This window comes from Crinia signifera, chromosome 11 (genome assembly GCF_055691185.1).
Source record: "Crinia signifera chromosome 11, ASM5569118v1, whole genome shotgun sequence".
Taxonomy (NCBI): domain Eukaryota; kingdom Metazoa; phylum Chordata; class Amphibia; order Anura; family Myobatrachidae; genus Crinia; species Crinia signifera.
Window position 1 is genome coordinate 3,467,309 of NC_139227.1, and position 140,134 is coordinate 3,607,442.

General features: G+C 46.5%; 2 protein-coding genes across 2 annotated transcripts; both read right to left on the reverse strand.

The window, feature by feature from the left end:
- Positions 1-7,593: 7,593 nt before the first annotated feature.
- On the reverse strand, positions 7,594-65,383 carry VRK3 (VRK serine/threonine kinase 3). Its single transcript, XM_083164868.1, has 15 exons — positions 65,261-65,383; positions 53,865-54,007; positions 46,971-47,081; positions 45,693-45,842; positions 43,815-43,958; positions 41,905-41,954; positions 40,180-40,246; positions 38,196-38,277; positions 36,714-36,822; positions 28,025-28,114; positions 25,161-25,293; positions 24,528-24,645; positions 20,167-20,225; positions 10,489-10,629; positions 7,594-7,990 (listed from the first exon to the last, which is right to left on the reverse strand). Exons 2-14 carry the CDS (start codon positions 54,004-54,006, stop codon positions 10,493-10,495), a joined length of 1,392 nt encoding a protein of 463 aa, XP_083020994.1. The 5' UTR covers position 54,007; positions 65,261-65,383; the 3' UTR covers positions 7,594-7,990; positions 10,489-10,492.
- A 14,893-nt stretch (positions 65,384-80,276) lies between these two features.
- LOC146046305 (C-signal-like) lies at positions 80,277-123,171 on the reverse strand. Its single transcript, XM_083165556.1, has 6 exons — positions 122,958-123,171; positions 99,422-99,473; positions 97,435-97,622; positions 90,459-90,623; positions 87,078-87,188; positions 80,277-80,559 (listed from the first exon to the last, which is right to left on the reverse strand). The coding sequence occupies exons 1-6, from the start codon at positions 123,102-123,104 to the stop codon at positions 80,446-80,448; spliced, it is 777 nt and encodes a 258-aa protein (XP_083021682.1). The 5' UTR covers positions 123,105-123,171; the 3' UTR covers positions 80,277-80,445.
- Positions 123,172-140,134: the final 16,963 nt, after the last annotated feature.

Genomic DNA, 140,134 nt, shown 5'->3' on the forward strand with positions numbered 1-140,134 from the left:
CCTTCCCGTTTTTTCTTCTTTACCCGTACCCTACAGAGACTTTGCCGATGTGTTTTCCAAGAAGGAAGCAGATACGTTGCCCCCTCACCGTCCCTTTGATTGTGCTATAGACTTAGTTCCCAATGCCAGATTGCCCAAGGGACGTCTATATGCCCTCTCAGAACCTGAATCCCAGGCCATGGATTCATACATAAAAGAGAGTCTTGAAAAAGGATTCATTCGTCCTTCTAAATCTCCCGTAGGTGCAGGGTTTTTCTTTGTTGAAAAAAAAGATGGATCTTTGCGTCCCTGCATAGACTATAGGGCCTTGAACAAAATTACTGTAAAAAATTCCTATCCGTTACCACTCATCTCTGTTTTGTTTGATCAAATCCGGGAAGCGGTGGTGTTTTCCAAGATTGATCTTAGAGGAGCATATAACCTCATCAGGATTAGAAAGGGAGATGAGTGGAAGACAGCCTTTAACACACATTCAGGTCACTACGAATATCTTGTGATGCCGTTCGGCTTGGCCAACGCTCCTGCAGTGTTTCAGGATTTCATCAATGAAGTACTCCGGCCGTACCTAGGGGTATTTGCTGTGGTTTACTTAGACGACATTTTGATTTTTTCCAAGTCACTTTCTGAACATCGGCAACACGTCCGCCTGATCCTTCAGAAGTTGCGTGAAAATCAATTATACGCCAAACTCGAAAAGTGTGAATTCGAAATTGCTCAAGTCTCTTTTCTGGGTTATGTCATCTCTCCAAAGGGTTTTTCCATGGACCCCAGCAAGGTTCAGGCCATCATGTCCTGGGCTCGTCCAAACAATCTCAAGGCCATCCAAAGATTCTTAGGATTCTCCAATTATTACCGGAGATTCATCCGGTCCTTTTCTGACATTGTTGCCCCCATTGTGGAACTGACTCGCAAGGGAGCCAATCCTGAAATTTGGTCCCCACAGGCCGTTGAGTCCTTTCATCAGTTAAAAAAGGCCTTCTGCTCAGCTCCTGTCTTACATCACCCAGATCCCAGAATTCCTTTCATTGTGGAGGTTGACACCTCGGATGTAGGGGCTGGAGCTGTCCTTTCTCAGAAGGACATTCGTGATCAGAAAATTCATCCTTGCGCCTTCTTCTCCCGTAAGTTCTCCTCAGCCGAAAGGAACTATGATGTCGGGAATCGTGAATTGTTGGCCATTAAGTGGGCCTTTGAGGAGTGGCGTCATTGGTTAGAGGGGGCCAAACACATCATCACTGTGATTACCGACCATAAAAACTTAGCCTACATCGAGTCTGCTAAACGATTAAACCCACGACAAGCCCGGTGGGCGTTGTTCTTTACCAGGTTTCAATTCATCATTACATTCAGACCCGGCCCCAAAAATGTCAAAGCTGATGCGTTATCTCGTAGTTTCCAGACTTGTCAGAGCGCTGGACTCAAAGATACTCCCATTGTCCCGTCTTCTGTCATTTTTGCGGGTCTGACTCAGGACTTGGCCTCCCGTGTCCTGGCTTCCCAGCCTTCTGCTCCTCAGGGGACTCCACATAATAGACTGTTTATTCCTAAACACCTCAGAAAATTGGTCCTCAAAGACTTTCATTCCAGTAGGGTCACTGGACACCCTGGCGTTACCAAGACCCTTGAGCACTTGTCTAGGGCGGTTTGGTGGCCTACCATAAAACAGGATGTTGCTCTGTTTATCTCTTCTTGTCCGGTATGTGCTCGACATAAATCTCCCAGATCATCACCAGTGGGTACACTCCTGCCGTTGTTCATTCCAGAAAGGCCATGGTCCCATATTTCTATGGACTTCATTGTCGATCTTCCTTCTTCTTCTCGCTTTACCACCATTTGGGTCACGGTCGACCGCTTTAGCAAGATGGCACATATTATTCCCTTGCGCAAACTCCCCACTGCTAAAGATTTGGCACAGCTCTTTATCTCGCATATTTTCAGACTCCATGGCCTTCCCTTGGATATAGTTTCAGACAGGGGATCTCAGTTTGTGGCCAGGTTCTGGAGAAGTTTTTGTTCCGGTTTAGGAATACAGGTCAGTCTTTCCTCCGGGCATCACCCACAGTCCAACGGGCAGACCGAAAGGGTCAATCAGGCCTTGGAGCAATATTTACGCTGCTTCGTCTCCAAATGTCAGAGCAATTGGGCCGAACTGGTACCTTTGGCAGAATTTGCTTATAACAACTCTTATCATGCGGCCTCCAAGAGCTCGCCTTTTTTGTGTAATTTCGGGTTCCATCCCAAGTGCAACTCCTTCTTTGTTCCAAGGGATTCCTCTCGGCCGCCCTTCTCCACAGGGTCCTTCCTTAGGAAGTCGTGGCAAAAGGTTCATTTGGCTCTGAGGCAGTCTTCAGCACGTTCAAAAAAATTTTTTGACAAACATAGGAGACCATGTTTTTTTCCGAGTGGGGCAAAAGGTGTGGTTGTCTACTCGCCACATTAAGCTTCGCCAGAGATGTCCAAAATTAGGGCCCAGGTTCATCGGTCCATTTTTGATCACGGCTCAAGTCAATCCGGTGGCATTTAGGTTGCAGCTCCCCAGAGCACTACGGATCAATAATGTCTTTCATTGTTCTCTTCTTAAACCAGCCTCGATGGCTTCCCAATCAGGGCCTGCTCCTAACCGCAAACCAGTCCTCATTCAAGGGCACAAAGAATTCATAGTAGAACAGATATTGGATTCCAAGGTTGTTCGGGGTCAACTGAAATTTTTGGTCCATTGGAAGGGGTTCGGAGAAGAGGAGAGGTCTTGGGTGCCTGAGCGATTGTTACATGCGCCCAGGCTCAAAGCAGAGTTCTTTTAGACCTTCCCGTTCAAACCTGGTTCTAAGGGTTCGGTGACCACTCCTCAAGGGGGGGGTACTGTTAGGAGCTGCACAGGCAGCGCCTCCGCTCGCCCGGCAGTCTCCTCTGAAGTTCTTCCGGCGGTTGCCGGGTTACCTCGACGCCGTCGCGTCATCAGCCGGGAGCTTCCGGCAGGCAGTGACAGACATCAGGCTGCCGGCGTACAACCCCTTCCTCCCCTGCCGCAGCGGTTGCCAAGGCGACGGGGGACGCCTGGCGGCCGCAGGGAGGAAGGGGTGTGCATGACGCCGCACGCAGCGTCAGGGTAGCGCTTGGCGCGCTATTTAAACTTGGTTGCTGGGACACTCAGACGCCGGCTATAGCTCTTGATTTGGCATCCTGAGTGTTTCCGGTTCCAGGCTCCTGCCCACTCGTGGTTCCTGTTTCCAGTCCCTGTTCCTGGCTGCCTCCAGGATCCTTGCTTGTGTCTGCCTGCCGATCTCTTGGTTTTCAGATAAGTTGGGAGATTCTCACTCCTTGCCTCCCTTATTGTCATTTATATTTTGTATCATCATATTGTGTATTGTTACACCCGTCAGCAGTTCTTATTGTGTCAGCACATTGTGTATTGTTACATCCATCAGCAGTTCTTATTGTGTCAGCATATTGTGTATTGTTACACCCGTCAGCAGTTCTTATTGTGTCAGCATATTGTGTATTGTTACACCCGTCAGCAGGTCTGATTGTGTCAGCATACCGTGTATTGTTACTCTTGCTCAGCATCTGGGTACACCTCGTGTATAGTGATACCGGTCAGTTTGGCCACGGTACATTGTCTTGCCTGTTGCCCACAGCATTAGCACCGCGGGTCCCAGCCCGGTCCGCTATCCACTACACCCCCTCCGTGGGGCAGGGTGGTTCTCGCCTCTTTGGTTGTTAGGTAGATTTCCCCTTGTTTACCTCCGGCCTTGGCGGCTGCGTTGTCACTAGTAAGACCAGGTGGCATCGGGGTGGGAGCCTGACTAACGGGCTCCCACGAACGCGGCTATTATTGGTGAAGGTTAGCTTAGCACGCATCCGCCAACTCCAAGGGGTGACAACGGAGTTAGGGTAGGCGAGATCTCCCTGTTCCTAACACACACTCAGTTATGATGGAGTTAAGTATAAAAGAAACTTCAATCATAGCAAGATATAAAATTTCAATAACATAGTGTAAAAAAATTGATGATGTGATATATATTTAGTACACTGCTGCCACCATGTGGTTAGAAAGTATAGCACGTGTAGTAAAAGTAAATGTGTAAGTAAATATGGCATTGACTCAAATGATACAAAGGTTCATATCAGGGTTGCCTACCCTCCCGAAATGGCCCTTGGCGGGGGGGGGGCCTTAAAAATGGCATTGCACAATTGGGGCGTGGCAAAAACAGCATAATTGTTGTGGTCACGCCCACAAGCAAATAGACACCCGTGTGGCTTCGCCCTCTCCCCACCCCTTTTCACTCACCGCAGCCTCGCCCCCCCTGAGCTGGCTGCCCTCTCCCAGAAAGGGGATGCCAGAATGTAGGCAAGTATGGTTCATATGTGTATGCAGTATTCTTCATAGATTTCCAGGATTTATACCTTAAAAGCAAGCACAGTACGTGGGCCTGCATTCACCTGCATAACCAATCCAAAGAAGTTTTTCAAATACATAAATAGCAAAATACTACTACTAATAATAATAATAGAGAACATAGGCCCATTAAACAATATCAATGGAAATAGCTCAGCGAAATAGAAACAAAAAAATCCCTAGGTCCAGACAGGATTTAACCTAGGCTTCTAATGGAATTATGGGAGGAATTAGCAAACCCTGTGAATTTACATTTTTGAGAATTTATTTTCATCTGGTAAGGAGCCTAAGGACTGGAGAAATGCAGAGGTAGTACCAATATTCAAAAAAGGAAAAAGGGATGACCCATCAAATTATAGATCTGTGAGCTTAACATCATAGTGGTGAAATTATGTGAGGGAATTTTACGGGATTGGTATCCAAAAACATTTAGAGCTCCATAATATAATGAATACATGGATTTGTGATAAATTGCTTGTGCCAAACAATTTTATTAAGCTTTTATGAGGATGTCAGCAACAACCTAAACAATGGAGATGCTGTAGACGTGGTCTTCCTGGATTTTCCGAAGCTTTTGATACTGTGCCACATAAGAGGTTGATAAATAAAATGGAGGATTTGGAATTAAGGTTAAAGATTAGTAGATGGGTAGGAAACTGGCTGCGGAATAAAGAACAGAGTGGTTGTAAACAGTGCAGTGTCAAGTATGATACGAGTACTAAATGGAGGGCCACAGGGGTCGGTGCTAGGGCCCCTTTATTTAACATATTTATTAACGATATTGTGTTGGGTATAGTCAGCAATGTTTCCATTTTTGCTGATGACACAAAACTGAGTAGAGTAATTAGAACAACCATTGATGTCTCCGCACTTCAGAGTGATCTAAATAAACAAGAGTGGGCCAAAAATTGGAAAATGAAGTTCAATGTGGATAAATGCAAGGTTATGCATTGTCATGAACCTGACTGGTACACGCTTGTTTTCTTAGTTTCCAGGCTTGTTGGTGTCCATGCTGCTGCAGCTGCTCTGCATTCCTGGCTGATTAATCATTTGTAAGGATTCCTGACACTGACTCCAGCACAGGTCACATGAACCAGGTTTATCCAGGTAGTTCCATCCTAATTGCTGCTGCAGCAGCCAGTAACCAATCACCAGCGACCTTGGGGGATATAAGAAGTCACAACAGCTCAGGGCTTTGAACAACTTGTCTTCCTCCTGAGTGTTTCCCAGAGGATAATTTCAAGGTTCCAGGTTACCTGCTACAGAGAATGGTGCATGGCCTACATCACAAAACGTACCAGGAAAGACTAAAAAATATAAATATGTATACTCTAGAGCAGAGAAGGGAAAGGGGGGACATGATAGAAACTTTCACATATATCAGGGGTTATAACAAGGTCCAGGTCACGGTGGGAGACATTCTTCACAGGAAAAGGAGCAGCAGAACACGAGGACATGCACTGACACTAGAGGGAGGAAGGTACAGGTGGGAGACATTCTTCACAGGAAGAGGAGCAGCAGAACACGAGGACACGCACTGACACCAGGGGGAGGAAGGTACAGGTGGGAGACATTAGTCACAGGAAGAGGAGCAGCAGAACACGAGGACATGCACTGACACTAGGGGGAGGAAGGTACAGGTGGGAGACATTCTTCACAGGAAGAGAAGCAGCAGAACACGAGGACATGCACTGAAACTAGAGGAAGTAAGGTACAGGTGGGAGACATTCTTCACAGGAAGAGGAGCAACAGAACACGAGGACATGCACTGACACTAGGGGGAAAAAGGTACAGGTGGGAGACATTCTTCACAGGAAGAGGAGCAACAGAACACGAGGACATGCACTGACACTAGAGGGAGGAAGGTACAGGTGGGAGACATTCTTCACAGGAAGAGAAGCAGCAGAACAAGAGGACACGCACTGACACTAGAGGGAGGAAGGTACAGGTGGGAGACATTAGTCACAAGAAGAGGAGCAGCAGAACACGAGGACATGCACTGACACTAGAGGGAGGAAGGTACAGGTGGGAGACATTCTTCACAGGAAGAGGAGCAACAGAACACGAGGACATGCACTGACACTAGGGGGAAAAAGGTACAGGTGGGAGACATTCTTCACAGGAAGAGGAGCAACAGAACACGAGGACATGCACTGACACTAGAGGGAGGTAGGTACAGGTGGGAGACATTCTTCACAGGAAGAGGAGCAACAGAACACGAGGACATGCACTGACACTAGAGGGAGGAAGGTACAGGTGGGAGACATTCTTCACAGGAAGAGGAGCAACAGAACACGAGGACATGCACTGATGCAGTAGGTAGATACCCTCCTTAACAGCAGCTGCTTCTTCTTTTCTTACAGCACCAGTTCTTGGGATCTATTGATTGTATTATTCTGGTTCACTGGTAATGATGAGTGGGACTTGCCCTATTAGTGAAGGTGTTACTATTTACTAGTGTCTTTTATAAACGGATTATACAATATTTGTGCATAGTAAAAGGAAGACCAAGTTCAATAAAACAAAAGCTCTTTATTCTGAAAGGGGAATTTTGTGTTTGATAAATCCAATAAAACTGCTTGACAATTTTAAAAATATAAGTGGCACTGCTTACAAAATTTTTTTTAGAGCACTTAATACATTGTTATATACTTCATATTTCTAAATTTTTTTCATATTACAAAACAAAAAGAAAAGATCATGCAATATAAGAAAGATATAAATCATCTGTCGTACACAAAAAGTTCTAGTAAAACGTTTGTTTTACTTAGAACATTTCTTCATACAATTATTAACAATAAACAAGGGAAAATTAAGGAACGTGAACAATGTTTCATTCAATATAATATATTCAACAATAAATCTTCAATATTAAAAAGTAGTCTTAGGCATTTCACAGGTTACCTTTTGAAATCTTTTTTTTAGCCTATATGATCATATCACACACTTTTACATGTTCATAAAATTGACTTGGATACACGTGATAATCTAAATCAGGAATGTCCAAACTATGGCCCTCCAGCTGTTGTGAAACTACAAGTCCCATCATGCCTTGCCACAGTTTTGCTTTTAGGGAATACTAAAACTGTGGCAAGGCATGCTGGGATGTGTAGTTTCACAACAGCTGGAGGGCCATAGTTTGCACATGCCTGATCTAAATAGTATAACTAACGCTAAAAATTTTCATGCATGAAATCTTCTTTTTTTTTTTTTTTGCTATAATAATACTGTAATGGGTTCAATTGTTTAATAATTAGAACATTGTGTTTGTTTTCTTAGCTGGGGCAAGTGACAAAACATTGTCGTAACACCATACACTAGTTATGGTCAATGAATCAGTAAAGATGGCTCTACGCTGTAGTCAGCCATATACAGTTCTTGAATCCGAATGTAGGCCTGGTAAGCCTGGCAAAGAATGTCCATCTCTCCATGTGGACAGGTATTCACAGCATGGCAATCTAATAAAGCATTATACTGTTAACAAATGTATTCAAATTTCAGTGTAAAAACATTCCAGCAGTAAAGACATATAACTGCATGTGTATTCTTTCTTGTCCAGTAAAATTGATTCACATTAGTAGGAACATTGCTGACCTGTAAAAAAGTAAATGTGGCTATCAGCAAGAAGTAATTCATGATTAAGAAGTCTAGAAATGCAATATAAATATATAAATGTAGTTGTTGAAAAGTAGGCACATTCGTAAAAATGTTTCATTTATTAAAATGCACCTTACTGTACTGTAGCAAAATGTGTCATTTACAGTAGATCATCATTTTTCATATCGAAATGTGTATTTAACATTATTATTAACAATTATTATTTTATTAGCAGCAATTTACAGTGCTATTTGGTGGTTATTTCTTTTACAGCATTTTTTTTGTTGCATAGTAAAATAAGAAAGATAAAAAGAGAAATGCCAACTTAAGGTGCGATCTACTGTACTGTGCGGGTGCGATCTACTGTACTGTGCGGGTGCGATGCGATCTACTGTACTGTGCGGGTGCGATGCGATCTACTGTACTGTGCGGCTGCGATCTACTGTACTGTGCGAGTGCGATGCGATCTACTGTACTGTGCGGGTGCGATCTACTTTACAGTGCTGGTGCAATGCGATCTACTGTACTGTGCGGGTGCGATCTACTGTACTGTGCGGGTGTGATGCGATCTACTGTACTGTGCGGGTGCGATCTACTGTACTGTGCGGGTGCGATGCGATCTACTGTACTGTGCGGGTGCGATGCGATCTACTGTACTGTGCGGGTGCAATCTACTGTACTGTGCGGGTGCGATGCGATCTACTGTACTGTGCGGGTGCAATCTACTGTACTGTGCGGGTGCGATGTGATCTACTGTACTGTGCGGGTGCGATCTACTGTACTGTGCGGGTGGGATGCGATGTACTGTGCTGGTGCGATGCGATCTACTGTACTGTGCGGGTGCGATGCGATCTACTGTACTGTGCGGGTGCGATCTACTGTACTGTGCGGGTGCGATCTACTGTACTGTGCGGGTGTTGCAGTGCCTGCAATCTACATTGTGCCACACAGCAGTGCCTGTAATCTACATTGTGCCACACAGCAGTGCCTGTAATCTACATTGTGCCACACAGCAGTGCCTGTAATCTACATTGTGCCACACAGCAGTGCCTGTAATCTACATTGTGCCACACAGCAGGGCCTGTAACACAGCAGTGCCTGTAATGTACATTGTGCCACACAGCAGTGCCTGTAATGTACATTGTGCCACACAGCAGTGCCTGTAATGTACATTGTGCCACACAGCAGTGCCTGTAATGTACATTGTGCCACACAGCAGTGCCTGTAATGTACATTGTGCCACACAGCAGTGCCTATAATCTACATTATGCCACACAGCAGTACCTTTCAGTTTGTTGGTGGAATACTGCTGGGAGTGCACATAACAAGGGGAGAAAAGGGCATGAGGATAGTTGGTAGGTGGATGCCGGGAGTCCACATCACAGATGGTAGTTGATGGGTTGCTGCCAGGTATAGGAGAGGGCAATAGTATTTGGTATGTGTCTGCTAGGAGCACATCTCGGGGAAGGAGGGTTTGGTTGGTTACTGTATATGCCAGTGTTCACATAATGCAGGGGTGGGGAACCTTTTTTGTGCCAAGGGCCGTTTGTATGGGGGAAAATACTTCGGGGGCTATACGTAAAAATGTATCTTACAAATTGTCCTGCTGCAGCCGTCCCAGTCTCCGGCTGCTGATTATTAAGAGGATTCTCACGAGAACTACAAACCTCTCGCTAGAATTCCTCTGTACTTGACTCCCAGCAAAGTCACCAGGTGGGTGGGCGGGCCACTCAGACCGGCAATGGGGGCCGCATACGGCCCCCGGGCCTGAAGTTCCCCACCCCTGACATAATGGGGCCCCACAGCGCTCTTGTAGGTGAAGCTGAATGGTTACGGTTTAGAAAGTTTACTGCTGGGGTCCGCATTCACAGAGATTTCCTGTTTTTTGTGCGGGCATGCCGGTTTCTGGGTCCTAGTGCCAGGCGGTACACAGGACCAGTGTGGAGGAGAGTGCTGCAAGTCTAACAGATGCTGCTGATGGAGTAACTCCTCCCCAGGCAATGACCCCGAGAGCCCAACTTCTGACCACACAGTCCAATTGATCCAGACCCCCATGCCAACCACTGCCCGGAACCCGGTGACAACTAAAAAAAAGCTGATGTGCTGCTTTGCTCTGGGATCTGTTCCAGCCAATGAAGATGGTAAACCTTGAGTCGCCTCCTATAAAGCCCCCATCACATTATTACACTCACACACGCAGAACCAATCAAATGGCCACCAATACCCAGAGCACACACTCCTATCCACACAGTTCCAGACCCCGCCAGCCACTACACGGAGACAATAAAAGAATAAAAAGTATGAACCGCGCAGGGGGTCGCTTGCTGGGAACCTAACTCTCTGCTAATAAAGAAGTGAGTCCTCCAAAAACAGTAAACTACTGACAAAGTCTTTGCGACAAAGTCCATTGATCATCATTTTTATACTGCTATAAAGAGCCCAGTAGGTGTTAGTGTACTGTATGCGATGTAGATGGTCTATAGAATCTCTTATACCTGTCTATAACTGTAAAGGATCATAAGGCATGACTGCCATCTTCTCCATGGCAGATGAGAGGTTTCTCCGAAGCTCTCCATAATCTGGCGTTTGCTCATACTCCAGGGACGTAATATACTCCAAGTATGTTTTCAGCACACCTACAAAGAACGTCATTAAAAACATCATTATTTGGCTGTCAGATGCATAATAATACAACAGATGATGGTAAAATGTCTAACAGGGTGTGAGGCTTTCTGGCTTTAGGAAAGTAGACAGACAGTCATTTGTGCATAATTAAAGAAATCCTGAAAACATGCTGTTGTGAGATACAATTTTGTTTCCAAAGCACACAGCATTCAAATGGAAAGTGTCTTACAAGCAAATGGTAGGTCCATGCCTGCTAATGCTAGAATATCAATGTACACTGGATACATTCACCCTGTGCAAATGAACAGAAACAAGCAATGAAATTTACACTGTTTCAATTTTCACCTTGGACAACATTTGAGCAGTTTGTTTGGCCAACTTTGTTTTTCAAAAGCATTTTTACACGATTTTTCATAGCATCCACATAATTGGAAAAGTCTTTGGTGACTTTAGGGTCATGGCACCACACTTGAATCAGTGCTTCAATCATCTTCACTATTGTCGTACAATCCTTTCCTCTAAAGCTGGCCATACATCTACAGATCGATTGTCAGATTGGGCTGGTTGTAACAAAAACCTGGTAATATCTGAATGACAGGTTTTGGCAGTTTTTCAGCATTACAAATTAAATGGTCAACTGTCATTTGCTTTCATCCATTACCAGGGTTTTGCTCCAACCAGCACGATCTGACAATAAATCAGTAGATGTATGGCCAGCTTAAGACGACGCTTGCAAATAGACCACAGATTTTCAATGGGATTCCTGTCTGGCGCGTTCCCAGGCCAGTTTAGTACTTTCATATTTTTCCCAGACATGAAATTCTTGACCATTTTGGACGTGTGGCATGGTGAGAGATCCTGTTGGAAGCTCTGGAACCACTTTGCTTTGAAGAATATCAATATACTGAGCGCATCATACCATCAACTGGCTTCAAGCTGCCAACACCATAGAAGCTGAAGCATTTCCAAAACATTTTCTTTTCTGGCTGTTTCACACACTGATCAATGTGACAATCACTGATCTTCTCTCCAGTTGACCTTCGAACATGTTGACTTCAATGTCTCTGTACAAAGAAATGGCTTTCATCACTGAAGATAACCTTCCGCTGGTCTTCCTTGGTCCATTTCTGTAATGCTTTTCTTTCATAGGTTTTTAGAGCAGCTGTTTTTTTCACTGGCCTTCTAGCCTTCCACCCAACTGCAAGAAGGTGCCTGTGCACCGTAGATGAGCTAACCTGTATTCCAATTTATTTAAAATCAATATTCAAGGCATCGCTTGTTTTTCTAGGGTTCCATAAAATAAATTCAGAAGTCAAAATATTATACTTGGGACATGCGGGCATGTACTGAGGTTCGAGGAAAATAGGATTTTAATACCTACCGGTAAATCCTTTTCTCGAAGTTCTTATGGGATACAGGGAGTCGTTCATAACGATGGGGAAAAGAGCTTATCCGAAGGAGACAGGCACATATAAAAATTTATACAGGGTGTACTGGCTCCTCCCCTCTGCTCCCCTCCCTCTAGCTTCAGTTAAGTGAACTGTGCCGAAGGACAAGAACAATATGAGAGGAATATGTGTATATTTACCGTGGTGAGATTCATCCAGCACACCCAACATTCAACATAACAGACCACATTAGCAACCCCATAACCTGGGAAGTCTAAGGGCCTAAGAACATGTCAACATGACAACTATTTTGAACTGTGTTCCAACTGGAACAATGTATAGAATTATCACCTAAGTGACAATTTACACTCGTGGACCTTTAAGGTACACTATGTAAGTTTAAGTTACCTAGGTAACCTACACCCTTATGTCCGCCAGGAACAAGAAGGGTAGCAGAAGGACCCAGTATTGGTCCATATCTCACAAAGTGAGCAAGGCAAACCTCCGCACAGAGGCGGGTGCCCTGTATCCCATAAGAACTTCGAGAAAAGGATTTACCGGTAGGTATTAAAATCCTATTTTCTCTATCATTCTTATGGGATACAGGGAGTCGTTCATAACGATGGGGATATACCAAAGATATCAGAACGGACGGGATTGTGCGGAACCTATTGCCGCAGCACCGCTTGCCCAAACTGAGTATCCTCAGTGGCCAGAGCATCAAACTTATAAAATTTGACAAAAGTGTGTTGGCCAGACCATGTGGCTGCTCTACACAATTGTAAGGCCGAAACTCCTCGGGCAGCCGCCCAGGATGTCCCCACGGAACGAGTAGAGTGAGCTTTCACCCCAACAGGCATAGGCAGCTTTGCTACCACATAAGCCTGTTTAATGGTTGCACATATCCATCGTGCAATAGACTGCTTGGAAGCAGGACGTCCAATCTTTTGGGCGTCATAGAGGACGAAGAGTCCATCAGTTTTGCGAATCCTTGCTGTTCTCCTGATGTAGACACGGAGAATCCTTACTACGTCCAAGGACGTTGGCACCTCAGAATGAGGCCCACCAGCAGGAACCACAATTGGCTGGTTCACATGGAACGCAGACACCACTTTGGGTAGAAAACGCGGGTTAGTGCGTAATTCTGCCCTGTCCTCAAAGAATATCAAATAAGGACTCTTGCAAGTCAATGCCCCTAGCTCCGAGACCCTCCTAGCCGAAGCTAGGGCCAGTAAGACCACTGTCTTCCAGGTTAACTATTTCAGGTCAATTTCCTCCAAGGGCTCAAACCAGGAGGATTTAAGGAACTTCAGCACAACATCCAAGTCCCACGGTGGAGTAGGGGCCACAAAAGGAGGCTGTATATGCAATACTCTTTGCAGAAATGTCTGCACTTCAGGAATATTAGCCAGTTTCCTCTGGAAGAAAACAGATAATGCAGATACCTGCACCTTCAAAGAGCCTAGGCGTAGGCCGAGATCCAGACCAGCTTGAAGAAAGCTAAGAAACCTTTCAAGTTTGAACTCTGATGGAGAAAACTTTCCCTGTTCGCACCAACCCACATATCTTTTCCAGATATGGTGGTAATGTGCAGCCGTTACCGGTTTCCTTGCACTTGTCATAGTTCTGATGACTGAAGTGTGAAACCCCTTCTGAGTCAGGATCTGCCGTTCAACTTCCAGGCCGTCAAACGCAGCTGTTCCAAGGCCTGGAAGACGCACGGTCCTTGCATGAGTAGATCTCTTTGCAAGGGTAGGCGCCACGAGTCCCTTTGCAGACTTAGAAGCTCCGGGTACCACGTTCTTCGTGGCCAGTCTGGGGCCACCAGAATCACCTCGGTTCCGTCTCTTCTTATCTTCCTTAGCACCCGAGCCACTAGGGGGATCGGTGGGAAGACATACACCAGGCTGTTGAACGTCCACGGTATGGAGAGGGCGTCCACTCCTTCTGCCTGAGGGTCTCTTGCCCTCGAGAAGTACCTGGATACTTTCCAGTTGCTTCTTGATGCCATCAAGTCTACCAGTGGGGTCCCCCACCGAGCCACCAGAGAACTGAATACCTGGTGGTGTAGACTCCATTCTCCGGGGTGGAGCTCGTGGCGACTGAGGAAGTCTGCTTCCCAGTTGTCCACCCCGGGTATGAATATGGCCGAGAGCGCTTGGCAGTGACTCTCTGCCCAGGACAGGATCTTCGATGCTTCCCTCATACAGGGCCTGCTCTTGGTCCCGCCCTGTCTGTTCAGGAATGCCACAGTGGTGGCGTTGTCTGATTGGATACGGACCGCCTGACCGCTGAGGAGAGGGGCCGCCTTCAGAAGTGCGTAATACACAGCACGTAACTCCAGGTTGTTGATATGGAGGCGTGTTTCCCATAGGGTCCACTTGCCCTGAAAGGACTGACCCATGGTCACTGCCCCCCATCCCGTGAGGCTTGCATCCGTGGTGACTAAGACCCAATCCTGGATGCCAATCCGACGCCCTGCCAGCAGGTTGGGCGTGTGGAGCCACCACTGTAGTGACAGTCTGGTCCGAGATGACAACGCAATACGCCGGTGCATCTGGTGGTGTGAACCGGACCACTTCCCTAGGAGATAGAGCTGGAAAATCCTGCTGTGAAACCTCCCGAATTGGAGAGCCTCGAAAGAGGCGACCATCTTTCCCAATAGGACAATGCACTGGTGCACCGTCACCTGGGGGGTCCTCAGCAAGTCTGTGACCAGCTGCTGGATGTCCAACACCTTGTCCTGTGGCAGGGACACTCTCATGAGAGCTGTGTCCATCACCATGCCCAGGAACTGGAGTCTCTGTGAAGGGATCAGAGAGGACTTTGCCAGATTCAGGAGCCAACCATGGCCCGACAGGGTCTGTATGGTAACTTGTAAGGCTGTCTGTAGTTCCTGTGGCGACCGCGCCTTTACTAACAGGTCGTCCAAGTATGGTATCACACAGATACCCTTTTTTCTTAAAACCACCATCATCTCCGCCATCACCTTGGTGAATATGCGCGGGGCTGAGGACAAGCCGAATGGCAGTGCGCGAAACTGATAGTGCTCGTTTAGCAGCGCAAACCTCAGGTATTTCTGATGAGGGGGCCATATAGGGATGTGAAGGTAGGCGTCCTTCACATCTAAGGACGCCAAGAACTCCCCCTCCTCCAGTGCCGCTATCACGGCCCGCAAGGACTCCATCTTGAATTGAAGGGATTCAGGGATTTTAAGTTCAGAATTGGGCGTACTGACCCGTCTGGTTTCGGAACAACAAATAGGTTCGAGTAATAACCCTGCCCCCTCTCTAGGGGAGGGACCCTGGTTATTACCTTGGCCAGTACCAGCTTTTGGATTGCTTGCTGCAACACCACTTGGTCCTCTGGGGACGCTGGGAGGCCTGATTTGAAGAACCTCTGAGGTGGCTGAACTGCAAACTCCAGCTTGTAGCCGTGCGTAATAAGAGCCTGCACCCAAGAATTGAAGCACGAGGCTTCCCAAACCTGGCCGAAGAACGCCAGTCTGGCTCCCACCTCTGCCGGAGCTAATGGTGGAGCCCCACCGTCATGCTGCTGGTTTCCCTGCAGCTGCCCCGGATGGCCGCTCTGCGGTGGCCGAAGCGGAAGGCTTCCTGAATTTACCACGGGAGTCTCTAGCCGCGTTTGAACCACCCCTGGCTTTAGGGCGGAATTTACTTGCCCGAAAGGACTGCTGGGAGTGAGCCTGAAAAGGACGCTTCGGCGCCTGTGGAGTGGATGGTAGGAAAGTGGACTTCCCTGCCGTGGCTTTAGAGATTAAATCGTCTAAATCACTCCCAAATAACCTGCCACCTGTGAAGGGGAGGCTTTCTACACTCCTTTTGGAGTCAGCGTCAGCTACCCACTGCCGGAGCCAGAGGGACCTGCGCCCTGACACTGCCATGGCTGAGTTACGGCCGTTAATGGCTCCTAACTCCTTCTGCGCTTCACACAGAACTTTAGCAGTGTCCTGAATATGGTGTAATTTCTCAGACACCTGTGCTACTGTCATGTCGCCCAGAAGACCTTCCTGGATCTGGGAGGCCCACGTGTATATGGACTTGGCCATATAGCAACTAGCTAATACAGGACGCTGACACGCGCCACTAGCAGTAAAAATGGACTTCAAAGTGTTTTCAACCTTTCTGTCCGTGGTGTCTTTTAGTGAAGACGACCCTGGTACTGGGAGTACCATCTTTTTGGCTAAGCGAGACACAGAAGAATCAACCTCTGGTGGCTCCTCCCACACCTTACGTCCCTCAGGATCAAAGGGAAACGTGGACTTAAACTTTTTAGCCACTTTAAACCTCATTTCTGGGTTATTCCACGCTGACTTGAATGTACTTTCCAGGTCAGCCTGTTCAGGGAAAACCACCTGTTGCTTTTTCTGAGTAGCAAAGAAGGCATCCCCTGCTGTGGATTCAGCCAAGGGAAGGTCCAACACCTCCCTGATTGCCATAATCAATGGCTCTGTGCCCCGCAGTAGTGACTGTGAAGCATCAGGCTCGTCATCACCTGCGTCTGCATCATCCACATCATCCCCATCGTCAGCCCCGGAATCAGGGGTTTGAGAGGGGGCCTTTCTCTTACGAGTATCCCCAGGGGTGGGAGTAATTACATCCACTCTGGCAGAGAGGATAGCCAGCTCCCTCTGTACTCTCTGGGTCTGTGCTGCAGTAGCAGTTAACTGTGTAGTCACAGTTTCAAGCATGGTTTTTATACCTGTAGCCCAGGCTGGCTCCTGTGAGCTGTCCTGTGTGCTACTTTGCTGCCCAGTTAGTTGTGGGGGGACCCCAGTACTTTGTGGGGACATGCATGGCTCACAAGTAACCTGTGATGAAGATGCTGGCACAAACTTATCACTGCACACCATACATGTAAGTTTCCTCACCATTGTGACAACAAACAGTCTCCCCTCACACAGCGCGCACACACAGTGGATATGCAGTGTGAAATTAACCAGATAAATACTATGTGTAGCCTTATCTGATCTTGTACAGCTTAACAAGCCAGTGGGGTGGTGTACAGAGGATAATGGAGGAGACCAATACACCTGATAACCTTAGCTCTCCGATTAGAAGAGCTGGTAATACAGTACAGTAATCAATAACAGTACTTTACAGTGTAAGCAGGCAAGTGCACAAGTACACAAGCGCTGAAAACCTGAAGCTGTCTCTGCAAGCAGATTCCCTCTGATCCACACCGCTGAGGAGTGTCTGGAGCAGTATAATGGCGTTTCCAGCAGCCAGGGAAGAAGCAGGAAGCAGGTTTTGGCGCCCTCACAGAGCTGGTCTCACTCTGGGTAAGCTCCGCCCAGCGTAATGGCGCCGGAGCTTACCTGCGTTTTATACTGAGACTGACATTGGGGAATGTCCAAATCCTCTTTGGTAACTGCCCTGGACAAAACAGGAACTGTACCCTGTCTCAGTGTAGGCAGGGGGTTACGCGGTCCCTGTGCAGGGCACCGCCATACCGCCGCCATCTTGCCGCACAATAACCCGGTGACCCCACGGCGGGGGACCCCGGGGTAATACTCACCACTGACGTCTTCAGACTGGACTAGGGGTGTGCGGCGTGCCAGGGGTGTGCGCGCTGCAGCGCAATGCCCGCGGTAACAGCACCCACTCAGGACGGTGGTCCTGTGGCAGGGACAGCTCGGTACCTTGAAGTGGCCAGCAGCTGAACCCTTCCCCTAGTCTCCCACGACGCAGGACTGCTGTTAAGTCCAAACAGCAGCCCCAAAATAATAAAGAAAATAAAACAGAAGAAAAACTCTCTGGAGCTCTTCCTGATCTGTGCTTCTCCTGAGGCACAGTTCTCAAACTGAAGCTAGAGGGAGGGGAGCAGAGGGGAGGAGCCAGTACACCCTGTATAAAGTTTTATATGTGCCTGTCTCCTTCGGATAAGCTCTTTTCCCCATCGTTATGAACGACTCCCTGTATCCCATAAGAATGATAGAGAAAAGAAATTCCGTACTGAATTAAGAAGAGGTGGGGTGGTTACAGCAACTACTGTTACTGAATTTACATCAAAACTGGATGAATTTTTAGCCACTAAGGGAATCCTATAGATGTGACTAAGTAAGTTAGTAGTAAACTGAGAGCCAAGGGGACCATATAATGAGACAAACTAGCTGTTGAAGAGCTCTGGCCCTCCGTCATCAGCAATGTTTATATACTGCCATTAATGAAATCCTCCACTCCCAGAGTTTAGTCTGCCAACTCCTCTCGCTCTACCCCAGGGTCTCTCCAGTCTCCCCCTAAGGGATCACAGTGAAGTGTCCCACTGCGTGGGACTCCTGTAACCAGTTTTTCCTGCTTTAAAAAAAGAGCTAGCCAGTAAGCCCAGAAAACTGGCCACCGCCATAGTGGGGACTGGTGACACCCGCAATCTCCCTCTAACAGGGAGCTGGCGCAGCACTCCCCAGGGCCCAGGAGATCTCTGTTCTAAGAGATCCCACCGCTGAGCAAAGGGAAAATGCTGTTTCCCCTTCAGCTCACAGGACGCTGACAGGCAGCGCTACTATCAGCCCTTGTAGCACTGAAAACAGGCAAGAGTTTTCCTAAGGAAGACTCATACTGTGCCTGGAGCTAGCTAGTTAAAAATAAAATGAAAAATCCTAACACTTCTGGGGTTGCAGCACGCAGCCCCACAGCATACACACCCACTCCTGCTGGCACCTACAAAAAACGGAGGTCTTCTGTGATGCAGCAGGGGAGGAGCCTGCCCCCTAAAGTGACAGCATAGGTGCCCTGGCTCCTCCGGACCCCACTACATCCCATGGTTAGCTGTGCCACCAGGATGGACAAAAGAGAAGGATGTTATCAGTCCCTGAGGAACCCAGCACAATATAAATAATATTGTAGTATATATTACATTGTTGATGTTCATCATGTCATCATTACATATTTGTCCTTACACATCATCGCTGCAGTCATGTTAACAACCCTTGTGTGTTCATTACAGATGTGTCATCCTGCATCAGTGATGGCTAACCTTGACACTACACATCCCAGAATGCCCTGCTACAGTTTTGCTATTTAACCATGCTAAAAACTGATGCAGGGCATGCTGAGATGTGTAGTTCAACAACAGCTGGAGTGTCAAGGTTAGCCGTCACTGTCCTACATCCTGGCTGCAGTCACTTTAAAACAGCATAGTAATGAGCGCAATTAAAAACCGCTGGGTGTCTTTTTGTGTATTTCCCCTGCATTGCAATGTTATGGGAATAAGACACACAGACTCTGCTGATTGAGGCACGCCTATATTCTGTTACAATTACAGTCTGCTGTTGTGTCTTATTGGCATAGGAATGATTAAGGAGCCTGATGTTCCCAGAGCTGCCCAGGAACTGCCAGTCTGCTTACGTCAGGCATATTGAGGTGCAGTGAGTCTATATCTAGGACATATCTGTATGTTATTGTGGTCATAATGGTGACACATGCCCGACATGCTCACATTGACCATGCTGACACTGATACAATTCTGAAGATATTAGAAAGTCGACAAACAAATCCCTGAGGATCTACCGGCTTACATTGTATGGTGAATTCGGCTGCTCCAGCTGGGTCCACTGGTAACAACCTGATGACTTACAGCCGATCCCGATATCATTAACGATAGCGTTCCCTCTGTTCTCTGAGTGTAGCGCCTGTCTCGTAGCCTAGCCAGAACCCTCGGCTTAGTACCTAAACCTCCCCCCTTCCATAAGCCAAACCCTCCACTGCCAATCCGTACATAGTACACATTTCACATGTCGATATTCTGCAGATGTCAACATATTAAATGTTGACACTTTGGTTACAACCCTATGCAGACAGACGCTGGGCTAACGTGACAGAACTTGCAGGGGGTACATAGACTTCTATCATGCAAAGCACAGAGATGGTTCCAAAATCTGCTTCTGAGGGCGATAAACTCTACCCAAAACCCATATCAAAATATTTGATTACAGTTTAATAAACCTTAAATCAGATCAATTACGGTCCTCAAGTAACAGGTCATTTTTGGTGGATATCTTCATTCATATACAGTTTTACCATTCTGCTAGACTAGTAAACATCCCACATGCTTCTCAAAACAAGACCTGTTAGAAAAAAAGTTTGAGGTGGAGAACCAATGACTTAAATCATTTCTACACCGATGTAGGGACTGACAGACCTGGAATTTTCTTCCTGTTGAAGCACTGTTTTAGGAGTCCTGGAATATCCGTTTTAAACCTGCCAAAAATAAGAGTTGTAAGAGTTAAAAATAATTGTATATGTGACTATCCCCTTGTTAAAGAAAATAAATTGTCTATTTTACTGGAATATAGTTGCTTCAAAAAGAATACACGGCAGCACGGACGGTGTAATGGTTATATTACTGCCTCACAGCGCTGAGGTCATGGGTTCTATCCCCACCATGTGTTATATATACAGGGCAGTACGGATGGTGTAATGGTTAGCATTACTGCCTCACAGCACTGAGGTCATGGGTTCTATCCCCACCATGTGTTATATATACGGGGCAGCTCGGACGGTGTAATGGTTATATTACTACCTCACAGCACTGAGGTCATGGGTTCTATCCCCACCATGTGTTATATATATGGGGCAGTACGGATGGTGTAATGGTTAGCATTACTGCCTCACAGCACTGAGGTCATGGGTTCTATCCCCACCATGTGTTATATATACAGGGCAGTACGGATGGTGTAATGGTTACATTACTGCCTCACAGCACTGAGGTCATGGGTTCTATCCCCACCATGTGTTATATATACGGGGCAGCTCGGACGGTGTAATGGTTATATTACTACCTCACAGCACTGAGGTCATGGGTTCTATCCCCACCATGTGTTATATATACGGGGCAGTACGGATGGTGTAATGGTTAGCATTACTGCCTCACAGCACTGAGGTCATGGGTTCTATCCCCACCATGTGTTATATATACGGGGCAGTACGGATGGTGTAATGGTTAGCATTACTGCCTCACAGCGCTGAGGTCATGGGTTCTATCCCCACCATGTGTTATATATACAGGGCAGTACGGATGGTGTAATGGTTAGCATTACTGCCTCACAGCGCTGAGGTCATGGGCTCTATCCCCACCATGTGTTATATATACGGGGCAGTACGGATGGTGTAATGGTTAGCATTACTGCCTCACATGGGTTCTATTCCCACCATGTGTTATATATACAGGGCAGTACGGATGGTATAATGGTTAGCATTACTGCCTCACAGCGCTGAGGTCATGGGTTCTATCCCTACCATGTGTTATATATACGGGGCAGTACGGATGGTGTAATGGTTAGCATTACTGCCTCACATCGCTGAGGTCATGGGTTCTATTCCCACCATGTGTTATATATACGGGGCAGTATGGATGGTGTAATGGTTACATTACTGCATCATAGCGCTGAGGTCATGGGTTCTATTCCCACTATGTGTTATATATACGGGGCAGTACGGACGGTGTAATGGTTACATTACTGCATCATAGCGCTGAGGTCATGGGTTCTATCCCCACCTTGTGTTATATATACGGGGCAGTAGGGATGGTATAATGGTTACATTACTGCCTCACAGCGCTGAGGTCATGGGTTCTATCCCCACCATGTGTTATATATACAGGGCAGTACGGATGGTATAATGGTTACATTACTGCCTCACAGCGCTGAGGTCATGGGTTATATTCCCACCATGTGTTATATATACGGGGCAGTACGGATGGTGTAATGGTTAGCATTACTGCCTCACAGCACTGGTGGTCAAGGGTTCTGTTCCCACCATGTGTTATATATACAGGGCATTACGGATAGTGTAATGGTTAGCATTACTGCCTCACAGCACTGAGGTCATGGGTTCTATCCCCACCATGTGTTATATATACAGGGCAGTACGGATGGTGTAATGGTTGGCATTACTGCCTCACAGCGCTGAGGTCATGGGTTCTATCCCACCATGTGTTATATATACGGGGCAGTACGGATGGTGTAATGGTTAGCGTTACTGCCTCACAGCGCTGAGGTCATGGGTTCTATCCCCACCATGTGTTATATATACGGGGCAGTACGGACAGTGTAATGGTTAGCATTACTGCCTCACAGCGCTGAGGTCATGGGTCCTATCCCCACCATGTGTTATATATACGGGGCAGTACGGATGGTGTAATGGTTAGCGTTACTGCCTCACAGCACTGAGGTCATGGGTTCTATCCCCACCATGTGTTATATATACGGGGCAGTACGGATGGTGTAATGGTTAGCGTTACTGCCTCATAGCGCTGAGGTCATGGGTCCTATCCCCACCATGTGTTATATATACGGGGCAGTACGGATGGTGTAATGGTTATATTACTGCCTCACAGCAATGAGGTCATGGGTTCTATCCCCACCATGTGTTATATATGGGGGGCAGTACGGATGGTGTAATGGTTAGCGTTACTGCCTCATAGCGCTGAGGTCATGGGTTCTATCCCCACCATGTGTTATATATACGGGGCAGTACGGATGGTGTAATGGTTACATTACTGCCTCACAGCACCATGTGTTATATATACGGGGCAGTATGGATGGTGTAATGGTTAGCATTACTGCCTCACAGCACTGAGGTCATGGGTTCTATCCCCACCATGTGTTATATATACGGGGCAGTACGGACGGTGTAATGGTTAGCGTTACTACCTCACAGCACTGAGGTCATGGGTTCTATTCCCACCATGTATTATATATACGGGGCAGTACGGACGGTGTAATGGTTAGCATTACTGCCTCACAGCACTGAGGTAATGGGTTCTATCCCCACCATGTGTTATATATACGGGGCAGTACGGACGGTGTAATGGTTAGCATTACTGCCTCACATAACTGAGGTCATGGGTTCTATCCCCACCATGTGTTATATTTACGGGGCAGTACGGACGGTGTAATGGTTAGCGTTACTACCTCACAGCACTGAGGTCATGGGTTCTATTCCCACCATGTATTATATATATGGGGCAGTACGGACGGTGTAATGGTTAGCATTACTGCCTCACAGCACTGAGGTCATGGGTTCTATCTCCACCATGTGTTATATATACAGGGCAGTACGGACGGTGTAATGGTTAGCGTTACTACCTCACAGCACTGAGGTCATGGGTTCTATCCCCACCATGTGTTATATATACGGGGCAGTACGGACGGTGTAATGGTTACATTACTGCCTCACAGCGCTGAGGTCATGGGTTCTATTCCCACCATGTGTTATATATACTGGGCAGTACGGATGGTGTAATGGTTAGCATTACTGCCTCACAGCACTGAGGTCATGGGTTCTATTCCCACCATGTGTTATATATACGGGGCAGTACGGACGGTGTAATGGTTAGCATTACTGCCTCACAGCACTGAGGTCGTGGGTTCTATCCCCACCATGTGTTATATATACGGGGCAGTACGGATGGTGTAATGGTTAGCATTACTGCCTCACAGCGCTGAGATCATGGGTTCTATCTCCACCATGTGTTATATATACGGGCAGTACGGATGGTGTAATGGTTAGCATTACTGCCTCACAGCACTGAGGTCAGGGGTTCTATCCCCACCATGTGTTATATATACGGGGCAGTACGGATGGTGTAATGGTTAGCATTACTGCCTCACAGCGCTGAGGTCATGGGTTCTATCCCCACCATGTGTTATATATACGGGGCAGTACGGACGGTGTAATGGTTACATTACTGTCTCACAGCACTGAGGTCATGGGTTCTATCCCCACCATGTGTTATATATACGGGGCAGTACGGATGGTGTAATGGTTAGCATTACTGCCTCACAGCGCTGAGATCATGGGTTCTATCTCCACCATGTGTTATATATACGGGCAGTACGGATGGTGTAATGGTTAGCATTACTGCCTCACAGCACTGAGGTCGTGGGTTCTATCCCCACAATGTGTTATATATACAGGGCAGTATGGATGGTGTAATGCTCAGCTGTCCGCCCCCACACGTGCGTCACGGCCGGATCACCATACGTACACCCAGCATTTTCATGGGAACGCCCATGAAAGGTGGGGCATACGCATATGGTAATGAGCCCAAACAGCCCTTCACGCCCCTCTCCACCCCCTGCTCAGATTTTTCCATCCGATCGTTTTCTGTACAGAATTCACGCCGTATTCGGAACGTGCGCGGCGTTCGCACATGTGCAGAAACACCTCTGCACATGCGCACACACCAACCATCGAACACGCAGCCATCCGACTCAATCAGAATAAGGGCCCTTGTCCCTTTACAAACTATGGAAGGCACGCAAAAATCTATATTCGCTGACCAAAAGAATTAAGCTCGAGCCGATCCTGTGATATATATTATTGTATAACCGGAAAACTGCAATAATTGGATTTCATAAGAATTGTAGTTTGAAAACAATCTAAACATCGACAGTCTCCTTATGTGCGGATACATTTTCTAACATGACTCAAGGAATTAGACAAAATGATGGCAGAAAATATTGTTTCAGAGGCGCGTTTATGGCCCTATGCACTTGCCTCTTTTTCTGCTCCATTATAGAACTGACACATGTTTCTTCATTCCATGGAAGAGAACCGCTCAGCCACTTCAGCATGCAGTATCCCAAGGACTCCAAGTCACTGCGGCGGGTTGGTCCTAAAAATAATCCAGTAAATAGAAGAAAATGTCATCATCAGCAACAGTCAGGAGGGGGGCTATTAAATAAACTTAAGCTACGGAATTATTACCATACATAGTGAATAAAACATTCCTGCCACAAAAAAACTAAAAAAATTCACATTGCAAGTTTTTTTTTTTTTTTTTGTATTTCACCCTGTCCAGTATCAATTAGTTCACAAAAGCAGCCACTGGGGTTATTCCTATAAAGCTGTCAGAAGACCATGTGCTGAGCTCCTCCAATCAGAGCTCAGCACATGCTCCTCTTACCCCTATTCTGAGTCACTGCACAGAACTCCCCCGAAGCTTTTTCTCCTTCACCAGATCCGGGGGCATCCCACCATAACACCCAACCTCACCACCAAAGGCTGTTTGTGGCCGCACCCCTTCTTGTAAAGGGCAAAAGACATTTATCTTTCATACGTTTACCAGGTCTTTCTGCTGTATTGCTATTATACATGAGACCAACAAGCAATGTTCAGCAATCATAATACCTGTGCCTTTGTGAATATCCAGGCTAATGAACTCGGCTGTGCCTTCGTGAGGGGTTCTGCTGCATTCTCTGTATGCGACGTGCTTTCCGGCAGGGCAGTAGCGATATGCATTATGGTATCCAGCAAGGTAGACCTAAGACAGGATTAATGGATACAGATTCATATATTATTAATATTATGCTCAAATAAGGATAGCAAGGTATATGTAGGTTAGTGTCATATGTGTGTATTGTACCAATGTCAGGGTTTCTATTATATTAATGAATATGTGCAGTAGGTTAGTGTCATATGTGTGTATTGTATCACTGTTTATATATTAAAGTTGTGTTTTCATTTCTTATTGTTAAAGTTGTTTGTTTGCTCTGTTGTTCTGTTTCGAAAAATCAATAAAAATTACTCAATATAAAAAAAAGTTGTGTTAATTTCTTAATGTTTTTTACACCGTTTTTAATTATATTATGGACAGAAAATGGATTTTAAATTGTTTCAAATGTTCTTTTTTGTTGTGCTAATTTATCATCGTTAGCGGAATTGGCAGTAATTTTTAAAGCTATAGGCATTCAATTTTCTTTTTCATTTAGAACAGCTAATGGAAAGTAAGAATATTTTTTTGTTATTTTTATATTCTACTGTACATTAAATTTGGGAAGTAGGGAATGTTTTTACTTTATGCAAATGATACAAACATTTCACTAATCACTCACTGATCACACATGAAACGTCTCACTATGCATTATTGTATTTTATTTATAGTGTGTATGTTCTAATATATTCCCTATGGCTACTTGTATTAGCGGAGTCCTCTAATGTCCAGTGTGCCCGTGTGAACTCATTTCTTAACTTATTCATCAGGAATGAGTGTGGTCCTGCCTAATGCTGTGTACACACGGTGCCATAGCCTTGCTATTCAATCCTGATCCCATCCCAAAAGTGTGAAGGACTCTGTCCAGATACAGCTGGCCTATGGAGGATACCCCAAAGGAAATCCAACCAGATCCACCCTTTAACTTACGGATCTCAGGGAATTGCATACTGTTCCATAAAAGGGAACATGGGTCAACATTTCTCTCCTCTCAATTTCACAACCTCGGACCACACTCTCCAGTGGTAACAGTGGAGGGAGAGAAGAAAGAAATAGACTAAAAGAAACTATGGGTGAGATTTAATGGGATGAGAGATTCAGAAAGTGAGAGATTTGGTGAGAAATCTCTAGTTTGTTTAAAGCGGCAATCATTTACACCGCAAAATCAAACTGGTTTTGCAGTGTAAATGATTGCCGCTTTAAAAAAACTGGAGATTTCTCACCAAATCTCTCACTTTCTGAATCTCTCATCCTATTAAATCTCACCCTATATCGGAGATAACACAAGACCAGCCTTATGTAAAAGAACTATAGGAAGGATCCCATAGGCCCTAGGAGAAATCCATTCCTCTAAATGAGCTAGTTGAGTTGCCAAGTAATAGAGGCGCATGTCCGGTAAAGCCAAGCCGCCAGCACTCCTGGGCCTACACAGAGTCTTAAAGGCTATGCGTGCCCATTTAAACCCCAAATGAAAAAAGCAATGTAACGGGAGATGGTCTTGAATTGTGCACCTGGTATATACAGCGGGGCATTTGGAGTATATATAGGAACATGGGCTGAATAAGCATCTTAGCAAGATTAACCCGACCTGTGACTGATCGCGGAAGTTTTGCCACACTCGGTCTCCGTACTGTACGCAGCCTTTCCATCTGTGGGGTTACACTGAGAGCTATGAATCAGTAGGGGATGGGATATCTGAATGGTAAGATGCTTAAACTGGACACACCACTTGTGGGGGAAATCAGAGGTGAGTGTCCGTGAAGTGGAGGGAGAAGTGGAAACACCACTGTCACAGTTGATAAGGGATCTGCTTTTAAGTATTATATGCAAACCGCATTAATATTTGCTGAGGGAGAGCTGGGTCCAATGTATATTTTCCTTATGCTAAGAGGACGTTATAATACTACTATATTACTTGATTCGCATTCAGTATGTGGACAATATGTTTAAATCTCCTGTAACTTGGTCCTGTATCCCCCACTGTACACCCGATATCTCCTTATAAGTTACTGTATATGACTAGTCTGACCAATCCGAACGGCGTCTTCGGATAGTCGTGCCAGCACAGCCTGATAGTGGCATATATCCGTTTCATATGGTCCTACATTTATCCATTGTACTACATGCTGGTTGTGTCCAATGTATACACTGTAATTATGGGAGGGGTTTGTTTGTTTGACACTTTTTGAAAATGAAATAAAATAAAAATGACTGAATCTAAAAAAAAACAACACAGGGGTTCTCAAACTCCATCCTCACGACCGCACACAGTTCCCATTTTCCAGGTCACCTGGCCATTACTCACTGACACATTTTAAAAGATCCACTAAGGCAGTGGTTCCCAACGCTGGTCCTCAAGGACCCCCAACAGTGCACGTTTTCCAGGTCACCACACAGAATCACAGGTGACATAATTAGCTCCACCTGTGGATCTTTTAAAATGTGTCTGAATAATGAGTGCACCTGCCGGGTGACCTGGAAAATGTGCACTGTTGGGGGCACTGGAGGACCAGGTTTGGGAACCACTGCACTAAGGAATATGAGCTTTATCTGCTGATACAGAATACATGAAATAGTCAGACTACTGATTGGAATGAGATATGGGTCCTGACTTTATATCTTACACTATGTATATGCTAAATCAGTCTTGCATATCATACAGATTTCATTCCCTGTTATTTTTAATCTTTTCTTTCAACTGAATATGGAGTTAGAAATATTATAAAGTACAACGAGCGACGCATTGTGAAAACGTCACTGTTATAGAATCCACCTGTCTCACCATTGAAGTGTCAGGATTGACAAATATATTGTCTGCTGTGATGTCACCATGGACATACTCGTTTTCATGGATATATTCAAGTACATCAACCTACAAAGAAACAGAACATTATTATTTAATTGTGGTTATGGTACTTTCTAATGAGTCCAAATTAAATGTTCATTTATCCACAGTTAAGCCAGATACAGACATGCAATTGAATTGCTTTCCTGTGAACAAGGCAATATTACAAACACAACAACTAGATCTACTACAAGTTATATTAAAAACAGTTGACTGCCTGTTATGCTGCCCATACACTTGTGAGATATTGCATTCAATCATTCAATTTAGACCACATCTGGCCGATAAGTCGAATGATTAATGCATTTTTAAGGGACGTTTCGACGCGATGCGCGGGCTCAAATGTCGCGTTGATAGTTCATATGTGCTGCAAATAATATCTACCGAATTGCATTCGAGCATCGCATGTGGATAAAAACCGCATGCGATGCTCGAATGCAATCCGCGGGTAGGGGGGCGGAGGGGACGCCTTCAGCGGTGTGGGGTTTGGGGGAGAGGGTGGCAATGTAGTGTAGTGCTAGAAGTAGTGCTAGCGGAAGAAGTGTTTAATACACTGGGCAGCCCTCTGATTGGCTGAATACATTCCTATGCATTAAATAAGGATTTACTTTGTGGGGTTTTTGTTATTTTTTCTCTAAATGATTTCCTGCTAGTCCTATGTACAGATGTCAGGGGCGGATTGGCCTGCCGGGAAACCGGGCCATTTCCCGGTCGGCCGCTCCATATGTCCCCAGCACCGGCCGCTCACCCCCTTTTCCGGGCCGCGGACCGCACAACTGCGATCACAGCGTTTTGCCCATATCAAAGATGGCCGCGGGAGGGCTGTTGCACATGCGCGGCTGCAAGCAGCTCCTCCCGCGGTGCTTTGGTGTGGGAAGTGAACCATGATCCCCAGCAGCCAAGCCGGCCTAGGGGGGTGCTGATCGGTACCTGCTATGGGCTCCGGCAGCAGCAGGGCATCTTCGGAAAGGGGGCGTGGCCACGGGGGTCCCGCGATTAGGCCACGCCCCCAACTTTGCCTGGCCCTGATCTGTTGTAGGTGGCTCCTGTGGTCCTCGTCCAGGAGACAGGTAATGTGTGTGAATGGACTGCAGACCACACTGTGATACTGTATATCTCTGTGTGGGGAGTGGGACATACAGCATGGACATGAGGGAGAGGGGCACATCAGTAATTTCATACTGCCCCCCCCCCCCCCCCCCTCCCACCACCAAAAAACACCACAAAAAACTAAATTATTTATATATGTTGGACAGGGCTGTAACTAGGGGGTGCTGGGGGGGCATGCGCATCAGGCGCTGCATGTGGGGGGCGCTGTCAGCGGGGGTCGGGGGACGGGCAGCGGGGTCCGGCAACGTGGCTTGTACTCCAGGCAGCACGGTCCGGGGACGTGCAGCACCGCGGCGGCTTTATTTCTTGTACTATAGTGAGCTACGCTAGTATTTGCCCGGCGGAAAGCAGATTTTCAAAAGACTTGCCGGATGCTGATTGGCTGAATTCTCTCAGCCAATCAGTGTCCGGCAAGTCAAAATCAGCAGCGCTTCCCGCCGCCAGGCAAGGATCAAAGCCGCCGCGGGGCTGCCCGTCTCCCGGTGCCTGGACTACAACCCCCGCTGCATGTCCCCGGACCCCCGCTGCCTGTCCCCGGACCCTGCTGCACAAAGGTATGTGGGCGCAGGGTCCGCTCAGCCTACGGCTCCAGGGGCAAGGCAGTCAGACTGCTTCCACCTGGATAGGAACATGTAAACCCCCTTGGCAACAAGCACTAACCTCCTTAAAATGAGCATGTTGGTAAGCGGCGTTTATGTGCCATAATATGTAATGGGCATCTCAGTATGTGGCATATCTGTAATGGGTATCGTGGTGTGTGTGTAATGGCATCACGGTGTGTGGCATATGTATAATGGGCATCACGGTGTGCAGCATATGTATAATGAGCATCACAGTGGATAGCATATGTATAATGGGCATCACGGTGTGTGTCATATATATAATGGCATCACATGTATAATGGGCATCACGGTGTGCGACGTATGTATAATGAGCATGACGGTGTGTGGCATATGTATAATGGGCATGACGGTGTGTGGCATATGTATAATGGGCATCACGGTGTGTGGCATATGTATAATGGGCATCACGGTCTGTGGCATATGTATAATGGAGCATCACGGTGTGTGGCATATGTATAATGGCCATCTCTGTGTGTGGCATATGTATAATGGGCATCACGGTGTGCGGCATGTGTATAATGGGAATCACGGTGTGTGCCATGTGTATAATGGCATTACGGTGTGCGGCATGTGTATAATGGCATTACGGTGTGCGGCATATGTATAATGGGCATCACGGTGTGTGGCATATGTATAATGGGCATCACGGTGTTTGGCATATGTATAATGGGCATCATGGTGTGCGGCATATGTATAATGGCATCGGGGTGTGCGGCATATGTATAATGGGCATCACGGTGTGCGGTATATGTATAATGGAGCATCACGGTGTGTGGCATATGTATAATGGGCATCACGGTGTTTGGCATATGTATAATGGAGCATCACGGTGTGTGGCATATGTATAATGGAGCATCACGGTGTGCGGCATATTTATAATGGGCATCACGGTGTGTGGCATATGTATAATGGGCATCACGGTGTTTGGCATATGTATAATGGGCATCTCTGTGTGTGGCATATGTATAATGGGCATCACGGTGTGTGGCATATGTATAATGGGCATCACGGTGTTTGGCATATGTATAATGGAGCATCACGGTGTGTGGCATATGTATAATGGGCATCACGGTGTTTGGCATATGTATAATGGGCATCACGGTGTTTGGCATATGTATAATGGGCATCACGGTGTTTGGCATATGTATAATGGAGCATCACGGTGTGTGGCATATGTATAATGGGCATCACGGTGTGCGGTATATGTATAATGAGCATCACGGTGTGTGACATATGTATAATGGGCATCACGATGTGTGGCATATGTATAATGGGCATCTCGGTGTGTGGCAAATGTATAATGGTGCATCACGGTGTGCGGCATATGTATAATGGAGCATCACGGTGTGCGGCATATGTATAATGGGCAACACGGTGTGTGGCATATGTATAATGGAGCATCACGGTGTATGGCATATGTATAATGGGCATCACGGTGTGTGGCATATGTATAATGGGCATCATGGTGTGTGGCATATGTATAATGGGCATCACGGTGTGTGCCATATGTATAATGGGCATCATGGTGTGTGGCATATGTATAATGGGCATCACGGTGTGGCATATGTATAATGAGCATCACGATGTGGGGCATATGTATAATGGGCATCTCTGTGTGTGGCATATGTATAATGGGCATCACAGTGTGTGGCATATGTATAATGGGCATCACAGTGTGTGCCATATGTATAATGGGCATCATGGTGTGTGCCATATGTATAATGGGCATCACGGTGTGTGGCATATGTATAATAGGCATCACTGTCTCCCCTCCCTGCATCCTCCACCACTTTGTGACTCCCCTCCCTGCATCCCCTACCACTCTGCATTCCCCCTCCTACCCTGCATCCTGTGCCACCATGCCCCCCTCACACTCTGCGTCCTGTGCCACCCTGTGTAAGTCCTCACTCCCTTCGTTCTCAGCCACTCTGCATCTCCCCTCCTAGCATTCTACGCCACCCTCCGTCCCCCCCTCCCTCCCTGCATCCTCTTCCACCCTGCCACTCTACTGTGTTGGGAGACCCCCTGTCGCGCCCCCCCCCCCCCCCCCCCACTGTCTCTATCCCCCCAGCCCCACAGGCTGCAGAATAAACGCTGTACGCATGCACCTATTTTGCAGCCTGGGGGGGCTGGGGACATAGCCAGCAGCTCAGAGAGCCACTAGCCTTGCCCTCACAGTGGCAAAAATTGGGCGTGACCTCGTTGAAATAGGACACACCCCCATATTGATAAGCCACACCCCCTAAAAATTGGGCGCGCCTCCGGCGCGCAAGAACACTGCCCCCCCCCCCGCCCCCCGTTGGGGCTGCTTCAGGATATTTCCCGGGCTGGTTTTAATTCCCAATCCGCCCCTGACAGATGTGTCAGGTATATCTAGCCTCCTTTTGTATTAAACAGTACTAGTAGTAGTGGCATGACTGGGTGTTTATTTTATTTATTACATTATTTATATAACGCACACATATTCCGCAGCGCTGTACAGAGAATATTTGAACACTCACATCAGTCCCTGCCCCAGTGGAGCTTACACTCTATACTCCCTCGCCGGGTGTCTTTTTGCAACTTTTGCCATTAAATTGCGTCTTATTTGCAAAATTTAGAATTCAAAAGCAGCTTCTGCTAATTAACATGACACGCAGCATTTCTACATTCAGTGTATGACTGCGGCTGTATCTGCAGAGGAAATACTACATTTCAGTTCTCCAGGAATATACTAACATTCCATTTCTTATGCAGATCCAGCATCAGTCACACACTGAATTTAGACATGTATTGCATTGAGGATAGATGTACAATATGTGGACACATCTGTATCTTGTGCTACCATTGAGCATGGATTCTGACACATTGAAACTTTCACATTACTGCAGCGAACTGGTAGAATTCTTTTTTTTTAATTGCAACATTTTTATTCCTTTTAAATCCTCTTTCTGTAAACTGCTTTCAAGGTTAATTATACATATATATATATATATATATATATATATATATATAAAATAAAAACCGCTTTAATACCGATTAACTGTGTATCAGGAGTATATGATACCTACCACTTGAACATATGTCTGTCTATTATTGAATATTAATATATTGTTCATGCATGCATTTTCTGTTTTCAAAAAAATGTGCATTTGTATTGCATTGTTTGCAACCCATTGGTGATCATGAGGCTGACGTTAGGTTCTTTTTCGACTCCAGTTTCTTATTCCGTTACAGCTTTCGGGTTATGCGTTAACCCTGTATATGTATAATTATGGGTGTTCTTTTATATGGCGCTGATATTAAAGGAACCACAAAAGCTGAACTTCCCTATTCAAGGCTATTCCTCTTTCTAATAGCCAAATATTAGGATAAAAGTACTTTTTCGATCCTCTGCGTACCGTCTCTATTCTCACTTTTCTTTCACCTTACAGTAGGTCTGGGAACCTATCCCAGATTCTGTGATGAATGAATAGCCTGAGTCTACCAGCCTTTTGAATTCAGGGTTGAATTCAATTGATTCCACAGATGACACTGGAGTATTACAGTGGGCAACGTACAGGGAGCATGGGCACTTTAAATTTAAATGAGTGTGTCCAACTCCTCCCCTTCTACTTCCCCTCCTAGGCAGACTTAAGGCCATACACACTGGGCGACTTTGAGCTGAAAGCCGCTCAAAACAGCAGGTTTAAGCATCTTTCAGTTTAAAGCCGCCCAGTGTGTATGGCCCGGCGATGAGCGCTGTTGCGCGCTCCCACAACATCGCTGGGAAAGCCGTTCATCTGCTGGTTATACCAGCAGATGAGCGGCTTTCAGGACAGCTTTGCATAGCGCTGTGCTATGCAAAGCTGTGTGTGTGTGTGTCGTCCCCCCCCCCCCCTCCGTCGGCGCTGGGCAGGGGGAAAGCCGCTCAGTGTGCAAGCACTGAGCGGCTTTTCCCGCAGCGATGACAGCGGCCATCGCTGTCCATACACGCTGGACATAGTTGTAGAGACGTTGATTCGCTCACATTGGGGGCCATACTCATACGGAGTATCTGCACCTAGCATAGGACCTGTGCAAGTCTCAGTCACGCAACCAATGGTGGCATCTAACAATGCACAAAATCATGATTGCACTCACTGTAGCACTGACCATGAGCTGGTCTAACGTTAGTTAGTTATTAGGTTTTCTGGCAGACTTGATGTTAGTAGATTTGTGGATTTGGTCAGTTTTCAAAACCTAAATTAAATTGACCAAGTACCCCAAACCAACAGTTTGTAAATTTAACACCAAGTGTAAATATTCTTGACAATTGCTTCTTAACCCTTGCAAAACTACAGCTATGTATTCAAAATGACAAAATCTGGTACCTGTGTCAACTTTACAGTCCTATTTTATGCCCAGTCTTAAAGCCGGGTGAAAGTTTATGCTTATGCAATTCTTGTTCCACCTTCCCTTCCCAACCACAGCAGGGCAGAAGCTGCTGCAGCAACCAGAGCAAGTCTCCAACTATCCACCTTCCCTTCCCAACCACAGCAGGGCAGAAGCTTCTGCAGCAACCAGAGCAAGTCTCCAACTATCCACCTTCCCTTCCCAACCACAGCAGGGCAGAAGCTGCTGCAGCAACCAGAGCAAGTCTCCAACTATCCACCTTCCCTTCCCAACCACAGCAGGACAGAAGCTGCTGCAGCAGCCATAGCAGGTCTCCAACTATCCACCTTCCCTTCCCAACCACAGCAGGGCAGAAGCTGCTGCAGCAACCAGAGCAAGTCTCAAACTATCCACCTACCCAACCACAGCAGGGCAGAAGCTTCTGCAGCAACCAGAGCAGGTCTCCAACTATCCACCTTCCCTTCTCAACCACAGCAGGGCAGAAGCTGCTGCAGCAGGTACAGAAGATTCCCAAAACCCTCAATGAATAAGAAAGCAAGCAAGAGAAAATTCACAGACTACTCTGCCGATGAATCGCTTATTACTTTCAGTTTGTCAAAAGTTTTGTAAAGTGAAAATGTTTTTAATTTAATGGAATCTTAAAGGACTTTAAGGGTCCAGGTAAGGAGGCTGTTTTTGTGATCCACACATTTATCAGCTACAAAGCACAACATTTATGCCACAAGTCCTCCTCTGCCTCATATACAAAGGGGGGAAATTCAATTAGTAAGTCATTTATAGCATGTGAAAAAGGGTTTAACAATTTTCTATTGATCTACAGAACCTGGGAATGGTTTCTGAGCCTACTCAGGCTATACTTGGGACTAACTGAATGGCCTTGCTGCTTCAAGTAGCCCATGGTAAGTAACAGCAGCTAACTGAATTCTCCACAAAGTGTCAAAATTGGAAAGATAATTTTTAATTGAAAAATTCTAAAATATACAAAATTATAAAAATATAATAAAAAATCTTGCAATAAAACAAAGATGCTTGCAGTGAATAATAGATTGGGGGCGCAATTACAGCAACCTGCAGGGTCCAGGAGCCTCCAAACCCAAAATACTTATTTTTTTCACCTTCTAAAGTAGGTTCACTTTTGTGGGAAAATACTTTTATAAGCGCACTACAAAAAACATAATAAAATGTTTGAACTATAGAAAACTTAACATAAAATAATAATGATTCAAATTCCCTCAAACTTATGATTATTTAGGCCATTTCTAAAGGTAAACCCAACCTTTTTTTCATATTTGTGTGCTGCTGATGATCTGAATCTGTACACGAAGTGCTACAATGCAGCAGCTGCAGCTCTTTTGCAATACAAGTTCTGTTCTGCTCCGAATGCACTCAGTCACACACAATATATGTGTCATATTAGCACAGCCTCCTTGTGTGTCCTATTCCCTTCACATTGCGGCTAAGACATGTTTTCAGCAAAAAAAGATGCCCAATGTTAGCACAGGACCTGGCAGCTTATTCACATCAGGCATCTTGAGTTGCATGGCGTATTAAGATTAGATGTATGAGACACATCTGTAATTGAGAAGAGGGCATGACAGTTATACAATAAAATATCAAAAGTCATGGGATTGCAGTATTGTAAAGGTATTGGAATGTGGCACCACCGTACTGTGACGTCTTGAAAATGGCCAGAACTACGTCAGTTGTTATCCGACATCTCAGCAATTTTGTCTTAACACCAGCTTGGCTAGTAATAGCTAGGCAATGTGAATGATCAAAGTTCAAATGGTGGATTATAACGGGTGCCCACCAGATTGGATATTCCATTTCTGAAGTTATAGGGACATTCAACATTACTCAGTCTAGGCGTCTCATGTCTACTGGGAATACTGCATGGTAGGCATTACCAAACACCATGGCCAGTGCAGTAGCTAACTCACGGTTCCGGTAGTTTAGGCCTGATGGTAGGATTCAGCTGTGGCTCAGATCCTAGGCCATGGATCCCAGTTGTGAACAAGGTACTGTACTGCTGCTGCTGGAGGTTCCATAACTGTGTTAGGTGTGTTCATGTAGCATAGGTTGGGTCCAATGGTCCATCAGATCACACAACTGCTACTTTGCAGTGATTGGTTACCACTTGCAGCCTTTCGTGGAATTTATTTACTCCCATAACAATGGAATATTCCAGCCAGATAATGCACTTCTGTCATTGTTCCCAAGTTATCCATACATTAGTTGAAGGAGTATTCTGGAGAGTAATGAATGATAGAAGCAGAGGAGGATCCATGATCCTGCACCTACAAGTCCAGACAGCACGGATCAACATCTTTACAGAGCTCTTCCATTCCCTTGTGGAATCGATGCCATGCCAAGTTGCTTCACTTTGCCGTCTCTTGGCTTTTAGTACTTCATTGCATTGTATAGTATATGTCTGTGTGTGTGATGTATAGTCTTTCACTGAATCATAAAACAGAGTATACATTATTTGTTATACTAATCAGTAAAATATCGTCATGAACAAATATTTGCACATCACATACCATCCTGTACACAATCTGACAAACGACTGGTTCGGGCAATGTGTCACCGGAGGTTCTTTCTTTAATGATGGTTTGAAGATTCTCTCCCAATGCAGAAAACACCAAAAACCTGCAGTCAACCAGGTGTAAAATGAGTCAACTTGTGTATCCTTTAATATAACATATACTGTGGCATGATGCCGCATACAACTAAATTACGCGTCCTCCGGCCTTTTCATAACCCCCCTATCCACGTCGGCGTGGAGTTGATTTTATATTGTGTGGCGAGCGCAGCGAGCCCGAAGCGTTGTGAGCGCAGAGAGCCCCGCGAGGGGCCGCGTAATATCTGTGAAGTTATGTGCATGCGCTCGCCACGCTTCGGGCTGGGTGGCTCGTCACACTATTTAATTCAACTCCACGCCGACGTGGATAGTGGGGGTATGAAAAGGTCGGAGGACGCGTAACGCTGCGCTTGCCACGATTCGGGTTGGCGTTCATCGTGGGGTGGCGTTAATAATGGGGGGGCATTTGACCCATCAGGGTTGGGAAACAATGAAAATTGGGGTCTGGGGGGCATTTAACATTGTGGCCAATGTAAAATAGGGTCTCAGGGACCATTTTACATTGATTCCAATGTAAAAATCTCGTACACCGCATGCGATTTGGTTGCATGCGATCGACGCGATTTTTGGGGTCCCGATGGATACAATTTTTATCGCAGGTGCCGTGCTAGGAAACAAGTACCAATTTAAGTTATGAAGACATATTGAACAAATTGGGATTATTTACACTAGAAAAGAGACATTTAAGGGGGGACAAATGTATCAGAGGCCAATATAAGGAGCTGTCGCTTTGAGGAAGGACTCTAAGACACGTGGGCATGAGTTTATACTGGAGGAAAGAAGATTTTGTTCCATTAGAAGGAACATTTTTCACGGTCAGGGCAGCAAAATTGTGGAACTCTCTTCCTGGGGAGGTGGTTTTGGCAGACACAACAAATAGGCTTAAAATAAAGCTGTACAAACATCTATTGGTATATCAAAATATCCAGGGGTACAAACAACAATCATAATTGGTCTTTAAATAAATCAGAATACACAACGCATAATAAGGGATGTAGCACAGGGATCATACACACTAACCAAGGTTGAACGCGATGGACGCACGTCTTTAAGCGGCCTTAACTACTATGTAACAGCCCTTGGGAGACCACCACTGAGGACGTATCATGTGCGCTAATACCGCTTCCCCCATTTATTACACAGGCCTGCATGTTCAGGGGTTGTTGCCTTATACCCACAGCATGGACAGCGCTGTCCCTGGCTGTGGCGGGTATCAGCTCAGGACTGCATGTGAGATCTTACAGTACTCATCTCTGGGGATGGCCGGAGCGGGGAATCTTCACTCCACTGCTTTGACAAACAAGATGTTAATACATTGCGTGACATAACTACCTGCTTTGCCTCATTATTCACAAACAAAAGGGCTTGCGTTCCGCATTACCTGTAGTTCTCATGTACGCCAAAACCAATACATGTTGGAATTCCCAGCACAGGACATGCATGTGACTTTTTCCATTTATCAACTGGGGATAGAGGAAACCACAATATATTGTTAAACAGGCATCGCTGGAGAAAATTGCACAATTTATTTGCTTTGTAGCTTGATAGTATATCAATATAAATAATAATAAAAATGTGGAAAAACCAGGAGAGGCTACAACGGCAGCTGCTCTATCGGTAAGAAACAATCATTTATTTTTACAAAAAAAAAGAGATAATTTTTGTTAATCCAGGAAATGTAAAAAATAACTTTATTTAATTTAGAAATCCACCAACTAGATTCCCATGTTATTAATGAGGAGGCAATATTATATTTTTCCTTTCCTTGTTTGCTTGGGCAACTCTGACAATCTCTGTGTCCATCATACAAAGTAAACCGCAGAACACACGGCCAGATTCTCTAATAGCCCTTTCACACCAGAAATGCAGGGACAAACCCGGGAATTCAGTTCCCGGGACAAGCAGGGACATTCCCGGGTTGGTCCCTTTCACACTAGAAAAGTCCCTGCATTTTCTGGTGTGTGAAGGGGGTGGGAAGGAGGCCGGCAGGAGGTGGGGAGGAGGCGGGCAGTCAGTAGAATGGCATCGGGCAGTCGGCGGGATGGCGGTGGAGGCGGGCAGGAGGTGGTGAGAATACTCACCCCGCTTGCTTGTCCTCTCTGCAGGCTGGGGATCCACACAGGCGGCGGCGCAAATGACGGGACAGGCGGCGAATGAAGATGATGCAGCTCTCCGGCGCCCTTACTGCTGCCGGAGAGCTGCGTCATCATCATCCACCACCTGTCCCGTCATTAGCGCCGTCCGCCTGCGTCAATTCCCGGCCGGACAGGACACAGAGGACCGGCAACCCGGGTGAATATACCCTACCCCATTCACACCAGCCAGGTCCCCCAGGTCCCCGGGATGAACCCGGGAACAACCCTGCTATCTAGCAGGGTTGGATTGCCGGCAAATTAGCCCGGTAATTACCTCCACTAATTTTCCAGGGTTCTCAGCTACCAAATATCATTATGTTAGTCGTCTGTATATTTAATTTATTTATCTATCTATACACACACACACACACTATACCCAGAGGAAACCCACGCAAGTATGGGGAGAATATACAAACTCTGCACAGTTAGGGCCATGGTGGAAATAGAACCTATGTCCTCAGTGCTGTAGTTGCAGTAATGCTAACCATTACACCATCCCTACTGCACCACATATATATATATATATATATATATATATATATATATATATATATATATATATAAAATAGTGGATTTTACTGCTTTATAATGCACCATATTATTTAATAGTAAAGCACTGTAGAAAGCACAGTATTCCTGTTCCGTATAATGTAACCTACAGTATGTAAAATGTTTAATTCAAATGCACAGTCTAGAAGCCTGTTCCTAGTGGAGAGGTATATACTGTACATGTCCAACCAAGCTTGGTAGTTGGACAATTAAACACACTAAACAGAATTTGGGAAACAACCGCACTGCAGGACATAAAGTGGCCAGGACAGAGCTACAGAGGGTACACACGGTGCACTATTTTTGTATTCGATTTTGCTTATAGCAGCCAAATCAAATAGAAAATTGAATGGACATCGAATGGTTTTTCTACATTTGATGCAGATATGATTCCAACGTGCGCTCCCGTGTAGTGTAAATCAAATAGAAAAATCGTCTTGGCAGGGAAGACTATATAGTACAGATCTGTACTATATAGTCAAAATCTAATGTGAACCAACCCAGATCCAGACCCAGACCGAATAGGTGTAGAACAGAAAGTGAAATCCCACCGTGTACACGCACCAATACCGTACTAAATTACATATTTGTAGACATGGAACAGTCTTTTCTAAACATGATGATTAGTATATAGTAATGAAACAGTGCACAGTGTATGTAGAAGAAGCAAGTTGTACAGACCTGTGGTTTTTTTAGCTGCTCTTTGGAAGAAGTTTTGCTCATTATAAATCTTTCCATCTTTGCTATCCTGCAGAATAATGTAAGCAGTAAGCAAATAATACTAAATACAACCTGTAACAAAACGTACAAATAAAAAACCCACACAAAGCCCAATAACATATTCTATAATGTTACATTTGTACATAAACATATTCACGGTTGTATCCAAGTAATTACAATTTGTAAGATGTGAGTAAACTAGATGTGTCATCATACAGTACATCATTGCTGTATATGCACCAAAAAGCCCTCTCAGCATTCCAGGTCCCAGAATATGGATCTTAATGCAGTTGCAATCTTATGTGAATAGGATGTACTGTACCAGCAGACTGTGCTGATTAATTTATTAATGTGCAACACACACACACACACACATATATATATATGGATAGCAGTTGTAAGTTGGCGCCCTTGTTTAGACCTTTAGTTATTGGGTCTCTATGGGCCTTCGACAAGATCCAAAACAAATTAGAATAAAAGTAAAGTCCAAAATTTATAAACATTTATTTAAAAGTCTCTTATTCCACAAGACAGTGGTGGATATTCCTGACCATAAAAAGTTTAGTGGTGCATTTCAGATATTTCAGGTTAGCAAACTGATGTGACAGCGAAACGCGTCAGTGGCTGCTACACTCACTTGCCCCCAACTGCCACTTTACGCACTTGCACTTTACTTTGGGATCCAACCAGCTGCCCTTACCAGTGGACCGTGTACTACATCTTCAGCCCCACAAGTGGACCTTCCTCACGTTCCAGTAACAAGGGATGACACAGCTACCATGCTATCCTAAAAGGATGTAAAGGTCTCCCAGAGGAACCCACCAAAAGGACTGTACCGGTAATTATACCTCATCATCTAACATTCCTTGGATAAGGGAAGATTGCAATCCCCTGTTTTACCAACTGGTCCTTTGTTTCACTAACTGGCGGCATCAATAGGAGCGGATCCCTCTCTTTGTTCCCCCCCAAAACACATCGTTATAAGTGGCCCAGCGGGCAGTGAGCATTGTTTTTAATTCCTATTTTTTAACGAAATTGAATATGTATGTGTACCAATAAATTGGTTATAGTGCTACCTTTCTCTGTTTTTTCTCTGCTATTTTGGGACCCACTCAGTCCCATTGGTAGCTGCTTTACAGAACACCCCTTGTCAGCGCCCATATAGCTACTTAGTAGCTCCAGTCTTTCTTCCATGACAGAAAGGGGACCTCGCTGGCAGCAGGGGAGTCAGTGCTGGCAAGGACAGTGTAATTTCAAATGTGGCAATGGCTGTGGTCCGACTCCTGGTTGTCTGCCGGTCCATGAGCTCCGACTGGCTCATGACCTGTGCTATGTTTCACATGCTGCTGTCTTTGTACATGGCTGCTGCCTACCCGTGGGCTAGGTACAGCACTGGCAGCCCAGCACTGTCCTCATCCCTCCGCACAGCCACCCCGGTGCTGAAGCTGCTGTGGATGTGGAACCCCCAGGGGGAGAGTGGGCCGCTCTGTCCTATCAGTAAGTGTTGTAGAGGTTACTAAAAGCAAATTGTGCACTTAAAAATATGAATACACAATAAATAACATGAAGTTCATTAATTTCAGTGTGAACGTATTATTAAACACTTAGAATATACTTTCCTTACTAATATTTTACACTAATTAAATGACATTTTAAATACCATTTTAAAATGGGGAAATGACTTACCAGTTTTAAAATACACTGTTCTTTCTTACCAGATTTCGATGTTGTATGAGCTATAAAAACACAAGAAGGGACAATTTTACTCGCCATCACTTTAAAAAGCTTCAAAAAAACATTTTCTCAAGTGTAGTCCGAAATTCAGTACTATGAAAATTTCAAAAGCATTCCAAAGCAGTGTTCGTTTTGCCAAGGATTTTTTATTTTGTTTTAGTCTTAAGGGCCCCAAACACTTATGCGATTTGGGCTGATCAGGTAAAAAGTGGCCAAATCGCATGTGTTTAACATCCCATCCGATCCCATTACTTTATACAGCAGGTCATTTATGTTCTGCAAATATCAATTCAAGAATAATATAATATGTTCCTGTCATTAAAAAATCCTGGGAGGCAAAAGGAAAATGACTGTATACAGTTGTTTTGTCTAATGAATATTCGCCAGGACATCATGGACTAATATTTCATCACCATTTCTGTTATTAAGAATTCCCTGTTTTAGTCAAGAAAATAACCATCATCAACAAATCATTTAAGTCTAAATTTTCATTGACATAATCATTCCAAAGATCAGGAGCAATTCCGAATACTATGGATGTTCCTGTACTTACCTCTTTAGAATCCATATGGAATATGCCCATGTTTAGGAAGAGAGGAACAGTATAAAACATTTGAATGACATAAAGTGGAAATAATCCCCATAGCAACTAATTGGCTTGAAACTAAATTTATAGATTGTGTTAGATAAATGATAGCTAGAAGCCAATTGGCTGCTATGTTTTGAACCTAAGCCAATACAAGGAGGGAAATTTAATAAGCACAAATGGCTACGAATATGGTCGTAAACTTGTATTTTTTCGAATTTACTATGACATTCATATTCCAGGCTATGTGTATTCGTATTTTAAATTTACAAATGCGAACGCCATCGAAAGAATACGAACAGGAATCACTAGATAGTCGAGTGGGGATTCCTAATTTACTAACCGGCGGTATGCAACATGCGACTGGTAATTAAGCCGAAAAGACATCTGAAAAATACTCCTCATTTTCCAGGCGTGAAGCCTGCACAGACCACTCAGATCCATGCAGGCTTCAGTATGTAAAAATAGAAAAAAATAACTAAATGCGGTCCCCTGCCTGGCAAGTACCAGCCACGGGCTCGAAAAAGCCTGGTCCTGGTTCTAAAACTCACAGTTTAAACAGGGGATGGAGAACCTTCAGCCCTCCAGCTGTTGTTGAACTGCACATCCCTGCTACAATTTTTCTATTTGGCCATACTAAAACTGTTGCAGGGCATGCTGGGATGTGTAGTTCAACAACAGCTGGAGGGTCGAAGATTCTCCATCCCTGGTTTAAACCATGTAGGGGTTCCTTGTAATTTATAAAACTAGCACCAGGCTCAAGGGCCAGTCCAGGTAAAATAAAAATAAAAAAAAACGCTGTCCCAAAGCCACCAGGAGCTGTTCGTGAAACTTGGCTCCCGATTGGCCGCTAGGCAGCCAATCACGCACCTCGGGGGAGGAGCCGAGAATGTAAATAATACATTCTCCGCTACTCAGTCCAGTGGCTTTGGGACAGCGGTTTTTAATTTTACTTCTCCTGGTGATGTACATATGGAACGAAGCGGACCGCTCTTAGCCGGAGGCCTTGGTGAGTATAATTTCCTTCCACAGGTCTGCCACATGGATTATACTGGACAAGGGGACCGACCTACGGTGGACCCGATAGGTTAGTATAGTATGTGTGATTGAAACACTACAATGTCTTAGTAAATTCCCCCCAAGGTGTTCTGCATTCTAGTCCTGCAAGCAAATAGTTGTGTGTTTTGTTACATATGATAAACTTGATCTGGTTTATCACATTACAGTGAATGTTGTCTGTAGCATGTAGCAGTTGGGAACAAAAATTAGTAGGTACCTTCGTAAAAATGCATAGTTTTGTTATCTGCCAGGACCTTGGTCAGCACCCACTTCACGTTGCTGTTATCAGTCAAAACTTCATTTTCAGGAAGAGGCTCCAGCTTCAGGGGTTTCCCTTTTTTCTTCATGGGGCTAGTTAAACCTTTAAAAAAATCAAGTAAAAAAAAACAAGACTGTATATAAACTTAGATCTATTGAATGGCTCAACTGATGATCGCTTATATGGGGTCCTTGTTAGTGGGCGCTATTTCCATTTTACCTATAGTCACTTTGAAACTGTCAAAATAAAATATAACCCAGTTATTATAAGTTAGTTATTAAGCCTGGCAACACCTGTTATTTTCCTCGCTCTCTCCCCCCCTCATCTTTCTATTGCTTCAGTATTCTTTAATATCATACAAAGGGGTCTGCGTACTTTGCCTTGGAGATAGGTAAAGTGGGCAGAGATAAAGGAATACCCAATCAGCTGCTAATGGCAGGTTTGACATTCAGGGAGTAGCTGGTTGGTACTTTATCTCTCACAGTGTTCACGTTAGGCTGTTTCCGCAGGGTGATGTGGGTGATTTTTTAAAGGGCAAAATGCACCCTGCACCTCTAGTAGCTCCCTGCTAAAACAGCCGGCCTGTCTGTCCCTGTGTAGGAGCCAGGCATGCCCCCGGAAATGATGGTGCTGGCAGTGCCCATCCACATTGGTAACATTGTCAGGGCCACACCTGCAGCTATCATTTGCGATTGCTCCAGTGAATGTCTCTTTCCATTCCTGGCATAACCTAGAAAATCACAATCACATTACATACATTAATCAGGCCCTTAGTACACGGACCCCAAAAATACCAAACTATCACTTTTAGATTTTTTTAAACATGACAGAAGCTTTACTGCATCTCCCTCTCTGTCTCTCGTCCTCATTAGCTCCTATTCTCTAATCTCTCTAGCTCTTCCTCCATCTTTCGATGAGGGCATGTTTCTGTGTACATACCCCCTGAACAGCAGAGGGGGATTTGGGCGCTAATTGACCACACAAAAAAAGGTGAAATATATAATTGCATGATGTATATATTACTTTTATATCTGTAATAAGCTGCAGTTCTCAACAAATACACTAGTGTCAGTGCAAAAAATTGTATACACCCACTCGTCAGATCACTAAATCACTGACTGTGAGAATATACAAGGAAAAATGCTGTATTCCAAAAAGGAATAGGAGACTGCGCTGTTTCAATAAAATAACCTCTCCCGTGCCATGGATGAGTTCAGATGATCAGAAACAATGGAGACTGTTTGTTTGTATTTAAAAGCAAATATATCTAAATAGGCGGCCGCCTAGAGCAATATATGTACTAGTACATTGTATCAATATGTGTACACAAAACACATTAGAAAAAATACATAAAAATATATATAAAAAATATATAGAAAAATATTGTAAACACTTTGAATAATGGATAGTGAAAATGAACCACGTGACTTCCAGCAGATATTTGTATACTCCGTATTGGATGTTTTATCATTTCAAGACAAGGGAGAGGTTATTTTATTGAAACAGCACAGTCTCCTATTCCTTTTTGGAGTACAGCATGTTTCTGTGTACACTGTGCATTAGGCTGGCATTTCCTATGAAACACTAATGTAAGTGTCAGATGACCTCAGTACGGGTGTAGGTGGAGGGTGGATGTGTGCTTAAGAGTAATGGAATGTGTGTATGTGTACATGTATGGATGAATTGGATGTCAGCAAAAGTGTGAGTTATGATTGCAAAATCTTATTTGGTGAAGGGTCCCTTTTTTTGCTTTTAGTAACGGTGAGGTGCAGGTATTCCATTTTACATTAAACGACATCATTTTCATTCTGTATACATTCGGAATACATGACTTACTCTTTGATTCGAGTTTTGTTGGTGAAACCTCCAGTTGTTTTATTTCCTCATTATCTGGGCTACAGCTGGCCTTCCTTTTTATAGCACTCCTTGTCAAAGAGCTACTTGCTTGTTTCCTTAAAGTTTTTTGGGGGGACTTTTCATTTCCACCTTTAAAAGCAACCAATGATAATAATACAATAATTATAGATGACAAAACAATTCCTTTATTACTAAAATAAAAAAAAGTCAATTTACTCTCAGAAAATGCAAACATTGATTACTGCATTTACCTGCCTGAGCATAATTCCGGGAAGCAGCCTCGTTTTCAGAGAAGGTGGGTCTGAGGCTTTGCGAAATCACACAGCTTTTACTGAACGTGTGTATTTCCGGCTGAAGCAGGTATTTTTTTTTTTATCAGGCAGTCCAATAGGATAGCACGAGAAAAGACATTAGCGAACCATCGGGGGAAAAGGCAAAAAATGCCAGATGTTTAAACGGCCATTGTTTTAGCAGGGATAATAGGATACCCTTAGCTTAGACCACAAAGCTGATAACAGGGGCTGGATTCCAGATAGGAATAGGAGAGAAAAATTAGGGAACCGGGGGAGTTGTGGGGGACCCTGCTTACTGTCATCTGCATAAAGCGTTCTTATCACAGGGCTCCCCATGGAAATTTTTCACAATAACCCTTAGCATTTTTTAACTTAAAATATGCGAATTAAAAGGACTTGGAGATGCTTCTCCCAAAAACTGCTCCAAAGGCCAATGGGAATAGTCAGTGAAAATATAACACTACTGTTTTCAAATTATTTTAGTAAATAAAATGATTGCTAAATAGGGCTCTACATGTTTGTATATAGATAAAAGACTCACACAAATGATCTGATTGCTAGAAGAGGACAGTGATATTTCCCACATTAACAAAATGAAAGATTAAGTCAGGGGTTCACAAACTTTTTGCATGACGGCACCCCGAAGCACCAGAAATTTTTTCGAGGCACCCCTAGGCTAAAGGTTTATCATATAAGAAAGTCAGAAACAAATATTAGGTTAAACAAATTGTGTTTTATATCTCATCCTTAGGATCAGTTATGTGGTAGTGGACAGGACTTCCGTTTGTCCACAATTTGACTATTATATTGGACATAAATGACTTGAATTGGTCCTGGACCACCAACCCAGGGCACCCCTGCAAGCCTCCCAAGGCACACCAAGGTGCCACGGCACACATTTTGGGAACTACTGAATTAAGTGATTCCAAACTAATTATAGCCAGACACACTGTAATAAACTTACCAGTTTTAGGAGAGCAACTGGGTTTTTCTGGACTCTTATTTGCAGGAATACAGCTCTGTTCATTCTGTACAGAAACACTTACTTGGTAAGGATGAATTGGAGATCTGTGACCTGTAAGTAAATAAGAAAAATATGAGTAAATACCCGCAGAGTGCGCTCCCGTATGCGGCTCCTTATGGTCGTTGTTTGCAGAAGTATACTCGTGCGAACAGCTATTTCCCCCTGTGGCTCCCCCGAGATTTCACATGCTCTGGCTGACGCCGGGCGGCAAAAAAGGGATTTTTGTAAGAACTTACCGTTCGAATCCCTTTCTCTGATATGGTCCTGGTGACACAGCTCAACACTGGGATGTAGGAGGGTCCGAAGGAGCCAGGCACCTATCCTAAAGCTTTAGAGGGTAGGCTCCTCCCCTACTGCATCCCTGGACTCTTCAGTTCAATCTTTCAAAGCCACTGGAATACATTAACTCAGTACAAACGCCTGCACATATTATATGCACATTTTATAACAGAAACTGTTAACTTTAACCATTTTAACATGAACATCATGAAACTTCTGGCATACTTACTGAGCGTAAGGGAGGGATCGCTGTGTCACCAGGACCATATCAGAGAAAGGGATTCGAACGGTAAGTTCTTACAAAAATCCCTTTTTCTCTTTCAATGGTCCTGGTGACACAGCTCAACACTGGGACGTTCCAGAGCCGGTCCTTTGGGAGGGTACGCTCAGGTCTGCAGCTCTCAGCACTGCTCGCCCGAATGATGCGTCCTCCGACGCGAACTCATGGAATCTATAGAATTTGGCAAATGTGTGAACAGATGACCAAGTGGCAGCTCTGCAAACCTGCTCAGCTGTGGCCCCATGTCGAACCGCCCAAGAGGTGGCAACTGACCTGGTGGTATGCGCATTAATTCTGGCCGGCACAGGCCTACCCACTTTGGTGTATGCAAAAGCTATCACAGATCGCAACCACCTAGCAATAGTCTGCTTAGAAGCAGGCCAACCAATTTTGTGTACGTCATACAGTACCAATAATGTGTCAGTCTTTCTGACACTCTTCACTCTGTCCACATATATGCGTAAAGCACGCACAACATCCAAAGTTTTCAACTTGTCCCTTTTCTTAGAACCCTCTGGGGGTTGAAACACAGGTAGAACTATCGGTACTTATGTAATATCTGGGCTCCCATTTTTCTTATGACACCGCGTACCCTCGCGGGGCTCGCTGCGCTCGCCAGGCTTCGGGCACGGTGGCTCGCTGCGCTCGCCACACTATATAAAATCAACTCCATGCGTAATTGGATAGTAGGGGTATGAAAAAATGGGGTGTATTTAACATGGGAGCCCAGATAATACATAAGTACCGAACTATCTCCTGATTTAAATGGAAGGCAGAGACTACCTTCGGTAAAAACTGAGGTACTGTTCTCAGAACAGCCCTGTCATCATGAAAAATTAAGAAGGGAGATTTGCATGACAAGGCTCCCAACTCTGACACTCTTTTAGCTGATGCTACTGCTAACAAAAACACTAGTTTCCACGTGAGAAACTTAAAGTCAGCCGACCTTAAAGGTTCAAAAGGTGCCTTCTGAAGGCAATCCAAAACCAGTGACAGATCCCAAGGCGCTACTGGTTGCTTGTAAGGGGGTTTTAGTCTGGATACCCCTTGTAAAAAAGTTTGAATCTCCAGCAAAATGGCTACTCTTTTTTGGAAATAGATGGATAAGGCCGAAATCTGCACCTTCAATGATTGAAGGCTTAGGCCCGATGAAAACCCATCTTGTAAGAATTCCAACATTCTTGCTAACTTGAAGTGAGATGTGTGAACCTTTCTCCTCTCACACCATCTAATGTAAGTCTTCCAGACTCTATAATAATTCGCAGAGGAAACAGCTTTCCTGGCTTTTATCATAGTCTGCACTACTGCGTCAGAAAGCCCTTTCCTTTTCAAAATGGCGGCTTCAATAGCCATGCCGTCAAAATCAATCGATCGGAATCCAGGTGACTGAATGGGCCTTGTCTTAGTAGATCTGGTCTCGGAGGTAGACGCCACGAGTCCACAGACAACCTCTGAAGCCTCGAGTACCAGGACCTCCTTGGCCAATCTGGGGCCACAAGAATCACCGGAACCTTCTGGTCCTGTATCCTTTTCAAAAGTCTCGCTAACATTGGAACCGGAGGGAATGCATAAAGAAGATCTCCCTGCCACTGAGTAGTCATGGCATCCACTGCCTCTGCTAGCGGATCTCTCGTTCTGGCATAAAACCTGGGCACCTGATGGTTGAACCTGGATGCCATCAGGTCCACATCCGGAGTTCCCCACATCACAGTGATCTGGTGAAACACCTGAGGGTGTAAGCTCCATTCTCCTTCCTTGAGCTCCTCCCTGCTCAGGAAGTCTGCTTCTATATTCTCCACTCCTGGAATGAATATAGCCGATACCGCAGGAACATTCTGTTCCGCCCATAGGAAGATTCTGGACACCTCCCACATGGCCAATCTGCTGCGTGTACCTCCCTGGTGATTCAGATACGCCACAGCTGTGGCATTGTCGGTCTGAATCCTCAAAGGGAGGTTCCGTAACCTGTCTCCCGCCAGGGAAATCACTTTCCAGACAGCCCTCAGCTCCAAGATGTTGATTGGTAATGCTGATTCCTCTGCCGTCCACAGGCCCTGCAGCCAGAGATCCAGGACTACTGCCCCCCAGCCCCTGAGACTGGCGTCGGTAGTTACTACCAACCAGTCCCAGGTCTGTAATGACCGACCCCACTGAAGGGAATCTACTTCTGTCCACCATTTCAAGGAGTCTCGAGTGTCCGAAGACAGCACTATCCTCTCCACCTTCATGGTCAGAGTATTTCCTGACCAAGCTGACAAAATGTTCCATTGGAACACCCGAGAGTGGAACCTGGCAAATTGAAGTGTCTCGAATGACGCCACCATTTTCCCCAGGAGCTTGAGGCACTTCCATACTGACAAGCTCGGAGCTCTGAGAATCTCCTGCACTAGAGTGACCAGATCCCTGGCCTTTACCTCTGGGAGAAAAACCCGATGGAGATGGGTATCCAGTATGACTCCCAAGAATTGAAGCCTCTGTGATGGTACCAACTGAGATTTTTGTAAATTTAAAATCCAGCCGTGAGCCTGCAAAAAACTTATGGCCTCTGCCAAGTGACTATGAAGCATGGCTGCTGACCCTGCTTTGAACAGGAGATCGTCCAAATAGGGTATTACTGTGATTCCTCTGAGCCTCAGCACCGCCGCCATCACTGACATTATCTTTGTGAATACCCTTGGCGCGGTCGCTAGCCCAAAGGGTAACGCCCGGAATTGTAAATGCAGGTTTCCTATAGCAAACCTCAACAGGGTCTGATGTTCCGGGTGGATGGGAACGTGCAGATATGCGTCCTGGACATCCATGGACGCCAAAAATTCTCCCTGGTCCAGACTCAGGAGTACTGACCTTAAAGACTCCATTTTGAAATGGTCTACCCATAGATGGACATTTAAGGATTTCAAGTTTAGTATTGGTCTGAAAGACCCGTCTGGTTTGGGCACCAGGAACAGCGTGGAGTAAAAGCCTTTCTTCCACTCTGCCCTGGGAACCGGAATAACCACCCCTTTTTCCAAAAGGGAATGAGCCGCTCTCATAAGAGCTGTGCGACGGAGCGCCTGTTTCGGCACGGGTGTGGGTATGAACCTCTTCGGAGGCAACCCTCTGAAAGGGATTTTGTAACCCTGGGTAATAATCTCTAAGACCCAGGAATCCTGGTCTAGAGAAGCCCATGCGTCCCTGAAATGTGTGAGACGCCCCCCCACCTTTATCACTGTCGGGCCTATCCCCTGACAGTCATGCGGAGGGTTTGTCCTCTCCTTTGGAGGCAGGCTTCTTATGGAAGGAGCCAAACTTGGACTTTTGAGTTTTGCCCCTAGAGGCCTGAAACTTTCCCCTGAAGGACTGTCCTCGAAAGGACGCACCACCTCTAGGGGAGGGCCGAAAGGACGGCCTAAAAGCAGAAAATCTGGACGTCTGCTTTGCTGAGGAGGCCGGCAGAAATGTACTTTTGCCGCCCGTGGCCTGTTTTATAATCTCCTCTAATTCAGTACCAAAGAGTACCTTTCCTTTGAAGGCTAATGTTTCCAGAGCCTTCTTGGACTCATTGTCTGCTTCCCAGGCTTTAAGCCAAAGCACTCTCCTGGCATTAATGGAGACTGTGGACACTCTGGTCGCCATTTTAATAGCTTCCTCCTTTGCTTCCACTGCATATTCTGCAGCAGCCTTAATCTTTTCTGCAAGCAGCAACGCACCAGGATCAGCCTGCAGCATGGTGCATAAATCACCAGCCCACTCTATCATGGCCTTAGAGACCCAGGCTGAAGCAATAAGGGGCCATAAGGTAAACCCCACCCCTTCAAAGATAGCCTTGAGGTTACCCTCCAGCTTTTTATCCACAGAATCTTTGAAAGCTGCACCGCCCTGTACTGGTAACACAGTAGCCTTGGACAAACGTGCCACTGAAGCATCCACAACTGGCACCTTTTCCCAGAGCTCCGCATGATACTCTGGCATGGGGTACAGACTAAGGAATCGCTTAGGCATCTGTAGCCTCTTATCAGGAGTTTTCCAAGCCCCTTCTAACAATTCCTGTAACCCCTCATCTGAAGGAAAAGTAACAGCCTCCTTCCGCTGTCGCTTAAAAACACCTTTCACAGGAGTCTTATCCTCCACAGACAGCTTTAAAGCCTGCTTCACAGCTACAATGAGATCCTCTATCTCAGCAGCAGAGGTCTCTTCCAAATCATCACCCTGATCCCAGGGGATGTCAGTATATTCTCCCTCCTCCTCATCTACCACAGTAGGCATAGCATAAGACCTTCTAGGGGTCCCTGCAACATCATCCATTCTGTCCAGCATTTCACTGAACCTGTTAATCCCTTTAGCAGTATCCTGCATCACCTGAATCAGCGCAGGATCTGCCTGGGTAAGAGGTAAGGAGCCAGACGACTGCTGAGATGATGGCATAGGTCTCTGTGATTCTACCAGCCCATCACTCTGCCTGTCCAGAAGCTGCACCAAAGCGTTTACTGACCTGCCTAGGGCCCTGGCCCACGCAGGTTCCATCTGCTCTGCCCTATGGGGTTCACTGCCCATGGGTCTCACATCAGCGCAAGTAATACATAAGCCCCCCTTGGCCATCTGCTCAGGGACAAACTTTTGTGTGCAAACATTGCACGCGCTCAGTGCACTAAGGGCTCCCTCCCCCAAAACCACAGCCTGATGCTCAGACATGATGCAAGTGATAAATGTATATCTATCAGTATACACAGTGCAAACAATGTACAAGCGTTTATACAGAGGCAATGCACCCAGTCACTTAGCTGTCTGTAGGTTTCAACTGCGGGGAAGCGATGCCCAGGAAATCCAAGTCACTCTGCCAGGATCAGTAAGCCAGCTCAGCTCCGCTGCAAGCGTTCTGAAAGGCGCCAAAGTCAGAGTGAAGGAAGAGACCACAAGTCCCTGCTGCTGCGGGGTCCGTGACCTCTTGGCGCCAACCACCCCCAGCCAGCCGCTCCTTAGGTAGGATTTCCTAGTTCCAGTGTCTCCCCCTCGACTGGGGATCACTTGGAACATGCCTGTCACAACGCTGCTGTCCTCTCATATAGGAGCTCAGCGTGTAAGCTCCGCATAAAATGGCCGCCGCCATCACGGAGCGCCTGTCCCCCATGATCCCCACCTAAATGTGGAGCCGGTTTCAGGATACTCCGGAGCCCAGGCAGCCTCTTAGAAGAGGCTGTAAGCGCTGCACAGGGAGACCAGACAGTGTCTCCCCTGTGCACAGTGAGCTGACAGGACGCGCTTCTGTCAGCTCCTGCTGCGCTAGCAGTGTGAGGATTCACTATGAGAATCCTCACACTGTGCCTACCTAGCTAGGGTAAAAGTTAATAAAACAATAAAAATTCCCTAACTACTCTAATTCTTCGGCTGCTCCTGCAGCCCTTTAGAATAGCACCCACTCCAGTGGGCACCTAACACGAACTGAAGAGTCCAGGGATGCAGTAGGGGAGGAGCCTGCCCTCTAAAGCTTTAGGATAGGTGCCTGGCTCCTTCGGACCCTCCTACATCCCAGTGTTGAGCTGTGTCACCAGGACCATTGAAAGAGAAACTCTGCACTGCCAAGAAGCCGTACCGTACACAGAAGTTTACAATGGTCAGGATGGACACAGCCCGGCAACCATCCTTTCCAGTGGCGACATCCGGCTGCAACCGGACGGCCGGGCCGTGACCACCTCGTGTGAATGGACACAATCCTGTCCATTATTAACTACTGTGTGCGGCACGGCTTTTGTCCGTGCAGGGTTTTGCCGCCCGGCGTCAGCCGGAACGTGTGAAACAGCCCAGAGTCTCCTTTGCATCAGCGACCATCTCTGGTCGCTGTTGAAAACAGGACACTGAGCAATATATTGCACTGTGTGTACACAGCTTAAAAACAAGCACCAATCAGCGATTGTCTGGCCCAGTTCAGTGTAGTGTTATCAATGTGGTTTGTTATCTGGGCCAAACAAAACGTAAACCTGCCCAACACTAACATGTGGACCATGTGGGTGCATAAGAATATTTTGGAAAGGTAAACAAGACAGGCCAATTGTTGATGCGCATCAGTATTGTATTAATGACCATCCTACAGTATATATACAAGGCGCATGTTTCTTCCCTCAGAAGATCATACATAGACCAGAACATTTATTGTATCAATGTTTATCACCAATTACAGACCTTTCCCTGAATTTATTATTTTTAAAGCTCCAATACATAATACGTAAATGAATATGTCTTGATAAGCGGTGTAATATACTGGCACACGGGGTGGGGTAGAATAGAACATTACTTTTTACCTGTATGAAGGGCAGAGAACTTGTCAGGAAGTGTTTGAGACTCCGCAGTGTCATCTCTAGGGAATTTGAATCCACAATTTGGGCAAAATTTAAATTCATCTTCCGCTTTCTGCCCACACTCAGGACAAAAATTTATTCTCATTCTGAAAATTAATAAAATGTAGGTATAAAATCCAATACAGTATAACAAATAAGAATGACACCGCTGACTATGCAAATAATATAAATAATAATCATTTTATTTAAACAGTGCTCTTTCTCCATTTGGACTCAACCCACTTTACAGATAAGATGCACATGATACAGTACAGAAACAATTAAGTACAGAAAACATGAAGATACTAAAGCAGCGGTGGGGAACCTCTGGCCCGCGGGGCTGTTCTTTGTGGCCCGCCCACCCGCCAGACGGCTGTACAGCGAGTCAAGTACAGGTGAAATCTCGCGAGAGCTACCGACCTCTCGCGAGATTTCCCCTGTATGAGACTCCCTGCACAGCCGCCAGACCACACAGACCGGCGACTCGTAACCTGCGGCAGCCGCCGGAGCTTGGGACGACTGCCGCAGGATGATTTGAACGTTGTTTTTTTTTAAATGGCCCTCGAGGCATTATGCCTCAATGCAAACGGCCCTCGGACCTCAAAAGGTTCCCTGCCCCTGTACTAAAGGAACAATTAAGTAAATGCTTGAGTAAACAGATAAACCTTGAGCCTGTTTTTAACCCCTTCCTGACAGAGCCAGTTTTTGCGTTCCTGACAGAGCCCTTTTTTTCAAATCTGACATGTCTCACTTAAGTGGGGATAACTTTTTTTTGCTTTTACTTATCCCAGTGATTTTGAGATTGTTTTTTCGTGACACATTGTACTTCAAATTAGTGGTAAATTTGGGTCGATACAGTCTGTGTTTTTTTGTGAAAAATACCAAAATATCGTGAAAAAATGGAAAATTTAGCGATTTGCAAAATGTTAAATTTTCTGCTTGTGAGACAAATAATCTTACCACTCAAAATAGTGAATAACTAACATAGACCATATGTCTACTTTATGTTGACATCATTATTTCAACTTCCTTTTAATTTTTTGGGACACTAGGAGGCTTACAATATGAATAGCAAATTCTCAAATTTTCAAGAAAATTTCAAACACTGATTTTTTTAGGGACCAGTTCAGTTCTGATGTAACTTTGAGGGACTTGTATGTGAGACACCCCCATAAATGATGCCATTTCAAAAACTGCACCCCTCACAGTATTCAAAACAGCATTTTGGAAGTTTGTTAACCCTTTAGGTGTTTCACAGGAATTAAAACAAAGTGTAGGTGAAATTTCAAAATTTCTTTTTTTTTTGCAGATTTGCAATTTTAATACATTTTTATAAGGAACACAGTACATTTTACTAGAGAAATGTGACTAAAAATTGATTCCCCCAATTCTTTTGTTTTCATAAATATCCTATATGTGGCCCTAGTGTGCACGGTGACCAAACCACAGGCTTCATAATAGAAGGAGCACCTACTTGATTTTGGAGCCTCCTTTTTATGAGATTATTTTTTAGGCACCATGTAGGTTTCAAGGCACCATAAGATGCTAAAAGTTAGGAACCCCCCCACAAGTGACCCCATTTTGCAAACTACACCCCTCAGGGAATTCATCTAGGGGTATAGTGTACATTTCAAACCCCCAGGGGTTTCACCAATTGTGGTACAACTGGGCAGTGAAAATGAAAAATTATTTTTTTTACACAAAAATGCAGTTCTGGCTCCAAATTTGTCATTTTCAGAAGGTATGAAGGAGACAAAGCACCCCAAAATCTGTGCCCCAATTTCTCCCGAGTACGGCAATGCCTCACATGTGACCAAAAAATACCAGTTGGGTGCATGGCAGGACTCAGAAGGGAAGGAGTGATTTTTGGATTTTGCAGCTCAGATTCTGGTGGAATTTTGGTGGGTGCTATGTCGCATTAGCAAGACCCCCCAAGCACCAATACAGTGGAACCCCCCCACAAGTCACCCCATTTTGCAAACTACACCCCTCAGGGAATTCATCTAGGGGTATAGTGTACATTTCAAACCCCCAGGGGTTTCACCAATTTTGATACAAGTGGGCAGTGAAAATGAAAAATTACATTTTTTTACACAAAAATGCAGTTCTGGCTCAAAATTTTTCATTTTCAGAAGGTATGAAGGAGAAAAAGCACCCCAAAATCTGTGCCCCAATTTCTCCCGAGTACGGCAATGCCTCACATGTGACCAAAAAATACCAGTTGGGTGCATGGCAGGACTCAGAAGGGAAGGAGTGATTTTTGGATTTTGCAGCACAGATTCTGGTGGAATGAATGGTGGGTGCTATGTTGCACCAATACAGTGGAACCCCCCCACAAGTCACCCCATTTTGCAAAGTACACCCCTCAGGGAATTCATCTAGGGGTATAGTGTACATTTCAAACCCCCAGGGGTTTCACCAATTTTGATACAAGTGGGCAGTGAAAATGAAAAATTACATTTTTTTACACAAAAATGCAGTTCTGGCTCAAAATTTTTCATTTTCAGAAGGTATGAAGGAGAAAAAGCACCCCAAAATATGTGCCCCAATTTCTCCCGAGTACGGAAATGCCTCACATGTGACCAAAAAATACCAGTTGGGTGCATGGCAGGACTCAGAACGGAAGGAGTGATTTTTGGATTTTGCGGCTCAGATTCTGGTGGAATTTTGGTGGGTGCTATGTCGCATTAGCAAGACCCCCCAAGCACCAATACAGTGGAACCCCCCCACAAGTCACCCCATTTTGAAAACTACACCCCTCAGGGAATTCATCTAGGGGTATAGTGTACATTTCAAACCCCCAGGGGTTTCACCAATTTTGATACAAGTGGGCAGTGAAATTGAAAAATTACATTTTTTACACAAAAATGCAGTTCTGGCTCGAAATTTTTCATTTTCAGAAGGTATGAAGGAGAAAAAGCACCCCAAAATCTGTGCCCCAATTTCTCCCGAGTACGGCAATGCCTCACATGTGACCAAAAAATACCAGTTGGGTGCATGGCAGGACTCAGAACGGAAGGAGTGATTTTTGGATTTTGCAGCTCAGATTCTGGTGGAATTTTGGTGGGTGCTATGTCGCATTAGCAAGACCCCCCAAGCACCAATACAGTGGAACCCCCCCACAAGTCACCCCATTTTGAAAACTACACCCCTCAGGGAATTCATCTAGGGGTATAGTGTACATTTCAAACCCCCAGGGGTTTCACCAATTTTGATACAAGTGGGCAGTGAAAATGAAAAATTACATTTTTTTACACAAAAATGCAGTTCTGGCTCAAAATTTTTCATTTTCAGAAGGTATGAAGGAGAAAAAGCACCCCAAAATCTGTGCCCCAATTTCTCCCGAGTACGGCAATGCCTCACATGTGACCAAAAAATACCAGTTGGGTGCATGGCAGGACTCAGAAGGGAAGGAGTGATTTTTGGATTTTGCAGCACAGATTCTGGTGGAATGAATGGTGGGTGCTATGTTGCACCAATACAGTGGAACCCCCCCACAAGTCACCCCATTTTGCAAAGTACACCCCTCAGGGAATTCATCTAGGGGTATAGTGTACATTTCAAACCCCCAGGGGTTTCACCAATTTTGATACAAGTGGGCAGTGAAAATGAAAAATTACATTTTTTTACACAAAAATGCAGTTCTGGCTCAAAATTTTTCATTTTCAGAAGGTATGAAGGAGAAAAAGCACCCCAAAATATGTGCCCCAATTTCTCCCGAGTACGGAAATGCCTCACATGTGACCAAAAAATACCAGTTGGGTGCATGGCAGGACTCAGAAGGGAAGGAGTGATTTTTGGATTTTGCGGCTCAGATTCTGGTGGAATGAATGGTGGGTGCTATATGGCATTAGCAAGACCCCCGAAGCACGGTGAAATTATGAACCTAATATTCCATAGATGTGTGGTATATTTTAAAACACTCCTTTATACATAGGCCGGGTTTGTCGGGGCAAGTGTCACACTGGAAAATAGTTTGCTTTCTTATTCCCTTTTTATAGCAAACTTTGCACCTTTTTTGTGTCCTGCCCTTTTTTCCAGTGGAGGGGATTTCATCAGGAAAATGCTGCCCTGGTACAATACGGGGGCCAGTACTAGAAGTACTGGGGCCCTCTGCCTGCTGGTTCCCAAATATTAGGCCCTTTATGACTTCCTCTTGAAAGTGCATAAATGTCCCCCTCTGGCCGGTAGAACGGAATAGCACGTAAGCGTTATACAGTGCCATCTGGATGATATACACGGCCACCTTCTTGTACCAGATTTTTGTTTTCCGCAGGGCACTGTACGGCTTCAGTACCTGATCTGAAAGATCCACTCCGCCCATGTACCTATTGTAATCCAGGATACAATTAGGTTTTGAGGTGTGGGTACTGGTACCTCGTACAGGGACGGAGGTGGTACTGTCTCCGTGAATTGTTGTCAGTATAAGGACATCCCTCTTGTCCTTATATTTGACCAACAACATATTTTCGGTGCATATTCCCCTGCTTTCACCCCTTCTCATTACTTGGGCAATGTGCGTTTTTGGGAGGCCTCTTTGGTTCTTGCGCACAGTACCGCAAGCTGCTGTACCTCTTGAACCAAGGGCCTTAAACAGGGGGATGCTGGTGTAAAAGTTATCCACATAGAGGTGATAACCTTTATCCAGGAAGGGGTGCACTAAATCCCAGACAATTTTCCCACTAACACCTACGAGGGAGGGGGGGCATTCTGGCGGTTCAATTCTTGAATCCTTCCCTTCATAAACCCTAAACCTGTGGGTGTACCCTGAGGTGCTTTCACACAGTTTGTACATTTTTATGCCATACCTTGCCCTCTTACTGGGAAGGTACTGGCGGAATTTAACCCTTCCTTTAAAATGTATAAGGGACTCGTCGATACAAATAAATTTTTCAGGGATGTACACCTCTTCAAATTTGGCACTGAAATGATCAATGACCGGCCTGACTTTGAATAGCCGGTCAAAGGTGGGATCATCTCTGGGTGGGCACTGTGCATTATCGGTGTAATGTATAAATTTAAGGATCGTCTCAAATCGAGCCCGGGGCATGGCCATACGGTAAAATGGAGTACTGTACAGAACATCTGTACTCCAATATTGCCTAATTTCTGGCTTTTTTACTATGCCCATATGAAACACCAGACCCCAAAACGTCATCATCTCTACTGCATCTACAGGGGTCCACCTAGCAAATGATGACGTGGGGTTTTGAGCAATAAACTGCTGGGCATATAAATTAGTTTGGTCCACCATTAAATTTATAAAATCATCAGAGAAAAATAATTTGAAAAAGTCAATTTCTCTGAGACCTGTGGAATCAAATTGGATTCCTGGCATGGCCAAAAACTCAGGAACCTGGGGCTCAAAATTGTCTGGTGGTGGGGTCCATACGAGATCAATTATTGGGGGGGGGGGTCTCAGCTGCTCTACGGGGGCGTCTTTGAGGGGGTCCCTCATCACCAGAGGAGGAAGAGGAGCTTAAGGCGAGTCCTTCAAATTCCCCGCTTGCATCACTGGCTGTGTCAGAGTCAGAAGCAAGCAGGGCATATGCCTCCTCCGCTGAATACATTCTCCTGGATGACTGGGAGGACATTTGGGAGGACATTTGGGAGGACATTTGGGATGCCATTTTTATTTTTGTGTTACTGGTAGTGAAATGTTTCAACACGTGTATAGTGTAGGGGGGGGGTACAAACTTTATTTCAATCCGGGGGGTATGTAGTGTGTAGTGTGTATGTGGTGCAGAAAAAAAAAAATACTTTATACCAATAAAAAAAAAAAAAATGAAGGGGTTAAAAATAAAAAATTTAAGGGGTTAAAAAAAAAAAAATGGTCCTGCGCCAAAAATTGAGCACAGATGTTGGTCAGTAACGTCTGTCACTGAACAGCGCTCAAAGGCAACAGGAATTTGATCAAAAAAAAAAAAATATAGATCAACCCTGTGCCGAAAAAGATGATCAGTGATGTACGTCACTGATCAGCGCACAGCGGCCACAGGACACCCACAAAATCACAGTGTGTGTAAAAAAAAAATTAAAAAAAGACCCCACAGCACACACACAAAAAAAAAAGGTGATCAGTGATGCGACACTGATTACCAGTGAGGTGCAGCAGGTGCACAACCTTTGGTGCAACTGACAGGTATATATAAAAAAAAAAAAACCTCTGTACCCCCAAAAAAGTTGCTGATCACCTCAGATATAGTGATCAGCACAAAAGGCGGGGGCAGCAGACAAAAAATTTAGCACTCTCTATCACTCTCTGTCACTATCTCTCTCTATCTCTCTATCTCTCACTATCTATCACTCTATGACACTGCAGCAGCAGCAGTGACAGGTATATCTATATATAAAAAAAAACCTGCGCCCCCAAAAAGTTGCTGATCAGTTAATTTATACTGATCAGCACAAAAGGAGGGGGCAGCAGTCAGTTATATCAAAAATATATAGCACAATCTGTCACTATCTCTCTCTATCTCTCTCTCTCTATCTCTCTCTATCTCTCTATAACTATCACACTGCAGCAGCACAAAATATAGCACTCTGTCACTAGGCCTCTCTATCTATCTATCTCTCTCTCTCTATCTCTCTCTATCTATAACTATATCACACTGCAGCAGCACAAAATATAGCACTCTCTGACACTATCTCTCTCTCTATCTCTCTCTATCTCTCTATAACTATCACACTGCAGCAGCACAAAATATAGCACTCTGTCACTAGGCCTCTCTATCTATCTCTCTCTCTCTATCTCTCTCTCTCTATCTATAACTATATCACACTGCAGCAGCACAAAATATAGCACTCTCTGACACTATCTCTCTCTCTATCTCTCTCTATCTCTCTCTATCTCTCTATCTATCTCTCTCTCTATCTCTCTCTCTCTATCTAGCTAGTACACTGCAGCAGCACAATTTCACAGGAAGGCACAAGTAGTAACAGGATCCAGGAAGCAGTGATGAAGCAGCGATCAGGTAAGTATGGAGCAAGCTATGGAGCAAGGTTCTGGTCAGTATGGCGGCAGGGAGGTACGGTGACCGCACTGCACGCTATTCCAGACCGGAATGGCGTCTGCAGTGCAGTCACCGTTAGTTTAAATCCCCCTCCTTGGCTGTGATTGGTCCGTCGGTCCGACGAACCAATCACGGCCTTTGGGGGCGGGCGGGGTGCGGTGGGGTGACACCAGTGTCACCCTTACACCCCGCGGTGATTGGTGCTGTACTTTACAGCACCAATCACCTCTGATCCCGTGTCACCGGCGAACGTTATTCGCCGGTGACACAGGAAAACGCTGTAATTGGCTGTTCACACTGAACAGCCAATCACAGCGATCGCCGACGGGGGGGCGGCATCGCAGCCCCCCCTGGGCATGCACAGACATGTCTGCTGTCAGGGACAGCAGACATGTTGAAACTGTCACCGCGTCTATAGACGCGGTGACAGTTAAATGCCATGACGTACATTTACGCCATGTGTCGGGAAGTACTTCCCGACCATGACGTAAATGTACGTCAATTGTCGGGAAGGGGTTAAAGAATGTTCCACCTGTGTGGGAACTGAGTTCGATATAGTTGGAGCTGAATGGCAAAAAGCACGATCGCCAGATTAATTACGGGAGATACTAGGACCTGCTAAAAGTCCTTCATCTACAGATTGCAATAATCGAGGCACGGCGGTATGGAAACAGGAGCTAATGCAGGTACCTTGGGTCCTGGTCATGTAAACATATCTTTAAAAACAATTTGCCATCTACAGGCAGCCATTGGAGGGAGTAGACAAAACTTTGCAGCACCCTGCTTCACCGAAACCAGTGCATAGGGAGATAACGATGTAAACATATTACTGTTCATAGCATATTCTCGGTATTAGTTTATCTGTACGTTCTTCTAAATTCACAAGGGGGTATAGTCTCAGACCTAAGGGGTAAGAATCCCGTAGTGCTTAATCAAGTAGCTCTGACACCAGCACTCATCCGGGATCTGCTTTTTTCGGACCTCAGATAAAGTGCCCTGTTATTGCGGCCGTAATACCACATAGGTCTGGGAACTAATCCCAGATCCTATGGCCAGGAGGTATTGAGATCTGATATTGGTCTGACTTTTTCACAAAAAAGTTTGAAATTTTCCAATGTCGCTTATCGTCGAGTTCATTACTGAGGTTTTCGGCTCAGAAGAGAGGCCAGCAAAAGTGGGTACATGCCCTGTTTTCCACAGCGGTTTGGCATCAGCATACGGCTCCACTGAAGAGAAGGCAATGATAAGAGACAGCCGCCCGGGAGGCTCAAGCGGGATCGCGGGCGATCCTTACACGACTGATAAAAATGATCTTCTTATGCCAGATTCCCTCTCTTTTAACAGAAGGAACCTTCCCAGTTTTGGAGGAGTGTCCCACCATTCAGTGAACTGAACACCCATTACATCACTACACAGTGATCAGTATTCTGCACCACACTATGGGGGGGGGGGGGGGTTTGTGGGTTCTATTCCAGCTAGGGTACTTAATATTCTGGTGTGTATGCTATCCCCATGTTTGCCTTGGTTTAATACGATACGGTACTTGTGTATTATCTGGGCACCCAATGCATCGCATTGTATGCCCTATACAATGGTATGCGATGCGATGGGACCCGATTTTACCTTGAAATGAACGTGGAGTGGTTGTACAACCAAAATTGTAAACCATTGTATAGCATTGTATGGCATACAATGCGATGCGATTTAACCCTTTCCGAGCCCGCGAGAGGCGGCGGTACGCATCCTCCGACCTTTTCATACTCCCACTATCCTCATCGGCGTGGAGTTGATCTTAGACAGTGTGGCGAGCGCAGTGAGCCACCGAACCCGAAGCGTGGCGAGCGCAGTGAGCCCCGTGAGGGGGCGCGGAATACGAGCCCGAAGCGTGACGAGCGCAGCGAGCCCCGCAAGGGGACACAGAATACATGTAAAGTAATCCACGTGCTCTCGCCACGCTTTGGGCTAAAGTAATCGCGTACGCTCGCCACACTATATAAAATCAACTCCACGCCGACGTGGATAGTGGGGGTATGAAAAGGTCGGAGGACGCGTACCGCTGCCGCTCGCACGCTTTGGGTTCGCGGTGATAGTGGGGGTGGCGTTAACAATGGGGGGGGGGGGCATTTCACATAGTAATCACCCATCAGGGTGGCTGTACAATTAAAAATCGGGTCTGGGGGTGTATTTAAGCATCAGGGTGCCTGTACAATCTTAAATCGGGTCGCATCGCATGCACTATTAGCGCATACAATGCGATGGGACCCGATTTTTGATTGTACAATGCCCTACGATGAAAATATTGGGCGCCCAGATAATACACAAGTACCTACGATGCAATTGTTTCCTAACACTCCAAAATATTACTGATCGTTTACTTGGCTTTAAAGAAAAGATTAACCCATGGAAAAAAGATAATAATCCACTGAGTCTGGCACTTATGTGAATGAATGAAATAATCTCTGTAAATTGTGCTGTAATAACTGACATAGATAAAACAGGCCACAAAGGAGCATTGTTAGGGCTATTGGACAAAACTGATCGTAATGCGGGAAGTACACCAAAACTAAACACCTCCCCAAAAGTTACTGGATCTTAAATCTAAATTCTCCTGAAATAAAATGACCCAGTGACAACTCCATCAGTTAACTGGGCGGCGCATACATTTGACACTAGAAGATATGCAAAACATATGAAATGCCAAGCTCAAAATTCAATTATAATAAAAGGGATTATAATAACTGGGATTGAAAACAGCGTTATTGAAGATTTGAACAATCTCACTAGAAATTTATTTTTTATCTTTTGCTTTAAAGCTATTTGAATATTTGTACGACTTAAACTGGGTACATGCCACATGCATACCTCCCAACATGACCCTCTCCAGGAGGGACACAATGCTCTGCTCCTGCACTTCACTTTTAACTTATGATTACCATTACCTGTGTGGAAGCACCTTTCTTATCCATTAACCTGTTGAAAACAGGTGATGACAATCATATATTCAGAGGGAAGCCCAGAAACAGAGCATTGTGTCCCCCCAGGAGAGGGTCAAGTTGGGAGGTATGCAGATGACGTGTTGTGGGTGATGGAACATGGCATTGGACAACCACATACACAATTACTGCACAACTGCGGCAGCGGCGGCGCTCTGGTGGCGGCCATGTGGGGGGGGGGGGGGGAGGATGTTGCTTTGCAGGAGCATGCATGGTCAATGACACAGGTCGGAATTCGACCCCTCTTCCAATGTCTGTCCTTCTGCGCCTGCCCATAGTCTGTAATATGCAGGCCATGGCTGCCAGCGCCTTCAGCAAATTTTTTCTTTGCCGTGGCGCTCCCAGCCTGGTTGGCAGCGTTCCACCGGCGTTTTATGGGTGGCCATAGAAAAGCTGGGAGGGCCCCAGCGAATGCAGATGTTCCACTGCCTCGTCGGGGTGGGCACATGTCTTCGGCGCCCACCCCGAAATCGTGTCCATACAGCCATCGTGTGACTCCTAGGTCATCGGGCAGAGGAGGAGAAATCATTTGATCGTAACTAAGCATTGAATGATTTCTCCTCAGTGTGAGCACTAGGGAACGGACCTGTCCATGGAAGCCTTTACAGTTATATACTACAGTGGTTCCCAAAGTGTGTGCGGGGGGGGGGGGGGGGGGGGGGGGGCAACCTGATACTTCAGGGTGCCGTGATTCAATAAAAGTGTGGGAACTACTGCTCTACACAATTATTTTATTTTTGATTTTTTTATTTAAGCAGGGATCCAATTTTGGCCGATACCGGTAGCCATTGCTGACCGTGGGCAATAGTCTCGCCCCGGGGGTATCCTAGTAGCCCCAGGCGATAAGCCGGTGTAACCAAAAACAGCGCCGAAGTGTTACAAAAACAGCCAGGATTTACTGAACCTATGCGACCAGCCGAAGCGGGGCTTCTTGTTGGGCGATCCAATAGGAGCAATAAAAAAAATTGGGGGTAATACAAAGACCTACAGCAACATTCCAGGGGGGGGGGGGGGGGGGGATTTGGACCCAATACTACTGTAAGCCATACATTGTGTGATAACTGCACCTGACAGATAGCACTAATGGCTGTAAGTGTACAATAATACATTGGGTACAGCAGTGCCAGTACAGTGCCGGCACCACCACCGCTGCTGTACATTATACATAGGTTTGCGTCACACACGACAGCAGGGCATGCTGGGAAGTTTCGTTTCACCGCAGCTGCAGCAGCCATGCATTGCCTATGACTGACTGACAAGCAGATTCACGCGTGTCACACGCAGGCGGAGCAGTGTATCGGCAACACAGACAGACGCGCACTGCACCACGCACTCACTGCGCTGTATACTGTACCTAATAGTACTGCAGTGCAAGAAGCAGTGACGCAGCGGTGGTGTGCCCGGTGCACTGCGACTCCGAGGGGCGTGACCTGGGGCGGGAGCTGATCCGGAAAGGGAGGAGTCAGGGCTCTGGAGAGAGTAGGAACTAGGAAACGCTGATGGTGGTTTGCCAGGACTTTGCCAATACCTTGTGCTTCCTCCGGTCACGTGTGTGGCTGAGCCGCTGATGCTGCTACTTTAAACTGCGTACACACTGACCTACAGTATTATATATATATATATATATATATATATATATATATATATATATATATATGTACATCATACCTCCCAATATGACCCACCTCCCCGGGAGGGACACAATGCTCTGCTTCTGGACTTTCCTCTTAATTAATGATTGCCATCACCTGGTTTAATAATTGAGAAGAAAGGTGTTTCCAGAGCTGATGGTAATCATATATTAAGAGGGAAGTCCAGGAGCAGAGCACTGTGTCCTCATGGAGAGGGTCATGTTGGGAGTTATGCGATATACGATGCACCAGTGTGTACGAGCGATATATCTATGAACGGCATCATTCACAGATATATTGCATCAGCTGTGCAACACCACCGATGCCCGATATATCCAAACCTATATTGGCGCTTTGTGTATGGGAGATCCACCATACAGCCGTGCCAGGAGCCGCCAATGATTGACAGTTCAGTGGGTGGGCGCATGCGAATTTGTGATGTCAGTCCCGATGAATCAGGCAGCTTATATGGAGAACACGATCTGTCTGTAGATATATCTGCAGATGTATCTACTATTCTGTACCCAGCTTTAGACATTGAAGACATTTGTTGCTATTTGGCTTGCCAGTAAATCAGGTCATTCCCTGGGTCTGTGCTGTTTAGTTTGAATATGAGAATGTTAATAATATATGTACTAATAAAGGGACTCACTCCAATATCTGGATGCCCTGCCATTGTCAACCTCTTACCCTATAATATGCTAAGAAATCTTATTCTAAAAGCTATAGAACTGATAAAATACAGTATCAATCTCATTTTGCTCAGTGGAATGAGATGCATAAAATACCACATAGCAGTGTCACAATTGCATAATATGCCACACAGTAATGCCTCTAATTGACAATATGCCTCATAGCACTACCTACATAACATCCAGTGGGGGCCGGGGATGGTCGCATACACGTGAGCTCACATCCCTGGCCCCAGGTGAAGGGGATCGTACTCACCGGAGGAGAAGGGGATCGTGCTCACCAGAGGAGAAGGGGATCGTGCTCAGCGGAGGGGGAGGGGATCGTGCTCACCGGAGGAGAAGGGGATCGTGCTCACCGGAGGAGAAGAAGATCGTGCTCACCCGAGGAGAAGGGGATCATGCTCACCGGAGAAGGGGATCGTGCTCACTGGAGGAGAAGGATCGTGCTCACTGGAGGAGAAGGGGATCGTGCTCACCGGAGAAGGATCGTGCTCACATCCCTGGCCCCAGGTGAAGGGGATCGTGCTCACCGGAGGAGAAGGGGATCGTGCTCACCGGAGGAGAAGGGGATCGTGCTCACCGGAGGAGAAGGGGATCATGCTCACCGGAGGAGAAGGGGATTTGCTCTGGAAACCCATCAAACAATAAAATGTATTAGGCAGCAGACAGCACATACATGGCAGCATTGTGGAGGCACAGAGTGATGGGAGGAGTCTAATATACCATAACCCATCACATCACACGTGTGGTCAGCAGACAGCACATACATGGCAGTATTGTGGAGGCACAAAGTGATGGGAGGAGTCTAATATACCATAACCCATCACATCACACGCGTAGTCAGCAGACAGCACATACATGGCAGCATTGTGGGGGCACAGAGTGATGGGAGGAGTCTAATATACCATATCACATCACACGTGTAGTCAGCAGACAGCACATACATGGCAGCAGTGTGGAGGCACAGAGTGATGGGAGGAGTCTAATATACCATAACCCATCACATCACACGTGTAGTCAGCAGACAGCACATACATGGCAGTATTGTGGAGGCACAAAGTGATGGGAGGAGTCTAATATACCATAACCCATTACATCACACGTGTAGTCAGCAGACAGCGCACACATGGCAGCATTGTGGAGGCACAGAGTGATGGGAGGAGTCTGATATACCATAACCCATCACATCGCACATGTAGTCAGCAGACAGCACATACATGGCAGTATTGTGGAGGCACAAAGTGATGGGAGGAGTCTAATATACCATAACCCATTACATCACACGTGTAGTCAGCAGACAGCGCACACAGGGCAGCATTGTGGAGGCACAGAGTGATGAGAGGAGTCTGAAATACCATAACCCATCACATCACATGTGTAGTCAGCAGACAGCGCACACATGGCAGGATTGTGGAGGCACAGAGTTATGGGAGGAGTCTAATATACCGTAACCCATCACATCACACGTGTAGTCAGCAGACAGCACATACATGGCAGCATTGTGGAGGCACAGAGTGATGGGAGGAGTCTAATATACCATAACCCATCACATCACATGTGTAGTCAGCAGACAGCACATACATGGCAGCATTGTGGAGGTACAGAGTGATGGGAGGAGTCTGATATACCATAACCCATCACATCACACGTGTAGTCAGCAGACTGCACATACATGGCAGCATTGTGGAGGCACAGAGTGATGGGAGGAGTCTAATATACCATAACCCATCACATCACACGTGTAGTCAGCAGACAGCACATACATGGCAGCATTGTGGAGGCACAGAGTGATGGGAGGAGTCTGATATACCATAGCCCATCACATCACACGTGTAGTCAGCAGACAGCACATACATGGCAGCATTGTGGGGGCACAGAGTGATGGGAGGAGTCTGATATACCATAACCCATCACATCACACGTGTAGTCAGCAGACAGCGCATACATGGCAGTATTGTGGGGGCACAGAGTGATGGGAGGAGTCTGATATACCATTAGCCATCACATCACACGTGTAGTCAGCAGACAGCACACACATGGCAGCATTGTGGAGGCACAGAGTGATGGGAGGAGTCTAATATACCGTAACCCATCACATCACACGTGTAGTCAGCAGACAGCACATACATGGCAGCATTGTGGAGGCACAGAGCGATGGGAGGAGTCTAATATACCATAACCCATCACATCACACGTGTAGTCAGCAGACAGCACATACATGGCAGCATTGTGGAGGCACAGAGCGATGGGAGGAGTCTAATATACCATAACCCATCACATCACACCAGGGGCGGATCCAGGATAAAATGACAGGGGGGGCACCATGATAAAAGAGGGTTTAGGTGGGGGAGGGGCAGTGTTAGTGGTGCCAGTGTACACGCTAAGAGAGCGGCAGAGAGAGGGTGGGAATGGGATTAAAAATAGGCCCTGGCATTTAAAGTACGCAGGCCCACCATGGCAACAAAAGTGAAGGATGTAGTTGTGCGCGCGCCGAAGGCGCGCTCTGGAAAAGGGGGTGTGGCCACTCAACAGGGGGCATGTCCTTGAGTGTAGTGTACAACACCATATACAACTTCTACACATTATGCAACAAAATACTAGACACCATTATACTTGCCCCTTACACATGATGCCAAATGGAATGAGCCAAAATTCACATAATGCCACATGGATTGAGACAAAATTTACATAATAACACACGGATTGAGCCAAAATTCACATAATGCCAAATGGATTGAGCCAAAATTCACATAATGCCACATGGATTGTGGCAAAATTCACATAATGCCACACGGATTGAGCCAAAATTCACATAATGCCAAATGGATTGAGCCAAAATTCACATAATGCCACATGGATTGTGTCAAAATTCACATAATGCCACACGGATTGAGCCAAAATTCACATAATGCCAAATGGATTGAGCCAAAATTCACATAATGCCAAATGGATTGTGTCAAAATTCACATAATGCCACATGGATTGTGTCAAAATTCACATAATGCCAAATGGATTGAGCCAAAATTCACATAATGCCTCACGGATTGAGCCAAATTCATAACATGCCATATGGATTGAGCCAAAATTCACATAATGCCACACGGATTGAGCCAAATTCATAAGATGCCATATGGATTGAGCCAAAATTCACATAATGCCACACGGATTGAGCCAAATTCATAAAATGCCATATGGATTGAGCCAAAATTCACATAATGCCACACAGATTGAGCCAAAATTCACATAATGCCACGCGGATTGAGACAAAATTCACATAATGCCACACGGATTGAGCCAGAATTCACATAATGCCACACAGATTAAGACAAAATTCACAATATGCTTCATAAACAGGGACATTGTCCACCAAAGGCATGCATTAAACATTTACACCATAATGTCCATTGCACGTTAAGTTACACGGCATGATGTCCATTATGTATTATGCCAAACACCATAATGCCTATTAAAAATTATGCTACATACAGTAAGTGCTACTTATCTACATGCTCATTGCCAAGGGTTCCATGCTCATTGCCAGAGGTTCCATGCTCGTTGCCATGTGGGATTACATGCTCATTGCCAATGGGGAATACATGCTCGTGGTAAATGGGGGACAGCCGCCGCCAGGCAGAAGTGATAGCTACTGACAGTGGCAGAGCCTGGCTGTATTCCGAGCACTGCAGGTCCCAGCTATTTGAAATAATACCCATTTTACACCAGAAAATGCATTCCCAGGTTGGCCGCTTTTACACCAGCCTAGTCCCTGCATTTTCTGGTGTGAGGGGGAGAGAAAACCACCCCTCCCCCCTTTAACCAGTTATCTCATTTAACCGGCTATATCTTCGGAACTAACTGACCCATTTACATGAGACAAGTATCATATTGAAGAACTTTTGAGTGGGCTTTGAATGATTTTGGTCCAGTAAAACTGGAACGTTTGGTTCCAGAGTAATCTGCCCTCAAAGAACATGAACAGCCATGAAATTACATTTCAAAAATAAAAAATCGATTTACATGCTATATCTCTGGAACCGATTGACCGATATGGACCATCCTGGTATCATATTAAAGGCCCAGCGATTTGGAATTGAATAATATCACAAGCTCCTGTGATGCCAGGGGGGGAACTGGCAGCTGTCGGAACCGGGTGGGGGTCGGAATTGACGGGTCCCATATTATCCTATGGGGAAAAAATGTTACAGCTTTGCCAGGCGATATCTCCGGTTCCCGGGGGGCTAGAGACATGGGGCTGGGCTTGTTGGAAAGCTCTGGTCCTCATCTACAAAATGAATGACAGGGGGGGCACGTGGGTGCCCCCCCCCTGAATCCGCCACTGCATCACACGTGTAGTCAACAGACGGCACATACATGGCAGAATTGTGGGGCCCCATCACATCACACGTGTAGTCAGCAGACAGCACACACATGGCAGCATTGTGGAGGCACAGAGTGATGGGAGGAGTCTGATATACCATAACCCATCACATCACACGTGTAGTCAGCAGACAGCACATACATGGCAGCATTGTGGGGGCACAGAGCGATGGGAGGAGTCTAATATACCATAACCCATCACATCACACGTGTAGTCAGCAGACAGCACATACATGGCAGCATTGTGGAGGCACAGAGTGATGGGAGGAGTCTGATATACCATAGCCCATCACATCACACGTGTAGTCAGCAGACAGCACATACATGGCAGCATTGTGGGGGCACAGAGTGATGGGAGGAGTCTGATATACCATAACCCATCACATCACACGTGTAGTCAGCAGACAGCGCATACATGGCAGCATTGTGGGGGCACAGAGTGATGGGAGGAGTCTGATATACCATAAGCCATCACATCACACGTGTAGTCAGCAGACAGCACACACATGGCAGCATTGTGGAGGCACAGAGTGATGGGAGGAGTCTAATATACCGTAACCCATCACATCACACGTGTAGTCAGCAGACAGCACATACATGGCAGCATTGTGGAGGCACAGAGCGATGGGAGGAGTCTAATATACCATAACCCATCACATCACACGTGTAGTCAGCAGACAGCACATACATGGCAGCATTGTGGAGGCACAGAGCGATGGGAGGAGTCTAATATACCATAACCCATCACATCACACGTGTAGTCAGCAGACGGCACATACATGGCAGCATTGTGGGGGCCCCATCACATCACACGTGTAGTCAGCAGACAGCACACACATGGCAGCATTGTGGAGGCACAGAGTGATGGGAGGAGTCTGATATACCATAACCCATCACATCACACGTGTAGTCAGCAGACAGCACATACATGGCAGCATTGTGGGGGCACAGAGCGATGGGAGGAGTCTAATATACCATAACCCATCACATCACACGTGTAGTCAGCAGACAGCACATACATGGCAGCACTGTGGGGGCACAGAGCGTGGGAGGAGTCTAATATACCATAACCCATCACATGACACGTGTAGTCAGCAGACGGCACATACATTGCAGCATTGTGGGGGCACAGAGTGATGGGAGGAGTCTAATATACCATAACCCATCACATCACACGTGTAGTCAGCAGACGGCACATACATGGCAGCATTGTGGAGGCACAGAGTGATGGGAGGAGTCTAATATACCATAACCCATCACATCACACGTGTAGTCAGCAGACTGCACATACATGGCAGCATTGTGGAGGCACAGAGTGATGGGAGGAGTCTAATATACCATAACCCATCACATCACACGTGTAGTCAGCAGACAGCACATACATGGCAGCATTGTGGAGGCACAGAGTGATGGGAGGAGTCTGATATACCATAGCCCATCACATCACACGTGTAGTCAGCAGACAGCACATACATGGCAGCATTGTGGGGGCACAGAGTGATGGGAGGAGTCTGATATACCATAACCCATCACATCACACGTGTAGTCAGCAGACAGCGCATACATGGCAGCATTGTGGGGGCACAGAGTGATGGGAGGAGTCTGATATACCATAAGCCATCACATCACACGTGTAGTCAGCAGACAGCACACACATGGCAGCATTGTGGAGGCACAGAGTGATGGGAGGAGTCTAATATACCGTAACCCATCACATCACACGTGTAGTCAGCAGACAGCACATACATGGCAGCATTGTGGAGGCACAGAGCGATGGGAGGAGTCTAATATACCATAACCCATCACATCACACGTGTAGTCAGCAGACAGCACATACATGGCAGCATTGTGGAGGCACAGAGCGATGGGAGGAGTCTAATATACCATAACCCATCACATCACACGTGTAGTCAGCAGACGGCACATACATGGCAGCATTGTGGGGGCCCCATCACATCACACGTGTAGTCAGCAGACAGCACACACATGGCAGCATTGTGGAGGCACAGAGTGATGGGAGGAGTCTGATATACCATAACCCATCACATCACACGTGTAGTCAGCAGACAGCACATACATGGCAGCATTGTGGGGGCACAGAGCGATGGGAGGAGTCTAATATACCATAACCCATCACATCACACGTGTAGTCAGCAGACAGCACATACATGGCAGCACTGTGGGGGCACAGAGCGTGGGAGGAGTCTAATATACCATAACCCATCACATGACACGTGTAGTCAGCAGACGGCACATACATTGCAGCATTGTGGGGGCACAGAGTGATGGGAGGAGTCTAATATACCATAACCCATCACATCACACGTGTAGTCAGCAGACGGCACATACATGGCAGCATTGTGGAGGCACAGAGTGATGGGAGGAGTCTAATATACCATAACCCATCACATCACACGTGTAGTCAGCAGACAGCACATACATGGCAGCACTGTGGGGGCACTTTATGATGGGAGGAGTCTAATATACCATAACCCATCACATCACATGTGTAGTCAGCAGACAGCACATACATTGCAGCATTGTGGGGGCACATAGTGATGGGAGGAGTCTAATATACCATAACCCATCACATCACACGTGTAGTCAGCAGACGGCACATACATGGCAGCATTGTGGAGGCACAGAGTGATGGGAGGAGTCTAATATACCATAACCCATCACATCACACGTATAGTCAGCAGACAGCACATACATGGCAGCACTGTGGGGGCACTTTATGATGGGAGGAGTCTGATATACCATAACCCATCACATGTGTAGTCAGCAGACAGCACATACATGGCAGCATTGTGGAGGCACAGAGTGATGGGAGGAGTCTAATATACCATAACCCATCACACCACACGTGTAGTCAGCAGACAGCACATACATGGCAGCACTGTGGGGGCACAGAGCGATGGGAGGAGTCTAATATACCATAACCTATCACACGTGTAGTCAGCAGACAGCACATACATGGCAGCACTGTGGGGGCACAGAGTGATGGGAGGAGTCTGATATACCATAACCCATCACATCACACGTATAGTCAGCAGACAGCACATACATGGCAGCACTGTGGGGGCACAGAGTGATGGGAGGAGTCTGATATACCATAACCCATCACATCACACGTGTAGTCAGCAGACAGCACATACATGGCAGCATTGTGGAGGCACAGAGTGATGGGAGGAGTCTGATATACCATAACCCATCACATCACACGTGTAGTCAGCAGACAGCGCATACATGGCAGCATTGTGGAGGCACAGAGTGATGGGAGGAGTCTAATATACCATAACCCATCACATCACATGTGTAGTCAGCAGACAGCACCTACATGGCAGCACTGTGGGGGCACAGAGCGATGGGAGGAGTCTAATATACCATAACCTATCACACGTGTAGTCAGCAGACAGCACATACATGGCAGCACTGTGGGGGCACAGAGTGATGGGAGGAGTCTGATATACCATAACCCATCACATCACACGTATAGTCAGCAGACAGCACATACATGGCAGCACTGTGGGGGCACAGAGTGATGGGAGGAGTCTGATATACCATAACCCATCACATCACACGTGTAGTCAGCAGACAGCACATACATGGCAGCATTGTGGAGGCACAGAGTGATGGGAGGAGTCTGATATACCATAACCCATCACATCACACGTGTAGTCAGCAGACAGCGCATACATGGCAGCATTGTGGAGGCACAGAGTGATGGGAGGAGTCTAATATACCATAACCCATCACATCACATGTGTAGTCAGCAGACAGCACCTACATGGCAGCACTGTGGGGGCACAGAGCGATGGGAGGAGTCTAATATAACAGCCAATTCACCAGATTTTTCAGACTCCTTGAATCACTGACTGAGATTTAGAAAAGTCATCAGCCTGATGGTCAGCAACATTGAGTCGTGACCCCGTGCTGAGAAGGTCGGGACCCACAGTTCGAGAACTGCTGTTCTAGAAGAAAGGCCAAGGGGCCCAATTTCACACATCATATGAAGTCATTTTGGGACTTGTGGACTGTTGTTGTAGATATACTACAGTAATGTCTACCCCCTTCTTTTGCATGACTTCATCTCCATGAGGAGGCGGCCTTGACAAAAATGTCAGAAAACACTTTGGAGGTTGATGGACAGATCCTAACACAATACAAGGGGAGTTAATGTGTTTGTTACCTGCAAGTTATATCCATTGGTAGTGTTTTTGGGTGTCCATCTAACAATCCCTACAACATTGCATCGAGGGACGGTGACCCCTTTCTAGCTGTTAACACCATTTAGTAGCTGCGCTTCTGGGTGATTTACTCTTCCTTTTTTCGCATCAATTAGGGTTTGTAAGACGCTGTCACTCTGTTTAAGGAATCAGAACTGTGTTGGTAGCTTCCTCTACGACACAATCACTTGATAATACTTATTAAGCCTCAATACTAAAGGCCCCCTTACATTTGTCCGACTTGTCATAACGACAAGTCGGACCGATTGTCCCAGCAGCTCCCCGGGAGGGAACACATGCAATGGCACTTCATGTGCCAAGTTTTGCATGTGATGAATCGCATGCAATTTATCACATGCCACTCCCGGGGAGCTGCAGGGACAATGGGAGCGGGGGACAGCAGCAGGAATATGCCCGCAGAGTGGGCAGGGGGGGGGTCGGGCTGCAGGGAGCCGGGCAGGAAGCCGCTGGGCAGGGAGCAGGGGGGGCGGCGGCGCAGAGTACCAGGGAGCCGGGCAGGAGAACACGATGCAGCAGCAGCACTTCCAAAAGAAAAGAAAAACCCCATACAAACGAATAGGAAGCCATTGATTGGCTGAGACCTCTCTCAGCCAATGAGCGATTGGCTGAGAGAGGTCTCAGCCAATCGCTGATTGGCTGAGAGAGGTCTCAGCCATTGAATGGCTTCCTATGCGTTTGTATGGCCCTTTTTTTTTTTTAAGTGCTGCTGCTGCAGCGTCTTCTCCTGCCCGGCTCCCTGTACTCTGCGCCGCCCCCCCTGCTCCCGCTGATGCTGCCCGGCTCCCTGCGCCTGACTCTGGTAGGTCCCCTGTTGTGGGGGAGCACGGCTCCGGGCAGCACATAAGATTTAGCAAATCTTATGTGCAGCCCGTCCGACCTCCCATTTCCGATCCGATGCGCACGGGGCCGCGCATCGGGTCGGAGGGGATGTCACCATATGCGATTTGGGACGATTTCACGGCCCGATTCATCCGAATCGGGCAAAATCGTGCCCAAATCGCATAATGTAAGGGGGCCTTTAGAGATTTGAGGTACTTCTGTAGTTTCACGGCGCCGCCCGCGCGCACACTCTGGCTCAGAAACTTGGCAGACTGCCAGAGGCTCTGATTAACCGTGCGCGTGCCGCTCTAGCTCAGACAGAGTGTGCTCGCGCCGCTCTAGCTGTACTGACAGCTACGTAAACAGCGTGGCGGCTGGGCAGCAGCAGCAGCGCGCTGCCCAGGCGCTGGCAGGTCACTGTGGTACTTGTAGTTCCACAGTGAAATAGGCAGCGCCTGGGCAGCGCTGACAACAGCGGGGGCAAGTGGACACACCCCGGGCACAACGCTGACGTGCCGGGGCTTGTAAAGTACTCACCCCGGCACAGCGCAGTATCCCCCATGTACACGCTAAATCCAATGGCTTGCAGCCTAGATCTAGGCGCTAATGCCCCTGGATTCACACTCCCTGCAAGCCGCTAAGAAGGAGGGGGGCGCCTGGATTTAGGCGCAAAACCCTCTGAATCCAGGCGCCTTGCGAGCCGCTAAGAAGGAGGGGGGCGCCTGGATTTAGGCGCAAAAGCCAGGCTCCCTGGGAGCCGCAAAGGTGGTTTAGCATCTAAATTTAGACGCTAAAGCGCCTGGATTTAGTTGGGTGGAGGGGTACATCTAAATTTAGACGCAAAAGCATCTAAATTTAGCTGGGTTTAGGGGTACACTATTAAAGCCCGTCCACAGTGGCAGTAGTCGACGCAACAGCTGTCGACTGTGTAAATCCCACTATCCACGCCCACCCGAAGCGTGGCGAGCGGTGGCGGTACGCGTCCTACGACCTTTTTATACCCCCACTATCCACGTCGGCGTGGAGTTGAGAATAGAATAGTGTGGCGAGCGCAGCGAGCCACCGAGCCCGAAGCGTGGCGAGCGCAGCGAGCCCCGCGAGGGGACGCGGATACCTTCACAGGTAAACGCGTCCCCTCGCGGGCTTCACAGGTGTCCAATAGCCATTGGATTTAGCGTGTACATGGGGGATACTGCGCTGTGCCGGGGTGAGTACTTTACAAGCCCCGGCACGTCAGCGTTGTGCCCGGGGTGTGTCCACTTGCCCCCGCTGTTGTCAGCGCTGCCCAGGCGCTGCCTATTTCACTGTGGAACTACAAGTACCACAGTGACCTGCCAGCGCCTGGGCAGCGCGCTGCTGCTGCTGCTGCCTGGCCGCCACGCTGTTTACGTAGCTGTCAGTACAGCTAGAGCGGCACGCGCACGGTTAATCAGAGCCTCTGGCAGTCTGCCAAGTTTCTGAGCCAGAGTGTGCGCGCGGCGGCGCCGTGAAACTACAGAAGTACCAGATTTGACACAGTTTTATGATCGCCTTTTTGCTATATTACAAAAATAAGGTTTTGGATCATTATTTATTCATATAATTAAACATCTTGTGACAAGGAAGCAAATCCACTGGATCAGATTAAGGTTTGGTCTTTATTTTTGTAGCAGGTGAACATCAGATCAGGTAATGAACACAGCAAGAAAGGTTACGGCACTGCAGCAGGATCCGATACGATACGATTTCCCGGCGGTCGGAATCCCGACACTGGAATCCCGACCGCCGAAATCCCGACAAGGGGGGGACATGGATCGCCCCCCCTTGCGGGCTCGCTGCGCTCGCCACGCTATTTTATTCTCCCTCTATGGGTGTCGTGGACACCCACGGAGGGAGAAAGTTTCGGGATTTCGGCGGTCGGGATTCCAGTGTCGGGATTCCGACCGCCGGGATCCCGACCGCCGGCAAATTAACCGCATCCCCTGCAGCATACAGGTCTGACGGCAGAGTACAAACATTTCAGAAAGCTCCAGTGGTCCCTACCAAAGCCCATACCCCGGCCTATCACCTGGTCAGCTACTTCACCATCAGGAGCAATGACCCTCTGCCCTGGAGACCCCTATATCAGGAGAACACAGGTGCTGCTAATCAGCCCAACCCAAATCACATCAAGTATGAACATACTTGCCTACTTTTGAAAACTAATTTCAGGGAGATTATAGTTAGCAGGAGAATTTTGCACAGCGCCCCATTGAAGGGGTGTGTCAGGCTCCACCCAAAGGGTGTTTCTAGTTCCATATATGGAGAGAAAAGAGATTGTGAACGTGGCACCTAGGAGCGTGGGTGTGTACTGCTACATCTGAGAGGAATCTTTTTAAATGACTTATATCCAAATGTAGATGAGCCCCAAAGCAGTTAGTAAGAGATACTGGGAAATGGCACTGTAATTCAGTGTAAATATCTGTCTCTAATTCCTTTTTTACCCCAAAAATGTAACAGTGTAATGTGGGCTAGGTGAAATGAGGGAGATTGGTAGACTAATGAGGGAGAGAGGGAGATTGCTGCTATTTCAGGGAGTCTCCTGCAGAATGCAGGAGGGTAGGCAAGTATGATAGGAAACTGACTGGATCTAATGTTTCTGCTGCTGTTGATCTAAAACCTAAACGGGTTATTCCACATTATCCTCATGTGCTGTATCTGCCACAATCTATATACGTCTCCTGCAACAAATCTGATGGTGAATTGCAGTAGAAAATGGGCACCCATCAAGGATGTTCCCTGTCGCTGTTACTGTTTAATCTTGTTACAGTATGAATCTGTTATTACGTGTATTAGAATCAGATAACACTTAAAAGGTATATTGATCAAGGGAGGGCAAATTGACTGTTTTTTTGGTGGAGGATGCACACTACCTTTCAAATGTTTTTGTGTTTTACAAGAAAACTGTTATTTATCAAAGGAGTTGCCAAATTAACAAAACATATAGTCAAGATATTGGCAAGGTTAAAAATAGTGATTTTTATTTGAAATAATAATTTTGTCCTTCAAACTTTGCTTTCCTCAAAGCATGATCTATTTGCAGCAATTTCAGCATTGCACCTTTGGCATTGCAGCTGGTAATTTGTTGTGCTCCAACAACAGCTCAATGGGGTTGAGATCTGGTGACTACGCTGGACACCCCATTACAGACAGAATACCAGCTGCCTGCTTCTTCCCTAAATAGTTCTTGCAGAATTTGGAGGTGTGCTTTGGGTCATTGTCCTGTTGGAGGAGGAAATTGGCTCCAATCAAGCGCTGTCCACATGGTATAGCATGGTATTACAAAATGGAGCCTTCCTTATTCAAATTCCCTTTTACCGTGTACAAATCTCCCACTTAACTATTACAAGCTGCAGCCACAGCTTGTTTCTGTTTGTTGTGTCTTTGTTGTTTGTATCAGCATACATGGTTTTCGGTTACATTCCCTGTTGTGTCAAAAACTGGTATTGGGGTCACTTAACCCCCCCCCCTCAAGAGGGGTGGTACTGTTATGTTATGCAATATAGATAAAAGATATCAGTTTGAGCATACCCCACCCAAATGTAACTCTCCCTGCACATATTACATCTGCCCCACCTGCACTTGCCGTTTTGCTATAACAGGTCAATCTAACTGCGGGCTATCCAGAACTGTATATAAGCATAAAATAAGCCAGTTTGGCATACTGTGGGGGAAATGTACTAAGATGTGTATTCTACTTCATATGTGATGTTATGGGCAACCAATCAGAATCTACTTCTTATTTATTTAGCACCCTCTAGAAGATAGTAGACAGGATCTGATTGGTTACCCATAGCAACATCACATGTGAAGTAGAATACACAACTTAGAGACTATCAGCAGCGCTTCGGGGCGGGGAAGATGTCATCAAGCCCCGCCTCCCAGCCCTGCAAATCCTGTGTCTTCAAGGAGAGGGTGGGGCTAAATGGCGCTATTTGCAACTTTAGCCCCACCCTCCTCCAAAACCAGCGAATCGCGAGAAATTAACCAGGGTTACCCTCCCGGATTGGCCGGGAGGCTCCTGAAGTCGCCCCCCTCCCCCCACCCCAGCTCCCTGGAATGGTGGCCAACCCTCCCTGATACTATCTCCCACGCGACAGCATACATTTCCAGTCATCTGATGATGTCTACATCAGGCCCCACCCCCCATAGTGCTGCCGACAGTCTCCTGTCTGAGCTTCTCCCGCAGAGGAGACTTTAAAATTAGGCAACCCTAAAATGAATGCTGGAGACGCAGGGGGGGGGGGGGGGGAGGAGCACCGGAGGGTTGCCCATTTTTCCGGGGGGGCTGAGAGGCGGACACGATTTTTGGGAGCCTCCCGGCCATTCTGGGTAGGTCGGCAACCCTGCTATTGCATTATATGCCAGATTTCCACCCAAACGCATCAGTCCTACGTTTACTATAAGCCTGATGCTTCACCTGAAAAGTGTGAGTACAGTACAGTAACATTAAGTAAATATAAATAAGTAAATACATGTTTACTATAATATGGCCATTTTATGTATGCGGTTTGTAAAAGGTTTTGCATACATTGAAGAACATGTAATATAAACACAAGAACACCTGCTACCAAACCATCAAAAAATATTATTATGCTTTTATTTATTGCGGTACAGTATAGAGCTGATCACAAGATTCTGATTGGTTTACATTACTCAGGCATATGGAGCCACAACCTCTTTGTGTAGATCACTTGTCTACCATGTGCTTAGATGAAATCCACAGGTAGACTACAAGCACAATCACAAGTGTCACCAAGGAATGACATTTCCATCCCAGCTCACTAAGCTGCCATTCTGTTTCTCCGAAAGGGAACTTAGAACATTCATAATTCCAGTCACACTTTCATCTGTACTCAGTAATGCCTGTAAGAAAAAAACAACACATTTTATTCAATATTAGAGTTTAGCTTCACTTTTCCTACTTTTTAAATAAACTTTTAGAAATACACACAGGCATGCATGAGTATTGTTGGCTGCATCGCAGCACTGGTTCCTGGGCTTAATTCCTTTTAGAGCATTATCTGTGTAGAGTTCAGTATGTTATCCATTGTTGCCTCCCCTCCTGCATTCTGCAGGAGACTCCCTGACATAGCAGCAATCTCCCTCTCTCCCTCATTAGTCTAGCAATCTCCCTCATGTCACCTAGCCCACATTACACTGTTACATCATAGTTACCTACCCTCCTGCACGGAGACTCCCTGACATAGCAGCAATCTCCCTCTCTCCCTCATTAGTCTAGCAATCTCCCTCATGTCACCTAGCCCACATTACACTGTTACATCATAGTTGCCTACCCTCCTGCATTCTGCAGTAAACTCCATGAAATAACAGCAATGTCCCTCTCTCCCTCATTAGTCTAGCAATCTTCCTCATGTCACCTAGTCCACATTACACTGTTACATCATAGTTACCTCCCCTCCTGCACGGAGACTCCCTGACATAGCAACAATCTCCCTCTCTCCCTCATTAGTCTAGCAATCTCCCTCATGTCACCTAGCCCACATTACACTGTTACATCATAGTTACCTCCACTCCTGCATTCTGCAGGAGACTCCCTGACATAGCAACAATCTCCCTCTCTTCCTCATTAGTCTAGCAATCTCCCTCATGTCACCTAGCCCACATTACACTGTTACATCATAGTTACCTCCCCTCCTGCATTCTGCAGGAGACTCCCTGAAATAGCAGCAATCTCCCTCTCTCCCTCATTAGTCTAGCAATCTCCCTCATGTCACCTAGCCCACATTACACTGTTACATCATAGTTACCTCCCCTCCTGCATTCTGCAGGAGACTCCCTGAAATAGCAGCAATCTCCCTCTCTCCCTCATTAGTCTACCAATCTCCCTCATTTCACCTAGCCCACATTACACTGTTACAAACCAATTAAGGACTCAATTTACAAGCTCATTCTGTTATTTTGTTTTGTTTTGATCTTAAGAATGTCCATCTATCACATCTTGTTCCTACTCTGCTGTGTATATATATGTGGTTCTTCACACACCTTGTTATACCATGCCTGAGGAAGAGACCTAAGAAGTCTCGAAAGCTTGCATTTTAACAACATTTATTTTTGTTAGCCATTAAAAGGTATCATATTTGCTAGATTGCTATTTTGTTTTTCTCACTGAGGAACAATAAAACTGTTACAATTGTTATCCCATTTTTCTGTTTCCATTAGGTACTTCAATTTACTCCCACAGCACAGAAGCATATTGGCGGCTAATTCAAAAATGTAAAGTTGTATTTACTAACTATTACATTGCCAAATGTATTTAAAAGGGCAATGATTTTATGGGCACAACATGGCTAAGTAAGGACAGCATTGTTCACGATCAGAAGCACCAGGTTTCAGAACCTAGTACCCAGTAACCCAGAACTTAGTAAATAAACCCTAGACTGAAATGAGAACAGAGAAGAAAGAACTTCACTCTCGTTTAATAAGGGGTCAATAGTTGTATTCCTACTTTAGGTGCAGTTATGCTTAGCAGTAGACACCAATAATTGGGACTAAGGAAAAATCGGACCCGGACAAGACCCCGGAACGCCGAACTGGACATCAAAGTCTGCATTCTGGAGCTTGTATTGTCCGGTCCGGGGGTGTCCCTTCCAGGGGTGTCTTGTCAGGGGGATACCTGTGACAGCTTTCGCCTGGGACATGGGGAAGGGGAGATTACAGCCTCCCAGTGTAGTCTGGGACCATTCCGGTTTTTGATACATGTCCGGGCCATAAATGGAGGCTTTATTCTCTCCCTGGTGGCAGCGGTCACAGGCAGCCTCTCCAGACAGGACACCCCAGACAGGACACTCCCAGACAGGACACTCCCAGACAGGACACTCCCAGACAGGACACCCCCAGACAGGACACCCCCAGACAGGACACTCCCAGACAGGACACTCCCAGACAGGACACCCCGAGACAGGACTCCCTCTGAACCAGACACTTCAAGCTCCGGAATGACAGAAATTAATGGATGGATGGAGCCTGTCCGGTCCGGCGTTCTGGGGGCAGCAGTCCATAGTAGAATATTCACGGTCCCTTGGTACTGTACATGCGCAGAACCCATTTCAATGGGCTTCCCATAGATGCATCCCAGAGGGAGGGAACACCTCCAAATGGGACTGCCTTGGGTGACTGGCAGTTCAGACTTCCAATAGGACGTCACTGCCAGTCACAGTGAAGACTGTACATCTGGATTCTCACAGTGACGGATTTTATCTTGGGGGGGGGGGGGGGGGGGGGGGGTTTAAAAACTGCCACTGGTGATGATGCTGCAGAAACTCTCGGGGAACAGACAAGTTGTTCAAGTCACTAGAGGATTCTGGGAGACCTGCTTATATCCCCCAAGGAGCCTACTGATAGGTTGCTGATCACAGCAGCAGTTTGCACAGAACAGGAAGTAATGTTACCTGGATCATGTGACCCTTGCAGGAGTCAGTGGACAGGTGTCCAGAAGTCAGCTGACCCTGGGTGTCATGGCAGCGCCCATGTCCCTAGGACATTATGGGGAGCAACAGTTGTCAGACAGCAACACGACACAGGGACATCAACGGCCAATCTGCAGTGTAGAACACACCAGCGGGCCAGTAAGTATCGCGATTCCTGACACTGGCAGGGCGATGTGGAGAGTTTTTAGACCTAGCATTAGACACCAGTAACTGGGAGATAGACCAGACAATTGAGACCTACACTTATATTAAGAAAGCTGATAGTAATAGTTCCATACATTATAATAGTGGCCACTATCAAATATGGATTTCTAATATTTCTTGTTCCCAGTTTGTTAGAATGCGCAGAAATTGTTGTAGTATTCAAAAATGTGAAGAACATTCTGCAGTTTACAGTAACAGCAAAAGGAATATATATCAGACTTAACTAAGAAATCACGGGACATTAAAACACACATGATCTGTCCGACAACACGTGATATATATGTTTGAGAATAGGTTTGGAAAGTGATTTATTGGAAAGACAAAACGTAACTTAAAATGTGTTTATTACATATTCCATACAAGGAATATACGTATCCAATGTGCTGAATGTTGCCGCTAAAACCATGGAACATTTCTCTTTTAAGGCACTGAAACATGTGATTTAGCATGACAGCCCCCGATGAAGTCTATCTGTGATGAAACACATTGGGTGTGGTTACCACTGGTGACACAATGACACCCGGATCCATTATGCTACGGGAGGTGAGCGGGAGACAGTTGCAGCTTGGTCTTCCATCTTGTGCTGCGGTTGTTGCTCGGAATCATATTATGCTTGTGAATTGTAACGTCTATGTACGTAAGCATCTATTTCAGGTCAAATCTATGACTACTATTGATCATTCGTGCACCTTTTTCTATGGTTTTAAAAGCAAATCCACTATTAAGGCCTGGGGGTTGTGTTTAAAGCTGCACAGTACATTGACCAACGAGACAGAAGATACTTTCAGTGGACTGTGGCTGTTGGACTGCGGCTGTTGGACTTGTCTTTATATTTACTAAAAGCGAATGTAAAGTGTTTTGTTTTTGACAGACGGATTTCTCAAAGGACAGAGGCCATAGGCCCTCATTCTGGTTGACCCGCAAAGTTAAGAAATTCACAACTTTGCCGGTCATATAAATACCGCCTGTTGCTTGCACGAACGGCTGCCCCCCCCCCCCCCCCCCGCTAGTTTCCCCGTACGCATGCGGATGGATGTTAAGCCTAAACTCCCATTCCCAACCTCGTGTGCAGGGGCAAAATCATTCCATAGTCGCTGACCAATGAATGATTTTGCAAGCGCTCACAGACCTAAGACACCTCCCTGTATGGGAAGCGGGCGGCAGATGACATCCGCTGTCCTCCCCCCGCGTTACGACTGCATTGGCATGGGAACACCCAGCGTTTTCATGGGGGGGTTCCCATGGGTGCAACCCCTTGCCGCCGCCCCTCATCTCCCAACCGCACTGCTAGATGCGAACGGGCCAGCGAATAAGCAATTGGCTGCACCTGCTCACACCAAGCGGTTGCACATGTGCATAAAAGTTTATGCGCAGTCGCTAAACATCACTCGATCATCACAGCGCAGCGACTAGAATGACCTCCAATGTCTGCTCATATGAGAACAGAGATTGTACATACTGTATGTCCATATTAGAGTCCTTGCTTCTGGATCCTGAGACATTATAGTTCACCTTGTATCTTAAATCTATATGATCCATTTTATACGTTGTAATTAGAGGTTATTTCCAACAATCATAATTGATGCCACAGTGCCCCCTACTGTTTATTATGCCGTACCATTTATGTATATTTCGCAACTTGAACTTTAGAACTATGATATACTGTAGCTTATACAGGAGTTCTGCAGCCTATATAAGATGGACTTTGACAGTGTTATACCCCTTTCACACTTACAAAATATCCCGGGTTTTTGCACATGAACGCACATCAACCCGGGATTTAGCTCAGTGTGAAAGGGTCTTGAAAGAATATCCCAGGATGAACATCCTGGGATTTCTACCCAGGTCCTGAAGTGGGTAGATTCCGGAATCGACCTGGGATGCGGTCAGTGTGAATGGTCCCGTACCCGGGATTGGGTACACGGGACTTTAAAAAAGCTGCTGATTGGAGCTTTCTTGGGTTCACAAATGCTGATGTCATCTTTCAGAGCCCTGGAGTCCATTTCTAATGACATGCATATGTATTTGCAGGGATTTCACGGGATCGGTGTGAATGGGGCTGTCCCGGGTCGATCCCAGGTCTGAGTGCAGTGTGAAAGGTACATTCCAGGGTAGAATCCCGGGAAGCATCCGAGAACACATTCCCGGGTATGACCCGACTCTGCGAGTGTAAAAGGAGCCTCATGTCTTGAAGAAAACACCGACTACAGAAGTGCTAGGGCAATCTGAATATAACTCAGCCTCTAGATGCAGAGGGTGGGGATTTTGAGTTTGATGATTTGATTGCTGTATATTGAACATCTGATGAATTAAACAATAAACTTAGCTAAGTATATAATAAATTCAGATTTATATATTTAAGTTATTTGTTGAAGTACTTTTATGGGAATCCCCCCGAATCACAGAAATGGTTGTAGATCTGCAGATGCACAAATGTAAATTTAGTACAATGAGATGTGAGATGTTCCCTGTGAAGAGCAGTGTAATACGGAAGAACGATGAACAATAATACTTCCCGGTGTTCAACATAAAGGGCTGGATTCAATTATTCGCAGCACCCAAACTGTAGATTATATTTTATCAATGTAGTGTAAAGTATATATGACTAGACTACAATTGCATTGATCTCGTTTAGGAATCATCTATAAATATATGTATGTCTAGTGTCCATTTGTGTGTCTCTGAAACACTACCATCTGTTGGCAGCGAGTGGAACTACATTTCTTTCTCTCTCACACATGCACAAACACAGTGGCAATCACAAGGTAGAAGACTAGCTTTCGAAGCATTAGCTTTGAGCGGGCTTACTAGTACAGTATTGTACCATTATCTATCAATTTAATAAAACTGTTACCGTAAAGAATTTCCTGACACAATAATGTTGTTATTGCAGACCAGTTGTCACAATGGTCTTAATTCTGAGTCACATGTAATGTGAATGCAGGCGGGCTGGGCATGCAATGTCCATTCTAAAAAATAACGGGGCCCACACACGGGGAGATGAGCAATGCTTACCTGTCTGCGCGTCCCGGCTCCCCTCCTGGCTTCAATTAACAATTCTATGCAGACAGACCACGATAAAATGGCCGCCCCCATACCGCGGCCATTTTATCGTGGTCAGTCTCCATAGAATTGATTGAAGCCAGGAGGGGAGCCGGGACGCGCAGACAGGTAAGCCTGCGGGGGATGGGGGGCGGGGGCATTACTATAGCACCGCAGCCCCCCGGCGCCCCCACATGCACAGCGCCCCCCCGCGACCGCAGGGGGGCTGCGGTGCTATAGTTACGCCACTGCGCTGAGCAAACTGTCAGGGCTCCGTGATCTCCGTGACACCGGCGATTATAGATTTATACAGAGTGCTGGATATTAACTGCCAGGACAATAGCGACATGTGTAGGCCCCATTCCATCTAAGTGCCTGCATCACCCCTCATCAGTGTTACAGAGGAAATGTGATTGCATTTAATATTCACAATGCACAACTAGGAATAGTAAAATAGAAAGCTGGTTACACAACCACAGAGCAGGTTCCTTGCATTCCTCTGCATTGTTACCACTCAGATGTCTATTGCGCGCCCGCAGAGAAATGCACACATACTGTAGGACCTGATGCATGCACAGAACAGATACTGCATGGCTGTATTCAGAGCTGTATGCGATTCATAACCAGACGCGATGTGTTCAGGCCATACATCCGTAACATACAGTATACATAGGATGTGTAACTTACCCTCTCAGTACCCATATCTGTTTTGACCCAGCCGGGGTGAATGGCTGTGCACAGAATGCCGTCATCTTTATATCCTTCAGCTTGACAGCGGGTAAGCATGTTAAGTGCGGCCTATTAAAGAAAAAGATAAAAGTTTCTGGAGTTCATAACATAGAACAAAGATGTGATTTCTGCAACTAGCTTCTGTTTCTCTAAACATAGTATCGCAGCATATAAACATAGTATCGCAGCATATAAACATAGTATCGCATTATATAATCATAGTATCACAGCATATAAGCATAGTATTGCAGCATATAAACATAGTATCGCAGCATATAATCATAGTATCGCAGCATATAAGCATAGTATTGCAGCATATAAACATAGTATCGCAGCATATAATCATAGTATCGCAGCATATAATCATAGTATCGCAGCATATAAACATAGTATCGCAGCATATAATCATAGTATCGCAGCATATAAACATAGTATCGCAGCATGTAAACATAGTATCGCAGCATATAATCATAGTATCGCAGCATATAATCATAGTATCGCAGCATATAATCATAGTATCGCAGCATATAATCATAGTATCGCAGCATGTAAACATAGTATCGCAGCATATAATCATAGTATCGTAGCATATAATCATAGTATCGCAGCATATAAACATAGTATCGCATTATATAATCATAGTATCGCAGCATATAAACATAGTATCGCAGCATATAAACATAGTATCACAGCATATAAACATAGTATTGCAGCATATAATCATAGTATCGCAGCATATAAACATAGTATCGCAGCATATAATCATAGTATCGCAGCATATAATCATAGTATCGCAGCATATAAATATAGTATTGCAGCATATAATCATAGTATCGCTGCATATAAACATAGTATCACAGCATATAATCATAGTATAGCAGCATATAAACATAGTATCGCAGCATATAAACATAGTATCGCAGCATATAATCATAGTATCGCAGCATATAATCATAGTATCGCAGCATATAAATATAGTATTGCAGCATATAATCATAGTATCGCAGCATATAAACATAGTATCGCAGCATATAAACATAGTATCGCAGCATATAATCATAGTATCGCAGCATATAAACATAGTATCGCAGCATATAATCATAGTATCGCAGCATATAAACATAGTATCGCAGCATATAATCATAGTATCGCAGCATATAATCATAGTATCGCAGCATATAAACATAGTATCGCAGCATATAAACATAGTATCGCAGCATATAATCATAGTATCGCAGCATATAATCATAGTATTGCAGCATATAATCATAGTATCGCAGCATATAATCATAGTATCGCAGCATATAATCAGGGCCGGATTAAAGGTCTAATGCCTCGTACACACGGGGTGACGGGAGGTTTGTGCTGAGCAGGGCTTAAAGGGGTCCTGGATTATTTCCGCCACTCCCCTCCCCCAACTGGGCCCACCCAGGGCCAGTGGTAGGATTTTGGCACCCCCTGCAAACTTTAATGCTGTTTGTAAGAAATACTGTGCATGGCCAAGGTGGAGGTTGAACTAGTACCACCTCACCTGACCAACCCCCACCACTCACACAGGGCACCCACACACATGTAACTCCACCACTCGCAGTATCGCCGCATCTGCCACTGCCCTACCTACACCACCCCCAAGCACCCACCCTCGGCACCCTCGCACCCAACCCTCATCCACCCATGCCACTGCAACACCCACCCGCACCAACAACGCACCTGCCCCTCCACCACCCCCAGAACCCCCACATCCACTTGAGGTAACACCACAACTGCCCCTCCCCCACCCGCAGTACACCCACACCAGCCTCTCGCCCATCCACAGCACGCCCAGACCACATCCCATACCCATGCCAACTCCGCGCCTGCCCCTCCAACACCGGCGGCACCCCGCCCCCGAACATCCCCCACCCAACTGCAGCACTCTGCCCCTCCCCCACCCACATATGGCACCTCCACACCTGTAACTCAACCACCCGCAGCACACCCGCACCCGACCCTCCCACACCACCACCAGACACCCTCCCCCACCCATAGCACCCCTGCACCCGAACCTCCTCAACCCGCAGTACCCTGCACCCATGGGTTAGGTCGACAGGTCATTATGTTGACACAAGCATTAGATCGACATTGGGAAGGTAGACAGTCAAAAGGTCAACATGGGTTTTTCACTTTTTTTGTCACCGAATTTCAACACAGTCGACATGGACATTGAAACGTAGCACTGTGTCCCCTTGCATGGCTCGCTGCGCTCGCCCTGCTTCGGGCACGGTGCCTCACTGCGCTCGCCCTGCTTCGGGCACGGTGCCTCACTATGCTCGGCACACTATCTTATTCTCCCACCACGCCATAGTGGATAGTAGGGCATGAAAACCACCTGTCGGCATATGTCGGCTCAAAAAAAAGGTGAAAAACCCATGTCGACCTTTTGACTGTCAGTGGGTGAGCGGGCTTCCTCCGGCGCAGATCACAGCTTCTGTAGCGCTTTTTTAACACAAATTCACACATTTCCTCTACTTCGCACATTTTCATGACTAAAAATCGCCCATTATCGCACTTTTTTGCCCGGAATGCGCAGCTCATTAAATACGCAAATTCGCTGCAAAAAAATGCGATTTTAAAAAGTGCGATAATGGGCGATTTTGAAAAGTTACTAAAACTCTCATCCTATTAAATGTCACCCGTTATCTCATTTTCTCCCAATTAAATAGAAAAACAATTAAATTAAAACAGAGTGGGAAAACAACTCAGGTTTTTTTTTTTTATTACTCACTTTTACCCACCCCATAGGTAACCGTTTTGGTAATGGAGATTACGGTAATGGCTGCATTACCAAGGTCATTCCTACTCCCCATCTCCGTTTTAACAGCTTATGCGAGGACAACTTCTTTAAATACGGACCCATTAGATGGACTTGACCATCCACCTGGGTAAATAACCAACTTTTGCTGGGCATTATATGAGAACTTCCTTTCGTCCATTGGGTCACATACCATTGCCCACTTTCAGCTGTAACAAATTATTATTTGACCTCAATTGTGATTGACTTATCCACCTACCAATATCAAGGTGTGCACCGCCTCGCTCATTCTAATTACCTCAAGCAGCTACGTTCTTCCTCATATCATTAATTTTTTTTACATTTACTTTAACGACAGTTTATATATGTGCCCATATTTTATATGTGAATGAATTGTTCCTTTTATACAGTATGTAATAAAATTCTAATTAGAAATATAACACTCCTTGTTTGAATAACATTGACAGTCTGATGTCGACATAATTAACCTATGAATAAATAATTTGTCCCTTCACACGTGTCCTAGGCCCGTGTATAGATGACTGTACCTTGCTGACTCTGTAGGATATAACTTGTTTGGATACATCAAAGGTTATTGAGGTTTTGTCAATAGAACCCAGCACAGAAGACATGTTTACCAGCGCAGCCCTGCCGCAACCTAACGCTTCATGTGCATTATCAGCAGCAGATTTTTTCAGCAAGGGATAAAAAGCCTAAAAAGAAAAAAAGAATATTTAGGCAGAGCATTCTTTATTTTACAAAAGCAAATGTCCTATTGCACTAGTGTTAAAGAGGCAGAAATGTATTGTGTAAGCCCTTTATTAACTACATCAGAAACAGTGGTGTGGGTAGAAGGTGTACAGTACACATGGACCCCAGTCCAGGGGGCCCACACCATGTTATTGAATACTTACCCCTCTGGAGTCCACATTGGCAGCAGCAGTGCTCGCGGTGAAGGGGCTCTAGCTGCTACCCTGCTCTCAGGGTCAGTACCTAATGAAGACTACCTCCTGAAGCACCAAGCTCAGCACTCCATTCACCCAGACTGTGGCAGACTTTACAATCTCTAATACTACTTTCAGACCGCAAATGCTGTGTCGCACACGGGATTAGGACATGGGTCCCATCCCCAGAGCAACACGGCAATGCGGTCTGAAAGTTCCGACACAGCATATTGCCAAGTCGGTGACGTCACATGGGGCGGTGCTGGGCGGCGGTGCATCATCGGGGGCTCGGGAGGAGACAGTACTTGGAGCTGACAGTGCTGCCTCCTCCATACTGTGAACGGGACACGGGTCGCTCGACCCAGGCACCCGTTCACACTGCACTTGACACGGGTCATAGCCGTGTTCAACCCTGGTCATTATCAGGGTTGAACACCCGTGTTGCTCGACCCATGGTGGCCTTTTCAGACCGCACCTTGACCCGTGTTGGGGCCGCAAGAACATGGCAATAACCCGGGTCTAGAGTGCGGTCTGAAAGCGGTATAATCCTCACAGCAAAGCACTGCTTGACAATCCATGATTGCTGTGAGGATTTTAGATTGATTGTAAAGTCTGCCACAATCTGGACAAATCAAGTGCCGAACACAGCACATGCCTGACTGTAGGGGAAGAGGGATGCGGCCTGCTGGACCTTGCCTGTCACAGTCCGTGTCATCCAGGTGTTGTGACATGTGGCAGGCTGTGTCATCAACAGTGATACAGTGTGTGGTAAGTATATTTTTAGTTTAATTTCAATTTGCAAGCCTCTGCTCCACGCTATCTACTGTATCTCTCCCCTTTTTCTCTCTTACTCCCCCTCCCCTCTCTAACGCTTCTCCTCCCCCTTTTCTCCTGGTCCCATGTTCAGTACTTGAGGCAAAGGGGGTACCACTACTGTGTGATATTACGTGGCATAGCCTACAGGCTTACTTTTTTTTTGGGGGGGGGGGTTGGTTACGGCTTCACCTCAGGTGATGAAAATATCTACATTACCCCACTTACATGACATTCTCGGCTGTGTTAGTAAAGCATCCTAACTTAATACTACGAAAACTGATGACCTACCCATTCATTTAGCAAATTCCACTCCGCTACTATCCTCTAAATTCCCATATAATTGGCAAAAAAGTGTCTATCCGCTACCTGGGCATAAACATCCCATCAGACACTAGGAAATCTTTGAGGTCAACTTGTCACCCCTTCTCAGCTCCTTAGTGACCATTTCCAAATCTTGGCTTGCATTTTATATTTGATGGACGGGATGCATAGCTGCCTTTAAAATGTCTCTATTACCTAAACTATTGTATATCTTCCACACGATCCCCTATATTTTTCCCCAAAAAAAGGGCTAGTCACATGTAATTCAATTATGCTTAATTATATTTGGTCCTCTAGCCCCCCAAAACTGTCCCATTCTAAGATGATCCTTCCTAGAGCCAAAGGTGGTCTGACCCTCTACCATGATGCCTGTAAACTGGCCCAGATAAAGACTTTCTTTGATACACGCTCAGGCCCGAGGTGGGTGTGTCCTGAGACATCACATGCACCGCCTCCCATTGATGACCTTTTTAGGATACCCAAACCACTCAGACCCGATATTTCCTCGCTTCTCCCTACCACTCGTGCCTCCCTCGGAACATGGGATGCCCTGACCTCCAAACTCCCATACCCTACATCGCAACTACCGCATTTCTCACTGAAAACAGTATATATAAATTAATACCCATCTTACGCCTTGTTCGCTGGATAAACTAAATAATATCTTGGATAACGTATACTCCCGTTTTCTTACCTCCAGCAAAAATTCTCTCCGCCTAACTGAACTCTTACATTTTTCCAAATTTGCCACTGGTGGAATAACATCCCTACCTAGCCTAGGTCACCTAATAACCTGGCCCCACAAATCTACTCTCGCCTCAACTTATCGAATTCCAGAAGGGATATTAGGTTTTGGTACAAATTACTTCTAGATCTTCAAAATACCCCTAAATCAAATGCACAGCAAAAATGGGAAGCTGACTTAGGTATTACTCTTTCTGATGCCCAATGGAGTAAAATCTTCTTCTCTTATTCCATGTCACGATGCCTAAACCATACCGAGATGCACATATAACGGATTCACAGACTATACTTAACCCCAGACAGACTAAATTCCTTCTGGCCCACGTGCCCTCGGTTTTGTTGGAGGCAATGTGGAGATATTGGCCACATATATCATATACTAGGTGATTCATCGCGCCCTCCGGGCGCTCTTCACACCGTCGTGAGGGGCTTCGCCCCATTTTAATTTGCTACAGCGCATTGATCAGTTTGATGTGCGCCGTATGTACATATGTGTTTGAGTCTATGGCCGGGCAAAGGGGGGGGGCTCTCACGGACGGAGCTCCTGCAACAAAGCGGAAGGGGGACAGAGACGGAGCTCCAGCGCTGGGCCACGGGGGGAGGAGGGGCGGTCACGGACAGAGCAGTAGCTAGGTGACATGGTGCTTGGAGCAACAGTATGTTTCGGCGCCCCCCCTGTCATTTTTCCCTGTTATAATGCTCCTTTAACATTATGCCCCACAAACTGTGTAATACACATTACTCTGCTTGCCTACATGATGGTTGCCAGGGGTTCCATGCTTGTTGCTAGGGGTTCCTTGCTCGTTGCCAGGGGGCATACTGAGGGTGATTCAGCTTCATTCTGTGTCATCTGAATTCAGACCCATTCCGATGTATTGGGGACTGCGTATCAGCCTGCGCGATGATGCGATATGTAGCCCCCCCTGTGCGCTATCACAGTCACCGAGGCGTTCGCAGGCATCAGGGCGAGCAGGAGGATGGTGCATAGGGATACTGAGCCTTTCCTGGGCGTGCCCACAAAAGGTGGGTGTGCCCAGAAAAACGCTGGGTGTCCACATCCGCACACAGGTGTGGGGAGGCCTGCATGGGGCAGGCGGGCTGCTGACGCCACATGAAGTCACCACCCACCATGTTCTCTGGCATTTCCGAGCCAAATAAAAGTCAGTATAGACTGACTTTTTTTTGCGTATGCGGGAAAAAATCATTCGATGGTCGGCAACCATCAAATGATTTTTCCTCCATACACTCGCATGCGAATGGATGTGTCAGCATACACATCCAATCTTATGCTTCTGCGGGGATATATGGGGTGGCAGGAAGCGGAGGTTCATTTGCCTGGTTGGAGGCGTTAAGCTGACCAATAAGCAGGGAAGGACCGCTGCTTAGCAAGCAGTCCTGAATCACCCCCCACAGTACATATCAAAACACACAACAGAAACACAGACACTTACATTTTTAGAGTGCCCTGGAGGATGTCATTGCCACAGATGATCATTATTGGAGTACTGGGGAACATCACTTTTCATCATTAGGACCTGCCTCCACGGCATTTTGCCGCGAATCGCGGGTCGGCGGGAGGGGGCGGAGCCAAAGTGACGCAATTTAATGGGACCTTGTGTCATGATATTTGAATCACACCCTCCCCCCTCCCTTCACAGACCAGCGATTTACGGCATATAGCCGTGAAGGGGCGGTACCACAATGAAAACATAATGAGAAGAGGAGCTGCTGCTGCTGGTCAGGCACAGCAGCCCTCCTCGTCCCGCAGACATTTTTAAACCTCCCCTGCTGCCCTAACTTGCTGCTGTAGGGTCCGGCTGAGCTGCCTGATCCCAGCTGAGCTGAGAGTCCCAATCACGACAGCCAGCCTAAAGCAGGACTGTGAGTGGATGGCAGAGGGGAAGAGTAGGCGGGGGTGATGGATGAAAAAGAGAGGATATCCCTTTCAAGTTGCCGGTGCTGCTGTCATATAGATACACTGACAGGCGCAGCGCAGCACAGCCAGCAGCAACCACGGACATGCAGCAGGCTCTGCATGTCCGTGGTTGCTGCTGGCTGTGCTGCGCCTGTCAGTATATCTATATGACAGCACAGCAGCACCGGCAGCTTGAAAAGCATATCCGCTCTTTTCCACCCATCACCCCCGCCTACTCTTCCCCTCTGCCATCAACGGGCGGTATCCACAGGGTGGACCGGCGGCCAGGGAGTGTGGTGCCGGGCACCCTGCTAATCTTCTGTGCCCGGAGCTGACGCTCCGCCGGCTCCACCGTCGCTACGCCTCGGAGCTCCCGCAGCAGGGTGTAAGGGGACGCAACTCCGGCGGCCGGGCAGGGGCTGAGCTGCTGGCGGTAAGCAGTCTCTCCCTGATGGGACCCACGGGCGCCGCTCTAACATTTTGACACGGGCAGCTGGGAGAGTGCATCTTCTTATACCAGCCTGTTCCTGACACAGGCTGGCCGGGGACCACGCTGCGCTGGCTTGATATGACCAGCCTGTTCCTGACACAGGCTGGCCGGGGACCACGCTGCGCTGGCTTGATATGACCAGCCTGTTCCTGACACAGGCTGGCCGGGGACCACGCTGCGCTGGCTTGATATGACCAGCCTGTTCCTGACACAGGCTGGCCGGGGACCACGCTGCGCTGGCTTGATATGACCAGCCTGTTCCTGACACAGGCTGGCCGGGGACCACGCTGCGCTGGCTTGATATGACGGGGAGACGGGTGTTCGGGCTGCCGACGACCAGATTCTGCTTCTTCCCTCCCTGCAAAATATCTGGTCGCCAGGAAGCAGAATCTGGTCGCCGTGGCGACCTGGTCCCCGGTATTTGTCGAGCCCTGGGTTAGAGGCAGAAGGGGGGGCGGGCGTTGTGTTATTATTGGTGCCGGAGGCAGGGACCATTGTCAGGTGTGAGTCAGAAGGGGGGGGCGGGCGAAATGTCCGGCGGGGCGGTCTATGAGGGGGGGCTGGGCGTGCGGTGTGTAGATGCCCTATGGGCGGTCAGGGGATGAGTGTGTTGGGGGAGGGGTTGTGGGTGGTGAGCAGCCGTGGATGGAGTTAGTGGGCAGGCATGGGGAGTGTTGGGCGAGGAGGGGTGTGTGCTTGTGGAGAGCATGTAGGACGGAAGTGCGGAAGTGCCTTGCTTCTGCAGTGTGGCTGACGGTGGATGGGCCTGTCAATCACCCGTGAAACCCCGCCCACCGTTTGCCACACTGCGTTGACTGACAGATCTGGCCAAATATATAAGAGATTCTGGTCATGCCCCCATATTACTGCCTTGGAGGGAAGTTTTTCGATCTAGCTAATGAGGTACTAGATATTTCAATACCATCTACTACCTCTGTGGCGCTGATCCCAGTACTGTCCGACCTCATAAACGCTATATTCTAGGTCACATTTTTATTGCGGCCCGCGCAGTCTTAGCCCAGTGCTGGAAACAAACCAGTCCCCCCCCCCCCCTCGCTCTTCAAAGTTATTCAAAAAATTTACTTAAACTACACTATGGAAACAAAACATTTACCATTCTCACGTTCAGCCTCCTCCCCAATGGTTTGCTGGTCTCTTTGTCATGACTATGTTGCTGATGGAGTGCGTTCATTGCACCTTCCTAAATCGCCTCATTGTGACCCCCCTCCAGTCTTAATGAGAAGCACCCTGACCCCACAAACTGTCTGTGATTCACCAACCCTCCGCCCTAGGGCCTGCCTGCATCGTTACCCATTTCCGGCATTCCCCGCATAAATGTCTTTGATTTATTACTGATTCTCTCCGACAATATAGATCCAACCTGTATTTTCATTTAGTAGGATTCCTGGTACTTGTGAGTTATCTGGACGCCCGATTTTTTGATTGTATGCCTTAAGTTAAGGCATACAATCAAATGCGATGCGATGCGATATCGCATCGCATCGCATCGCATGCGATATCGGATGCGATGACCCGATTTTTCCATAGGAATCAATGTTAAAATGATTCCTATGGAAAAAGGGGTCCTTTTCATACCCCTACTATCCAAGTGGGCATGGAGTTGGATATAAACCTGTGGCGAGCGTAGCGAGCCACCGAGCCCGAAGCGTGGCGAGCGAAGCGAGCCCCGCGAGGGGACGGTATTCCGTGTCCCCTCGCGGGGCTCGCTACGCTCGCCACGCTTCGGGCTCGGTGGCTCGCTACGCTCGCCACAGGTTTATATCCAACTCCATGCCCACTTGGATAGTAGGGGTATGAAAAGGACCCCTTTTTCCCATTGAATTCCATGTTAAAATGGACTCAGTCCATTTTAACATTGATTCCTATGGAAAAATCGGGTCATCGCATCGCATCGCATCGCATCCGATGGTCGCATGCGATGCGATGCGATGTGCCCGATCCGACCCGATTTTCAAATCGGGCGTCCGGATAACTCACATGTACCGGATTCCTTTTTTTGTGCTATTATTGTTTGTTTCTACAACAATTTCATTGTGTTACATATGATGCCATTTCTTGTTTGTATGCACACAGAATCTATGTAAACCCCCTACCCCCAGTTTCTGTTCCTCCTCCCTCCCTTTCTTTGTTCTGACAACTGAAAAATGTTCATAAAAATATTGATGTTAAAAAAACAACAACTATTATAGTATTATAGTTAATATAGGCTCCAGGGGGCTGGGTTGAGATGATGTGGTTTGCAGCACCATTAATATAAGGGTTCAGATTATTACCTGGCTTACTTGCAGTGGCCCAACCACATTTGTTTTGAATACATTGATCATGTCATCACAATTTACGTTTTGCAGGTCAACCCGCGACATGATTCCGGCATTGTTTATTAGCAAATTTAGCCCAGAGCCATTCAGGTGTTTTTCAACTTCGTCTACGGTTCCTTTTACACTGTCGGCATTTGTGGCATCTGTAAGTAAACACATTAATACGTTTGTAAGTTCAAGTTAAATAAAAATATTCATTAAAATAACTACAACTGTATTCTAAAGGCGGCCATACACTGTTACAATGTCTCTCAGCAGTGTATGTCCATCCGATCCCCTTTGAGGTGTCAGGGACCTTCCTGGGCAGCAGGATTGCCTATGTTTAAGTACAACAGTATAACACTATTGCATGTTTTCTGTATTTACTTGATTGGATGCTATAATAATTTAAGGTGCCCATACACTGCTGCGATGTCTCGCAGTAGTGTACGCACACCCGATACACTTCGAGCCACCCGGGACCTTCCCATGGGCAGGGACGCATGCGATAATGAGTCCCTGCTCCCCGCCAGCCTCGCCACCAGGAGGAAGGTCCCAGAACGGGAAGTTGGACAGTCAGCAGGTCCAACCATCTGCTCGGATCCGATGCGCACGGGACCGCGCATCGGACCTGACGGCATGTCAGGGACAGCCGATTTGGTCCGATTTAATGGCCGTTTGGTCACAGTCTGCCGAAATCAGACCAAATCGGCTCAGTGTATGGGGGCCTTTAGACTAGCATAAGTGTGCTATTATTTGTAAAGTGCAATGGAATCTGCTGCGCTATATAATAATAAACTGTAAATAAATAAATATTAGAGAAGTTTTATTTTGTTAAATATCATATATGAAAATAGACCTAAAATCAAAACAAACTACTGAGGTCACCAGACTAATACAGCACATAACATATATAGTGCACTAATTGGATCCAAACTAATATATATATATATATATATATATATATATATATATATATATATATATATATATATATATATATATATAATGTAGTTGATCATCCTATAAATTGTGTGACTCCAGATTCATTTTTTGCCATTGAAAAGCTTAACTATACCCCTTTTACACCAACCCAAATAATCTGGGTTTTTGCACAAAAACGAAGGTTTGCTCTAAACCGAGTGGAAGCCCCGACAATTCGACATGGGAAATGTGCTGGGTTGTAGTTTTAAATTTATCTTTGGGAATAAAATAAAATCCCAAACTTTTTCTTATAAATAAATGTCATAGCTTTTAATCCGGTAATGTTTTCTTTAATGGCATCCCTTTTCTGTCATGGTGGCCTCTTTTGTCACCTCCCCCTTGTTAAGGCCCTTTCTAATGCAATCCATAGGAAAAAGCAGGGTTGACCTGGGTTCAGTGTGAACTGGGCTGATACGGCAATATGGTGGGGTGCATTGCAGTGGAAATGTGTCTACAGCCGGGTCCACTCCAGGACTGACCCGGGTTCAAATTTAGAGGACTGCTCTAATTAGTGCATAGTCCTGACCTTTACTCTGACAACTTAACCCCCACCTAGACCCTGTCGCAACATGGCAGCCGCTATCTGTTGTCACACTCCTCTATTGTTCACAGTGTGGGGAGTTCACTCCTGCTCCACACAGAATATATACATGGAGTGCCTCCACTTGTCTCTGTACCCCAATGTATACATTGTCCCTGGAGGGCACCACCGGCAGTTACTCAACACCCTTGGAGTGCTATAAACATATATATATATATATATATATATATATATATATATATATATATATATATATATATATATATATATATATATATATATATATATACATACATACATACATACATACATACATATACACAGACACAGTTACAAATGACTGAATTAACAATTTAAAAAAGCTTTTATTAAATACTGTATAATGTATATTATATGACATAATATTATTCGATTTGTGAACCATGTATAATTGCTTACCGAGCTGGAGCACCACAACATTGCTGTGTTTCAAAGCCAAATTCCTTAGTTCCTGAAAATCGAAAAATTCCCAAAAAAATGTAAGAATGGCTTAACATCCTAGAAAGCACTTAATATATATAATGCATAATCAAGTTATCAGTATGACCTTCATTTATGAAGATAATTGATAGAGAAACTCAGCACAGAGGTGTTTTATTAACAGGATTCAGTTTGCCCCTAAAGAACACTCGGTTGTCCCAATAAACAGGTGATCTGTGAAAACACAGACGCTAGCATGTGTGACCAATTTAGTAAACAAATCATTTCCCCATACAGTATGTGTGGTCATTGTACTCTGATACCACACACACACACACACGAGAAAATACAGTATCTAGTGTAAAATGAAGTATATGCTTTTCAAATGAATGACTTATTTTTGATATTAGGGCATCTCATACATATACATTGTCATTTTTGTAGGAATTGCTATTCAACAAGAAAAATCACATACTGTACACATTATGAGGTCAGCTCAATTAGATGAGAGCTTTCAAAAGTTCATTTGCAGCATGGAACGTGCATACATCACGTCACAGCTGAGAAATGAGGAATTCAGTGAGAAATGATGATTTGTTGGCATGTTGGCATTGGGGTGATGGGTAGTTTTTATACAAAAAGTGACCAATGAGACAATGTGCATAAAAATAGAGAAATCCTCCTGAATGTCTAAAAAGGGTCAACTAATGGGTAGTACGGACGGTGTAATGGTTATAGCATTACTGGCTCACAGCGCTGAGGTCATGGGTTCAATTCCCACCATGTGTTATATATACGGGGCAGCACAGATGGTTAACATTACTGCCTCACAGCACTGAAGTCACGGGTTCTATCCCCACCATGTGTTATATATATGGGGCAGTACAGATGGTGTAATGGTTACATTACTGCCTCACAGCGCTGAGGTTATGGGTTCTATCCCCACCATGTGTTATATATACGGGGCAGTACCGATGGTTAACATTACTGCCTCACAGCACTGAGGTCATGGGTTCTATTCCCACCATGTGTTATATATACGGGGCAGTACGGATGGTGTAATGGTTACATTACTGCCTCACAGCACTGAAGTCACGGGTTCTATCCCCACCATGTGTTATATATATGGGGCAGTACAGATGGTGTAATGGTTACATTACTGCCTCACAGCGCTGAGGTCATGGGTTCTATCCCCACCATGTGTTATATATACAGGGCAGCATGGATGGTGTAATGGTTAGTATTACTGCCTCACAGCGCTGAGGTCATGGGTTCTATCCCCACCATGTGTTATATATACAGGGCAGCATGGATGGTGTAATGGTTAGTATTACTGCCTCACAGCGCTGAGGTCATGGGTTCTATCCCCACCATGTGTTATATATACGGGGCAGTACGGACGGTGTAATGGTTAGCATTACTGCCTCACAGTGCTGAGGTCATGGGTTCTATCCCCACCATGTGTTATATATATGGGGCAGTACAGATGGTGTAATGGTTACATTACTGCCTCACAGCGCTGAGGTCATGGGTTCTATTCCCACCATGTGATATATATATACAGGCAGTACGGACGGTGTAATGGTTAGCATTACTGCCTCACAGCACTGAGGTCATGGGTTCTATCCCCACCATGTGTTATATATACGGGGCAGTACGGATGGTGTAATGGTTACATTACTGCCTCACAGCACTGAGGTCATGGGTTCTATCCCCACCATGTGTTATATATACGGGGCAGTACGGATGGTGTAATGGTTACATTACTGCCTCACAGCACTGAGGTCATGGGTTCTATCCCCACCATGTGTTATATATACGGGGCAGTACGGATGGTGTAATGGTTAGCATTACTGCCTCACAGCGCTGAGGTCATGGGTTCTATCCCCGCCATGTGTTATATATACGGGGCAGTACGGACGGTGTAATGGTTAGCATTACTGCCTAACAGCACTGAGGTCATGGGTTCTATCCCCAACATGTGTTATATATACAGGGCAGATGGTGTACAGATGGTGTAATGGTTAGCATTACTGCCTAACAGCACTGAGGTCATGGGCTCTATCCCCACCATGTGTTATATATACGGGGCAGTACGGTTGGTGTAATGGTTAGCATTACTGCCTCACAGCACTGAGGTCATGGGCTCTATCCCCACCATGTGTTATATATACGGGGCAGTACGGTTGGTGTAATGGTTAGCATTATTGCCTCACAGCGCTGAGGTCATGGGTTCTATCCCCACCATGTGTTATATATACGGGCAGTACGGACGGTGTAATGGTTAGCATTACTGCCTCACAGCACTGAGGTCATGGGTTCTATTCCCACCATGTGTTATATATACGGGTAGTACGGACGGTGTAATGTTTAGCATTACTGCCTCACAGTGCTGAGGTCATGGGTTCTATCCCCACCATGTGTTATATATATGGGGCAGCATGGATGGTGTAATGGTTAGTATTACTGCCTCACAGCGCTGAGGTCATGGGTTCTATCCCCACCATGTGTTATATATACAGGGCAGCATGGATGGTGTAATGGTTAGTATTACTGCCTCACAGCGCTGAGGTCATGGGTTCTATCCCCACCATGTGTTATATATACGGGGCAGTACGGACGGTGTAATGGTTAGCATTACTGCCTCACAGTGCTGAGGTCATGGGTTCTATCCCCACCATGTGTTATATATATGGGGCAGTACAGATGGTGTAATGGTTACATTACTGCCTCACAGCGCTGAGGTCATGGGTTCTATTCCCACCATGTGATATATATATACAGGCAGTACGGACGGTGTAATGGTTAGCATTACTGCCTCACAGCACTGAGGTCATGGGTTCTATCCCCACCATGTGTTATATATACGGGGCAGTACGGATGGTGTAATGGTTACATTACTGCCTCACAGCACTGAGGTCATGGGTTCTATCCCCACCATGTGTTATATATACGGGGCAGTACGGATGGTGTAATGGTTACATTACTGCCTCACAGCACTGAGGTCATGGGTTCTATCCCCACCATGTGTTATATATACGGGGCAGTACGGATGGTGTAATGGTTAGCATTACTGCCTCACAGCGCTGAGGTCATGGGTTCTATCCCCGCCATGTGTTATATATACGGGGCAGTACGGACGGTGTAATGGTTAGCATTACTGCCTAACAGCACTGAGGTCATGGGTTCTATCCCCAACATGTGTTATATATACAGGGCAGATGGTGTACAGATGGTGTAATGGTTAGCATTACTGCCTAACAGCACTGAGGTCATGGGCTCTATCCCCACCATGTGTTATATATACGGGGCAGTACGGTTGGTGTAATGGTTAGCATTACTGCCTCACAGCACTGAGGTCATGGGCTCTATCCCCACCATGTGTTATATATACGGGGCAGTACGGTTGGTGTAATGGTTAGCATTATTGCCTCACAGCGCTGAGGTCATGGGTTCTATCCCCACCATGTGTTATATATACGGGCAGTACGGACGGTGTAATGGTTAGCATTACTGCCTCACAGCACTGAGGTCATGGGTTCTATTCCCACCATGTGTTATATATACGGGTAGTACGGACGGTGTAATGTTTAGCATTACTGCCTCACAGCACTGAGGTCATGGGTTCTATTCCCACCATGTGTTATATATACGGGCAGTACGGACGGTGTAATGGTTAGCATTACTGCCTCACAGCAATGAGGTCATGGGTTCTATTCCCACCATGTGTTATATATAAGGGGCAGTATGGATGGTGTAATGGTTATATTACTGCCTCACAGCGCTGAGGTCATGGGTTCTATTCCCACCATGTGTTATATATACGGGGCAGTACGGATAGTGTAATGGTTACATTACTGCCTCACAGCGCTGAGGTCATGGGTTCTATCCCCACCATGTGTTATATATACGGGGCAGTACGGATGGTGTAATGGTTACATTACTGCCTCACAGCACTGAGGTCATGGGTTCTATCCCCACCATGTGTTATATATACGGGCAGTACGGATGGTGTAATGGTTAGCATTACTGCCTCACAGCACTGAGGTCATGGGTTCTATCCCCACCATGTGTTATATATACGGGGCAGTACGGATGGTGTAATGGTTAGCATTACTGCCTCACAGCGCTGAGGTCATGGGTTCTATCCCCACCATGTGTTATATATACGGGGCAGCATGGATGGTGTAATGGTTAGCATTACTGCCTCATAGCGCTGAGGTCATGGGTTCTATCCCCGCCATGTGTTATATATACGGGGCAGTACGGACGGTGTAATGGTTAGCATTACTGCCTCACAGCACTGAGATCATGGGTTCTATCCCCACCATGTGTTATATATACGGGGCAGTACGGATGGTGTAATGGTTAGCATTACTGCCTAACAGCACTGAGGTCATGGGTTCTATCCCCACCATGTGTTATATATACAGGGCAGATGGTGTACAGATGGTGTAATGGTTAGCATTACTGCCTAACAGCACTGAGGTCATGGGTTCTATCCCCACCATGTGTTGTATATACGGGGCAGTACGGTTGGTGTAATGGTTAGCATTACTGCCTCACAGCACTGAGGTCATGGGCTCTATCCCCACCATGTGTTATATATACGGGGCAGTACGGTTGGTGTAATGGTTAGCATTATTGCCTCACAGCGCTGAGGTCATGGGTTCTATCCCCACCATGTGTTATATATACGGGCAGTACGGACGGTGTAATGGTTAGCATTACTGCCTCACAGCACTGAGGTCATGGGTTCTATTCCCACCATGTGTTATATATACGGGTAGTACGGACGGTGTAATGTTTAGCATTACTGCCTCACAGCACTGAGGTCATGGGTTCTATTCCCACCATGTGTTATATATACGGGCAGTACGGACGGTGTAATGGTTAGCATTACTGCCTCACAGCAATGAGGTCATGGGTGCTATTCCCACCATGTGTTATATATAAGGGGCAGTATGGATGGTGTAATGGTTATATTACTGCCTCACAGCGCTGAGGTCATGGGTTCTATTTCCACCATGTGTTATATATACGGGGCAGTACGGACGGTGTAATGTTAGCATTACTGCCTCACAGCACTGAGGTCATGAGTTCTATCCCCACCATGTGTTATATATACGGGGCAGTACGGACGGTGTAATGGTTACATTACTGCCTCACAGCGCTGAGGTCATGGTTTCTATCCTCACCATGTGTTATATATAAGGGGCAGTACGGATGGTGTAATGGTTAGCATTACTGCCTCACAGCACTGAGGCCATGGGTTCTATTCCCACCATGTGTTATATATACGGGGCAGTACGGACGGTGTAATGGTTAGCATTACCGCCTCACAGCACTGAGGTCATGGGTTCTATCCCCACCATGTGTTATATATACAGGGCAGTACGGATGGTGTAATGATTACATTACTGCCTCACAGCACTGAGGTCATGGGTTCTATCCCCACCATGTGTTATATATACAGGGCAGCACGGATAGTGTAATGGTTAGCGTTACTGCCTCACGGGTTCTATCCTCACCATGTGTTATATATACGGGGCAGCACGGATGGTGTAATGGTTAGCATTATTGCCTCACAGAGCTGAGGTCATGGGTTCTATCCCCACCATGTGTTATATATACGGGGCAGTACGGACGGTGTAATTTAACCCCTTCCCGACATTGCCTTTTATGGTAATTTTTTTTTTTTTTTTCCTCCTTGCGTTCAAATAAGCGTAACTTTTTTAATTTCCCGGCTATATAGACACATGAGGGCTTTTTTTTTGCGAGACAAGTTGTACTTTGTAATGGTACCATTTACTATACCCTATAATATTCTGGGGAATCAGGAAATAATTCAATGTGGGGTAAAAAAAAAAAAAAACGCCATTCCACAATTTTGCGCTGGTTACGTTTTTTTTGAAGTTCATATTTCGTTTAAAATGATGGGTTATCTTTATTCTATGGGTCGTTACGATTCCGGTGATACCAAACTTATATAGTTTTCGTTACATTTTACCACTAAAAAAAAAAAATAGAAAATGTTACGGTTTTTCGAATTTGCGTCGCGTCGCCATGTTCTGCGGCTTATAACTTTTTTATTTTTCCACCTACGGACCTGGGTGAGGGCTCATTTTTTGCGGGCTGAAGTGTACTTTTTAATTAATACCATTATGGGATATGGGCGACTTTCTGATCTCTTTTAGCTATTTTTTTTTGGGTAGGCGATGCGACCAAAAAACGTAGTTTTGGCGTTGGGGATTATTTTCCGTTTACGCCTTTAACCGTGCGGGATAACTAATGTTATATTTTAATAGATCGGACTTTTAGGAACGCGGCGATACCAAATATGTTTATTTTTTTATTTTTTATTTATTTTTATTTGGGAAATGGGGAAAGGGGGGTGATTTGAACTTTTAATATTTTTTTATTTTTTTATTATTTTTAAACTTTTTTTTTTTTTTTTTTTTACTTTTACTACAAGGCCCCCTAGTGTACTTGACCACTAGGGGGCGCGATCGCCTGTACTAGGTTCAGCCATAGAGCTCTATGGCTGAACGTCGTGATTTTATGCACTTCCTATTACATCCTGCCTCAGGCAGGATATGATAGGTATGCAGACACGGCCAGCACAGGGGTCTACATTAGACCCCTGGCTACCATGGCAACCGATCGGCACCCTCCGATCTCGCTGCGGGGGGCCCCGATCGGCGCCCCCCCTCCGATCAGCTATTTAAGCACTGCGGTCGCTTTGCCCGCGGTGCTTAAAGGGTTAAACGGCCACGATCGGCGAACTCGCCGCTCGTGGCCGTGAGAGCAGGGACCTGGCTGTAATATACAGCCATTACCTGCTCTCTTTCAAGCCAGCTCACTCCGTGAGCTGGCTTGATTCCCCCGCAACCGACATATGATGTACGTCATATGTCGGGAAGGGGTTAATATTCACACCAGTTCCTACCCCAGTGGAGCTTACAATCTATATTCTCTGTATATTCACTCTAAAACCTAAGGGAGCATAATTTACGCAAAAAAACTAATGGAGCACCACAAACGCCAGTTGTATTAATTGAACATTTCTGTTTAGATAGATTATAGTGTTCATTCGAGCACCCACCAACTTTGAAAACCTGCCATAAAGTGTGGCGAGCTGTGTGCAGAAGCCGACTCCCAGCCTGCCAGCCAGCCCAAAGACTGCCAGCAAGGAGACCTGTGGGGTCGGAGATGAGTACAGGTACCCAGCACCCCCGAAGTCCCCCTCGAACCCAGACGACCTCCTCTGGACAGTTTTGGTTCTCCCTTCATCTCCCCCATGTGAGCTGGTCACAATTAGATAGGCCCATGCCATTCAGCCACCACAGTACGCCATTGCCACTTGCCCCTTCATCAGTCCCCAGCATGATCCCACTGGGTGCTGCTCATTGAGCCCGGAACCTTTCCACCCCTGTTGTGGGCAAAAGTGAGCAGAAAAACTCACCATCCCCTTACTCAGGTTCCCCGATCGCCTCTCCCAAGCCTGAGGATCCAGAGTGGGTGAAAATCCCCATTGCTTTATCCCTGGGGAAACTGGTGCTACTCTTATACCGCTTTCAGATTGCACTCTGGACCCGGGTTATTGCCGGGTCCTTCTGTCTCCAACCCGGGTCGAGGTGCGGTGTGAAAGCATCACTGTGAAAATTCCCGGGTTCAGTAACTATGCATTTCAACCCTGGTCTTGACCAGTGTTGAACACGGCTCTAACCCGGGTTGTGGTGCAGTCTGAAAGCTCCCTACCCAGGTTATCCAACACTGCATTCATCAAACTATAGGCTGATTCCTCTGTCTCGTTTGATGAGGTCAGCGGCCAGAGACCATAAAAACAAGCAGCAGTGTGCTGTAGGGAACACGGTCTGAGGCAGCATTGCGGCAGTAGCACAGCCATGTCCTCATCTGTCCTGTCAGAGGAGGAGGTGAGGGAATTGCTTAATATAAGGGGAGAGGAAAACAAAAAGCAGACAAATGACAGGAACAATAAAAGATGCTGTGGTTTACAAAAACATAGCTAAAAGAGAGGCTCCTCCCCCTGTGCAAATATAGGTGTCACTCAGTATTCGTCTAAGCCCCTCACTTCTTTGTTTCCTTTGTTTCCTTCATGTTTGCGAACCTGAAAAAAAGTCCACTTTTAATGACACCCATAGCTTTTGATGTGCTGACCCGGGTCCAGTGTAAAAGCGGCCAACCTGAGAATAACTCGGGTTCAAGTACAGTGTGAAAGGTGTCAAAAAGGTGCCTGACCCAGGTCGCAGCAAGGATGATCCCATGTTCAAAATACAGGGTTGGACCCGTGTTTGCGGTCTGAAAGCAGTAGTAGTGACTTGTACTATCTCACTTTGGGCCTTATTCTGATCTGAGCTCAGTACAAATTTGTTCTTAAAATGGGCAAAACCATGTGCACTGCAGGTGGGGCAGATGTAACATGTATAGAGAGAGTTAGGTTTGTGTGAGTTATTTTGTTTCTGTGCAGGGTTAATTCTGGCTGCATTATTTTTACACTGCAATTTAGATTTCAGTTTCAGCACACCCCACCCAAATTTAATTCTCTTAGCACAGGTTACATCTGCTCCACCTGCAGTGCACATGGTTTTGCCCATTTTAAGAACAAATTTGTACTGAGCTCAGATCAAAATAAGGCCCTTTATGCTATTACATACTGTGTGCACAGCACCACCTTGTGGAGACTTCACAAATTGTGCCAGTGTTGTGCATATTAAGTTATCAACAGTTTTATTTATCTGTAATGCTTATATTTAAACGTATTTGCACGTGACCTTTGCCAAGTGTCGGTGCCTCGGCGCTTCCTCTTTTTGCATATGTACCTGAGTATTGCCGTTATTGCATGCATTATTGCCAATGTCTGCTGTGTGGATATGTATTATGTGTGTTTGCTTTTAACCACCTTTTGGCCTTTATTCAGATCTGATCGCAGTACAAATTTGTTTAGAAAATGGGCAAAACCATGTGCACTGCAGGTGGGGCAGATGTAACACTTGCAGAGATAATTAGATTTGTGTGAGTTATTTTGTTTCTGTGCAGGATAAATACTGGCTGCATTATTTTTACACTGCAATTTAGATTTCAGTTTCAGCACACCCCTCCTAAATGTAACTCTCTCTGCACATGTTACATCTGCCCCACCTGCAGTGCACATGGTTTTGTCAAATTTTCCAAACAAATTTGGGTACTTGTGAGTTATCCGGGCTGCCGATTTCTAAATCGGGTCGGATCGGGCACATCGCATCGCATCGCATGCGACCATCGGATGCGATGCGATGCGATGACCCGATTTTTCCATAGGAATCAATGTTAAAATGGACTGAGTCCATTTTAACATGGAATTCAATGGGAAAAAGGGGTCCTTTTCATACCCCTACTATCCAAGTGGGCATGGAGTTGGATATAAACCTGTGGCGAGCGTAGCGAGCCACCGAGCCCGAAGCGTGGCGAGCGTAGCGAGCCCCGCGAGGGGACACAGAATACCGTCCCCTCGCGGGGCTCGCTTCGCTCGCCACGCTTCGGGCTCGGTGGCTCGCTACGCTCGCCACAGGTTTATATCCAACTCCATGCCCACTTGGATAGTAGGGGTATGAAAAGGACCCCTTTTTCCCATTGAATTCCATGTTAAAATGGACTCAGTCCATTTTAACATTGATTCCTATGGAAAAATCGGGTCATCGCATCGCATCGCATCCGATGGTCGCATGCGATGCGATGCGATGTGCCCGATCCGACCCGATTTAGAAATCGGCAGCCCGGATAACTCACAAGTACCCAAATTTGTACTGCGATCAGATCTGAATAAGGGCCCTTGTTTGCAGCTGTAACCATTTGCTTTCTTACCAAAAAAATTGGTTGTTGCCGCCAAATTTGATTAGTTACTTTTCCCACAGGCTCCTGCACTAAGAAGGTTTGAGAAGCTCTACAGCAGCCGTGAGTAGATAAAGAAGTAAAGGTACGACACTACACTATCACATACATTACGAAACATTTCCTCCATCTTGCTATTGGAGGAGGTATAGTGTAATGGGGCTGGTTTAATATATACACATTTATAAGCCATTTATAATAAACGCCACATCAACACTTTATTTGCAGTACTGTCACTTTAAGAAATAAAAGTACAATTTTGTTTTCAGGGAGATTTTTTTTTTCTCCCACTGGCCCACTCGCTGTTACCATTGCACAATCTGCCACAGTGATGTCCACACCATGCCAGCACCACCTGCATACCTCCCAACATGACCCTCTCCTGGACCTCCCTTTTATACACCTTTTACACCGCCGCAAAACTCTGGGTCTTTGGCGGCTCAGAGGCGGTGTAAATGGGACACGCCGTGTCCCTTTACACGGGACTTCTACCTAGGTCCTGACCTGGGTAGAACACGGCCAGTACCTGGGTAGAGGGTGGTGTAAATGGTTACGCCGGGTCATCCGACCCGGCTCCCATTTACATTAATGGGGGACGTGCAACCTGCAGACCACATCGTTCGCAGGTTGGATGGGGAATGGCGCACACAGCCTCCTGCTGTCTACTGTACCCTGCAGACAGTATCGGAGGCAGGGAGGAGGTGAATGAATGCCTGTGTGCGGCATCCATTCACCTCCCGGACGACGGCTGGGGGGGTGCATGATGGCTGGGGGCGGCCCAGCAGATTACCCTAGTGCTGGGCTTGCCCCCAGTGCAGCGGTACGGGTCCCGTCGGCGACCGGCGCTTGGAGATGACGCCATCTCCAAGCAGCGGCAGAGGGCGGTGTAAATGGAGCAAACGCCGGGTCACACCCGGCTTGAAGCAGGGATCAAAAACCCGGGTGCGACCCGGCATTTTTGGTGTAAAAGGGGTATTAAATTATGATTACTAGCACCTGTTTTACAACACCTATCTTATTAGTTAACCTCAGAGCCGGCGCTACCCGCTCAGCAAGGGATGCAAAGCAGGGAGGCGCCAGGCTTGAGAGGTGCTCTCCCTGCTGATCTGCAGTGAGTTACTGCCCAGGCTGCGCTGTGCCCGTCACACTATGACAAAGCATCAGCGCTGGCAGCCAGCTTCTTCCTGCATGATGATTACCTGTGCCCTCCCCTTACCTAACCTCCCTGTGCCTCCTGACCTGTCAATCAACATAACACACAGCCGGCAGCAGCACCGCGGCCTCCCTCCTCCCATCAGTGGCATATTTACTTCTCACTGCAGATTAGGGATGGCCATCGACCATTGATGATTCGAAATCATCGATGGTTCATGGCCAATGTCGAATACTTTTGCCATTGATGGGGGAGAACCAGATGGTTTCCCTCCATCGATGGAATAGCAAAACGATGTTTTGCTTTTTTTTTTTTTCGGGACACGGGCATAGCTCTGCCCCCAGACACCCACAAAGCCCCGCCTCCAGTGTTTTCCATCAAACAATGGATGACCATCGATATGTAAAAATATCGATGGTCATCCATTGCATAGGTAAGCACTATCGATGGCCAGTTGCAGAATTGCCATAGATGGCAATGGCAACGATGGCCATCCCCACTGCAGACACTGTGCAGCTCCCCCCAATGCTCTGCTGAGTGTGCATCCTGCTTAGGCAGGAACTGAAAGTTACATGACTCTGGTACACACTGGAGGAGCCAGCAGGCATAAGAGGAGTGAGGAGCAGCTCAGCTGGTGTGACAGCCTGCAGCATCCACAACACGTGCAGACAGGGGAGCAGCATCTCAGGTAAGAGGAGGGGGAGGGTCGATGTGCAACCCTCCCCCCCCCCCCCCACACACAGCCTGTGTGTGTGTGTGTGTGTGTGTGTGTGTGTGTGTGTGTGTGTGTGTGTGTGTTTTATGTTGCCATAATGACAGTTTATGCTGGATGGGAATGTTACTGGTATGTGAAGCTTGGGGTGGGGTTAGTGTCATATTAACAATGTTATGTAACTATTTTTTTATTATTAAGCCATTGCCTTTCACATTCACTCACTACCTCTTCCCGGCCCTCATTTATCTCTCGCTCTCTTCCTTCACCCGCTGACATTCCCTCTCCCTGTCGCACCTCTCTCACCTGCTGACTCTCTCCCCATCCCATCTATCTCCTGTCACCTGCTGACTCTCTACCTCTCCCGTCACCTCTCTCTCCTGTCACCCGCTGACTCTCTCCCTCTCCCACCTGCTGACTCTCTCCCCACCCCATCTATCTCCTCTTACCTGCTGACTCTCTCCCTCTCCCTTCATCTCTCTCTCTCTCTCTCTCTCTCTCTCCCTCTTGCACCTCTCTCACCTGTTGACTCTCTCCCTCTCTGTCTCTCTCCTTTTACCCTCTACCTTCCACTGTCACCCACAGCCTCTCCCTATAATCAGTCTTTACCATCAGCGGTGTAGCGACGTGCCATGGTGCCCGGAGCATGGGCATGTTTCACGCCCCCCCCCCCCCCCCATATTTATTTATACGTGTACCTGCGTATATTAATATATATATATATATATTTATATTATATGCAGGTGCACGTATAAATATGGGGGGGGGGGGCGTGAAGCATGTGTTTCCAACGCCAGTATTGAGTACTGGTGTGTTATATATATATATATATCATAATAAAAAAAACACACCAGCACTCAATACTGGCGTTGGAAACACAATAAATAGCTCTGTAAACAAAGGCACACACTTTTAACATGACAACATGACAATTTAGTGGCACTTACTGTTAACAGAAGGGATGCAAACAGTTAAGTGTCTGCTCCCGACACATTCCTCTCTCCGTGCAGCAGCAGCATGAAGAGGGAGAAACACACTTTTGACAGCCTGTGTGGACGGACTCCTCCGGAGTTTCAGGCTGTCAGGGTGAGCAGGAATGAACTGCTGGGAAGGAGGGAGGGACGGGACTGTAGGTTTAGGGTGCCGGCTTTAACACAGGTAGTGCAGGGCGGGCGGCACAGCTGTGTTGATGTCCTCTCTGCACTGAGGAGTAGCTGCGAGCGGCGGCTGTGTAAAAGCGTCCCTGCCCTGGCCACTGCTGCGCTTCTGTAGTGTACAGGAAAGTCTCCTGCTGTGTGACGCGCCAGCAAGTGTCCTGTGCCCGGGCCGGAAGTGACAATAGAGTGTGTGTGGGGATCCCGGGACCCGGCGCACAAGGAGTGTGTCCTGTGCCCCGGGGTCGGAAGTGGTGGCGGGGGTCGCCCTGTGTTCCTGCGCCGGGAAGAAATAAAGTGTCTGGGCGGGGGAGCGGGCGAGCAGGGCTGGGGAGCCGGTGGCAAAGTGCACAGCTCTGGCGCCAGGTGACATCTCTGCGCCCGGAGCAGGTGCTCCACCGGCTCCACCCTAGCTACGCCTCTGTTTACCATACTCCATTGCTTTTGCCCTGCTGTTACCCTCTGGGCGGTTTCACATGCTCCGGGTGACGTCAGGTGGCGATTGTCTCCATTCACACGGGACGGTCACTGCCCGGTTGCAGCCGGATGTCACCACTGGAAAGGACGACTGCCGTGCTGTGGCCATCCCCACCATTGTAAACATCTCTGTGCGGCATGGCTTCTTGGCCGTATGGGATTTCGCCGCCCGGCGTCAGCCGAAGAGTGTGAAACCGCCCTCGCTCCACCACCTCTCTCCTGTAACCTTTTCCCTGTCACCCACTGAATCTCACCCTGTCCAAGTTGTCCTTTCTAGCTTTTCACATTTTCAAACTAAGAAACATAGTAAAGATATAAAGAGGACTATCAGATATGTCCCTTGTCAAGTTAAAGGCTTATTGCAGCAAATGTGACTCATTAGCCAAAATAAGCGTTCCCATGGGTGTGCATGCCCCAGCAATCAATAATATCGCATGGTGAGTATGCTTCCATGAACAGGCCATGGCTAGTTGCAAGCACAATGCAGCTACTTGTGGGTAGGTGTAGGATGAGCGTGACCACATCTGTATTTGCAGGAGGGCGCCGGACTCCCCAGCACCGGCCCTGGTTAACCTGTTCAAACTGGTTACGGCAATCATAAATGAAGGTGGTCCAGGAGCAGAGCAGAGGGTCCCTCCTGGAGAGGGTCATATTGGGAGGTATGCATCTCGTGTAACTCAAGCAGCGATAATGCCAAGGTCATGGGTTCGATCCCCGTACTGGTCATAACAATGTAACAGGTCAGCCATTCTGATAGGACACAGCAGACAGTTTTCAGAATTTGTGTGTGTATTTAATGCCATACAAGCCACAAATCCTCTTTACAACAAAGCAAACTTCAATTAACAAAGGGTATTTGCCCACGCAGTGCTCTGTGCACGTGGAACCTCAGTGCCTCTGGGCACGGGCAGTCCAAGTCCCTGGCGCTACAATACTTATTGCTAATTACTGGCCTTTATCAGTCATCAGCGCAATGAGCACAAACTAAACCAGGTGTAAATCTCTTTCCCTGCAGCCCAGTTCCCACCTGTGGTTGTGCAGGTCTGAAAACCTGGACTGGAGCCGTGTGCCTGAAACTTCACCCATCTTTCCTCCAGGCACACCTCAGAGACCCAGTCCTGGCTTTGCAGTGAACCGGGTTCTGTTACCTGGCTGCAGAGCACTCTCTAAGGCTGGACGGCTCTTTGACCCTTTACAGGGCAGTTGTGACCAGAGAAATCCAACACTCTCTGGTGACACGAATCCTGTTTCACAACATTCTTTATCTCAGTTTCTCAACAAAGAAGTGTATTTCACAGATTAAACTAATCCGGTTAAGGTTCATTCAGAACTATTGCATACCTCACAACTTATGATCATGGGGAAGAGGGAGAAACTTGGGCACAGAAGGTGCATGCCAGAAATTAGAGGGCACGTCCAAAAGCTGCTGTCAGGTCCTCTGTCCCTCTCTGCCAATTAATACACCTGTGCGAATACCTGCCCCCCCCCCCCGCGCGCTTATCGACGATTTTACACACAGCGCTGCATATATATGTTTTGCATAAACAGCCATTTGCAACCTTGCATGGGCGCCTGAAATAATTCAATGGTCACCGAACATCGAATGATTTTTGTCACTTTCTGGTGACCCACATTAGTGGCATCTTGCTGCTCCGTGTACAGGGCAGTCAGCTGACGTCCGGTGATGTCAGCCGTCCACCTCTCATTTAGGTGGCCGCTGATTCTTTTGTATTAAAGTTTTCAAATATCCAGCCCACCACCTGCCACTGCAGGGGAGGCGGAGAGGGAAAGCGCCTCATCTGCCGGCATATCCAGCCCACCACCTGCCACTGCAGGGGAGGCGGAGAGGGAAAGCGCCTCATCTGCCGGCATTTCCCCACTCTTCAGATGGGTGTGTGCCATTAGCTGCGCTCGCAATGCGAGGAGATGCGGTGCACTTTAAACTATGTCCATGTCAACTGTGTTAACATTCAGGTAAAAAAAAAAAAACAATGAACAACCCCATGTCGACCTTTTGACTGTCGACATAGACATTGTCGAACTAATGACCTTTCGACCTAGAACCATGTCGACTTCTTCCCATGTCGACCATCATGCTGTAGACCAAATTATCCCAACCCAGGAAACCATCTGGTTTTCTCCATCGATGGCAAAAGTATTAACCATTAGTCATAGTAATAATAATAATAGTGAATTTGATTCATCAATGGTCGATGTCCATCCTTAGATCTAATTCCCATGTTAAAGCCATACTTGCCTACCGGACCCTCTCCATGAGGGAGAAATGCTCTGTCCCTGGGCTTCCCTGGTAATGTATGATTGCCAGCACCTGTGGTGACACCTTTCTTATCAGTTACCCAGCTCCCCACAGGTGCTGGTAATCCTACATTATCCATACCTCCCAGCATGCCCCTCTCCAGGAGGACACAATGCTCTGCTCCTGGCCTTCCCTGGTAATGTAAGATTGCCAGCACCTGTGGTGACACCTTTCATATCAGTTACCTAGCTCCCCATAGGTGCTGGCAATCCTACATTATACATACCTCCCAGCATGCCCCTCTCCAGGAGGACACAATGCCCTGCTCCTGGGCTTCCCTGGTAATGTATGATTGCCAGCACCTGTGGTGACACCTTTCTTATCAGTTACCTAGCTCTCCACAGGTGCTGGCAATCCTACATTATCCATACCTCCCAGCATGCCCCTCTCCAGGAGGACACAGTGCTCTGTTCCTGGGCTTCCCTGGTAATGTATGATTGCCAGCACCTGTGGTGACACCTTTCTTATCAGTTACCCAGCTCCCCACAGGTGCTGGCAATCATACATTATCCATACCTCCCAGCATGCCCCTCTCCAGGAGGACACAATGCTCTGTTCCTGGGCTTCCCTGGTAATGTATGATTGCCAGCACCTGTGGTGACACCTTTCTTATCAGTTACCTAGCTCCCCACAGGTGCTGTCGATCCTACATTACCAGGGAAGCCCAGGAACAGAGCATTGTGTCCTCCTGGAGAGGGGCATGCTGGGAGGTATGGATAATGTATGATTGCCAGCACCTGTGGGGAGCTAGGTAACTGATAAGAACGGTGTCACCACAGGTGCTGGCAATCATACATTACCAGGGAAGCCCAGGGACAGAGCATTGTGTCCTCCTGGAGAGGGGCATGCTGGGAGGTATGGATGATGTAGGATTGCCAGCACCTGTGGGGAGCTATGTAACTGATAAGAAAGGTGTCACCACAGGTGCTGGCAATCATACATTACCAGGGAAGCCCAGGAACAGAGCATTGTGTTGCCCTGGAGAGGGGCATGCTGGGAGGTATGGATAATGTAGGATTGCCAGCACCTGTGGGGAGCCAGGTAACTGATAAGAAAGGTGTCACCACAGGTACTGGCAATCGTACATTACCAGGGAAGGTCTGGAACAGAGCATTGTGTCCTCCTGGAGAGGGGCATGCTGGGAGGTATGGATAATGTATGATTGCCAGCACCTGTGGGGAGCTAGGTAACTGATAAGAAAGGTGTCACCACAGGTGATGGCAATCATACATTACCAGGGAAGCCCAGGAACAGAGCATTGTGTCCTCCTGGAGAGGGGCATGCTGGGAGGTATGGATAATGTATGATTGCCAGCATCTGTGGGGAGCTAGGTAACGATAAGTAAGGTGTCACCACCAGAGCCAGATTAAGGTCAGAATGGGCCTGGAGCTGAAAATGATCAAGGGCCTATTATGCGCAATATTAGGGGTTGTGGCCAGCACCTAATAATGTGAGGGGCGTGACCAGTGTTCTGGTTGGGTGGTCTGCTCATGGGTGTGTCTCTATTTGTGTAAATACTAATTATATTGTGTAACTAATTATATATGCCTGGAAAAGGCAGGGGGCTGACATAAGAAAAATGCAGGGAGATATATTGGCGGGTGCACTCCAAAGGTGCACCCGCAGGATGCCGATGTCCTAATATACTTGCGGGGTAAGGCGGCACTCCAGTTATGAATAAAATACTGAAAGTCGAAACTTGGTAGACAACATTTCAGCACCTTTTATGTGGTCACCTAAGTTTACCACACCATATACCCCTTATACAAATCATGCAACACAATAGTAACCCGGTACTTATATGTTAGTTGGGCGCCCACTATAAGTAGTACGCTCATACCCCCACTATCCATGTCGGCATGGAGTTGATTTTATATAGTGTGGCGAGCGCAGCGAGCCACCGAGCCCAAAGCATGGCGAGCGTAGCTAGCCCCGTGAGGGGACACGGAAAACTAAGCAACTAGCTTAGTGGGTGCCCAACTAACATATACCATATATACTCGAGTATAAGCCTACTTTTTCAGACCATTTTTTATGCTGAAAAAGCCCCCCCTCGGCTTATACTCGAGTGAGGGTCCCACTTGAGTCAATAAGTTTTCCCATTTTTTTGTTGTAAAATTAGGTGCCTCGGCTTATATTCGGATCGACTTCTACTTGACCGTAACCCCCTTATTCTGTACTTGCCTCTTACACATTATACCACATGGAATGAGCCAAAATTTACACAGATTAAGCCAAAATTCACACTATGGCACACAGATTAAGGCAAAATTCACATTTTGCTACATGGCTTGAGGCTTGAGCCAAAATACACACTATACCAGGCATGTCCAAACAGTGGCCCTCCAGCTATTGTGAAACTACACGTCCAAGCATGCCTTGACATCGTTTTAGCATTCCCTAATAGCAAAACTGTGGCAATGCATGATGGGACTTGTAGTTTCACAACAGCTGGAGGGCCATAGTTTGGCAATGCCTGCACTATGCCAAACAGATTGAGCAATAATGCACAAAGGCGCGCATTAAAAATTTACACCATAATGCCCATAATGCCCATAATGCACATTACATGTTAAACCTCACACCATAATCTCCATTACGTATTATGCCAAACACCATAATGCCTATTAAAAATTATGCTTCATAAGTGTTGCATACCTACATGTTCATTGCCAGTGGTTCCATGCTCATTGCCATATGGGATTACATTCTCATTGCCAAGGGAGAATACATGCTCGCGGTAACTGGGGGACAGCACCGATGGGCAGAAATGACAGCCATTGACAGCCGAGCAGAGAGCAGGGGGCTGCCCGGCTGTATTTAGAGCACTGCATGTCCCGGCTATTTGAAATAATACCCCTTTCACACCAGAAAATGCAGGGACTTACCCGGTAATATGGTCCCAGGATCATGGAGGGACATTCCCGGACTGGCCCCTTTTACATCAGCCTAGTCTCTGCATTTTCTGGTGTGAGGGCGAGAGAAAACCACCACCGCCCTCCTTTAAACAACCAGCTATATCATGGGTCTTCAAACTGTGGCCCGCCAGATGTTGTGAAACTACAAATCCCAGCATGCCTTGCCACAGTTTTAACACTCCCTTATAGCAAAACTGTGGCAAGGCATGCTGGGATTTGTAGTTTCACAACATCTGGAGGGCCACAGTTTGAAGGCCCATGAGCTATATCTTCGGAACCAACTGATCCATTTACATGTAGGCTTCAAATGATTTTGGTCCCGTGAAAATGGGCCGTTTGGTTCCATAGAAATCTGTCTTCAAACAACATGAACAGCCAGAAATGAAAAAAAAAAAAATTGGTTTACCCGCAATATCTCAATGAACCCATAAGGACCAGGTATCAGATTGAAGGCCAAGCGATTTGGGTTAGACTGAGATCAACCTTGAGCTTCTGTGATGCCGGAGGGGGAACTGGCAGCCGTTGGAACCAGGTGGAGGACGGAGTTAGCAGGTCCCATGTTATTCTATGCGGAAAACGTTCCAGGTTTGCCTGGCGGTATCTCCGGTTCCCGGGGGGCTACCGACACGGGGCTGGGCTCGTTGGAAAGCCCTGGCCCTCAGCTACAAAATGGGCCTATTTGGAGAGTGGGCCTGGAGCTATAGCTCCATCAGGCCCATTGTTAATCCGGCCCTGGTCACCACAGGTGCTGGCAATCGTACATTACCAGGGAAGGCCTGGAACAGAGCATTGTCTTCCTCATGGAGAGGTACAGGTAGGTAACCCTGGCTAAAGCATGTTTGGGGTTAGGTAATATGTGGTCCTCTGCTGAGGAAACATCCTAACATGCTGTGCCACAGCTCAAACAGCTAAACTGTTTATGCCTCATACACTACTGTGATTTAGGCTGACTGAACATGCTGAGAAATTTGCCCAAATCGGGGGCATGTGATGTCCCCTCAGGTCCAATGCGTGGCCCTGTGCCCACCGGACCTGAGTCAGAGGTCAGACTGGCATGCAGTTCCGACCTCTGACCCTCCTACCAGCGGTGGGGAACAGGGGTCGCATGCGATTGATGATGTGAGAGGACCGCATGTGATGTTTCGCATGCAACCTTGCTGCGGGCGATCGGCTGGCCATACAGTGCTGCGAGAGATCGGCTGACCATACAGTGCTGCAAGAGATCGGCTGGCTATACAGTGCTGCGAGAGATCGGCTGGCCATACAGTGCTGCGGGCGATCGGCTGGCCATACAGTGCTGCGAGAGATCAGCTGGCCATACAGTGCTGCGAGAGATCGGCTGGCCATACAGTGCTGCGAGAGATCGGCTGGCCATACAGTGCTGCGAGAGATTGGCTGGCCATACAGTGCTGCGAGAGATTGGCTGACTATACAGTGCTGCGAGAGATCGGCTGGCTATACAGTGCTGCGGGCGATCGGCTGGCCATACAGTGCTGCGAGAGATCGGCTGGCCATACAGTGCTGCGGGCGATCGGCTGGCTATACAGTGCTGCGAGAGATCGGCTGGCTATACAGTGCTGCGAGAGATCGGCTGGCTATACAGTGCTGCGAGAGATCACAGCAATGTACGGCCAGCTTTACAGGGTGTGCTGGGATGTATATTTCCATAAGCAGCTGGTCTGCCAAGTCATGTAACTACACCTTCAATTACACATCATCACACCTGGCTGACAGGAATACTACAGACAGCCAGCTGGAGGCTCCTGGCCCAGCCCCACCCATAACTACTATTATAAAACTGTCTCGGCTTTAAAATACAACTCAAACTATGCCTTAAAAAGTGATAAAGTGTAGAGTGATAAACTACTAATCAGCTCCTAACTGCCATGTTTCAAACACGCCTGTGACATGGTAGTTAGGAGCTGATTGGCTGCTACTTTATCACTCTCCACTTTATCCATACTTGACAATGCTCTGTTCCTGGGCTTCCCTGGTAATGTATGATTGCCAGCACCTGTGGTGACACCTTTCTTATCAGTTACCTGGCTACCCACAGGTGCTGGCAATCATACAGTATCCATACCTCCCAGCATGCCCCTCTCCAGGAGGACACAATGCTCTGTTCCTGGGCTTCCCTGGTAATGCAGGATTGCCAGCACCTGTGGTGACACCTTTCTTATCAGTTACCTAGCTCCCCACAGGTGCTGGCAATCCTACATTATCCATACCTCCCAGCATGCCCCTCTCCAGGAGGACACAATGCTCTGCTCCTGGGCTTCCCTGGTAATGTAGGATTGCCAGCACCTGTGGCGACACCTTTCTTATCAGTTACCTAGCTCCCCACAGGTGCTGGCAATCATACATTATCCATACCTCCCAGCATGCCCCTCTCCAGGAGGACACAGTGTTCTGCTCCTGGGCTTCCCTGGTAATGTATGATTGCCATCACCTGTGGTGACACCTTTCTTATCAGTTACCTAGCTCCCCACAGGTGCTGGCAATCCTACATTATCCATACCTCCCAGCATGCCCCTCTCCAGGAGGACACAATGCTCTGCTCCTGGGCTTCCATGGTAATGTATGATTGCCATCACCTGTGGTGACACCTTTCTTATCAGTTACCCAGCTCCCCACAGGTGCTGGCAATCCTACATTATCCATACCTCCCAGCATGCCCCTCTCCAGGAGGACACAATGCTCTGTTCCTGGGCTTCCCTGGTAATGTATGATTGCCATCACCTGTGGTGACACCTTTCTTATCAGTTACCCAGCTCCCCACAGGTGCTGGCAATCCTACATTATCCATACCTCCCAGCATGCCCCTCTCCAGGAGGACACAATGCTCTGTTCCTGGGCTTCCCTGGTAATGTATGATTGCCAGCACCTGTGGTGACACCTTTCTTATCAGTTACCTAGCTCCCCACAGGTGCTGGCAATCCTACATTATCCATACCTCCCAGCATGCCCCTCTCCAGGAGGACACAATGCTCTGTTCCTGGGCTTCCCTGGTAATGTATGATTGCCAGCACCTGTGGTGACACCTTTCTTATCAGTTACCTAGCTCCCCACAGGTGCTGCCAACATTACCAGGGAAGTCCAGGTACAGAGCATTGTTTCCCTGGTCATGTTGGACTGCCATCACCTGTGGTGACACCTTCCTTATCCATTACCTAGCTCACCATAGGTGACAGCAATCATACATTACCAGGGAAGCCCAGGAACAGAGCATTGTCAGCCTGAAGGAGAGGGTCAGGCAGGGCTGGATTTGTGCCTAGGCCCGTGAGGCACCGGCCTCAGGGCGGCACCAATTAAGGGCGGCAGGCAGGCTGACATTCTGTTAAATAGCAGCATGGCAGAGCGGGTGGGCAGCGGCGAGTGACGAGTGCCGCCGCACACATGAATTATCATATATGCTTAGTGGAGGGTCCCCCTGCGCGTCCGGAAATGGCTCAGGCTCACTGCTCCCGCCCATTGGCTACTCTACACACACACAGTCTATTGGCTGCTGTGTATCCAGCAACTGAGCTGAGCGGCGCGCAGATCCTCCCTGCGCTCAGTCAGTCACAGTGTAAGAGAGACTGACGGAGACACTGTGCTAATCACTGTACTAATAAGTGCCTTCCTCCGGGTCCTCCGTACAGTGAGCAGTCCACAGTGCTTAAAAAAATATTAAGGTGGGCTACAGTTAAAATGTCACAAAAACAAGTATGAATTGGACTTAGCCAGCGCTCGGGTATGTCAGCCTTCAATCATGCTTCTCCCTCCAAACAGGATGTACATGGAATGGAAAGAGAGCTTAAATAGTGAAGCCCGTTTAAAAATGTAATTTAATAACATATAAAAACAACATACAATGATACATAAAATGTATAATAGCTTAGGGGAATTGAATATCCCCCCCAGTCACATATGCAATGATATAGGCTCCGTGCAGTAAGCTCAGTCTCTTGCAGAAATAGGATGCCAAAAAATGAAGGTATATAATACAATTACCGATTCCTGTGGAACTGACGTAACAGACAGTTCAAATGCGCATAGGATCAGTATAGAAAGCATCCATCTGCCGTCACCGCTGCCTTTACTTCATCGCCTTGTAAGCAGTACTTACAAGGCGATGAAGTAAAGGCAGCGGTGACGGCAGATGGATGCTTTCTATACTGATCCTATGCGCATTTGAACTGTCTGTTACGTCAGTTCCACAGGAATCGGTAATTGTATTATATACCTTCATTTTTTGGCATCCTATTTCTGCAAGAGACTGAGCTTACTGCACGGAGCCTATATCATTGCATATGTGACTGGGGGGGATATTCAATTCCCCTAAGCTATTATACATTTTATGTATCATTGTATGTTGTTTTTATATGTTATTAAATTACATTTTTAAACGGGCTTCACTATTTAAGCTCTCTTTCCATTCCATGTACATCCTGTTTGGAGGGAGAAGCATGATTGAAGGCTGACATACCCGAGCGCTGGCTAAGTCCAATTCATACTTGTTTTTGTGGTGTTCTATGGTGAAGGGCTTGAGGATCCTTCTTATAGAATTGAGATTATCTAGCTGCTGGGAGCGCTAAGGTCTGTTCCACCTATCCACTTTTGTTTTACAGTTAAAATGTAATGAAATATATAAATAACAATGTATATACATATATGATTACATTAAAATAGAGGGGGGCACAAAAATGTTGTGCCTAGGGGCATCCTGACCCCTAAATTCGCCCCTGGGGTCAGGTAGGAAAGTATGACTTTATCACTGTTCAAGACTTAAAAAGTACGTCTGACCCATATCTGGGAAGCAATCACTCCACATAGTGAGTAACCAGCTATAACATGATAGGGTGGAATACCCACATGCTTAATGTTCTGTAATACACTGACAACTTTCTTTACCTCAGCTCGGGAACCATCTGGGTCCCTGCATGTTGCAAAGATTTTCTCTGGAGGTTTTGATTTGCTTGTGAATTTCTTAATTAGCTCCAGTCCGATGCCACGGTTAGATCCAGTTACAAGGACGCTGCAAATCTTCATGTCTGCCATGTTGAGCCCTGTGTTACCACGCTGGCTGCAGGCTGTACACTGCACAGCAGCTACAGAAGGACAAAGATCCACCTACAGTGTTTACACTGGTAACAACCTGCTCTCCTTCCCTCCTCCACAATTAAAGGGACAGAGCAGCAGAATTTGTTACATCTGTATTTTTTTTAAATAAATATTAAACCTTTTTTAATTGATATTCATTTACCTGATTCTTTTCTATTTGTATATTTATATCATGTCTTAAATAGAGAGTGATACAACACTTCTACCCCTTTCCACTTTTTCACATAAACGTACGTAGAGGCTGATTCAGAAACGTTTGTTAGGGTCCGAGGGTGGGATGTAATTACCAAAAAATGTGGTAAAAACCCCGTTATCATATGCAGAAAAACCTGCACGAGTGGTTTTCACTGTGGGGGTATAACCAGCAGTTACCTCTAGAAGCCTATGGGCTTCGTCACGTGACCACCGCTGCCCTGCATGGACCTCCGCTGACCACAGCCTCCCCCCTTTCCCTTTGTCCGGGCAGCACAGTGCTGTACTGCCCAGACCAGTAACCTCTTCCTCCCTGCACTGTACATGCTCTTCCGGGTGCAGGGTGCAAGAGCTGTCCTTTGCAATCATTATCGCATATGTTAGTGCATATGTGATAATTATCTCTGCGGTAGCCGGCGATGTGCGACGAAGTGGGGGCGTGCATGGACCTCCGCTGACCACAGCCCCCCCTTTCCCTTTGTCCGGGCAGCACAGTGCTGTACTGCCCAGACCAGTAACCTCTTCCTCCCTGCACTGTACATGCTCTTCCGGGTGCAGGGTGCAAGAGCTGTCCTTTGCAATCATTATCGCATATGTTAGTGCATATGTGATAATTATCTCTGCGGTAGCCGGCGATGTGCGACGAAGTGGAGGCGTGCATGGACCTCCGCTGACCACAGCCCCCCCTTTCCCTTTGTCCGGGCAGCACAGTGCTGTACTGCCCAGACCAGTAACCTCTTCCTCCCTGCACTGTACATGCTCTTCCGGGTGCAGGGTGCAAGAGCTGTCCTTTGCAATAATTATCGCATATGTTAGTGCATATGTGATAATTATCTCTGCGGTAGCCGGCGATGTGCGACGAAGTGGGGGCGTGGATGTTAGTGCATATGCGATAATTATCTCTGCGGTTGCCGGCGATGTGCGACGAAGTGGGGACGTGGATGTTAGTGCATATTTGATAATTATCTCTGCGGTAGCCGGCGATGTGCGACGAAGTGGGGGCGTGGATGTTAGTGCATATGTGATAATTATCTCTGCGGTAGCCGGCGATGTGCGACAAAGTGGGAGCGTGGATGTAAGTGCATATGCGATAATTATCTCTGCGGTAGCCGGCGATGTGCGACGAAGTGGGGATGTGGATGTTAGTGCATATGTGATAATTATCTCTGCGGTAGCCGGCGATGTGCGACAAAGTGGGGGCGTGGATGTTAGTGCATATGCGATAATTATCTCTGCGGTAGCCGGCGATGTGCGACGAAGTGGGGACGTGGATGTTAGTGCATATGTGATAATTATCTCTGCGGTAGCCGGCGATGTGCGACAAAGTGGGAGCGTGGATGTTAGTGCATATGTGATAATTATCGCTGCGGTAGCCGGCGATGTGCGACAAAGTGGGGGAGCGGATGTTAGTGCATATGCGATAATTATCTCTGCTGTAGCCGGCAATGTGCGACAAAGTGGGGGCGTGGATGTTAGTGCATATGCGATAATTATCTCTGCGGTAGCCGGCAATGTGCGACAAAGTGGGGGCGCGGATGTTGTGCATATGCAATAATGATCTCTGCGGTAGCCGGCAATGTGCGACGAAGTGGGGGCGCGGATGTTAGTGCATATGTGATAATTATCTCTGCGGTAGCCGGCAATGTGCGACGAAGTGGGGGCGCGGATGTTAGTGCATATGCGATAATTATCTCTGCGGTAACCGGCGATGTGCGACGAAGTGGGGATGCGGATGTTAGTGCATATGAGATAATTATCTCTGCGGTAGCCGGCGATGTGCGACGAAATGGGGACGCGGATGTTAGTGCATATGCGATAATTATCTATGTGGTAGCCGGCAATGTGCGAAGAAGTGGGGGCGTGGATGTTAGTGCATATGCAATAATTATCTATGTGGTAGCCGGCGATGTACGACGAAGTGGGGGCGTGGATGTTAGTGCATATGCGATAATTATCTCTGCGGTAGCCGGCAATGTGCGACGAAGTGGGGGCGCGGATGTTAGTGCATATGCGATAATTATCTCTGCGATAACCGGCGATGTGCGACGAAGTGGGGATGCGGATGTTAGTGCATATGAGATAATTATCTCTGCGGTAGCCGGCGATGTGCGATGAAGTGGGGGCGTGGATGTTAGTGCATATGTGATAATTATCTCTGCGGTAACCGGCGATGTGCGACGAAGTGGGGACGCGGATGTTAGTGCATATGCGATAATTATCTATGTGGTAGCCGGAGATGTGCGACGAAGTGGGGACGCGGATGTTAGTGCATATGCGATAATTATCTATGTGGTAGCCGGCAATGTGCGAAGAAGTGGGGGCGTCAGGGCTATTTTTGTGCAGGCTCTAGCAGGAACTGTGGCCCTTATTCTAGTTCACTCTTTCTGACAAAATATTTCTCAGATGGACAAAACCATGAGCACTGCAGGTGAGGCAGGTGTTACTTGTGCAGAGATAATAAGTTTTGGGTGGGGTTTTACACCTGCCTCACCTGCAGTGCTCATGGTTTTGTCCATCTAAGAAATATTTTGTCAGAAAGAGTGAACTAGAATAAGGGCCACAGTTCCTGCTAGAGCCTGCACAAAAATAGCCCTGGGGGGCGTGGATGTTAGTGCATATGCAATAATTATCTATGTGGTAGCCGGCGATGTGCGACGAAGTGGGGGCGTGGATGTTAGTGCATCCTGTCCTGATTTTTGGCCCCATTTCCAATGGTGGGAGTCTGCACATGCGCGTGTGCGAATGCCGTCGGCTCACTGAGGTGTTTGCATTGTGAGGGGCGGGAAGAGGGCCGACAGGGGGCTGGAACATAGATAGGCCCAGCGTTTTATGGTTGTCCTCATAAAAATGCTGGCCATTCCCCTGTGAATGCCTGCTTGGGGCAGGTCAAAAATTCATCCCTCTACGGCAGGGCTAGGCAACACCGGCCATGCAGATGTTAATGAACTACACATCCCAGGATGCTTTGCATTAGATTTGCTATGTGGCCATGCTGAAACTGATGCAAGGCATGCTAGGATGTGTAGTTCATCAACATCTGGAGGGCCGGTGTTGCCCAGCCCTGCTCTACGGCCATGATAAAAGTAAGTTCAGACTGACTTTTATCAGCGAACGGGCAAAAAAAATCATTCGATGGTCAGCGACAGTGTTCCCTCTAAGCTGTGCGCACGTGCGCGCGCACACAACTCGATGAGCGTGCGCACAGACATTACAACAGAGCGCACAAAGCAGCATTGGTCCTTTTTTGCAGTTGTGGACTCAATTAATGTGTGTTTCACCCATTAACTACATTGTGTGCTGTGTTTTGAATGTTTATTATCATTTTGAAGTAAAGTTAACACAAATGCTGAACGTCATTTTCCAGTTATATATAAGTGACGCGCAAAATTTTTAATTTCCTTTCAAAGTTGCACAGCCAAAATCTTTTGCCGCACACAGCCTTCATAAAATTAGAGGGAACATTGGTCAGCGATTGTTCTCATGTCCTTTGAACACCGGCCTATTTCCCTACAGTCGTGTGAGCTTCATTCTAATACGACCACATGATTGTCCTTTACCGCTGTCTGATATACGTGTTGTTGTTGTAAATGTTGATTCTATTGCCATAGTTACCTGCAAATGTCTGGGGCCCATGTTTATGTATCATTGATGTGCGCTACCTTACCCTCCCGCCAAACTCTTACCTGTAATTAAAGTGGGCACTTTTTTTCCTCTTCTCTGGGTACACATTGGCCCTTATTCTGATCGCTTCCCTCGGAGCCGAATTCAGCCAGTGTTCTGATGTAGTGTGCATTATTCAGACACATTTTAAAAGATCACAGATGGAGCTAATTATTTCACCTGTGATTCTGCGTGGAGACCTGGAAAACGTGCACTGCTGGGGGTCCATGAGGACCGAGGTTGAGAACCACTGGTCTAGACCATGTAGCCCATTTTTCTTCAAATGCCTCCTTATTGTGCATCTTGAAACAACCGCACCACTTTATTTTTCAGAGTCCTGTATTTCAGCTGAAGTTATTTGTGGATTTTTCTTTGCATCACAAACAATTTTCCTGGCAGTTGTGGCTGAAATTTTTGTTGGTCTACCTGACCGTGATTTGGTTTCCGCAGAATCCCTCATTTTCCACTTCTTAATTAGAGTTTGAACACTGGTGATTGGCATTCTCAATTGCTTGGATATCTTTTTATATCCCTTTCCTGTACAGTTCAATTACCTTTTCATGCAGATCCTTTGACAATTCTTTTGCTTTCCCCATGACTCAGAATCCAGGCACATCAGTGCAGCACTGGATGAAAGATGCAAGGGTCTTTCAGGTGACCAGAAACTCGCTGACCTTTTATACACACACACACACACACACACATTACAAGCAAACAGATCACAGATGAGGATGGTTACCTTTAGTAACCCGTTTGTGTCAACTTGTGTGCATATTATCAGGCCAAAATCTCCAGGGTATGTAAACTTTGATCAGGGTCATTTGGGCAGTTTCTGTTGTCATTATGATTTAAAACAGTAAACACAGTTGTTTGACAATAAATGGCTTCACCCAACCACTGACCATGAGTGACAGAAAAGTTTGTGAGTTATCATTCATATTCTCTGACAAATGGCCAAAAAAACCCCCACAAATTCTGCTAGGGTATGTATACTTACGAGTACAACTGTATATAAACAATGTTGGAACGCACATATTAATTGGACAATGTGGGTGCCCAGTCCACAAGATTAATAATATACCATGTGTGGACATAAGTCAACACAAATGACCAGCACACCACCAGCAAAAATTATGCCAAGAAAGTTTTAATAAGTAAAGTGCACCAGTGCTATGTGCAAAAGAGTCAACATTCCGACACTCTCAGTACTTTAAACAGCAACTCAGGTGTCCAAAAAGCCCCACGGGGAAACGTACAGGTAGATGCAAGTCGGCACTCCTGAGATTCCTTAATGGCAGTAAATTCATTCAAAAATACACAGCACATGGGGAGTGTGCGTCAACGTTTCGGGCTCTGTATGTGTATCCTTCCCAGGGTGTGTGCCCATCCTGGCAAGGTACACAACCTGGGAAGGATACACATACTAGATCTCTAATAGAGACCAAATTTGTTTGGAAGATCAGATTTTTGTAAATCCCTTCCAGCTGTGTTAATTACACTGAGGTTTTCATTGAAATTGATACCATTTGATTGGTCACCAGATAAGGCCAAGGAGGCCCACCTGCTTTTATTGATCAACCCATTCTACATCTACATTTGTTTCTTCATATTCCACACATCATATGGACTCTTACCCCTGAGGAAGTCATAATGACGAAACGCGTTGGGTGTTGATGTCGGCGTTTGCATCAAATGGATTGAAAACTTTTTATTTTTGATATTTTATTACATTTATTAATTGTTTCAAAATTGATTGCAACATTTGTATAATTAATGGTGCCCATACCGGGTGCGATGATCGTACCCGTTATGGGATGGATGGTATCGCATGCGATCCGAGGGCAGTACAAAAATTATGTGCAGCACATACTTTTTGTACTGTGCGATGAGATGCGCGGGAGCGCACTCTATCCGTTGTTCTATGTTCCATTATTCTCCTCCACTAGCAGGGGGGACATATAGAGTTGCTGTCAATTTCACGATCAGCGCATTGAAAAGGTTTCTTGTATATACAGATGGAGCCCGGCTCCCTTTTGCTGGCGAATCGCCAGACTGTCTCCGCTGGCGATCCGCCAGCAGTCCGGCGCTCCATCTGACTGAGACGCGCGTGCGTCTCACACGCATGCGCGTCTCAGTTTCCGGGCGGCTGGGCGATGAGAACCCTGTCCGTCTCGGCTTCAGGATGGATGCCTATCTCAAAAGGGAGCAGCAGTCTATGTAAAGGAGTAGACTTTGGTGTTTAAGTCGTCTCCCAGATTTGAGGAGTTTGTCTTTCTGGACTCATTATTGCACTGAACTGTGCGGTGCCCACACACCTGTAATCCAATACATAGAACACACACTAGGAAGCCCATTTGAAGTAAAAGCTTTGAGAGCTAGTCTGCTACATCTGTGTTGTGCATGTGTGAGAAAGAGATGTAGGGTGAGATTAAATAGGATGAGAGATTCAGAAAGTGAAAGATTTGGGAAGAAATCTCCAGTTTTTTTTAAAGCGGCAATCATTTACACTGCAAAATCAAACTGGTTTTGCAGTGTAAATGATTGCCGCTTTAAAAAAAACTGGAGATTTCTTCCCAAACCTCTCACTTTCTGAATCTCTCATCCTATTAAATCTCACCCGTAGTTTCACTCTCTGCCAGCGGACACTAGACATATATATATATAAATATTAAATATTTATTTATTTTTATATATGTGGCAAATCTATAGATAAAACAAGCACCTGACAGTGTAAAATAAATATATAAAACATGTTAAAAGAATTTCACTGCTATAAAGTACTATAGCAGTACTATACACAACCGCACACCCCAAATTTGTGGGGCATGGCCTCGCGTTGCTGACCCTCTGTTATGGCTCATGACATCAGTTCCTTCACTCTGGAGGTCAGACTTATAGGACGGGGTTGATTTCATACCCCTCGTTGTGTCCGTACGGCGTAATTATATTCAGCTGGAATATCCAGCACATTTCCGTTTGGCAACATCAAGAAGGAAGCTGGCGTCTATCACACCTTCACAACGTCCCCACACGGGGAGGAAACGCGTCGGTGGAGCCCGCATTCACTGGTCCGGTGCACGGAGGGGACACTCCATCTTGCAGGAGGAGAGGATTTCCGGGATCCCCACTCCTTTATGAACACCAGCTCATGTTGAACTGTGTCTTGCAGTTCTCCAGACTCACCTAACACCTGCTCTAAACACTGGCACATAATTGTTAACATTGTCAGGTTATTTGTATACTACTGTATATCATAGCATTGTTTTAAGTGTTTTGAATGTCATGAATTTTGTCTATTAAACATGTGTTATACTACACCATGAAAGCTATATTATATTTTCATGTCATGACGATTTGCTGGAAGAAATAATTACAGCATATGGATCTACAGTAGAAACGTCGAATACGGCATATCCTCCCAATAGTTTTTTCTGTGTGGTATTCTTGGTGAAGGGATAATGAGTCGGGATGCAGTCAAAATCCCGAAGGTCATAATCCCGACATTTAAAATCCCAACAAGGACAAAATCCCGACATATAGAATGTACAGGAGAAACAGTCAACATGACTTTCCGTCGACAGGTCGCGAGGTGGACATGGTTTTTTTCACTGTTTTTGGCCCGACATGTGCCGACAGGCAGTATTTCATGCCCTACCATCCACTAGGGCGTGGTGGGAGAATAAAATAGTGTGCCGAGTGCAGCGAGGCACCGTGCCCGACGCATCGCGAGCGAAATGAGCGATGCGAGGGGCTACGGTTCACTTCCAACTGTGTCCATGTTGACCGTGTTGACATTCGGGTAAAAAAAAAAACAGTGAAAAAACCCATGTCGACCTCGCGACCTGTCGACACAGACTCATGTTGATTGTTTCACCTGTACATTCTATATGTCGGTATTTTGACCTTGTCGGGATTTTAAATGTCAGGATGTTGTCCTTATCGGGATTTTGACCTTGTCGGGATGTTGTCCTTATCGGGATTTTGACCTTGTCTGTATTATGACCCATTCGGGATTTTGACCCTGTCGGGATTTTATACCGAATCCAATGAGTCCTTTGTTGGAGTTGGACCAACTTTGGCTGCTTAGCGCGCACTGTCTCTCTTCTGTCACCACTTTACATTTCCGTTAGCGATGGCAGTTTTAGTAAATCTCCTCTAGGTCCTAACTGGACGTGTTCAATCGCTTTGAAGTTCTCCATTGATGAGTCATGATGATGCATTAAAAAATGTCTTGACAGTGTGTGACTCTCTCTCTTGTTGTTAATTTCCCTTAAGTGTTTTGTATTCTTAATTTGAGAACCCTCTGTCTTACCCACGCATTTGAAAAATTCTACAGGTTGTTTTTAAAAGAATTTGTTGTTCTTTATTTGTAAACAATAGTAGGTATATAGTACTATATACCTACTATTGTTTACAAATAAAGAACAACAAATTCTTTTAAAAACAACCTGTAGAATTTTTCATTAACGGAGCGCAGCACCACAAACAACTTCTATATCTTGCCCATTTTCCAAACGGAATTCACCCGTTTAGGTGCAGCTGCTAGTTAAGAAAAATCAAAAAGATAGATTCAGTGCGCAGGTACAAAAACCCTTCTCTATATTACCCACGCATTTCATGCCGCAACCACATTCAGGAGGTTATTCTGATCGGAGCGGCCAAACGTGCGTACGTTCGCAATTAACGTACGCTAGCCGTACGCGGCCGTTGGGGTTAAGTCCACCCACAACTCTGCCGCATACGTACGGGCATAAACAACGTAGAAGGGGAGTGGCGTACTAATGAGCGTACGCCAACGTACACGGACGGGCCAGCCCTTACACTCCGACAACTGGCGTACAACTGAGCGTACGCCGCCGTTTACGGACGTCTCTCGTCCGTCTTCCCACCGACTTCTTGCGGCTATCTGAGCGTACGCCAGCTTGCACGGACGGGTCCCTATTGTTTTCAATAGAAAAGTCAGCTTATGTCACCGCTCGTGAGAGTGAGCGTACGTCCGTGTACGCTGACATACCCTTCATATATATGGACCTGCAAATGTTGCCTTTCAACTATAATTATGAAAATTAATTAATTGATTGAATTGATTAATGTGCAAAATAGTGGCCATGGGATTAAAACATTGCTGAAACATCCTTTGTAGGTGTTAGATGTGGTTTATGTTATTGTATCATAAATACAAAACCTATGTTTGTATTAGAGTGAACACGTCGACACATGTCGACTTGTGTCGATTGAGTGTGCTACTGTGTAAAGTCTATGAAAGCACGTAGTGAATGTGTATAACTGTTTAACAAATACCTACCTTAGCATATATAAGCAGGTCTTACAAAGATTCTTACCTTAAATTAAACAAACCTTTAAATGTAGAGAAGTATAGAAAGATAAGCTTCCAATGTGTTAGAGTGATGTGTGTGGCTTGCAGGTAGTGAAATCATGGTTTGGACTTAATAGACTGCAGCATTGCTTATTACATTCAGGTGTATGTGTTTGGTAGTAATCCGCGTAAATTAGCTAACCCAGGCGCACGCTGGCATGCGGTATCTGTAGGGGTGGTTTGAGATGGCGGTTGGCGGCCGCCTGTTTTGTGTCCGAAATGAACGGTGCTTTAGTCGATCGTGCGGTAGTAGCACCGCTCATTTTTGGTGCACACCCCCGTGTACGCCCATATTTACGCCCATTTTCCCTCATTATTTCGGCCGCACCCCTCATCACGCCCCTATGCCGCCCCCAATGCCCGTACACTCGCGTACAGGTTTTTTCGCACGTAGAGACCCGTCCGTAAGCGTTGTGGAGTGTTCGCGCCTGCGCATTAGCGAATGTACGCATGCGCAGATCATTAAAAACCCCGGGACGTGCGCGTACGGCCCGGCCGCTCCAACCAGAATAAGGCCCTCAATCTGGTAGATCACCTCAGTAGTGTTGCAGTTCAGAAACGTTTCTTTTGGGGGGGGGGGGGGGGGGGAATTGCTAAATGTTTTTCTGTTTGCGTGTACAAATTTGTATATGTTGCAGCACTCGCATTTGTATGTGTCCACGCATCTTAAAGTACATCTGTTCTTTTGTTCTGCATTAATTGTTTTCAACATACTAGGAACCAGGGTGTTTTTCAGATTTCTAGCTTTTTTTAATATGATACCTGGTCTTGCTGGGATTATCTCTGGGATCCGAAGTTGAATGTAAGGAGGTAAAACAATAAATAATGTAATGGGCATAAATTAGTAACGATAATACAGTGCTATGGATTGTTGAGGGAGGGAGCCCCAAACTTATATATTGCCTAGGGCCCCATGAGGTGTAAATCCTGCTCTGTTTGTGGTATATAGTCATAATCAGTTCTGTATGAACTAGCAGGGATAATGCCACAGGAGTCAAACAGGTTTTTCAGTAGGATGTCAACAGTAAGAACAGGGAAGTTGTGTAGCCACTGTGGTAGACCAGACAAAACGGTGTCATAATCTAAAGTATTGCATAAGTTGTAGTGTTTAGAAATTACCATATATACAGCGCAGGATATGACAAGAGTGTATCTATAGTACTGTCCCAGTGTTGGTCAGAAAAATTCTAATACAGGTAATTTGTCCCATGTCATACTGAGCCTGATAATAAGTGGGACAAAAATAATATATTTCTCAACTCTCTAATCATGGAATGGAAAGGGGTGTCCTAAGGTGCCAATACACGGTGCGATGTATAACGGGTGCGATGATAGTCACCCGGTATGGGCTGGATCGCATCGCAGGTGTAAATTTACAGTCTATGGGCACCTCGAGAGTATCTACCATCCAGTGGTGTCTGTACCGATAGATGACCATAGTAGAAATGGATTCGCAACTTCGCCCCATTGAAACTCTGGGTTATGTAATAAAGGAAGAAAGAGTTTTGTGCATTCAGATCTTTATCATATTATTATTATCAGTTTCTTTTATAGCGCACACATATTCCGCAGCGCTTTGCAGAGAATATTTGAACATTCACATCAGTCCCTGCCCCAGTGGAGCTTACAATCTACATTCCCTACCACATGTACACGCACACACAGACATTCTAGGGTTAATTTGTTGGGAGCCAATTAGCCTACCAGTATATTTTGGGATTGTGGGGATACCACAGAACACAGACACATGCTAGTCAAAAGGTCAATGGGAGTTTTTCGTGATTTTTTTTGAAAAAAGGTGTTTTTTTCATATTTTATTATCCAAGTGGGCATAGAGTAGGAATAGAATAGTGTGTCCGGCACAGCAAGGCACCATGCCCAGAGCATGGCATGCGAAGTGAGCCGTGCAAGGGTACGTGGTACATATATGTGGTGTCCATGCCGACGTAGGATTACATAGGCACCAAAAATCATGAAAATCTCATGTCGCCCTTTTGACTGTTGACCTTGCCTATCTCAACCATAAGCTTCTGTCGACCTTTTGGCAGTGTCGACCTAAGGTATGGGTAAGGTTATTTGGTGTTGACATACTCACTGTTGCCCATTAGTGGTCAACCTAGTGACTGCCGACCTAGATATAGTTTATCATCTATACCGTGACCTGACCTGTGCTCCCCATCCCCCATGTGATCAGCTCCAGCCTTGGGCGCCAGGTGCTTCACTCTCCATTTCATTTGGATCTTTGTATAGTGTTTAGCTCTCTGCTATTTCCATCGCCCAGTGCAGAGATGGAGCTACCTGCTCAGCAGAGGAGCAGGGAAGCTCCGGGCTGGATAGGTGCTCTGCCTGATCTGTGCTCTGCCTGATCTGCGCTCTGCCTGATCTGCGCTCTCCCTGATCGGCGCTCTCCCTGATCGGCGCTCTCCCTGATCGGCGCTCTGCCTGATCGGCGCTCTCCCTGATCTGCAGCTCTGCTGCTGTCTACTTTTCCTGCCAGAAACCGCTGTACCGGTCTCACTATGACGGGCAGTAGTGCCCTCTGTGGAGAGTGAGCCCTGGAGCGCGGCTCCCACACTATGCCGGAGCTATATCCTATGTATCCTATGGTCAGCATTAGGAGGGATTGCTGACACCTGAGTGCCATTGGAGAAGCCAGGGGTATCTCCAGGTAAGCTGGCTCTCAGACGTTATAAGCCATTATCAGGTGGCCTTACACTGGGCTATTAAGCCCAGACATATATGTTATTGCTTATGGGATGGGTTTGGGAATGTGGTTCCCCCTGTGTTGGTAGGGCTGGTCTGCTCCAGGTCAGCACACCCTAACACTTTATTAACTCTTATTTTTCCTATCACATTGTATATATTTTGTATTTTAATCCCACCTTCACTTCCCTACATAGCACTTATGTGCTTCTTATTAACCCTTACTAATTTTCATTTGTGTGCTGCCCTGGAGTACTCAGCCTGTGTCGGCATATTGGGGGCCCACACCCCAGACCCATATCCAGTATTAGGGACCCCCAGTGACAGAGAGGCCTTGACGCACGGCCTGGGGGCTTAGCCCTATATCTGCAGATATATGCAACCAACATCTCTGTATTATCTGAGTAATATGTAGTTATTTTCTCATTCAGTGTGCAATTGGGATACAAAATGTTTTTTTTCCTAGACAGAATTACCCCTCCCTTTTGGCACCTGAATGACACACCTCTGATTGAGCAGCTTACCAACCAAAATGTTGTATATCCTATGTACAGCTACAATTCCCACAATCAAAAGAGCAGCGGGAGCCCGGCGGCTGGCCACTTTACAGGACAGGAGCTAGGACCCAGCAGCCGCTCATCCCGGAGATCTGCAGCACAGGAGATTATATTAAATGGACACTGGGGGTTATTCAGACTTGATCTCACGGCTGCTACTTTTGCAGAGTAAAATATCACCCTGTGCAAGGCTCGATAAGCCTGCAAACAGTGGCGTAACTATTAAATTTGCGCCCCCCTCCTAGGGTTAACACCCCCCCCCCCCCCAGGGGTTAACAAACCTCCATGCGGCCGGTACCTCCAGCCTGCGGGACCCGGCTCCAGCTGCTACTAAAAAACAACAGAAGCACTGGTGGCAGGAAGTGACGGCTGCACGGGGTGGGGGGCAGACGTCAGCGGGTAACTATAGCCCCGCAACCCCCTAGTGTGAGGGATTGAGGTGTCACAATGTCGAAGCAGCATATCAGAGTACCAGATGGTATCTGCTCAAATTCACTCAACAATTTCAGAAAGCTAGTGTTGTCTTTGAGAAAAAAAGGTTTTTGACATAACAGAGGCTGTAACACAAAATCCAACATCTGTGCTACAGGCTGGTACAAGGAACCACGAGCAGAAATAATTGGACGCCCAGGAGTATTCCTGGCATCCCTATGCAGTTTAGGTAGGGTATTCAGAGCAGGCACTAAAGGTGAAGCCGTATAAATGCGATCACGGATCTTCGGAGTCAACAAACCTGTCTGAACTGTTGACGTCAAAAGTCTCGATAATTCTTGCTGAAACCTCACAGTAGGGTCACTAGGTAGTTTACTGTGTACTTGATTATGCAGTAACTGAGAATAGATCTTTGCTCGATAGTCGCTTGTCTTGAGGATCACAATGGCTCCGCCTTTGTCGTCCGGCCTAATGATAATATCCTTGTAACTCGCGAGTTGTTTAAGAGCTGTTGATTCTTCAAATGTTAGATTTTTAGAGATCTTCCCTGGAGCCGCAACAAATCTGGTCATGGAATCATCGAGAAAACATCACAAAGTTATTATGGAAGCCTTATATGTCACAGGATTGAATTTAGATCCAGATTCTGATGTCAAAAAGCCGTCAAGCAGATTATTCGATTCCTGAACAGGTTTGTGTTGATGATACTCTTTAAGACAAAGTTTGGGCATGAATTGATGGTGTTCGCACCTCCATCCATACTGATCAAAAGAGTTGGTGGGTACAAAGGTCAATCTATCGGACCGTACTTTGACTCCCAGTGAGATGTCAGTCCTGAATAAAGATCAGGATCTCTTGGGGCCCTGGTTGCATGGCGTATTGCGCCTTTCCACGCCTGTACTGTTTGCCTTGGTGGATGGCCAGCCTCTTTTGCTGGAACTGGTTTGCTCTAAATGGTCACTGGAGGGTTCAGGCATCTCATCCGATTCAGAAACCACAAAATCACTATCATATTGTAGTGTTGTTGGCGATCGCGAATATAGGTATACCTGGACTGCCAAGGTTTACTTCTGCGATCGCCTTGCTCAGGGCGTCTCGCCTGGCGTTCCCTGGTGAGCCAGCCATAAACTTTGTTAGCCTTATAATCTGCGTCCACAGTGCGTCTTTTATTTATTTTGAATTTAAGCAGGTCTTTTCTGTAATTATCGCACAGCTGCTCAAGCTTTGTCAGCCAGCTCGCATTGGAGGCCTCACTTAACTGATCTTTATGCTCATCTTGGAATTTTGAGATTGTATTCTTCGTCACTTGCAGCTCACACCAAGCCTCCTCTATGACAAGAATAATTAGATCCATGGCACACCGGTTCAGGATACCCACTTACGGACAAACTCTGGTTGTGTCTGCCGATCGTGGGGGTATTCCTGACCCTGAAACCTCTTGGGATCTTTCTTAACCGATAATAATCAGAGAGGGACGACCCATGCAATTGAAAGTCAGTCTCACACCTGCGTAATTTAAACAGGTGATGATTGATGTCCTCCACTATGATCAACATCCACACTAGACAGATCTTCCTCAAATAGAATACTCTCAATCTCTGTTGCTGTAAAAGAGAGCGTTTCTCCCATCGGGATATTCAAGCTCTGACAGCCTGCCATGGAGAGTGCAAAATACCTGTCAACAGCATGTACTGGGGAAAAGTACAGTCATCTGGGCTAATAGGATGGTGAACTTATTAGCAGCGATGAAATACCGAAGGTGATGTACATTGACACACACGCAGCAGCTACACAGCCCGGATGATGACCCCCCTTCTCCCAGCCTCCCGCTGCTAGCGTCTGCCGCCCATAATAGGTGCCGCCCCTAGGCCCGTGCCTCATGGGCCTAGTGGCAAATCTGGCCCTACCCATACCTTTTAAAAATACAGGCATTCTCACACAAATGCCATCACCTCCAGGCCTCTCGCAGACTATTACATTTAGGTGTAGGTGCACTTGTAGATCCACATTTTCTGCTGCTTTGCCTTTGAGTTTATTCTTAGTACATCATTAGCAGCAGCTGCAACTGTCTCTTTACACAAATATAAATGATGGTATAAGTGCGTCCATACATGCATGACGCTATTGGATACATTCTTATATAACATTAATTACAATATGAAAGAAAAATTGAATACATTTAATTAAAGTTTAATTCCAAAAAAAGTCATGAAATAGAATTGTGCCTCTATTACATCTATATATATATAGCTTAGAAAGTAATTAGGACCAATCAGTCCAGAGCCTAATGACTTAACGAATACCGGAATTGTCAATTAGCTTTTCTCCAGATTAGATTTCTCCTCGGATGCCATTGCCAATGTAATCCCACAGTAGACTTCAAGATCAAATTTCCCTGCTTCGCCCGAGCTCTGTAGCCACCGACGCATTTCACATTTCTCTAATGATATCCAACTACTAATTAGGATCCAAAGGCTGATTTCAGTAGATACAATCAGAGTGTCACAAGTCCACCACAGTATTTTTAGATGATACGCAAATAGCTCTTCTGTTTTTAGGAATTGCAATGATGTAAAAAATCCAACCTGCTAAAATATAAATGTAATGTAATGACTGAGGAACGTAAGCTCGGTGCAGTTCGGATCTCCAGTTGAACATAGAGGTATGAGTATGACATGATGTAATGACTGAGGAACGTAAGCTCGGTGCAGCTCAGGATCTCCAGTTGAACATAGAGGTATGAGTATGACATGATGTAATGAGTGAGGAACGTAAGCTCGGTGCAGTTCAGGATCTGCAGTTGAACATAGAGGTATGAGTATGACATGATGTAATGAGTGAGGAACGTAAGCTCGGTGCAGTTCAGGATCTGCAGTTGAACATAGAGGTATGAGTATGACATGATGTAATGAGTGAGGAACGTAAGCTCGGTGCAGTTCAGGATCTGCAGTTGAACATAGAAATATGAGTATGACGTATTGTGGGGTCGTATTTGGTTCTGAGAAGAAATCCCGTGCTGCCATACAAGGGAGCCTGGGACTACTCGCTCTTTCCACATAGGTTCATCCACAGCATCTCTATCACCCCTGTCTACACAGCGAAGCTAGGGGCAGCAAAACCCCCAGGGCCGCCAATAGAGGGGTGTTGTGGGTACAACTGTCTGGGGCCACGGCCTCTGGAAGGGCACAGGCAGCTCATTTTGCCCACAGACTGCCTCCGCTGCACTGCGCTCTGTGCGCTGAACAAAGCAGGTCTCAGAGCGCAGGCTTATTCAACCCAGGACGCCGGCGGGCAATTAAAGAGCTGTACCAGCTTCTGAGCCAATCAGAGCTTGCATAGCGGCAGCCAATCAGAGCGTCTGCCGATATGCCAGCTCTGATTGGCTCACCAGCCGGTGCTGCATTTTAATTGGCTACCGACATCCTGAGTTGAAGAAGCCTGCACTGCGGGACCTCCAGGCTGCAGCTCAGCAGAAGAGATGGGGGGGGGGGGGAGGAGCCGGGTTACGGTAAGTGAAGTGATGAGGGGGGGAGGGGGGGGGGAGTGACACAGGGCCCGGACTGGAAATGAGTCCCGGGCCCCAAAATTCCTAAAAACACCTGTTGCATCTACCCCCCCCCCCCCCATATTTATGCTTCCCTATGTTTATTGTTGACAAGAGATGCACATCCTAGTAATATACATGTTTCATGAGGTGCCATCAGGCTGGGACCTGTAGTTCTTCAAAAAAAAGACATGTGGTGCCTGATGCACATTCTATAGTATTGAGCTCTGCTATCTCATATAGAGCAATACATTGAGGTTTTTCGAATATTTATTGGCCGAGAAATACTAACCCACCAACCACAACCTGTATATTATTATTAGGGTGTGCATTTCAAGACCCCCCCCCCCACACACACATATACTCAAATATTGTGTACTTAGTACACCTGAGGGTTGGGACTCTCTCACCTTGAAGAAATGAGTGAAGGTAACATTTAACTTTTCTTACACACGTTATAGCTATAGATAAAGGATATTTTAATATATCAATTCACGATCTA

Excerpts from the sequence above, each read along its gene's own strand:
- VRK3 (XM_083164868.1), bottom strand. The coding sequence starts at position 54,006 with ATGAGAATAAATTTTTGTCCTGAGTGTGGGCAGAAAGCGGAAGATGAA. Across the intron at positions 43,959-45,692 it reads AACAAAACTCGAATCAAAGA|GTTTAACTAGCCCCATGAAG; the intron begins GTAAGTCATGTA and ends ATTTTTTTAAAG. Across the intron at positions 38,278-40,179 it reads AGCAGCTAAAAAAACCACAG|TTGATAAATGGAAAAAGTCA; the intron begins GTCTGTACAACT and ends CTCTATCCCCAG.
- LOC146046305 (XM_083165556.1), bottom strand. The coding sequence starts at position 123,104 with ATGGCAGACATGAAGATTTGCAGCGTCCTTGTAACTGGATCTAACCGT. Across the intron at positions 97,623-99,421 it reads TGTTGTGGTGCTCCAGCTCG|ATGCCACAAATGCCGACAGT; the intron begins GTAAGCAATTAT and ends GTTTACTTACAG. Across the intron at positions 87,189-90,458 it reads TATCCTACAGAGTCAGCAAG|GCCGCACTTAACATGCTTAC; the intron begins GTACAGTCATCT and ends TTTCTTTAATAG.